At 35.0% G+C, this 144,179-nt stretch overlaps 3 protein-coding genes and 1 pseudogene across 3 annotated transcripts; 2 read left to right on the forward strand and 2 right to left on the reverse strand.

The window, feature by feature from the left end:
- Positions 1 to 52,915: 52,915 nt before the first annotated feature.
- On the reverse strand, positions 52,916 to 53,827 carry LOC108993659. Its single transcript, XM_018968644.2, has one exon. The coding sequence runs from the start codon at positions 53,825 to 53,827 to the stop codon at positions 52,916 to 52,918; it is 912 nt and encodes a 303-aa protein (XP_018824189.2).
- A 15,186-nt stretch (positions 53,828 to 69,013) lies between these two features.
- Positions 69,014 to 92,436, forward strand: LOC108993693 (annotated as a pseudogene).
- An 11,895-nt stretch (positions 92,437 to 104,331) lies between these two features.
- Positions 104,332 to 105,359, forward strand: LOC108993692 (ethylene-responsive transcription factor ERF010-like). The gene has a single exon (XM_018968673.2). It carries the CDS (start codon positions 104,538 to 104,540, stop codon positions 105,063 to 105,065), a length of 528 nt encoding a protein of 175 aa, XP_018824218.1. The 5' UTR covers positions 104,332 to 104,537; the 3' UTR covers positions 105,066 to 105,359.
- A 1,203-nt stretch (positions 105,360 to 106,562) lies between these two features.
- LOC108993691 (CBS domain-containing protein CBSX1, chloroplastic) lies at positions 106,563 to 114,464 on the reverse strand. The gene is made up of 8 exons (XM_018968672.2): positions 114,150 to 114,464; positions 113,571 to 113,658; positions 113,377 to 113,441; positions 112,770 to 112,818; positions 109,568 to 109,620; positions 107,072 to 107,187; positions 106,923 to 106,980; positions 106,563 to 106,835 (listed from the first exon to the last, which is right to left on the reverse strand). The coding sequence occupies exons 1-8, from the start codon at positions 114,354 to 114,356 to the stop codon at positions 106,761 to 106,763; spliced, it is 711 nt and encodes a 236-aa protein (XP_018824217.1). The 5' UTR covers positions 114,357 to 114,464; the 3' UTR covers positions 106,563 to 106,760.
- Between the last annotated feature and the right edge of the window lie 29,715 nt (positions 114,465 to 144,179).

A 144,179-nucleotide genomic window follows, 5' to 3' on the forward strand; every position in this document is an offset into this window, starting at 1 on the left:
TCAAATCCGGAAGTGTAAAGTGAATCAAGCCATGTGTTGTAACAATTAACGTTGAACAACGTCATGGGCTGTATATTTTCAAATTATTAATGATTTTTACAAATTTTAAATATAAAAATTTCGTACAAATCATTTACAAAAACAAATAGATCCACTAAGAATAAATTCATGAAAAATATATAAAAACATCACCTTTTTTTTTTTTATGAGGTCTATATTTTTATAAAGAACGTGCACCAAACTTGAACACTTAACTCTAGTACCAGCATTACTCTTCTTACAAATATGAGACGGTGAATTAAGAACCAGTGCCACTAATTAATTAAGACCCAACTCGACTTGAAGTTTAGATCAATAAGAACGATTAATTAACAAGAATGAGCTCACAAAAGTGCAAACTTTTATGGGCATTACGATTTAATTTACACTCTTGCCTATCATTTTCGAAAGAAAATTTGAAAACAAAGAATGCCATAAAAAAAATATATATATATATATATTGTCACAAACGACTATTAATTCAAGGCTCATGATGCCTTCACTGCAGTACTACTGGCTGATGGCTTTGGCTATGTTAAAAAAAATAAGTGAATGGGGTCTAGCTATTCTTAGGCCTAGTTTTAGGTATGGGTGCGGTACTATGCCGTTCTATTTTGACCGCTCGGCATATCGCTTAGCGTAAAAAAAAAATTATATTTTTTTAATATATTTAAATATATTTAAAAAATAAAAAAATACTAATCATTTTTTTAATCACTAAATAAATAAAAGAATTTTAACCGGAGGTGAAATGGAAGTATCAATTTAGAGAAGTAAAATAGACTTTTTATTGGGATATTCTTGTTTATTATTTTATTATTATTTTTTATATAATTATTATTATTATTATTATTATTTTTTATTATTATTTACAAAATAATTCAATATACATCCGTACCCAAACGCAAATAGTAATAAGTTCAGCTCAAAGACAGTAGTAACCTGCAAAAAATAATAGGTATTTAAGAACCAAAAATCATGTCTTTCCACAAAGGGCAGAGATCTAGTTTTCAGCTTTTTCTTGGAAAAAAAAAAAGGACTGTACGTAACCAAATTATACAATACTTTAGGGTTTGAAATTTTATGTTAGCTAGGCCGGCGGGCAGGCAGGCTGGCCTGTAAAGAAACATGCAGTTCATATGTTTGAAGTCTCTGCAACAGAAACAGACCAGCATCATTCTTTGCAGACTAGGGGCCGGGAGACTTTGTAATAATTATTAAATATTAGTATCCTTGCAAAACCTATGCCTGAACTCTCTCTCGAGTCTCGACGTACAAAAATGCAGAAAACGGCTTTAGTAAATATTTCAAGCAGTATTTAGTAAATAATAAATATTATAAAAATATATTTTACCGTGTCTATATTTTTTTCAAGAAAAATGTTAAAAATTAGTTATCTACTCTTTATCTATTAATATGCTAAAAATTATATAAGTACGTACTAATAAATTAAAATCTGAAAATTTTAAGATTATGCTATAGAATGTTAGTTGAAGTTTTAAATTTAAAATATAATTTTTTTAAAATAATAATAAAATAAATCTTGTACTTTAAATTATAAATAAAACTTATAAATACAGGTGAGTTTTCTAAAATTTTGGTAATGCTAGGCTGGGCCAGTAATGATCGATGGGCGTGCTACCTAAATAAAATTCATATTTTTTATTTTTTTAATATTTTTAAATGAATTAATAGTTATTATATCTTTAAAAAATATCAATACATTAATAATTACTTTCTTAATTAATAAATAAAATAAATTAGATATAAAAAATAAAATAAATGTACAAAGCAACATAATTCAATTCTAAAATTGGATTAACATGACGAAGGGACGTAAAATTGAAATGTAAAAGGTGCTTAAAAGGGTTGATTAGTGCTAGGCTGGCGATCAATAATGACTGCTATGCATGCTACTTAGTATAATTTTATTTTTTTATTTTTAATTTTATATATATTATTTTAATATATTTAAATATTTAAAAAGAATACATCAATTTATTATAAATTATTATTTTTAATTATTAAATTAAAAAATAAAAAATAAAATAAGAGATACAAACCAGTCAAAATGTGGGGGCAAACGACGACATTCTAGCATTCATTTGCCTTCTCTAAAAGGGTTTCAGAGACTACTGATGCGCGCTAGAGTACAGGCCCTACTGTCTTTTCCATTTAATTCTCTGGGATTCTTTTGGCGAGACATTGGTAGTAAAGCCACCCGATCGAGTCTCTGTCAAGGCACGTGATATTTTTTATTTTTTTATTTTTGGGAAGAGAAATTATATGGAATATAAAGAAAGAAGCTTTTATCTGTATTCTAGGCATGTGGCACACTGTGTTCAAGTGGCCTGAAAATGAGATATTTTGGTGCGTTCGGATCTCAACTCCTCTGGACTCAATTTAATTTATTATTATATTTTTTTTTATATAAAATATAATAAATAATTTAATTTTTAAAATTTAAAAATAATAATAATATTAAAAATAATATTTTATTACCTCATCTCAACTCAATTTAATTTAACTCAATTCAACATTCAAATATAATTATTTTCTTTTCTTCTTGAATAAGTGGTGAAAACCGTAGCCTTTTCAGAATGTCATGTAAATTAAGAATATAAACCTTGAATCTTATTCACAAAGTGAGTGGGGATAAGGTGTCACGAATCATGGAAGAAAAAGGCATCATAAGATATTTATTTGTTGTTTTAAAGAAAAAGAAAATGGATTATGACGTAGATATTACTCATAGCGCCCTACAAACCACAAGCTTTCTATCCAATGAGATATTAAGATTGCATTTAAATATTGAATTATACTGAATTGAGTTAAATTATTTATAAATAGTAGTGATCAATTGATATTGTGGATTTAATTTTGTGAGGCTCATATAAGATAAATTTAAATGTATTTAGATGTTAATATGAATTTAGATATAGTTATAAGAAGTTAAAAAATATTATAGATCATGCATATAAAAAGATGTTGAGTTAAAAAATATTGTGAGTCTCACATGTAAAGAGATCTTGAGTTAAGTAATGTTTAGTAATTTAAGAGTTGTGTGTTTGAATATTGGGCTAGGCTTAAATTTGAACTCATATCAAATGAGTTCAATTGCTTCTATGTTTCAAAAGTAGCCTAAGACTGTTTGGATAGATTACTCTACTACTATTTAATATATTATTATTATTATTATTCACCTATTTCTTACTATTGTTCATTATTATTTAATATTTTATCATTATTTCTTTACTATTATTTATAAATTATTTGAGATAGTTCACTATCTAAATGCAAGTTAAGCTACTGCACATAAATGCATCATGCCATTACATCTGTAATATTATATATGTGCACACACGAATGAGAGGCAATGCAAGATGTCAACCTCACAGATCAGACAATCTCCCATTTTTGTGAATAGATTATAATAAATTAATTAAAACTCCACTACCCTTGAATTAATTACTGATATTCTATGCACAACCTCCTAAAGGTTTCATTTTTCTTTGCAATTACCCATTTGTGTTAGGGGTGCTATCCGCACTCTACGGGGCGGGCTAGCCTCCTACCTGTTGGGGTCATATCTTTATTGTTCTCGCTGGTGTTTTGCCCTGTCCTTATTGGCCAACCCAAATTTCTGTCACATATTTTATCACATCATTTAGTGCACATTTTAATCTCTTTTGATCAACTCAACATATCTTCTAAAATGGACTTGCTAGGTACAAGTAGTTTGACATACCAAATCGTTTACTTTTTAATAATGTCAAACCTCCTAAAGGTTTGACATATCATGAAAAAAGTTATGTGAACACTCACATAACTTTTTTCACAAAAATATGTATATATATCTTACATTTAACATTGATGTACAGTTTGGTGGGTGAAATCACTTATAAGAAGATTTTTCCTTCTAAAATGACTAATCTATAGTTCAAATTTCTTGGATTACTTTAGAAAGTTATTAGCTTTATGGACCAATTCCCCTTTTTTTGGCGAAAGGAGTTATTATTTTCAGTCATGCCAACAATGGATTCAAATTAGTGGCCAAATTTTAACCTTTTTATCCATAGAAAAAATATACTTTCAGTTTTTTTTTAAATTTAAGCTTCTTCAAGTGAAATAGAGATATATGGTAATTATACAGTAATGCTACGTACAGTCCCTAAAAGTAGGAACTGTATTGTAAATCTAGTTAATTTTATCTTTAAATTTTTTTAAAATTATAATAATAACCTTATCAGAATGGTATTTTTTTCATTTAATGAAGGGTTTGGCAATCTCCATTTGGAGATTACAAATAAAATTTCTCTATTTTTTAATTAGCAGTATTGAATGTTTAAGAAATGTTACAGGAGATCTTTCAAATGTTTATGTATCTCTCATTTAAAGTCCTCAAGATCTAATAAGAATTAAAAGAGTCTAAAATCATGCTTACACAATCGATCTTTTTAATAGTTTGTCAATCTGTTGGATCCGTTACAATCACAGGACACGGTGTAGAGTCGTAGACCTTGGATAATTATCCATGTATGGGGATCAAGTGCGCGTAGCATTTTATAGGGCGGGCAGAAATTTAGGGTGGCACCTTTGAAATTTTAAAGGGAGTAGTTAGGCAACTGAATTATGAAATGCACACTAAATGCCCATTAAAGTTGGCCTTTTTGTATGTTTGTTTTTCAGCATAGCACAGCTGAAGCCTTAATTAGAGGCAGAAATTAATTGGTTGCCATCTTAGACTAAAAAACAAGCTAGGTGACTACCATCTTTTTTCAAAATTTTCTAACCCAATATGTTGTGAAAGTGAAGTCTACATATAAATACACATTCATAGAGATGAAGAGAATAAGATTTTTCATCCGGGTTTTGGTTTGGGTACCTGGGTATACCCTGCCTGGAACCCGGGCAAAAACCTGGATGAAACCGGATTTTTGAAACTCAAAAATACGAGTTCCGAGTTGTACCCATTTTTTTAAAGTTTTACAAAAACCTATATGATATTAAATTTTTTCAAGAAATAAATAATGTTGAAAAGCATAGTTTTTTTTTTCTCTTTAACTAAACGCCTATATTTTATGACAATTTTTTCAAGAAGAAATGTTGTTTAAAAGCATAATTATATATATATATATATATATATCTATATATCTATATATAAGCCTATATTTTATGAAATTTTTTTCAAGAAATCATGTTGAAAAGCATAATACTAATGCATCAAATATTGTCTATAACAATAAAAATTTATCAAAATGGAATACTAAATTTTATGTAAAAATAACTAAGCTTAGAAAGAGCTAATTACGTTTTAATTAAAGGCATGTAAAAAAAAAAAGGAAATACAATATTCACCATATAAAATGCATTCAACACATAATACAATTCACTATATATTACATTATTTGGTATTTATACATGACATTACAAAACACAAAAATACAATATATAAATTATAAAATCAATAGCATGGTCTTCCATCAGCAACTTTTATTCTAGTATTCCAATTCAGTGGCTCTTTGTTAGTGCCCAAATCTGAATAAAGGAAAAAACTAACTTAAAACCACAAGAACTTGCCAGATTCAACATAATTCCTAAACGAAATGAGTTAATCTCACACCCAATAGCGAACTTCAAGTGAGAAAGGAGGGACGTGCAGCCAAATAGTCTATTGTCGATTTATTCAAATGGAATATCAAAATGCTCTCTAACAGCTAGTTTTGGATATTATATCCAAAATGCCCTTGTAATTTTTTTTGAGTAGAAAATCAAACTTCATTGATATCAGGTAAACAAGAAGGATAACAAATTACAAAACTGGTCAATCTACCAGTTCAGTCACATCCTCAGTTAGCTCAAGAGAATCCCTTGCTAGACAATGAGCAACCTGGTTACCACTTCTTTTAACAAAAGTCACCTGCCATTTCGTAAAACTAGCCAACATTACTCTAGTATCATGTAAAACCAATCCCACACTATCCCACCGATCAATATTCTTTTGGAGGCTGTGAATTACACCTTGAGAATCACCTTCCAGCCAGACAGCTTGCAGCCCCATCTCATTTGCCATACCAACTCCAAAATGCCCTTGTAATTTAGATGGTTTCATATTGGACTGATTTTTATATTAAACTTGTTTTAAGTGAGCTTTGTTTAAGGTATAAGAATGTACATTTATGGATTCAAATTAAATTACTAAATATTTTACAACTAATTTCAGTAGTAAATAATAAGATTTTAATTTTATTCTAAATGCTTTAAAACCAATTTAAGTCGATCTTACTAAATGAGTTTTTTGCTGTTTATATTATTTAAATTTGATATAATTCTTTTATTAAGTTGTAAATTGTAAGTGTAGATTGGCTATTATAATTTAGAAACTGTTGGAACTTTTCAAATGACCTGACTTCAACTTTATGTTTAAATTAGATTTTTTTTATTTTTTTCAAAAACTATATGTTAATGATTTTTAATGAACTTTATTTTATTGTATTAAGAGACTAATTTATTATTTTAATTTGGGTTGTGTCTAGTATTTTTAAATTAGGCATGATCTTACTCGGATAAAAATATTAGCCATAAACTTTATTTCACAGAAAATATTTAGAGACTTTAATTATATTACTTAGTATTAATTCTTACAATTTAATTTTGGTAGTAAATTGTATGTATTTAATCTTTTATTTTAAACACTTTAAGCCTATTATATGAAATAAACCTTGTATAGTTTTAAATTAGATATGATTAGTAATTTGCAATAATACAAGGTTTTAAATTGGATATGATTAGTAATTTGCAATAATTTTTAATATAATTATTATTAAAGATATTTTATAAACTACTATTGTTTAAGAAATTTACAATTTCATACTATGTTATATGTTAGCAGTTTTAAATTATCATTTCAATAATAGTTATTAGAGATATGAGTTTTAAATATGATTTAGTTAGTTTTCGAAATGAATTTAAGTTGTTTTGCCACATTTGATAAAATTGTATTATAATAAGTTAAGAATATACTTTAATGACGATAGTATTTGTTAGATTTCTGATAACTAAATAATTATTAAAACTATTTTCGTAGCATGAATTTAAGTAAATATAGAGAGTTTTAGGAAGTCCTTTTAGAAGCTTAGTAACGTTTAGTATTCCGTATAATTGACAATTGATATTCATTCGGCACGGTTGTGGAAAGATTCAGAAAAATTAAAAAAGTTTAGGTAAGCGGGGTTTTTATGCTAGATTTGTATAAAAAGGAAAATGAACTGAAGTTGGTTTGTAAAATGTGCATATTATGTTTCAAAGGAAAATGTGAAAATTACCTCAGTTTGTTCTGCATTCACTCATGAAATCTGTATGAAAGAGAAAAATGTTTTTTGACATGAATAGTGCAGATATGAGCAATATTTGATATGCTTCTGAAATGTGCAAAAGAGCGAATATGAAATCTGAAAATTTTTGTACATGTGATATGAAAATGTTTTAGATCTTTTTTTGATCATATGAAAATGATATGAATATGTTCAGCACGTGGTTTGATATGATATGCATCTGAAAAACCTTTGGTATAACTTATCTGTTTTTACTCTAATTTTGAATCTGGTTCTGATATGATGATACTGGTTCACATGATATAGTTTGTACCAACATGATATGATATGATACGAGTGTACATACTTTAGAAACAAAGTGGTATTTTATGTGTTCTTTCCTGTCGGAATTTTGAGAATTAATAAGGGAAAGTTTCACAATATGATACTGCCTGGTTTGGCCACTGGGATAGCATAACCCTACCATGGTGGTTAAACATGATATATGATATGATCAAATATGATGATATGATGATACGATACGATACGATACAATACGATAAGATATGATAATATGAAGATGTTCAGTCATGTTATGCCAAAGGGTCTTTGAATATGAAAATGGTTTTTGAATATGAACAGTTAGTTTTTTTTAATATGAATAGTTTGAAAAGTCAATTTGATATTTTGATAACATGTTTTTGAGATCTACATATTGAAACCGAAATGATGTGGTATTCTGATGTGGTACGTCAGATTATAAAGTTATTTTAACTGTAAAGTAGATCTAGCGTACCACATCAAGCCACATCAGTTTGTCAATTTGATTTTGTGAAATTTCTTTGTGGATCTAGCACTTTTCTTAAACTTACATAAAACTCACTTTATGAATCTATATTTATTTAACTCTAGACCATATATATAAATATATATATATATATATTTTTTTTTTTTTTGAAAAGAACATTCGAATTTTATTCAATTACCAAACATGCTTACAATAAATGAGTAATACATTGAGGAACTTCCTCTATTTCATCAAACATTGAATCAACAATGCTTAAAGCACTTCTTGCCAAAGCATGAGTAATTGAATTAAAACCTCTTTGAATATGAACAACTGTCTATTGTTGAACTTGAGCCAAGAGAGATCTAGCATCTGATATGAGCATACTGGAACTGTCCCAACCTTGAGAACCATTTTTAATACCCTCCACAACATTAAGAGCATCCACTTCTAATATAATCCATTGGAAACCAAGTTCCAATGAGAACTTTGAGGCATAAAAAACAACATAAGTTATGCTATATGAGGATCAGGTAATAGATTTTGTATCATCCTCATGGTAGCCAAAACATGACCCTCACTATCCCTTGCCACATCTCCAAAACCAGCCAAAGAAAGATCTCTATCAAGTGATGCATCCCAATTAATCTTGACAATACCTTGAGGTGGAGGCATCCAGCAAGATGAAGATGTAGTAGGATTAGAAATCCTAAACTGTTGAGGTTGATAACTGGAGTGAATTTCAAATAATCTTTGGCTTGGTTGATTAAAAAGCACTAGAGGAAAGGAGCATAGGTTCTCAAAAATCATTGCATTCCTTCTTTTCCACATCTTCCACATCACCACATCAATCTCTAAGCGTTCCTCTTCTTCAAATGTATCAAACAGATAAAACAGTGAATCCTTAAAAGTTTGGTCTGCAATTTTTGCTTTTTGTAACCTTTTTGAGCTGTAAAACTAGACATCTCTAACAGCAACATAGGACCATAAAACTTGCTCAACTGTTTCTTCAGACAGATTACAGATTAGGCACATGGGATTGTCAACAACCTTTTTCCTATAAAGATTGAGCTTGGTTGGTAAACCTTCATAACATGCTTTCCACAAAAAATTTTCCCAGCATTAGTCAACTTAAGGGACCACAAAATGCTCCATTTATCTTGATCAGAGTTATGAACAGAACACTGGCCTTTCTTACTTTCCTCAAGCTCAACTTGCATAGGATAAGCATATTTGACAGTAAAAGTTTCATTCCTAGTATAAGACCAGATCTATTTATCTCTACTTCCACATTGGCTAACTGGTATCCTTAATATCATCTCATCTTCTTCTTGGCAGAAAATCTGTCCCACAAGCTGGTACATCCATTGACATGTTGAGTCATCAATAAGGGCTGAAGCTGGAGCATCTGCAGGAAGGATAGAACACCTGTTTTGGACTTGAAAATTATGAGTTTGAGGTAGCCACCTATCAAACCAGATTCTGATATCCTTCCCATTTCCTACCCTCCAAAAGAGACCTTTCATGAGAACAGGTCTTGCTAGCAGGATACTTCTCCATAGATAAGAATGATTTCTGCCTAACTGTGCATTCAAAAAATTACTTGAGTTATAATACTTCGAACCCAAGACTTGAGCTGCCAGAGAGGAAGGGTTTTGTACTAGCCTCCATGCTTGCTTGGACAACATGGCCAGATTAAAAGGTTCCAAATCTCGAAATTCCAACCCCCCAGCCTTACTTCTTCCCAGTTGATGCTTTGGAACCCACTGAATCCTCCTCTCATTTGATTTCTATCCCCACCAGTAAGCAAGCATAACCCTATGTATTTCATGCAAGATTTTTATAGGGATTTTGAAAACTCCCATACTGTATGTAGGTATTGCTTGAATGACAGATTTGATTAGAATTTCTTGTCCAGCGTGAGAAAGATATTTCATTTTCCAATTTGCAAGCCTTGCTCTTACTCTATCAATAATAATATTGAAAGAGGCAACTTGAGATCTATCTATCATTGTAGGTAGGCCTAAGTACTTTTCATAAGATTCAATGGCTCAAACCCCTGCAGTTCTAATCAAAATAACTTTCACATCTGCTCTTGCATTTTTACTAAAATAGATTGAGGTTTTGTCTTTGTTAACCCTTTGACCTGAAGCCAATTCATAAATAGACAAAAACCTTTGCAACCTACTCCATTCAATAGAACTTGCCTTGCAAAAAATTAAACTATCATCAGTAATGAATAGATGATTTGCATGTAAATGACCCCTTGCTAATGGAATGCCAGAAATATAGCCAATTGATTCAGCACAAATCAAAATGGAAGTTAAGGCTTCAGAACATAAAATGAAAAGGTAGGGTGACAAAGGGGCACCCTGCCTAATGCCCCTCGAAGGATTAAAGTTCTGTTGAGGAGTTCCATTGATGAGTAGAGAATATGACACAGTTGACACACACCTCATTATCCAATCAATCCATTTTCTGTGAAAGCCCAATTTAGATATAAAAGCTTCTAAAAAAGACCACTCAACTCGATCATAGACTTTACTCATATCAAACTTCAAAGCCAAATATCCATAATTTCCCTTGATTTTGTTCTTCATTGAGTACAGGATTTCATGGGCCACAATAAAATTATCTATGATCAAATGACCAGAAATAAAAGCACTTTGAGTTGGAGAATGATAGAAGGCAGAAAAAACTTCAGTCTATTTGCCAACACCTTTGCTATAATCTTGTAATGGACATTACAAAGACTAATATGCATGAATTCAGTCACTTTTGTATGCTTAGCAACTTTTGGAATCAATGCAATGAAAGTTTTATTAATAGAGTCATCCCAAGAGTTGGATTTGAATGCCTCTTTCACTGCATCACAAATTCCTTTACCAACTATATGTGAGTGTTGCTGATAAAAAATAGCTAGGAAACCATCTGGTCCAGGAGAACCAAGCCCATGCATTTGAAAAACAATTTTCTCAATTTCCTTAGAACGGATTTCTCTTGTAAGAGAAGCATTCATAGTTGTTGTCACACAAGGCTTCAAATTTATCAAACATTGCTGAAAACCCTTAGGATTAGAGGTAGTAAATAAGTCTTTGAAAAAAGCTTGAAACTCATAACTAATTTCTGTAGAAGAATGCAGCACACTTCCATCCATCTTAGTAATGTTTTTAATGAAATTAGTCTTCCTTCTCTGGCTAGCACATTTGTGATAAAAGCTTGTAATTTTGTCTCCCTCCTTGAGCCACTGTTGCTTAGCTCTCTGCTTCCAGTTCTGGTCTTCTTCTTCAAGTAGCTTGTTAACTTCCTACTTAAGCACACAAATCTCATCACCAAAATTTCCCTGATTATCATTCTTTAAGTTTTTATCATTTGCAACTTTGAGTTGATAAGTTGTTTTTGTCCCTTGAAAACTGTTGAACTCCACCTTTGCAATTGTTCCTTACACCTGGTCAGACCCCTTGAAGTATCTTAAAGAGTATTAAGATTAGGGGAATTAAACAGCCAAGCCTTCCTCACCACCTTAGTGCATTCATCTCTTAAAACCCGCTTAGCTTCATATCTAAAAGGTTTACTGCATCTACTATTCAGATGGTCTCTAGAATCAAACTCAATGAAGATTGGACTGTGACATGAAGTGTTACCAACTAGAGTATAAAGTTAGTGCCATTAAAATGCAGCATCCAACTTGAATTCCCCAAAGCTCAATCCAACCTTTCTTTAGTGAAAGCAGTTCCCTCTCTATTATTACACCAAGTGTATTTCCCACCCTGATAACCCAGATCATTAAGGTCACAAGAAAGCAAACTCTCTCTAAAGTCTTCCATCTGTTGGTAAGGTCTGTTAGGGCCTCCAAACTTTTCACTCTATCTAATGATTTAGTTAAAACCACCAAAACAAATCCATGGCAGATTATTAAGAGGTTTAAGAGCAGGAAGTAACCTCCAACTCTCAGACCTCTTTACTGTAACTGGATTTCCATAAAAACCAGTCAAAAGACAACTGGAACTATTCTCCTTGTGAGTTACTCTTAGGTAAATATGACATTGAGTATAGGTATCCAGCACAACCTCATATAGGTCATCCCAAAAGAAAGCTAAACCTCCACTCCTTCCTAAACAATCCACAACAAAACTGTTTCTAAAACCCAACTGATTTCTAACCAACTCAGCTTTGCTTCTCTTGCACTTAATTTCCATAAAAAAAAAAAATAAAAAAAAAATTGGGACCTTAGTTTTGACTAAATGGTCCCGCTCACGAACTGTAAGAGGGTTCTCAAGCCCTCTACAGTTCCAACTTAGGCAACTCATTGAAGTTGGTGGGGCTGCTTAGTAGCCACCACCAATGATCCCTGTGTTTGACTCTTTAAATGACTGAGTTGAACCTTCTGCTTCTTAGAACTTTGTTGATCCATACCCACTCTGTTAGATAAAACAGCTCCCATTTTCCTTCTACCCACACTAGTATCCATAGGGGATGAACTAGAACTGTTATCACCTCAAGCTCTCCTTTTCCAACCAACAGGTTTTGAAGTTTTAGAAACAAAAGAAATAGAAGGCTATTATGAGAAGCTTCCCCATGAGATACCCTCTTACCCTCCATGGAATTAGACCTGGGTGGGTTTGGATAGACAGTTCAGATGAGATGGGATGAGATGTTTTGTTGAAAGTTGAATAAAATATTGTTAGAATATAATTTTTTAGTATTATTTGTATTTTGAAATTTGAAAAAATTGAATTATTTATTATATTTTTGTATGACAAATTGAGAAAGTTATAATGATGAAATGAGATGTTTTGTGTATCCAAACCCACCCTTAATACCAGGGACTAAAGTCAAAGAATCCATAAAATGAGTATAAGGTAACTTACTTGGAGGAGTGATGACTTGATGTGCGTGGGAAACTGCATCCTCCTGAAATAAAGATGCGGAATATTCCATAACAATTTTATGATAGGATGGACCTTGAATATTCCCCATGCCACTAACTGCATCTTTATTGACCTCAGAACCGTTATGTATCTCCTTCTGTAACTAATGAGAATCAGCATTAAGTTCCTTAGAAAAAAACCTCTCGATCCTGCAATCCCTCCTTGCCATTAATGTTACCATTATCACCACCACTAGTCACTGGGGAAGGATGTTTCCTCCACCTCTGAGATGAGGAACCACTATGAGAGCCACCACCACCATACATTTTCTCAGCCGCAAGGGAAAACTTCATTGGTTGTGCGTTGAGCCATGCACCATATTGTAGCTAAGTAGAACTTGAAGAAGGTTTACTAGCATCAACCTTAAGACAACTGCCACAATCGTGTTTGATAATGTCACATCTGAAACAAAAGTTTTGTAGTCTCTCATATCGAAAAGATATCCACTGCATTCTATCATCAACCTTTATCCAACTGCCACGATAAATGGCTTGGTAATGTCCAGCAACACTCTAACATGAAGAAACACCCCATCCCATACCTTCTTTATCAACATCCACCTTCAACACCTGTCCAACTCCAGCCACTAGTTGAGAACCAATGTCAGTATTCATCCCTGCAAATGGAAGATTATGTAATTGCACCCAGAATGGCTCAGTTTTGAAGCCAATATCATCCCCTGCTTTGCAACCATAAAAATCTTGCATTAAGACCAGTCATTATCAAAAAGCCACGGTCAGCCTTCCATAACTCTATTCTTATCCTCCACATTTTGGAAATCCACCAAGAAACAATTATCATCAAATTCCTTGAATTTGATCACCCTTTAGAATTCCATACCAGGGACATAGTAGTACAAAAGCCTTCCTTATTCACACCTCTATCAGCCACAACCAATGCCAAAAAACAATGTTATCATTGAGCCTCATAAACTGGGAGAGTCTCTAAAGAAATAGTAATCACATGTTCTTCTTCCTTAGTTAACTTTAGTTCTTCCCAAAGGGAAGAAAGATCACTCTCAACCATGCTAAGAACTCTACAGGAACAATCTGAAGAAGTTTACCTTGACAAACTTCTAAACCATATAATTTGAACATTAGTTCTAAAAGATCTTGACCCAATATATAAATCTATTTCTTTTATTATTAGTAATGCTACTTATAACATTCCTGGTATGAAATTACCACTTATCCCAAAAATTTAAACTAATGGGAAGATGTAGATTTTATTATTTGTATTATATTCTTAACACTCCCCCTCACGTATGGGCCTAACTCCTCCTCAATAAACGAGCCCAAGAAGTAAAATATTTAATTAAATAGATTAAGTATAGAGTCAGATTTCTAACTCAAGACCTCTACTTTAATATTATGTGAAATCATAACTTGTCTCAAAAGTTTAATCTAATAAGAATATATTGGATTTTATTATTTGTATTATATTCTTAACACCTAGTGTGACACCTTCTTAACATCATTGTAGTGGCAAGCACGTAATGGAGGTTATAGTAATTTGAATTTGGAAGATCCTAGAGATTGTTGTGCTGAGCAAGTTCAAGTATACTCTTTTGGAGGAGTCACACCCTTAGGAGAAAGAGTTTTTTTGGCTCAAGGCCAAGAAGATGGAATATGATCGAGAAATAAAACTTGACAAGAGAACGAGAGATTGAGGTTTTAGGCCGAGAAACTATAATTCGTCCAAAGGGAAGCAGATGGGAAAGTAGAGAGAGACTGGTTGGAGACAGAGGAGCGAATAATGACGATCGATGTGAGTACCTTGCCTGGACTACAGCAGATATATTTACAGCAACGTCAAAAGGAAATTATGGCGAGACGCAATACTAAACAAGGCTGATTTTGTTTTTTTATGAAATTTATTTGTTATTGAGGCAAAGTGCAATGTTTATAATTTTTATAATTTGTACAATTTCTTATTTAGACTAAGATTGAGGTTGGCTGTTATTGAGACTGAGACTGAGATTTTTTACGTGGTTTAACCATCTATTCTAGAAGCTTAAAGATGATGCTTTATGAATTTTGTGCATGGATAGAATGAAAAATGAAATTGGGCATTACAACTACACAAACTATTATAGATAATGAACATATTACAGCAATAATTTGCATGTTCTTGATGAAAACATGTTTAAGGGAATGGAAATTGGAAAAGCAGGAATATATAGTCTTTACTAATCAGAAGATAAAATAATGGATTGCTACTAGTCTACGTTTGGGAATCATCAATTTTATCATACTCGATGTTCGGACACTAATTATCATCACGCTCGTCTTCGATTATCATGTTATATAGAATAACATATGCTTTCATTATATTTGTTAGGTCCTTGATCTTGAACATACGTGAATGTCCACGAACGATTACAAATTATTGTTGAAAGACCCCAAATGCACACTCTACATCCTTTTGTGCTAATTCTTGTACTGCTGCAAAAAATTTCTTCTTGTTCCCTTGTAAAGATGGAATCATCTTTACAAATGTTGAACACTTTGAATAAATACCATCGGCAAGGTAGTACCCCATAGTATAGTCATTTCCATTGATTAAGTAATTTACTGAAGGAGCACGACCTTGAGCCAATTCCGTGAAAATAAAATATCTCTCTAGCACATTTATATCGTGATGCGAACTAGGTAATCCAAAAAATGCATGTCATATCCAAAGATCATACGAAGCAACCGTTTTTAAAATAATAGTTGGTTAACGATTGTGGCCGAAGTACATACCTTTCCAGGTAGTGAGATAGTTTTTCCACTTTCAATGCATGCAATCAATACTTCCAAGCATCCCTGGGAATATACGTTGTTCACCAATTGCGAGAAATCAAACAATATCTTTAGCATTTGGAGACTGCAAATATTCATTAGAAAAAATATTTACGATTGTCTTCACAGATTTTTTTAGGCTCGCCATTATGATACTTTCTCCAATCCGTATGTATTCATCCATAAAATCACCAGTTACTCTATACACAAATATTATAATGGCAGCGCTTATCTTTTGTATAGAAGATAAACCGAATCTTCCTGTATTATCTCTTCTTTGGATGAAGTAGGGCTCGTAAACCTCAACCTCATACTAAATACGAAGAAATAGCGGACAACACATACGTCATGTTGCCACCATGCCTCGATGTTGATCTGTCATCGTGATTAAGAACAACATCTAATTCATATTTAGAAGATAAGTTAAGCAATAACTTGCGAAAGAAGGAACGAGTCATTTGATGAATGAAGTGGAAGATGAGGCCGGAATTTGGAAATTTCTCTTTAGGATGAAATCAGACTTAGGTTCATGAGAATGTGAGTGGAACCAAAAGTCCTATTTATACAAAAAAAAAAAAAAAATTACCATTACATTAGGACAAAAAAGATATTACTGTTGGAGAAATGACAAAAAATATTACAGTTGGAGAAATGACAACAAATGTTATCGTTGGAGAAAGGACAACAAATGCTACTGTTGGATGAAGGATAAAAAATGTTATAGTCGTCACGCGGAAAAGGTGTGTTACTATTGGAGGAAGGGAAAAAAATTACTGTCAGATAAAAGGACAAAAATTGTTACCATTAGACAATGCAAATCAAATATTATCATTATATATGCGGACAAAAACATATTCAAAAATATAATCGTGTTGGAAATCATACATATTTAAAAAAAATATATATATTTGTAATACTGTAATAATTTAAAAAATATTATTGTATCTGGGAAAAAATTTGTATAAAGTGCTTATAAAATTAGTAGAATATGATATTTGAAAACAAGAGGAAAAGACAAAAGAATTAGTAGTTAAGAATAGAAATAGAACTAATAAAAAAATTAAAAAAAATTAATAGAATAGGAAAATGATAGGAAATAAGATGTAAGAAGTTTTTAAAATTTATAAAAAATCGGATGAGATTGCTCTAACATGCCAAATGAGAGAGGTAAGGTTGGCAACGATTTCTGTGCAGGGTTTTTCACAAAAGCTACCAAGCTTTTGCTGTCGATCATGCCTCCAAAGCCATTCATAATTCATATTTAGAAAAAGTTAGGTACTGTAGCATTGATAGGTAGCCAGGCATTTCCACAGGGATTGAACCAACCTTGTGTTATTCAAAAGGGAAACCGCCAATTGGATACCACGTCAACACAAATTGAGTTTTCATTTTTATTATTATTTTTTTGGGTGTTTTTTGTTTCTGCTGAAATATTGACGGTTCTAAAAAGTACCCTCAGGATTTTATAATCAGTCATTTGTGTTCACTGCATGCAGTGGGAGGAATATGTTTTTCATGCAATTTGTGGCTATCCTTTAGCTCATGAAGCTTGGGCAGTGCATTGTCCATAGATTATGCATCATTTACAGTAGGTGGTAAGTTTTTTAGAGTTGATCTGGATATTGATAAAACCTAATTCTAGCTTAATCCCTATATTTCTTACCATATCATGGGGAGTTTGGAAGTATAGCAATCTTAAAATTTTCCAGAACTCTGAATGTTGCATCCTTGAACTAAGTAATAGCTATCTTGGTTATGTTGAGACTTATCTCCATGTAAAAAAGTGTCATGCAGTGTTGTATAAGGAAAAAGTTTTTTCGTGGACGGTTCCTTCTCAAGGAAAAGTGAAGCTTAATTTCGATGGAGCTTTGTTTCACTCTTCTGCTTCAGCTGGTATTGGTGCTATTTTACGGAATGATAATGAGAATGTTTTAATGGCTGCAAGTGGTAAGGAACATGAAGTTTTTGAAGTTGATGATATTGAAGCTTTAGCAGCCTTGTGAGGTTTGCAGTTAATACTTCATATGGGATTGTTGAATTTGATTTTAGAAGGTGACTCACTTATTATTGTTGAAGCTATTTGTTCCAATGAAGTTAATTTAACTAGACGAGGGTTTGTGATTAATGAAATCATAAGCCTTCTTCGTTGTTTTAATTCTTTTGAAGTTCTCCATGTTGGTCGTCAAGAGAATAGGGCTGCTCATCTATTGGCAAGACATGCTTATTTTATTGATGATACTTTGCAATTGTGGCATTCTTGTCCAGATTTTATACAAGCTAGAGTTGCCTTAGACGATGTTGTGTAACTATGCAGTGTTTATTTGTTTTGAATATTCTTTATGAATGAAGTTATGCTGTTGTTATAAAAAAAAGAAAGTACCCTCTGAGTGAGGAGAGAGACCCATTTGTAAAATTGACACTGCCTTAAATATGTGATTTGGAACTGATTATAAGTGGCTTTGGAAGGGATATTTTTAGTACGAGTAGCAAATCACATTTTTGGACTGTGTTCGTGTCGTGTAAGTCATGAATATTCGACTATATAGGTCAACTCAAACCCAACCCGTTAAGTTAAACGTGTTAAACTTCTAAACTCTAACCCAACCTATTTAGATAACGGATCATGTTGTGTCACCCATTTTGATCTGTTTAATAATTAATTAGAAATACTTTAACATGACATGACTCATTTAAACTCATTTATTTCATGTAAATAGATTGAACTAAAATGCATAACTTATTTGACCTGATTAACATAATTTTACATAAAATTTAAAATTTATATTTGTTAATAACCACAATATCTTAAAAAATAAATATCAATATTTTCACCGCTTTTTAAAATCTATAAAAAGCGGTGGAACATTTATATATATATATATATATATATATAGGAAAACAACTTCATATTCATTGAAAAAGCATTACAAAGAATGTTTATCTAGCCATATAGCTTGGAAAACCATGAAAGGGAGCACCATCCCACCACATCTCTATATCTTCAACATTCCAAGCATGTCTAGCAAGCCTATGAGAAGCCTCGTTACCAAGACGATTGATATGTTGAACACTACAATTTTGTAACAGCAGTATTAGTCTTCTAGTCTCCTGCACTAACACTCTTTAAGGCACAAAAGAATCACTATTAGTTTGCAGCTCAGAAATCATCATTAAACAATCATTCTCAAGAATAAGGTTTTGAATCCCCATATTTGCACATATATGCAACCCCCTAAACATGGCAAGGATTTCAATAGTAGATGGATCAGAAACTTATTCTTCCTCTTTGCTATCTGCCAGCACATCATTCCCACTAAAATCTCTGAGAATAATCCCTACCCCAGCCTTCTTTTGATCATAGAACATGGCACCATCTACATTGAGTTTATAGAAACATGCAGGTGGAGGACGCCATCGATTGCATGTCTGCAACTTGGGAGTTGGGACCTTTCTTCTACTATGAGGCACCTTCTTTAGTGAAAAGACAAAATCAATCACATTGGCAAGTTCCATGCATGCCTTCTCATGTATCATTTTGTTCCTTCTAAACCAAAAATCTCATGCAATCAATACAAATGTAGTCAACTCATCCACTGTGCCATTATTCTTTATGCTCAGTGCCACTTCCTTGAAGGATAAAGTCTGATCGACATTTTGAAGCATAGGCAGATATCTAGTCCAGTGAGTTTGAATAATAGAACAGTGTAATATGGCATGTTGCAGATCCTCCACTTTATCTTTATAGAAAGTACATTTCTCCTCCACATCAAGCCTCCTTCTTCTGAGGTTTTCCATGGTTAGCAATCCATCCCTATATGCTCTCCATACAAAAAACTTTAACTTTGTTACGGACCTTCAGCTTCCATAGAGTAGACCATAGTGGATTGTGGTGATTAGCAGTCGATGGTTCTCCATAATTTTCCTCTTTGCGAGCTTTGAAGAATCTATAGGCACTTTTTACACTAAAGCTGCCACTTTTTCCTTTGTCCCAAATCCACTTATCTTCCTCATCACTTGGGCTTGGAGCAATTTTTAAGATCTCTGCAGCTAAGTTTAGATTGAATAGAGCTCTAATTCTAGTAATATCCCACCATTTTATGTGCCACAACTCATGGCATAAGTTGGAATAGACAGTGCCACAGCTTTGATCAATACCTTCCTTCCCTCTTCAGAAAACAGCTTTTTTTTTATAGCCTTGAAGCTTCAACCAAACCCTATGTTTAATCTCAGAGAAAGCGTGGGACTTTGACTTACCATTCACAGGTGGCAAACCAAGATACTTTTCATACTGTTGTGCCTGACATACACCCCACAATGATAGAATCTCTTGTTAGTTTCCCACGGGTACACTTTTGCTAAAAATCATTGTAGTTTTCTCCTTATTAATATGTTCACCTGATGCATTCTCATACTATTGCAACAAAGCTTATAACCTTCTATTTGTTTCTATCTCAACTTTACATAAGATGACACTACTTTTTAACCTTCAAGGCTCAAACTAGTAGCTAGGATCATTTCAACGTCAAAACTTTGGACCATGAAATGTTGTGTTATTTATCTATTGGAACATTTAAGTTTGGAAAATTATCTTTTTCACCTGCCAGTTCATGGGAATTTTAGATTTTACAACCAGAAATATCACACATTAAACATTTTAATACCCAAATTATCTAACAAAAGAAAATTTCTTTTTATCAGTCTTTGTGGATAATACATATAGTAAAATGTTTACTTGACATAATTTAATTTGGAAGAAAACATTTAAGATTTGAATCCTTCAAATCAAATCTTACCATTTAAATAATATGAATTATGTGCTCTACACACTGATTTGAGAAAATTATAACTCTTAACAAAATATAGCACCATTATCCAATTCTAGTCACATTAAGAATTTAAGATAAATAAAACATGTGAAATAGGTGATATAGATAATCTTGATTGTCGGATTGTAATCGATAGCGCAGATTGTAAATTATTTAAAGTTTTACTATATACAGTCAATTTTGCATACTTTTAGCACATTCAACTGATATGATTAGCCAAAACAAATATTTTAGATAAAAAAAAAAAGTGATACAGCCAATTACATTAATCGAGTGTGTAAAAAATACGTAAAAATAACTGCACATAAAATTTTTGAATTGTTGAAGTTTAAGATACGTCATGATTGACATTACGTGCAAAGTATAAAACACTCGTAAATCGAAGGGTGGAAAGTTGAAACTATTGTACTTTCCCCTCTAAATTTGTTGTATTCTTTGATTCATTTTTTAAAAAACGAGGGCCTTTTTTTCTTTTAAAACTTCTGTATTGAGCACAAATTACAATGAATTTGAAGCTATCTATGACCACCGAAAAAAATCTATTTTGTTTGGGACAATCTAAAGTTTATGATTAAAAGAAACTCTTATCAAAAGTTACTTTTATGGTAATTCTCAGTGCATGTTTGAAAATGTGGTGAAAAATATAACTTGAGTAATAAGTTATAGCTTAAATAATAAGTGTTATTGCTAAAAAATTATTTACTCTTTAGTAACCATATATATAAAGCACTTTTAAGCATGTTATATTTGTTTGAAAACAAATTAAAAAAATATTTATGAGATAGAAATGACAATAATTTAATTTTTAAAAAATTTATGACTATATCCTTAAAATTAGCTTGGAAGTTGTAATTATCTTAAAGTTATATAAGTACATATTTGGTATTGTGATGAGAAATATAACTTATAACTTTAGGGTTTATAACTTATAACTTAAATAATAAGTTCTACTATTAAAAAGTTATTTATTGTTTGATAACTATGTTTTTAAATCACTTTCAGACATGTTACATTTATTTAGAAAAAAAATTAAAAAAGTACTTTTGATGTAGAAAATAAGATCATTTGATTTTTTAAAGATTAGATCATATCCTTGAAAATTTAAAAGTTGTACTTACCATAAAGTTGTATAGATATTTTCATCCATTAAAAATATTTTTAAAATTTGAATTACATTTTGTATTATCTGGAAAAACTCGTTTGAGGAAAAGTACCAAAATGATGTTTTTTCTCAAACGTATTTTTTAACTTATTTGAGATTAAAAGGTATTTTAATATATAACATTCAAACAACTTAATTTTTCATTTACAGACTTTTTAAGACTATTTAAGCGCTTTTTAAGATTACTAACGCAACCCCAAATAGCCCACAAGTATTTTCGTCCATTGACAGTTTTTTTTAAATTTAAATTACATCGAAATTTTTCCTCAAATGTACTTTTTAGCTTATTTGAGATTAAAAATTATTTTAATATGTAACAACCAAACAATCTAATTCTTCTGTTAAAGAGCTTTTAAGACTATTTAAACAATTTTAAAATTCCTAATACAATCTCAAACAGGCCGTTAGTAAACTATCCTTAAAGAAAACGATGGTGTTTAACATAAGTAATAAACAACATCATTTTGTATCTATATGTTAGGGGAAAAAATAGATGAAAATGATGTAAGACTATCGGCTTAGAGTTGAAGCCCTAACCCAAGAACCCCCTTCATCTTCATTTCTTCTATCCATTAGGGTTGTAAGACTATCGGTCTAGACCGAAAAATCGACCGAACCGAATAGTTCGGTCCGGACCGGACCAAATCGATAGTCTTGTTGGTTGGTATCGGGGAGTATGTTTTAGGATTGAATCAGATCGAGACCAACTGAATGTATATATATATATATATATATATATATATATTTAAATATTTTATAATATATAAAATATATTATTTTATATAATAGTTGTATAAGTTAGTTATGTAATTTTTATTTAAATGATCACCATTAACCATGTATATAATGAAATTATTTAATATTCATTAATCATATATAAAATATTAAAGAGATCTTTTAATTTTAATTTTACTAATTTAATTAATTTTTTGTATTAATTTTCTATAAAAAAAGAAAAAAGAGGAAAACAATATTCGTGGACCGAATCAGACCGAATGAACTGACAGGACCAATAGCTAACAATCTAGTTCGGCAAAAATTATGGACCGAGATTTTCAGTCCGTGGCCCCTAAACTGGACCGGACTGATTACATCTCTACTCTCTATCATTTTTCTCTCATCTCTTATTCTCAGGCCTCACTTGCCTCTCCATCGGACCGGCCAGCCACCGTCAAAACCCACCTCGGCCCATCGTTTCTCTCTCTCAAATTTTGAGATGGCCCACCGGTCAGTTTTTTCAAAATTTTAAACCTCTTCGTTTTGTTATTATTCCTCTTGCTTTACAGAAATTGTGTTTTTAGGAATTAGTGAGAATTTGTGAATTGTTTTGTTAGTGTATCGCAGCTTGTAAATCTGTGATGAACTTATGGTGTTCTATCAGTAAAGTACAAAATCGACCGAAAAATTGCCAAACCGGCCAGAACCGATGGGAACCGCTCCGGCCGATTTTATACAAATAAAAGGTGATTGGTTTTTCATTACTTGTCTCTTTGATTTTTCTATGCTCAAGTACTCTTCTACAATTTTTAGTATATTACTTTTTTTTTTTTTTTTTTTTTAAAAAAAAAGAAGATTGTTCATCTTATTGTAGCTATTGACTCATTAATCATTTGACTTCCTCATCTCTTAATTATTCTTACACATTGTTCAGACGGTGCTCGATGACTTGTATCCTTAAAACATGTTCGAATATCTTTTTATCAAACGTCATTGAACTGAATTTCAAACGTGGTGGAACCTCCCGCAGATTTGGCAACCAGAACTTTCTTTCAAATATAAGTTTTGAGCGTTTGAAATTGTAACTATCAATGACGAAATGGATGTCACTAACAAAGTTTTGAATACTGTTTTCATTTGTTTATACGGTTTCCATTTGTCATAAGTGAGGTTATTTAATAAATTAAGAGGGGGTTATTATTGTAAAAGTGATTGCTCGCTCTTATTTTAAAAAAAAAATTACAGTTTTGAATACTGTTTAAATAGTCATTTCGGTTAAGATACTGGAATGAAATATTTTAATACCGGTATCATTTCGGAATAGTTATATATAATAAATTAATTATATATGTATAAATTATATTTCAAAATAACATAAATGCAAATCTTAAAAAGTTAAAACACATATTTATAAAACTCAATAATACTTCTAATTCTCAATCCAATTATTTAAAAAAATAATTACTCATATTCATCACGAAAATGGAAGTATGAATTTGATTTTCAATTTTCGAGAAAAGAATATTAAAAAAAATTAAGAAAATAATTTTCAGATGTGAGAATTGGAATAAAATTTATGAAAAAATCAGAATTTTAATATTAATTACAAAAAATAATAATTTTTAACAGTATATCGAAACCAACCAATACATTGAAAATAGGCTAGTATTGATCGAAATGTACCGGTATGGTCAGTATTTAATATGATACAAAATACATATTTTTCTTGTATCAATCACTATTTCAATACAATAAACGGTAAGATATGAAATTTAAAACATTATTCACAAATACATACTTAAAAAAGGACGGACATTCGAACATTAAGGGCACGTTTAGTGAAGATCCGTCAGAAAATATCTTTGGAGCAGATCATCGACGTTGTTGGCTCAGCCCCACGCCCAAAGATTCATAAATGCACAATCACAAAGAAAAGCCGTCTTAGCAGGAAAAGAGAACACGATATTGTTATAAAATTTGGAAAGAAATTAGTAGTCCATGATGTGTAACCATTTATGCGGGCTTTTCCCCCAACTTTTTGTTTGCAATCTTGCAACCAATTATAAGCATTTTCAGGGCAACTTGACCAATCGTAGCGAGGCATGTAAGCTGCCTTAAGCATTGTTATGCGTGTCCCATATCGATCGATCCATACTGAGGTCACTGCTTAGCTACACCCTCGGGAGACTGGCCATGCCTTTGAAATAATACTTCTAATATTATAGGAAAAATATTTGCATCAGCCCCACACCAGCACACACTCAACCTATTGAGTGTAAAAAAAAAAAAAAGTGATGCGAAGTGTGTGCTGGTGTGGGGCTGATGCATAGCATTTCCCAATATTATAATCCTTGTGACAGTGAAAGCTGTATGTATGAGTCAGAGAAACAATGGAAGTCATGAGTCACTTTCATTTTTTCTTTTTCTTTTTCTTTCTACATTGAGTTGTATATAAATATATATATAGATATATATAGATATGTCAGTTTGTGTTGAAGAAGATAGCTAGCTGATCTTAGACTGCAACGCATACTCCATTAAGCTTTTGTAGCGCACAAGTTGCTCCACTTCATCTACTCTCTCTCTCTCCACTTGAGGATATGCTCACAAGTCTACGGTTTAAATTTTTATAGGTATAAATAATTTTTAAGAAATATTAAATTAATTTTTTTTTAAAAATTATTTGAGGTATACTTGTGAGGAATTTTTTATTGAGTGTGAGAAAGAGAACGAGTTTAGGAATTAGAAGAAAAGAAAAAAGCGTAATTGATTAAATTGTAACGTATACCTTTCAACATGTACATATACAAGTATTTATATGCAAGTAAAATAAAAATACACGTGTCTTCTTCTTTTGTACAAGCTTGACTTTTTATAAGTTAATATTTTTAGATATCTGGTGCCAATAAAATAAAATAGATAAAATATTTATGAGTTTTCAAGGATTAGGAATGGGCCTGACGGATTTTATGATAAAACAGGCTGAGTTTTGAATGTATGTTAAAATAAGCACCACATGATTTGGTTGATCTGGGAAGGCATGCATGCATGCATGTAGGGGTTAATTCGAGGTCGGAAAATGCTTTAGCTATATAGGGAATACATAAAAATAAACCAACAAATTGATATAGCTTGATATGATATGTCAGATTATAAAATTACTTTTATTATAAAATAGATTTAATAGATTCTATAAAACTGTGTCAGATTGTGAATTTACTTTGTATAATCTTTTTGTTTCTGTAACATTTCTCTTAGAGGTCTAAATGTGTGACCTCTCATCCTTCCATCTGTTGGGGGTGCCGAGCGTCAAAAGGCAGTAAATGAGGCCTATTTTGATGTAAAGGGAAGATAAAGACCCCAAAAAAAAGAAAAATTAAGAAACTTATATGTAAAGAATTGCTTTTAAAAATATAAATGATCCTAATCCGTTGTTCTTTTTTTTTATTTTTTTTTTCCTTCTCCCATTTTGGCTGTCTATGTGGTGTGAACAGAGTAATATAACTTTAAGAAGCTAGTCAAAATCGAGATAACCCAGAAATGGTCCTCCCCTACAAATAGCATCGTTGAAGTGATTACAAAGATGCGTATCAAATGCCTTTAGCTCAGGGTTTTAGGCTTGAGATCAGCCAGTCTTAGAGCTAAGAATTGACAACAAATAATAGGGTGTGGCTCTATGGTGAAGAGAATATTTATACTCCAATAAATAATGTATCTCCATTTTCTATGACTCCTGTAGAAACGTCTAAAGGCGGATAAGATATCTTAGAATTTTGAAAAAAGACTTTGAAGTCTAATTAAAAATAAAAAGAAACACAATCTCATAATATTAAACTTATAGATTTTTATGATATGAGAACTACACAAAAATATTACACAAAGTAAACCCACAAACTGATATGGGTTCATGAAATCTGTTAGATCTATTTTATAATAAAAGTAATTTTACAATCTGACATAACCTCCACACACCACATTTTTTAAGATTTTTAATTTTTTAATTTTTTTTTTGAGTTTATTCTTTTTAAAAGAAATTTAATTCTTCTATTCATTATTCATATATTAAATATTTGATCAAAGAAAAAAATAATAAAAATTTAAAAAAAAATATGATGTGTGGAGGTTATGTGAATAGTATGAGGTTGTGTAGATTTTTTCTTATTTTCATGTAATTATTTTGTGACTAAAGTATTTTCCATTTTTCTAATTCAATAAAAAAAAATGACAAATATATTATTCAGGATGATTTTGTTTTTTGTTCTCTAATTTCTCTTTATGTTATCACAATATACAATACTAAACAGAAACCATGGTACTCTCAAGGCTACAAATTGTAGTTGGGCCCATTCAGTCCATACAACCTTATATATACAGTATACTCGAATAGATAAATAAGTATATCCAGCCCAGCTCTTCCTACTGTCAATTTATAATATATGTGGAACTTGAAAGAATGAGATTTTTGCCATTATTGCGTTTCTTTACAAGAATTTTAAACTGGCATCTATCTTTCGACATTAGCATTTGGACAACAATTTTCAAAGAACCTAATCAATTGATATTTGAAAATAGAAAAATTCTACTAATCATCTCCTACACCACATACTACCATGTGATTTGTCATTTATGTCATTCTTTTTAAACACACATATTGATATTTAAATATGTGTATTCAAATAAAATGACAAAAATAACAAATCACATATTAGTGTATAGTAGGGATGTGCATGTGACCCGAGCACCCGTTGAACCCGACTGTGCTGAACCGAACCGACCCGTATTTTATCGGGTATTACTTGAGCGGATCTCCAACCCGACTAAATTAACGGGTTTATTAATTGGTGTCAACCCGTCCGAGTTCCTCAAACCCTAACCAGTTGCTTACTCAATCGTTGGACTTGGTCCCAGATCTGATCATCTTATCAATCTTACCTTCACCACCAGATCAGAATTCAACAGTAGAAGTATTACTGAAAAATCAAGAGTAAAAAAATCAAACTTGAAATCGGCATGGAAGTTGAAACTCACGGCCAAAAACCAACAATGTGGCAAAATCTCGCTGACTATGCTCAATCTCGGTGCAGTAAAGTGCTGGAGATACCCTCGATTTGTCGCCTTGAGAAAGATGTAAATACACTCAATTCCTATGAAGATGACTTGCATGGAGATACAGTTTAGTACTTAACCTTTGTCCAGTTTTGTTTAGATGTCCCCATGTCTGGTGCCATCTTCAACAGCACCAACACCCGCCTCGACGCTCATCTTCGTCGACTCTCTCTCTCGCTCTTTTGTCTTGGAGGCCATATCTTTCCTTCCACCCAATACCCCATGCCTCTTCTCGTTCACCATAAACTAAATTCCTTACCAATTGTCTTGGAGCCCCCGAGTCGAAAGAGAAGCAAAAAAGGATGAATTTTTTTTAGCTTGCTATGCAGAGAAGAGAATAGTCTAGAAGACACCGTTAGACACCGATGTTTACAGATTGGTTTTGTGCCTTCATTGCAGCGTTGCTCGAGATAGACGCCCTCGTTTATATATCTGCTGCGCCGCCGCCGCTGCTGTTGGTGTTGGGCAGGTCAAGGCTTGGGGATGCCTCACTTTTTCAGTGAGATCTTCTCCTTCGATTCCAGGACGACTTCTCCTTCCATGCCTCAACCTGAATCAGTTTTCGTTTCTCATGTTTTTATGAAAAAGACGAGCTTTCGTTTCTGGAAGCATGGAGAAGGAGAATGACTTGCTTTAAAGGTCGAGTCATACGGGTTCAACCCGGTTTGCTTTTGTTCGGGTCGAGTCGGTTCGGGTTGGCACCTTATTATGAGAATTACGGGTCGGGTCGGGTACAAACCCGGCTTTACTAGGTCGGGTTGCAGGCCTAGTGTATAGTGTAGGGATGATAAGTAGCATTTTTCTTGAAAAATATGTTTTGAGTTTATAAAAAGAAATGTTTTGAGAACTACTTGTATCTTTAGATTATTCATAAAAATTTAAAGAAATTTAAGTTTCCTTGAGAGAGAAGTTGCCTTCTTTTATATTTGTACTACTAATTTAGCATGGATTTAGATTTTGTAAAATTCTTGTCCAAACTCTAGAGTTTAGAAGGGAAGAGACATAGATACATAAATTAGGTCCTACATATTTATGATCGGTCGAGTGAATTTCTTGAACAGCATTAAATATTTAATCATTATTATAAGACACATTTTTATGTGTTTTTCTCACTCTCAAGTTCTAGAATTTAAAATCCAATTCTCATTAATTATAATGGTATAACCATATTTTGCAATAAATATAATGGGACTCTGTAAATAAAGCATATCCTTTAATTGTAGAGTTATTAATTCATTAAAAAAAATTAAAAAAAAAATCCCAGAGTTAAAATGGGTAAATGTCCCTCTACAAATGTCATATTGGACGAAAATGCCATTACTACATATGGTGATCTAATGAAGGAACACTTGCAAGAGACTCTGGTTAGGCTAAAATGCCCCAGCCACATATCAAACTAACTAAAATACCCCCACAACAAATCGAATTAGGCAAAAACAGCCCTAATCCAAATCAAACTAGTTAATTACAACTAAAAATCTACAAAACAAGCTTCATCTCCATCTTCTCTCGCACCCCTCTCTCCATCTATCCTCTTATTGTTCATCATTCTTCTTATTCCCCTTCTACTTTAGACTTATTCTTCTCTAAAGAAATTGCAGGGTTCTAACATCTTGGCTAAAAATCTCCTTAGGCCTTGACCTTAGTAGCCTTAATCCTAGTTAATTAAGAGTTGGGCTATTTGAGAAAAAGAATAATTTTGGATACTTGAGTTGGCAAGAGCACCGTATACCTTGGATTTAGAATAATTATTAGAAGATTGTAGTGCAATATTGATTTTGAGGAATAAGGAGATTTTTGGAGCTTAATTGGTTAGTAATATTATTTTGGAGAATTTTTAGTACTTTATTAATTTTGAGGATAAGAAGCCAAGAGACCCATAGGGGAATGACACATGGCATATTGGATGGTTGTCACATTAATGGGCTAAATAATTTGGATTAAATATTTGATGGAATTGGAGGAGGCTCAAACAGTAGTTTACGAAGGGCCCAAGCTTTTTTTGAGTATAAAGGCTTAGGAGAGACAATAAGACATTAGAGCCCTAATGTACTAAGGATGTGATGAGCTAAGGTTAAGATGTTAAAAAGTCTTAGGTCCAATTTGGGAGATATTAAACTTTTAAGTCTTTCTTGGAGGACACTAGAAAAAGGGCCCAATGAAAAGGACATAAGGTCATTGGGTCTAACTTAGTAAGAGTAAAGGCCTTAAGCCCAACTTAGAAAACATAGTAATTTAGGCCTCACTTATTGGACACAAGACTATAGGCCTAACTATTTAGACTCAAGCTATTAGGCCCAACTTAGTAAGTATAAGGCATTTTGGGCCAAGCATGGTATAGATTTGACCCATGACCCAATTATGTCAAGATAAACCTTTCAAACCCCATCTCTGTGGATCTTGATGTCTTTTAATTCCTCAAAATCTAGAAACAAGACCCTCGTTCACTCAAATCCAAAAGCCCACGAGTCATTTACCCACCCTTATGGCCCTTTTAAGCTCACAAGGCTCAAAACCTTGTTTTGTTCTATTTTATCTTCAATTTCAAAACCCAATAAACCATACCATGGGTTTTCTCAAGTTCATGTCATATCTTAAGTAGCCAAATTAAGTTTTGAAATTGAGTTAAGACCATTAATCAACTTACCCATGATTAGTGATTTTTTAAACCATATTTTAGAGCTTAATTTTTCTTTCTTAATCTTTTTAACTTTTTTTATCAGAAATTTTCTTATTTCATTATTCAATTACATCATCATTAGATCATATTAGGACCCTTGATAAACCTTCACATATGTCATTAGAAGAAATGACATATGAAACCTCAAACTACACCAATCGGCACACATGTGTGCCATTTGTGTGCATAGACTGTTTTGCCCTTAAGCCCAATATTTTTGTACATTTTCTCAAGGGCACTATGGTCCTTAAAAATCTCATATGATCCCTTTAAACCCATACCAATCCTTGGACAAAATTTGGTTTCAAAAACCAAACCAAAAACCAAAATCGATTTCACCCAAATGACTAGTTGGATGACAGCCAAATTGGTTGGGTTTCAACCACCCATCTGCCCATGGCTGAGCCACCACCCCACGCCACCTCCAGCACCACCGAATCCCCAAGAGGCCCTCATGGTCATCATGAGCTTTGACCAATTTTTCCACCCAAAGAAGGCACCCAAAACTGAATGGCTTTTGTCCACCACTTCATTTCAGCAACCGCCCTACCTTGCATCATCCTTTTTGAGCTGCACATCAATGATCACTTGGCATCCAACACTCCACCTTCTACCACCTGAAAAATCCTTCAAGAAGTGACCTTACATCTGCACAAATTTGCCATGATGATGAGTCAAGACAATGAACAAATTTGCCCAAGGAAAACCACTTTGAACCTGTCAGTCCTATGGTTGGTTTTTGTTGGTTTTGCTTCTCTTCCTTCTGCACCACAACTTGACCAGCACCCTTAATTCATTATAGCACCTGTAGTGATGAAATTATGGTGATTTATGGCACTATTTCATTCTGCACAAGTGACACAAGGTGATGGAATGCAATCTGAAAATTTAGCCCCATACACCACCACCCATCTCATCCAATCACCATGAACTTAGGCCAACGTATCCACCCCTTCATTTCCTCCACAGCTCACCTCCAGCCCCCTTGAGCATATAGAGCCATCTTCCCCCTTAGTTTTGAGAGAAACCGAAAAGGTGAGTGAGTTTGAGTGTTCTTGGAAGTTCTTGTGCTAGGAGTTTGAGTGGGCTATGAGATTTGTAAGTATTATTTCCCTAGATCTTAGTTTACATTTCAAGTTTTGATTTTAAGGACTATAGTGGTTGTTTGTGATTAAACAGAATTTCATATACATGCATTCATATAGATCAATAATTGAAATCATACACTAGGCATCAACTAGAGTGCATGCCACGGGTTGAGAATGTTTGAGCTAGTTCCACTTTGAATTTTACAATTCTAAGAATACATATGGTTTTAGAATATAAAAAATATAAGGTCCATGAAATTTGGTTAAATTTGAGATTTGTTTGCAAATAGTAAAATTTTAGGACCTTCATGGCAATTTTGAAAAGTTTAGGGATATTTTTGTAAATACCCATTTTTAAAGCCTTTGTTTGTGAACCCCAACCATAGTAGTATAAGGTCTAACTTAGTATGAATTTGATTTTAGCCGCTATGACTTTTCAAACTCATGAAATTTGTAAGTTGGCCTCTAACTTACACCTTGATAAGTTATTTATAATTTATTGATATATGCCACATTCATATTTCAAATATCATTTTGAGCATAAAATATCATGTTATATGATATATTAAGTGCATACTTACATGAAATGTGAAATTTTTACCATTTTAGCATATTACTTATAAATGTCATTTTTCATAAAACTTACCACACAAGCACATGTCATGAAATTCATTTTATTCAAAGCATTGCATGAATTTTTTTTTTCACGACCCCCAATAGTAGGATGGGGAATTAACCTAGTGGAATTCCTATATCCATTCTGGAGTGTTTAAAAATGGAGTGATAACCCTAAGTTGACGAAAAAAGTCAACGGGTTTCAAATGGGTTCTTTTTAAGAACGTCAGAGCAAAATTAAATGTTATGACTCCTGTAGAAACGTCTAAAGGCGAATAAGATATCTTAGAATTTTGAAAAAAGACTTTGAAGTCTAATTAAAAATAAAAAGAAACACAATCTCATAATATTAAACTTATAGATTTTTATGATATGAGAATTACACAAAAATATTACACAAAGTAAACCCACAAACTGATATGGGTTCATGAAATCTGTTAGATCTATTTTATAATAAAAGTAATTTTACAATCTGACATAACCTCCACACACCACATTTTTTAAGATTTTTAATTTTTTAATTTTTTTTTTTGAGTTTATTCTTTTTAAAAGAAATTCAATTCTTCTATTCATTATTCATATATTAAATATTTGATCAAAGAAAAAAATAATAAAAATTTTTAAAAAAAATATGATGTGTGGAGGTTATGTGAATAGTAGGAGGTTGTGTAGATTTTTTCTTATTTTTATGTAATTATTTTGTGACTAAAGTATTTTCCATTTTTCTATTTCAATAAAAAAAATGACAAATATATTATTCAGGATGATTTTGTTTTTTGTTCTCTAATTTCTCTTTATGTTATCACAATATACAATACTAAACAGAAACCATGGTACTCTCTGGGCTACAAATTGTAGTTGGGCCCATTCCGTCCATACAACCTTATATATACAGTATACTCGAATAGATAAATAAGTATATCCAGCCCAGCTCTTCCTACTGTTAATTTATAATATATGTGGAACTTGAAAGAATGAGATTTTTGCCATTAGTTCGTTTCTTTACAAGAATTTTAAACTGGCATCTATCTTTCGACATTAGCATTTGGACAACAATTTTCAAAGAACCTAATCAATTGATATTTGAAAATAGAAAAATTCTACTAATCATTTCCTACACCACATACTACCATGTGATTTGTCATTTATGTCATTCTTTTTAAGCACACATATTAATATTTAAATATGTGTATTTAAATAAAATGACAAAAATGACAAATCACATATTAGTGTATAGTAGGGATGTGCATGTGACCCGAGCACCCGTTGAACCCGACTGTGCTGAACCGAACCGACCCGTATTTTATCGGGTATTACTTGAGCGGATCTCCAACCCGACTAAATTAACGGGTTTATTAATTGGTGTCAACCCGTCCAAGTTCCTCAAACCCTAACCAGTTGCTTACTCAATCGTTGGACTTGGTCCTCGCCGCGAAGCTTCCATATTCATCTTATCAATCTTACCTTCACCACCAGATCATAATTCAACAGCAGAAATATTACTGAAAAATCAAGAGTAAAAAAATCAAACTTGAAATCGACATGGAAGTTGAAACTCACGGCCAAAAACCAACAATGTGGCAAAATCTCGCTGACTATGCTCAATCTCGGTGCAGTAAAGTGCTGGAGATACCCTCGATTTGTCGCCTTGAGAAAGATGTAAATACACTCAATTCCTATGAAGATGACTTGTATGGAGATACAGTTTAGTACTTAACATTTGTCTAGTTTTGTTTAGATGTCCCCATGTCTGGTGCCATCTTCAACAGCATCAACACCCGCCTCGACGCTCGTCTTCGTCGACTCTCTCTCTCGCTCTTTTGTCTTGGAGGCCATATCTTTCCTTCCACCCAATACCCCACGCCCTCTTCTTGTTTACCATAAACTAAATTCCTTAGCAATTGTCTTGGAGCCCTCGAGCCGAGAGAGAAGCAAAAAAGGATGAGTTTGCTATGCTGAGAAGAGAAGAGTCTAGAAGACGCCGTTAGACACCGATGTTTACAGATCTGGTTCTGTGCCTTCATTGCAGTGTTGCTCGAGCTAGACGCCCCCGTTTACAGATCTGCTGCCATAGCCGCCGCTGCTGTTGGTGTTGGGCAGGTCAAGGCTTGGGGATGCCTCACTTTTTCAGTGAGATCTTCTCCTTCAATCCAAGGACGAATTCTCCTTCCATGCCTCAACCTGAATCAGTTTTCGTTTCTCATTTTTTTTTAATAAGACGAGCATTCGTTTCTAGAAGCATGGAGAAGGAGAATGACTTGCTTTAAAGGTCGGCTCATACAAGTTCGACCCGATTTGCTTTTGTTCGGGTCGAGTCAGTTCGGGTTAGCGCCTTATTATGAGAATTATGGGTCGGGTACAAACCCGGCTTTACCAGGTCGGGTTGCAGGCCTAGTGTATAGTGTAGGAATGATAAGTAGCATTTTTCTTGAAAAATATGTTTTGAGTTTATAAAAAGAAATGTTTTGAGAACTACTTGTATCTTTAGATTATTCATAAAACTTTAAAGAAATTTAAGTTTCCTTGAGAGAGAAGTTGCCTTCTTTTATATTTGTACTACTAATTTAGCATGGATTTAGATTTTGTAAAATTCTTGTCCAAACTCTAGAGTTTAGAAGGGAAGAGACATAGATACATAAATTAGGTCCTACATATTTATGATCGGTCGAGTGAATTTCTTGAACAGCATTAAATATTTAATCATTATTATAAGACACATTTTTATGTGTTTTTCTCACTCTCAAGTTCTAGAATTTAAAATCCAGTCCTCATTAATTATAATGGTATAACCATATTTTGCAATAAATATAATGGACTCTATAAATAAAGCATATCCTTTAATTGTAGAGTTATTAATTCATTAAAAAAAATTAAAAAAAAAAATCCCAGAGTTAAAATGGGTAAATGTCCCTCTACAAATGTCATATTGGACTAAAATATCCTTACTACATATGGTGATCAAATGAAGGTGCACTTGCAAGAGACTCTAGTTAGGCTAAAATGCCCCAGCCACATATCAAACTAACCAAAATACCCCCCACAACAAATCGAATTAGGCAAAAACAGCCCTAATCCAAATCAAACTAGTTAATTACAACTAAAAATCTACAAAACAAGCTTCATCTTCATCTTCTCTCGCACCCCACTCTCCATCTATCATCTTATTGTTCATCATTCTTCTTATTCCCCTTCTGCTTTAGACTTATTCTTCTCTAAAGAAATTGCAGGGTTGTAACATCTTGCCTAAAAATCTCCTTAGGCCTTGATCTTAGTTGCCTTAATCCTAGTTAATTAAGAGTTGGGCTATTTGAGAAAAAGAATAATTTTGGATACTTGAGTTGGCAAGAGGACCGTATACTTTGGATTTAGAATAATTATTAGAAGATTGTAGTGCAATATTGATTTTGAGGAATAAGGAGATTTTTGGAGCTTAATTGGTTAGTAATATTATTTTGGAGAATTTTTAGTGCTTTATTAATTTTGAGGATAAGAAGCCAAGAGACCCATAGGGGAATGACACATGGCATATTGGATGGTTGTCACATTAATGGGCTAAATAATTTGGATTAAATATTTGGTGGAATTGGAGAAGGCTCAAAGAGTAGTTTACGAATGGCCCAAGCTTTTTTTGAGTATAAAGGCTTAGGAGAGACAATAAGACTTTAGAGCCCTAATGCACTAAGGATGTGACGAGCTAAGGTTAAGATGTTAAAAAGTCTTAGGTCTAATTTGGGAGATATTAAACTTTAAGTCTTTCTTGGAGGATACTAGAAAATAGGCCCAATGAAAAGAACATAAGGCCATTGGGCCTAACTTAGTAAGAGTAAAGGCCTTAAGCCCAACTTGGAAAACATGGAAATTTAGGCCTCACTTATTGGACACAAGACTATAGGCCTAACTATTTAGACCCAAGGTATTAGGCCCAACTTAGTAAGCATAAGGCATTTTGGGCCAAGCATGGTATAGGTTTGACCCATGACCCAATTATGTCAAGATAAACCTTTCAAACCCCATCTCTGTGGATCTTGATGTCTCTTTTAATTCCTCAAAATCTAGAAACAAGACTCCCATTCACTCAAATCCAAAAGCCCATGAGTCATTTACCCACCCTTATGGCCCTTTTAAGCTCACAAGGCTCAAAACCTTGTTTTGTTCTATTTTATCTTCAATTTCAAAACCCAATAAACCATACCATGGGTTTTCTCAAGCTCATATCATATCCTAAGTACCCAAATTAAGTTTTGAAATTGAGTTAAGACCATTAATCAACTTACCCATGATTAGTAATTTTTAAACCATGGTTTAGAGCTTAATTTTTCTTTCTTAATCTTTTTAGCTTTTTTTATCAGAAATTTTCTTGTTTCATTATTCAATTACATCATCATTAGATCACATTAGGACCCTTGATAAACCTTCACACATGTCATTAGAAGAAATGACATATGAAACCTCAAACTACACCAATCGGCACACATGTGTGCCATTTGTGTGCATGGACTGTTTTGCCCTTAAGCCCAATATTTTTGTACATTTTCTCAAGGGCACTATGGTCTTTACACATATCATATGATCCCTTTAAACCCATACCAAGCCTTGGACAAAATTTGGTTTCAAAAACCAAACCAAAAACCAAAACCGATTTCACCCAAATGACTAGTTGGATGACAACAAAATTGGTTGGGTTTCAACCACCCATCTACCCATGGCTGAGCCACCACTCGACGCCACCTCCAGCACCACCCAATCCCCAAGAGGCCCTCATGGTCATCATGAGCTTTGACCAGTTTTTCCACCCAAAGAAGGCACCCAAAACTGAATGGCTTTTGTGCACCACTTCATTTCAGCAACCACCCTACCTTGCATCATCCTTTTTGAGCTGCACATCCATGATCACTTGGCATCCAACACTCACCTTCTACCACCTGAAAAATCCTTCAAGAAATGACCTTACATCTGCACAAATTTGCCATGATGATGAGTCAAGACAATGAACAAATTTGCCCAAGGAAAACCACTTTGAACCCGTCAGTCCTATGGTTGGTTTTTGTTGGTTTTGCTTCTCTTCCTTCTGCACCACAACTTGACCAGCACCCTTAGGTTCATTATAGCACATGTAGTGATGAAATTATGGTGATTTATGGCACTATTTCATTCTGCACAAGTGACACAAGGTGATGGAATGCAATCTGAAAATTTAGCCCCATACACCACCACCCATCTTATCCAATCACCATGAACTTAGGCCAATGTATACACCCCCTCATTTCCTCCACACCTCACCTCCAGTCCCCTTGAGCATAGAGAGCCAACTTCCCCCTTAGTTCTGAGAGAAATCGAAAAGGTGAGTGAGTTTGAGTGTTCTTGGAAGTTCTTGTGTTAGGAGTTTGAGTGGGCTATGAGATTTGTAAGTATTCTTTCCCTAGATCTTAGTTTACATTTCAAGTTTTGATTTTAAGGACTATAGTGGTTGTTTGTGATTAAAGAGAATTTTATATGCATGCATTCATATAGATCAATAGTTGAAATCATACACTAGGTATCAACTAGAGTGCATGCCACGGGTTAGTTCCACTTTGAATTTTACAATTCTAAGAATATAGATGGTTTTAGAATATCAAAAATATAAGGTCCATGAAATTTGGTTAAATTTGAGGTTTGTTTGCAAATAGTGAAATTTTAGGACCTTCATGGAAATTTTGGAAAGTTTAGGGATATTTTTGTAAATATCCATTTTTGAAGCCTTTGTTTGTGAACCCCAACCATAGTAGTATAAGGCCTAACTTAGTATGAATTTGATTTCAGCCGCTATGACTTTTCAAACTAATGAAATTTGTAAGTTGGCCTCTAACTTACACCTGTTATTTATAATTTATTGATATATGCCACATTCATGTTTCAAATATCATTTTGAGCATAAAATATCATGTTATATGATATATTAAGTGCATACTTACATGAAATGTGAAATTTTTACCATTTTTAGCATATTGCTTATAAATGTCATTTTTCATAAAACTTACCACACAAGCACATGTCATGAAATTCATTTTATTCAAAGCATTGCATGAAAAAAAAAATTTCATGACCCCAAATAGTAGAATGGGGAATTATCCAAGTGGAATTCCTATGTCCATTCTGGAGTATTTAAAAATGGAGTGATAACCCTAAGTTGACGAAAAAAGTTAACGGGTTTCGAATGAGTTCTTTTTAAGAACGTCAGAGCAAAATCAAATGTTATGACACCTAAAAATGGTGGGTGTACACGTTATGATGTTATGTTATATTTATCAATGCATTGAGAACGAGTCTGCAGACAACATAGTTTTAACGTGAGTTATACTACACTCACCGGCAAGTACTCATAGTACATATGGGGAATTGTGACGATACCACACATTATGATGTTACGATTAAATATGAATTGCCAATAATGATGAAATATTATGATGAAATTATATTTTCAATGGTGGAAGTGAAAAATATTTTCTGAAAGAAAACATGTGTCTACGTTTTTCTGAAAATGTTAAGGAATCTAGATGGGAGACACACACACTGATTTTGTGCATTTCATATTTATCATTCTTCATGCATAATTTATCTTTGTACACATTGGTTGTTTAACTTACTGAGATTCCAAGTAAATCTCACTCCTTTTAGACCCACTATCATTCCACTCAGAATGATAGAAGTTGTGTCAGAATTCAAAGAGGACGGGGTAGATGGAGAGTTGGATTCAATTGATTGAGAAGAAGCCAGACCTTGAGAAGAGACTGAACTCGATCCTTATGTTTATAGCCGTAGTCCTTCATGTTCTAGAACGCATGAAGTGGTTGATTTAACTTTGGATACTTTTATGTTTAGTTTATACTACTATTTGGTTTTGAACCTATGATGGTCATTAATGTATTGGGATGTTTTAGTTAGGGATGGGCAACGGGACCTCTCTACCCCACCCCGTTCGCCCTGCCCCCGCCCATGCTAGGAAGGAGTTTTGGGCCCGCTCGAGGGGGGGGGGGCCCGCCTGCATCCCTGGAGGCCCTCCCCCTTTGCGTCGTGTCTTCTCGAACTCTCCTCTCTCTCAGACTCACTCTCTCTGTCTTTCACTCGCAAACTACTCTCTCACACTCTCTCTGTCTCTGTCTCTGTCTCGATCTCTTCTCTCTCTCGCATGACTGCACAAGCATCACTGGTCCACCGTCGTTTGAACTTTGCAACTTTGCATTCGCTGCGCCAAACTCTAAAGGTAAGACTCTCGAACCTAGATTTTATTTTTTGAGTTTTGGATTGGAGATTGGAGGAAGGATGGGTTGAATCAGAGATGAAGGATGGGAATGATTGTGAATTTGTGTGCTGTGGATTCTTATTTGTGCATGTGTTTGAAATTGATCTCACCTCTGTTTGTTTGTTTGTTTGTTTGTTTTTTTTTTGTAGTTTGTAGTTTCTAGGTGTACGGATTTGGAACCCTAAATCAATTTAGGGTTTCAATCCGAAACCCTAAATTGATTTAGGGGTTTCAATTTAAATCATTCTCGCCACGCTGTGGTAAAAGATATTAAAAAGATGTAATGGAAAGATAAAAATGTTTTGAGGGGCCAATTGGCGGGTTTGGTAGTTTGTCTCACTACCGATACCTTGGATTTCTGTCCAAAATTTCAATTATATGTCTTTGACTGTTTATTTTATTGATTCTGATTGGATTCTTCATAAAAGATTATTAAGTTTTGTCAAATAACTGATCACATGGGTGAGACGATTGGAAAGGCCTTGGAGGCCTCAATAAAGGAGTGGGGGTTGGCACGGGTTTTGACAGTTTCAGTTGATAATGCATCGTCTAATGATATCGCATTAGGATATCTGAAGACTTATCTTAGAAAGGCAAATAAGACATTATTGGGTGGTGAATATTTACATATTAGATGTTCTACACATATATATTGAATCTAATTGTGACTGAGAAGTTGAAAGATGTTGATGACTCGGTTGCACGAGTTAGACTGGCTGTGAAATTTGTGAGGTTTTCTCCTTCTAGATTGGAGAAATTCAAGATTGCTGCGAAAACTATGGGCATAACATCAAAGAATGGTATTTGTACTGATGTTCCTACCAGATGAAACTCAACCTTCTTGATGTTGGAGGCGGCCCAAGAATATAAGGCAGCTTTTCAATTATTGGGTGATAAAAACATTCAATATGTCAAATATTTTGATAAACACAGGGGATTAGGAAAGCCTAATGATGATGATTGGGAGGTAGTTTTTACTTTTGTTGATCTTCTCGGACTTTTTTACGATGTCACATTAAAGTTATTTGGTTCTTTGTACCCTACATCTCATGAATTTTGTCAACAAATATGTAGGGTGAAAGAAGAATTAGACGACATGTGTAGGGGTTCCAATCTAAGGATAAGGGGGATGACATTGATCATGAGGGTCAAATATGACAAGTATTGGAGAGATTTGACTAAACTAAATATTTTGTTATATGTGGCTGTTATTCTTGATTCCCGTCTGAAAATTTCAAGCATGTTATATGGTTTGGGACTTGCGCACGATCAGATATAGACTGATCTTATTGGTGAGATGGCCTGAGATACCCTGATTAAATTATATGATGAATTTAATGCAATTAAGGGTGATACTGTATCTACTACACCTACATATACCCCAACACCTCCTCCAAACACCAGGACAACAAAGAAGCGTAGATTAGCATGAACTACGACCCTCACACATAATCTCACACTAGTCCGTCAATCTACAGAGGTGGTTTCAGAATTAGACAACTATTTGTCAAGGGATCTTATGCAAGATGATGATGGTTTCGACATATTAGGATGGTGGAAGGCAGCATCAAAGAAATATCTCATCCTTTCTGAGATTGCCCGCTGTATGTTGGTCATTCCTATTAGCACCGTTGCCTCGGAGTCAGCCTTTAGTACCGGAGGGCGCATATTGGATCTTTTCTGTAGTTCATTGTCTCCTACAACTGTGGAGGCATTGATATGCACATAGAGTTGGACGATGGGAAATGATATTTATGTTCTGGATGTTTTAGATTTTAAATAGACAGATGAAGAGAATGGTGATCAGTTTGGTTCTAGACCATTTAGTAATTGTTTTTTATTATTATTATTATTTTGATTTATTTATAATCATTTCGATTTCATCAGTATTAATTTTAATATTCATTATTGTAGCAACACATAAGACGACTCAGACGATGTCTACCTCCACTACAATATGTATATGTGCTCAAGCCTCAAAAGACTACCATCCGGGCTGCCCCAAATGTCACAGTCAAAGATCCAAACAGCTCTATGCCTCTATCTTTAGATTCTTAATTTCTTAGAATATTGAAATTTGAATCATTTGTACATATTATGTATTTGATTTTTAATTTTGTAATGTTGATAGAATGTCCCTTGGAAACTTTTTTGTTTGTAATTTTGTAATTGTTTAAACTTTCCATTTTATTTTTGTAATAACTTAGTTATTATTATTATTTATTATTAGTTTATTTGGTAGTAGACTTGTAATATGTAGTAGTACTTCATTAGAGTCTAAATTAGTAAATTTGTATCATGTATATATTATTTTTATGTAAAATGCTATTTGTAACTGGTAGGGAAACCGTTGGGAAACCGCATTCCACGTGGCATAATTGAAACAGCACCGTTTCATTCTATTTGTCAAAACACATCGTCTCTTCTTCGTCTTCCTATTACCTCATTTCTTCTTCTTCATCCTATTTTTCTTCACAGTAACATCACACAAGTTTCCAAAGGAAAGGTGGAAAAGCATAAAAAGTCCACCATATCGTGAATGTGGGGCATTGGGAAGCTCAGCTGCACGGATGCGCCATGGGCAACCCTCTGCAACACACTTTGTTAAGTAGCGAATCAGGTCGCTTTTTATAATACGCAGCTCAAAACCAAACACATCACCAACTCAAAAAAAATACCAAAGACATCACCTTACAAATCTATATTCTGAAAACCTACAAAAATCAATTGATCCTGGGAAATGGTTCAGAAATTCATGGGATTTCATGGTACAACATGGTGCAATCTTCTCGACAACATAATCCAAACTGGTGTGATCAGATTGGCCCCTTTTCAGTGAACCTTGGATTTGAAGAAAATTGTTGGAAATGACGCATCGAACCCATCAACGACTTTCTCTATAAAAATACCAAAGACATCATCAAACCAAAGAAAAATGAGACATTTATTTCATAGATCTAGACGGGATGCATCCTGGAAAGTAAATCTGTAGCTGTTCAAATTTCTCCTACCCACGACGACTCGCACAACTGTCTAAATTTTGTTAATCCATTTTGATCTGGAAGTATCACTCTTTATTTTTTGATCTGGCAGATCTGAGATCAAAGATGAACAAGCAATCTCTACTTTTTTTCCTACCCACGAAGACAACCACAAATTTGAGTTGTAGAAGACGACCCTCTACTCTGCTTTTTCTCACAAAGTTTGGGCATCCATTTTTCTTCTTTTGTCTATTTACTTTCGTATATTTTTTCTTCTTTATTTTTTTTAATATATCCTCTGACGTGTCATTAGCCGATTACATCACGGTTCCCCACAGCGGTTGTACGTAGAAGAGCTGTATTTTTATTCATGTAACTTTTTTTTTAATCAGGTTTTTTAACTCTTTTTTTTTTTTTTTTTTTTAAAAAAAACTTATAATTTTATGGGCCCAAAATGGCTCAGAAGCTATTTATGAGCCATTTTAGGCCAATTTCAACGGTTTTGGGCCAAAATGGCCCAGAAGTTGCTTCTAGGCCTTTGGCCCAATAGGGGGTGGACGGCTTGATCGGACCTGCACCGAGTTATATGGGACGGGTACCTCGCCCCCACACTCCGGGGGCGGGGGACGGGGCGAGAAAGTAAGACCCCACCCATGCAGGGGCGAGGGGTGGGGTGGGGGCTACCCCGCCTCGTCCCCAGGGGCGGGGGGACGGGTAGCACCCCTATTTTTAGTTATTCTGGTATAAGTTATATTTTCACCCTTAATCCACTGCGAATATTGCATTATGCTAGTTGCATTTATAAGATGTATTGAATATTAATTGTCATGTATAGGGATATATAACTTTATGTTACATGTCTCGACGCTCTAAGTTTTAGTTTCATCCCAAGCAGAGATTGGGGGCGTCACAATGATCATGTTTATTTGTTGACCATGGCGCAAGTCATGACAAAGATAGACTGTAACGTATCAATGGAAGGCCCAAGTCCCATGACCTATATTCTAAAATAACTAGTTAAAGATATAATTAGAGTTCCATCAGAACATTATAAAAAGCAAGAACTTCTCATTCCCAGGCAATATAAAAGGAATCTCATATACCACCCACCCTTATCACTTATTAGAATGGGGGTATTATAATCTCCCCTTATATTCTCGACGTTCTTGTCGAGCCAGTCTGTCATAGGTGGCACAACTCAAGTCTCACATTTTTTATTGGGATAGGCTTTGATCTTCATCTTTTCTCGCACTCCCCACTCTCCATCTGCCCTTTTCTTGTTATTCATTCTTCTATTATTTCTCTTCGCCTTTTGCTTCATACTTCTTCTTTGTTTGTCAACCATGGTGCAAGCCACGATAGATATAACGATCACGTCAACGTGATTGAATTTGACCACATCGCGACTTGAGGCCACTATAGAGATAGAAATACAACGAAACAACCATAAATATCTTTACTTTTGCACCAGAGATCCAAGCACAACATACTTTTTTTTTTGAAATTGAGAAATAATCACCTAAATGTAAGGATGGTAATATGTGATACGACCTATGAACCCAACACAAATACGATACGAAATTAACGAATTTGGATTTGATGTTAATGGATTTGGATCAAAACAGGTTGACCCGTTGACACGATTTATAAACGGGTTAAAAACGGTTCAACTCACTTAACCCGAAATTAACCCGTTTTGATCAATTTAGATTTTATTTCAAAATTATAATTTTATTATTGTTGAGTTGTAATATTGGTATTTCTCAGTATGCTTATATTTGTATTATTAGAATTGTAATTCTGGACTTATACTCATTTTGTTATTGTATTGTAATATTGGTTTCATTATATGTTAAAATTTGAAAAATATTAATATTTTTTGTTAGTAGTTTTTTTTTTTAATATTGTGTCTACTAATAAATATAGATCTTAACTTTTATGTGAAATTATGTTAATTAGGTCAATTGTGTTATATGTGTTAGATCAACCTATTTACATGAAACGAATTTAAATGAGTCTTGTCATATTGACCTATTTTTAATTAATTATTAAATGGGTCAAAATGAGTGACATGACATAACCTATTATCTAAATGTGTCGGGTTAAGATTTGAAAGTTTGATATAATTAGTTTAATAGATCTGGTTTGAATTAACCTATATAATTGAATGTTCATGACTAGGCATAATACGAACATGATCTAAATACACGAATTGCAACCCCTACCAAAGTAAAAAGCCTTTTTTGTTTTTTTTTTTCTGTCTAAGAAAATATGAGAAAAGCGACCGGATCAAGGCAGAGTGAGAATTAGGGGAGGACGACGTCCTGGGCGGTAGAGGGAACGAAAATGTGGATGTGGGGGGGGTGTAAATACCCTATTTCACGCCATCTGTTTCAAAGAGAAACTGTTCCATTCTTTGTGCGTGAGAGGCCCACGCTATCCCATTTGATTCGATGGCATTTCAATTTTCATGACATTTTTCATTTTATTTTCGAGAAGTCTTGTCTTTTTCCAAAAGTTACAAGCTTCCCCCAGCTTATTTGAGATTTGGAATTTTGGACTGCGAGAAATTGGAACTTATCAACAGCCGCCTCAATTATGAAATTATCTTTTTATAATTTCTTTATAGTTAAAATATTTTCGGTATCCTATTATTGGTTCAATCTCTACAAATTCACAACAATCTATACTTAATGGATTGTATCAAAATGGACTTCATGTATGCTATATTTTCAACCGGTTGGTCAAGTAAATATGACACGAATTGTAAATTCGATATGAATACAGTACAAAATAAGCATGTTTAAATTTAATATAAATAAGTTTAAATCAAAATGAGTTGACCTAATAAAACATGACTAATAAAGTGATCGATTGAGGGTCAATCCGCAAAACCCAAAATAGGAAATATGCTAATTTCTTATATATTATTAGTTTTTATATAGATAATAAAATATTTTATCATGAAGTAAATTTATATATATATATATATATATATAAATATATATATATATATTAAAACAATGATATTAACATATATGTTTGTTTAATTTATATTTATATTTCATATTTTTTAAATTAAAAAAGTAATAACTAAAACAAATCTCTAATCGAGTTTCTAATAAACACTCGGTTAGATTACAATTCGGGTTTCGAATTGAACTTAAGCTGAATTTTTTACCAATCAAGTCATGGTTGAGCTAGATTTTAAAACTCGACTATTATATGAATCGAGATCAAGCGAAATTTTAAGATATTTGATCCGAGCCCAAACAGCTTCAACTTACATAAACTCTTTAAGAATGGAATCCTCAATTATGGTGTTATTGGTGGGTATTTTTCTTGCTCTTATATATTTAAGAGTAATGTTACATACAGTTTTAGAGTTGCACTTCTATTAAAAAATTAAGTTTCACTATTAAAAAAATTATTTTTCTATATGAGTCTTAGGTTTTTTCACTTTTTTTTAAAAATAAATGCACAGAGATTATAATTATAAATATCATTTTTCTATATTTAAATGCAATCTTGCTTGTTAAGAAAAATAAATTATGATAGGCAATCACGGAAGGCCATTTTATGTTCATTAAAAAAAAAAAAAGAGCCCAAAGGAGCCAAACTGGTAAAAATAATTTGCTTTGGCTCCTCCTTCCGCGCCGCGCCAATTTCCTTCCTTTATTAGCTCCACTTTTTGTGATATTCTCCAAAAAATTTCAACCAAAGAGAAACCGGGAAATGAAACTCAAGTCACCTCTCTCCGCAGACTTCTTCGATTTCCCCATCTCGAAATTGAAAAACTCCCTCTCTCATCCTCTCACGTGACACATGCCTTTCAATGGTTTCATCAAAGAAACATCAAATTAAAAACTTCAAAAACCCAAAATTTAAAACCCATAAGGCCAAAATTTTCCAGCTCCCTCCTTTACATCCCAAATTCTCCAACCCACCAAAACGTTGAAACTCTGAGGAAAAAAAATTAAGATTTCTTTGAATGATCCCTCCAAAATGTAACCATTGCCCAACACTACAAATAGACTCATCCTCTTCTCCTCTTCTATCCTCACTGCACTTTTGCTCAAACTCTCTCCGAATATTCTTGTTGTAAACAGCAAAACCCGATGGAAGCAGCTATTGCTCTCTGTGCCTACAAAAACAAAGAGAATACACCGCCATTAATCCCTTCAAAGCACACCAACCCAGTTCCTGTAAACGCCCAATCTCTCAAGAAAAGCAGTAAAAGAAGGACGAGGAGGCCTCTCGCGGACATTACCCACCTCTTCAATTACTCAGCTCCATTGAGTGTAAATTATCAAGAAAGAGATATGTTGCCACCTTCTTCAATTCCCTCGGTTTGCGCATCGAATTCTAGGAAGAGGAAGGCAATGGAGGAGGTTAATCCAGTGCAATTGGCAAGCTCCAGGTCCTTGAGGCTTGGCTTTAGATAGTTATACAGATCATGTGCTTGATTTATCATACGAATTAAAGGTTGAATGCTTTTCAACCATACTTAAATACGTTCAATGTTTGTCTCTCATTTGGATGTTTGTCTGTGATAGTCATATTATTCAAAAAGCGTGAATTTTGGTTAACTTGGAGTCTTGGAAGTATGTGTTTTTTGTTTGATCATTTTGTGAAACTTTGAACTTAGCATGAAAGATTTGAATCCAACCAAGATTTGGATTTGACAAATGAAGAACTATAACAAGGAGTGTTTCCCAAAAATAATCCAAAAAAACAAAAAGCAGAAGAAATGCCAGACTACTGCGTATTTTCAATCAAGATTTGTTCAAGTATTATACAAAATCACGAACGAGTGTCTAATTTCCAACATCCCCTACTGTCACAACATTTGTATCATCAAGAGTACTCTTATTCAATGTTTTGAATATCGTACCTGATGTTGTACCGGTCAAGGTACTTGAAAGAAATATTTCGATATCGGTACCGTTTCGGGATAGCGTTTTGGAATAACATTTCGGAATAGTCGATATATAAATAAATTATATATAAATACATATATATAAAAATTATAAATAGTCTAGTCTGAATTGAGGATTAAAAAATAAGCTTGTAGTTTGAAAAAAAAAAGGCCGAAATATAGGCCGGTACCGACCGAAATTGAGGCCAGTACGGCTAGTATTTTGGCCAGTACGAAATAGACATAGTACTTGTATCGACTGGACAGCCGGTATGAAAAATTTCGACCGTACCAGTTGGTATGGTACGAAATTTACAACTATGCTCTTATTAGCTCCCGTAGATGAAATATATATATATATATATATATATATATAAAAGAAAAAGTTTATTCATCATTTATTTTTTCATCATTATCTCATCATTCTATGATGTGATATTAGATGCAAATAGGTTTACAAGTGAAATATAATAAATAGTCTTTAATCATCTAATACCGCATCATGAAATAATGAGAAGATGCTGAGAATTAAGATAATGAGTAGCTATGTTTTATTACTCTACATATAGATATGTTTTACGTTCTCCAACTTTTTTTTTTTTAATATGTTTTACGTACTCGATTGTTTTACTTAAGAGCACGATATAAGAATTGCAGTGATAATATCTTTTTATATAACAACTATTCTCTAACGTAGATTAATTGCACTATAATTTTCCAAATTACTACTTTATGAGCAATTAATTACATATGACGTGTTATTTATAGGCCATTAAGGTCCATATTTATATTTTTATATCCTATTGGGTAAATTTAATATTTTATGGCATAAATATATATTTAGCCTTTAAGAGCTTGTAATGGATTATGTAAACAGTTTTGCTAGCTATAAACGGGATGTGTAAGCGGGAGGTAAACGGGCTCCATGTGAGAGTTTATGTTGAATAAAAATAAATAAAAAGGACAAAAACAGACCCCTCTCTCTCTCTCTTTCTCTTTCTTCTTCAGTTTCTTCTTTTCTCGTTCGTCTTTCTCTATTTTTCCTTGTTTGATTTTTGGGATATAGCTTTCTTCAATTATTTTCTCGTACTGATGATTTCTACGACATTCATGATAAATCACTTTTTTATACTTCCATTTCATGATTGGGTATTTTATACTGCTTCTTGAATGCGGTAAGGAAGATGATGGCCTATGATCATTTGCATCATCTAGGAGGTTTTTATTCAAAGGTGTAGAATTTGTCCTGTAGAATTTTTCAGACAACATACAGTGGGAGATGAACAGAGAGATTGAAGATCCTTTAGATAACCAATGGAAGATCCTTTCAGTTTTTAAGTTCTGAGTTTGTTTGTACAAACGAACAAAAAGCATCTCTTAGATGGAAATACCCCTAGATCAAATAAGCCTGGAGCATTTTAAATAACTGGAGTTTCAAATACCAATGACAGTAATACCACCACCACCACCACCTGCGGAAGATCCATTGAGCAAAAAAGAGGAGCAAGCGCCAAGCAATGCTCTTCCACACCAATCTCACTACCATTTTTCTCTTTCTCGCTTCTCTCATCATCATCTAAGGCTACGTTTGGGTAGTAAAGTCTTTTCAACACTCTTCAAGTATTTCTCGTACTTATGAAAATGCTTCACATGTCAAACAACTTAAAATACTCTCAATGAGACCCACAAACCCACTTCAATCTCTATTCATAACTATTCACAAACATTTTATAATATTTATCACTATTATATATAAATAAAAAATAAAATCACTATAATATTTATCACTATTATATATAAATAAAAAATGATTTCACTATAATATTTATCCCTATTAAATATAAATAAAAAATAAAATCACTATAATATTTATCACTATTATATATAAATAAAAAATAATTTCACTATAATATTTATTTATATTATATATAAATAAAAAATAAAATCACTATAATATTTATCCCTATTAAATATAAATAAAAAATAAAATCACTATAATATTTATCACTATTATATATAAATAAAAAATAAAATCACTATAATATTTATCACAATTATATATAAATCAAAAAAATAAAATCACTATAATATTTATCGCTATTATATATAAAAAAATATTTAGACAATATAATATTTATCAGTATTATATATAAAATAAAATAAAATCACTATAATATGTATCACTATCATATATAAAAAAAATCATCATTAAAAAAAATCAATCATTGATGGGACCCACACATTTTTCAATTATCTATCCAAAAGTCAATAACTCAACAAACTTCATACATCCAAACAACTCAAAATACTCTCAATGGGATCCACAAACCCACTTCGATCTCTACTCATAACTATTCACAAATATTCTCAACACTTTTCAAGTATTTCCACTACCCAAACGTAGCCTAATCTCCATAGCTCTTGATTATGAAGTGGGTATCTTCTCTCTCTCTCCTGGTTTTTTTTTTTTTGGGTTTTAAGTCTAAGTAAATCATTCCATCGTTGGGTGGTTGAAGTAAGGCTACGTTGGTGACTAGGGGGAGGCTTGAGCTTGTCACTAGTTGTGGTTTGTGAACAACGGTGGATCTGTGGAATGCGTCTCCCTCAAGATCGGGATCCTTAGTTGCATGAAGTACCTATTACTAGCACAAAATACGGAAAACTCCAGAGAGAGAAAGTGGGAGTGCATTCGGTGAGAGTGGGTGAAAAAAAGAACAAGCCATGGAAAAAGAAGGGAGAGAAAGAATGAGTAAAAAAGAAAAAGTGGGACCCAAGCTGTCAGACGATTGTGTCCCGACTACACGCATCGACTGCATATAGAGTTTTTCTTATGCAAATGCAAATAAAATGAAGAGTTTGGCTAATAAAGCCTAACAATATGCAGTATTGGATTATGCTAATGCAAAAGAAGATGACTTATAGTAAATTCGTGTTGTGGGTCATATTGGGTAGTAATTGTAGCTAGACCAAATTGAATAAAAAATATTTTCTTAGCTGTGAATACTCTCTCTCTTCCTCAATGTATACTACAAGGAACGTTCTGATGCATTCTGATGTCTTCGAAGTCTCTTGTACTTAAATAATCCACGTTAGATCACTAATAAAAATCATCTTGGTGAAAAAGGGTAATAATGTTTTTATTATCACTAATAAAATCATCTTTTTAACTGTTATTGTTAAAAATCATCCTAATAAAATTATTTAAGGAACGACCAGAATTCTATTTTAGAACATTAATATTTCATGTCAATAGTAAAAATAATTTAGAAAAAAATATTATTATTAAATTAATAGTATTTTATTATTATTTTGACTAATAGATAGATAATCTAATATGGAAATAAGTTTTGAGTGGAATAGGCAAATCCAAAATCATGTAATATTATATAAATTATGACTTTGCATTTGCATAACCCATTTACTAAAAGGGCAAGAGACATGTCCAAACAAAAGACTAAAAACCTTTTTCATGACTTAGGTTGCATTTGGATATTGAGTTAAGTTGAAATGAGTTAAGTTCTTTATGAATAGTAATGAGTTGAGATGATGTAGTAAGTTTTGTGGGACTCACTTAAGATGAGTTTAGTAGCGTTGGATATTAAAATGAGTTCAGATATATTTATCGAAATTTGAAAAAGATTGTGGGTCCCATGTGTAAAAAGGTGTTGAGTTGGAAAATATTGTGGGTTTTACGTGTAAAGAGGTTTTGAGTTGAGATGAGTTTAGTGGTTTAAGAGTTGGGTGTTTGTATGTTAGACTTAGCTTAAAATTAGACTGGACTGAATTGATCTCAATATAGTCTAACAACCAAACGGGACCTTAATCACTTTTGAAGGAACTAGAGTATTGTCTTCAACCTTTCCTCTCATCCCTTTTTTACCATTCTATTGAGAGTAAAATAAGTCGTGAGAAATTGTAAAATCACCATTTATAACGTAATTAATTGTTCATAACGGAATTCATCCTTGATAGACTCTGGATGGGTATTAGATTAGAGCAATAACATTAGAATAGACAGCATTTTAGCCATATTTTAGGGAGAGCAATGCTACATACAGTCCTCAAATGGAGACTGCATTATAAGCCTAATTAATTTTGTCTTTAAATTTTTTTAAAATTACAATAATATCCTTATAAAAATTTTAATTTTTTCCATTTAATAAAATGCTTGCACATGCAATCTCCAAATGAAGACTAGAAATAAAATTTCTCTTTCTCTTTTAGGGAAGTGCGAAACTTTTTGCATTTTAGTTAAACTAATGAAAATCTATCCCACGTTGGAGTAGACATCATTCTTGTGATGATAAATTACACTCACAGGGATATAGCTCCTATGCTCCATAATTCTACTCGTTTATTCTAGACATCATTTCAATAATTCATTGGTTAGGAGCTATATCTAGCCAACTTTCTTATTTAGGGATGGTGTGCGAGTGTTTCCAAACGTAGATGAGGCTCGATTGGGTCGCTCTTATATGAGTTTATTTCGTTAGTTTGTCGGTCTACGATGAAATTGTTACACAAAAATATAGATGAAGCGGTTGAAAAACTTAGAGATCAAGGAATCAAAGTGTTGGGTGTCTTCTGTCATGTGTCAAATGCACAACAAAGAAAGAACCTCCTCATAGACAAGATTGTTGAGGTGAGATATGATGTTGTAATGTTGATTTTTTTTTTTTAATAAATACACATGAAAGGAAATATATGTAACATTGGAGATCATACCAATTCAAGAATTTGATTTAATTATTATAATTATTAATATATTTAACTTATACAATTTATGCTTTGTATTTAATTACAACTAAGAATAACAAAGATGCAGCCTTCAAAGTCATTGTCTCTCATTCTCTCTTCTCCATATTATTTTCTATTTTATTTTATTTATCAAAGTCAAATCAAGATAATAGTCTAATCAAATTCTTTCCTTAACAGTAGATCAAAGTTATCATAAATCAGCTGTAGTTATTCACTATGCTTTAGCAAAAAATATCAATTTAGGCCGTCTCCTTTCTCTAAGAACCTCACCTTCATCACAATACACGTAAAAGAGACTCTACCTCAAGGCTACAAATAGGACACTGAGAAGAATTTATAATTTTTTTCTTAGCAATATTAAGTCTGGTAGGTAATAGGTCATTTAGAACTTTCCACATAAATTATTTCAACTTTCCAATAACACTAAGTTTCTAGATTCTATGCCATTGAACCTGATCTTGAGTTGCACTTGAAGACTCTCCATGGTTCTATTTTTTAATACCTAAATCAGAGAAATAGGCACTCCACTGAAAAGACACCATTGATTGAAAAACCCCATATAAGCTTGTCCTCTGCATTTCTTGAGCTGATAAGAATACTACAAATTAATCTAGCTTCATCTTGTTTAAACACCTCATCAATCATCTCTTTCTTCCAAACCTGTCTCTCTTCATCTATGAGTATAGAAACTGTGGCCTCAGAATCAATTCTATTAGGCACTGTTTGTACTTGAAAAGTAGAGGGACTTTGTAGCCATTTGTCTTTCCACACCTTAATACTTTTTCCATTTCCCACTCTCTAAACCATACCTCTCTTAACAAGGTCTAAGACTGACCATAAGCCTCTCCATATTTGAGAAGGGCAAACCCCTAGTTTAGCATCAACAACCTGACCATCCTTAAAGTATTTAGCTTTATATATCCGAGCCATTAAGGATGAAGGATCTGTTTAGCAAGCATAGCTCTATTAAAGCTTTGGAGATCCCGAAAACCTAACCCACCATTAGTTTTGGGATCACCAAGTCTGGTCCAACTTCTCCAATGAATCCCTCTTCCTTCTTTTTTGTGACTCCACCAAAATTTAGCAAGCAAAGATTCAATCTCTTTTAACAAAGTCTCAGGAAGTCTATAAAGACTCATTGTATAGGCAGGAATTGCTTGCAAAACACTTTTAATCAAAATTTCATTGCTTGTTGCAGATAGAGATGAAGTCTTACAACTGTTTATCCTCCTCCAAAATTTCTCCTTTAAGCTCTTAAAGGTATTGTATTTTGACCTTCCCACCACAGTGGGAAGGCCCAAATATTTATTATAGTTATCACAAGAGACACCATGAGCATGTTGAATAATGAATTCCTTTGATGCAGTACCGGTATTTGAGCTAAATAAGAGAGAGGTCTTCTGTTTATTAATAGTTTGCCCAGATGCTAGCTCATATTGTTGTAAGATGCTCATAAGATTAAACCATTCCTCAATTCTTGCACTGCAAAACACTACACAATCGTCAGCAAATAAAATGTGATTTATCCTTATGCCTCCCCTAGTTACTACTACACCTTTAATCCTTCCATTCAATTCAGCTTGTTGCAATAGAGAAGAAAGCCCTTCAGCACATAACAAGAATAAATATTGGGATAGAGGGTCTCTTTGTCTCAATCCTCTAGAAGGTATTATAGTATCCCCTGGAGTCCCATTAACAAAGACTGAATAGCTGATAGATTTAACATAGGCCATTAAAAGGCTAATCCATCTCTCACTGAACCCCGATTTCCTTAACATGGCCTCTAAGAAACCCCATTTCACCCTATCGTATGCTTTAGACATATCAAGCTTTATAGCCATATTGCCTAACTTGCCTTTCTATTTAGATTTCATAGAGTGAAGCACTTCATATGCCACCATAATATTATCAGTAATTAATCTTCCTAAAATGAATGCACTTTGGTTCCAGGAAATGATTTTTGTTAACACCCCCTTCAACCTATTAGCAAGAACTTTAGAAATCAACTTGTATAGGACACTACATAAGTTGATTGGTCTAAATTGATGCATGTAGGTAGGGGAATTAACTTTAGGTACAAGCACAATGAAGATATGATTTAAACCTTGGGGCAAAATACCAGTTCTAAAAAATTCCAAAACAGCCTCACTGACCTCCTCACCCACTTTATCCCAATGATCTTTAAAAAACCCTGCACTAAATCCGTCAGGCCCAGGAGATTTTACAGGAGACATATGACCAATAGCCTCCACTAGTTCAACTCGAGTGAAGGCCTTATCTAGTTGTTGTTGCATCTCACTTGTAATTATGTGTTATACTCCTTGTAAACACTGAAAAATTGAGCCTTGAGATGGGTTAGAGGTTGTAAAAACTTTGGAGAAGTGATGCCAAAAACCTTCTGAAATTTCCTCCTCACCCTCCAGTCACTTCTATTCATCAGTTATCATCTTTTTAATAAAATTCCTTTTTCTTCTTTGATTTACACATGCATGATAGAATTTAGTATTTTGATCTCCATGTGCTAACCAATGTCTTTTTGCCCTTTACTTCCACCTTGTGTCCTCTTGATCTAATAAGAAGCCCAACTCAGGTTGCAACCTTTTTAACTGACTCATATTAGCAGCACACTCATTTCTTTGCAACCAATTAAGCTCCTTAGTCTTCTCTTTAATGGCTCGATTTCTGTCTCTCAACAAATTTTTACTCCATAGCTTTAAACCTTTACTGCAGGCTTCTAGCTTCCATTGCACAGTCTTCAAACGACTCCCACATTCAGCCCTTTTCTACCATTCATTTGAAATTAGATCCGCACAACCTTCTTCTTTACTCCAACTAGCATCATACTTGAATTGATTATACAACCTTCTATATCTTGATCCTTTCCCAAATTTACAGTCAAGAAAAATAGGGCTATGATATGAGCACAAAGCTGTCATAGTTTCCACACTAGAAGCTGTGAAAACTTCCTTCCACTCTTTGTTGGCTAATGCCCTATCCAATCTCTCCTTTGTGAAAGATGAATCCTTGTGCCGATTACTCCAAGTGAATTTTACACCCATCCACCCAAGATCAAAGAGCTGACCATCCTCAACCACCCTTCGAAACAACCTCATTTGGTGCTCTCCCCTTATCCTTCCCCCCCATCTTCTCATACTTGATAATATTTCATTGAAATCTCCAATGATGCACCAACCCGTGTTAACAGGCTTGAAATAATTTAATAACAGCCAAGACTCTTCTTTGACTAACAATTGGGTCACCATAAAAACATGACAACATCCATTTAGGACCATTCTTTTCATTATAAACAAACCCATTAATGTGTTGTTTAGAATAGTTAAACAACTCATAATGAATATCCTGCTTCCAAAAGAGTAATAAGCCACCACTTCTCCCCACTGCATCAACTACTATACAACCCTCATTATAAATCTTCTAGCAATGTTCCTAGCACGATCACCAAACAACTTAGTTTCCATTAAGAAAACCATATCAAGATATTTTTCCTTGATCAGAAGACCAAGGCTTTGAAATGTGTGAGGGTTCCCAAGTCCCTGACAGTTCTAACTTAAGAGTTTCATACTGTTTGGATGGGGCTAACTTCCAGCCTCCATCGATACATTAGTAATATCATCAGAACTAACCACCGCTCTTTTACCCTTTTTAACTCCTTCACTGGATTAGGCATATCAACCAGATTTTCTAAGGGACGTTTACTACCAAGAGTTAAGATAGATTCAGATTTTAACATACCTTGGCCACAAGCTATACGTTTCCATCTTCCACTCCCTTTAGTAAATTTGCTTTCCTGATCTGTTGCATTGGTTTCCTTCCTCAACTAAACTCTGTCTTTCTCAGTATCCGTAATACCACTATCTGTTTGAGCATGCCCCAAAATGGGCCTAGCATACTCGTCATCCCTTTTTCCATCTGTGTCCATCCCCTTCCTAGTTTTTACTAGAGGAACTGAGTTAATATTATTCCCATAAGAGTGATGCTCCCGAATACTTATTTGCTCTCCACTAACCAAGCTGTCGAACTGAGTTAATATTATTCCCATAAGAGTGATGCTCCCGAATACCTATTTGCTCTCCACTAACCAAGCTGTCTATATCCACTTTTGAGTTATCTGGGACTATGAATTTCTGCTTCATTTTATCTCTATAAGCACGTTGAGTGCCTACATTTTTACTAGTATCATAGTAGCCCCTGTCATCCCAACTCTTCCTCTATTCCTAGCCTAAATTCTGTCATATCCCTCCATTTTCAGAGCTGCCATCTGATCCCAACCCTTCTCCATAGTTGCTACCTGAGGACTGAAAAAGGATCTCCTTTGCATATTATCATCAGCCCTCAACCACGACCCAAACTAAGACTCCACAGTCCCCATAACAGGTGCCCCCTTTGAACATCCTTGAGGCCCATGAACTAACCATCCACATGAAAAACAGAATCTAGGGAGTTTCTCATATTTGAAACTGATCCAAATCTTCTTCCCCTGAACGCAGATAAACCTTCCCCTAGCAATAGTCTTCTGTATTTGTACCTCCACTCTGACCCTCAAAAATTTACCCCACCCAGTTCCATCTTTGGCAACATCAGCCTCCAGGACTTGCCCCACCGAAGCACCAATCTGGATGCCCTAATCTCTAGTCATCATACCCAATGGCAAGTTGTGCATCTAGAGCTAGAAAGATTCAAAGCCAAAATTGATGTGCCCAGGCTGCATTTCTCCATCAAAAGGATTGAGAACGAATAACACATTATCAAGTAACCATGGTTTTCCCTCCAATATTCTGGATTTGTCAGCATGAGTAGCAAAAGTGATTACAAAAACATTCATTTCCACCTCCTGGAAACTGGCTCGTTTACTAATCCTCCAAATTTTATCCATGGTTTTGGAGATGACTTTTTTCCCCACTGTGCACTCAGAACAGAGCTTCCCAACAAGGCTTAAGCCCCCTTTCTTTTGGATTTCTTCATCACTGCCCTCTAGAGTAGCCACTATCTCTTCCTCCTTTTCCATTAACTTTAGATGGGTCCACATCAATGTTTTGAATACTGTACCGGACGTTGTACCGGTCAAGGCACTGGAACGAAATATTTCGGTACCGGTACCGTTTCGGGATAGCGTTTCTGGATAACGTTTCAGGATAGTCGATATATAAATAAATTATATATATAAATATATATAAAAATTATATTTCAAAATAATAGTCTATATATAAATAAATTATATATAAATACATATATATAAAAATTATAAATAGTCTAGTCTAAATTAGGGGTTAAAATATAAATTTGTAGTATGAAAAATGAAAAAAAAAAAAAAAACATACAGGCCGAAATATCGGCCAGTACCGGCCGGTATCGGCCGAAATATAGGCCGGTACAGGCTGAAATTCAGTCCGAAATGGCCGGTACTGGCCGGTACGGAATAGATATAATACATGTACCGGCCGAACGGTCGAAATGAAAAATTTCGGCCGTACCGGCCGGTACGGTACGAAATTTAAAACTTTGGTCTACATATCTTCAGGATTATCCATATTGACACTGCCACCCTTCGATAAAACGAAGACTCTCTTAAAACCCTATAACACCACCTCGAGATGCACCAGAGAGGAGACTTCGCACCAATAAGAGGAATGCCCAGTAGAGGAATGCTCAGCAACAGGAGATGTGTGGGGGGATGGAGATAGCCATGTTAAGAAATGGAGTGGGAGTTATGCTGATTTCCCAAGTTTGTGATATGATTTTATTGACAGATTAGATAGTGACAGGTTGGAGTTGATTTCTAATATTTGTTACAGACTCTGGACTAGAAGGAATCAATTTATTTTTGACAACCAATTCACCAGTCCATCAATGGTGTTAAAGTCAGCAGCTACTGATATAGAATTGGTCAAAGAGGCAACAACTGCTGCAAGTATACAGGAAGGGAATGGTTTTTCAAATCAGGCCGCAAGGCCTTCATGTGGTGCTAGAAGAGAATGGAAGGCTCCTGCTCTAGGTTAGATGAAAGTGAATCTAGATGTAGGTTTTGATAAGGTCCAGCAAAATATGGGCATTGGTATAGTCATTAGAGATTTCTCAAGTGATGTACAAGTGATTGTACGGCTCCCAGATCCTTTGTTCCCTCTTCATACCTAGTTGAGTGCTATGCTCTTCTAAGGGCTGTTTCTTTGTGCCAAGAACTGGGTTTTGAATCAGTAGAATATGAAAGTGATGCTAAGAATGTAGTGGATGTAGTCAATGTAGATAGTTCAGATTTGTCTTGGTCAAGCCAAATAATTGAAGACATAAGGCACATAATGGCTTGGCATCAAACTTGGAAACTATCTTTTATTCGAAGGGAAGGCAACAAAGCTGCCCGTGTTATGGCAAAGTATGCTTTGTCTCTAGAGAGTGAGTCAGTCTGGATGGAGGAGGGACCAGATGTGGTCCTTCATAATATTGTTTATGATAAGTCTTGTATTAGTTGATTTATGAAATGAAGGTTATCTCTTTTCAAAAAAAAAAAAAAACCTCAGCTTCATCACCAGTCCATGTAGCCTTCTTTTCTTGATCCTTTACTAGCTGAGGCCTTTGGAGCATTGCAAGCAATCAAGTTCAACATTGATTTGGGTCTTAGGCAAATCATTGTTGAGGGAGATTCCATACAGGTGACAAATGCTCTTAAGGAGAATTCTGAGCCATGGAGCAATGCAAGTATGTATGTGAATGAGGCAAGATTTCTACTAAAAAGCAATATGACTACTTGTTGGCAAAAACTGCTCTTTCCATTTCAGATGTTAATGTAACGATGAAGGAGGTCCCTCCTTGTATTTCATATTTATTATAATGGAATGTGGTTAGAGTTTTCCCTTAAAATAAAAGTCTAAACTAACACTTCCTTAGAAAACAAAAACAAAAAATAAATATATTTTTCCTAAAGCTTCTACAAAGCGAGATACAATAAAAATCAAGAATTTGATTAGACTATTATCTTTATTTGATTTTTGAGTAATATTATATACAAGCCTCAAATAGACAAGTCACATACAAGTCTTTTGTAAAAAAGTGGGTCCCACTAATAAAGAATAATATTTTTTTACACATATTTAGGTGGGGTTTACTTTTTTACAATGACTTGTACGAGGCTTATTTATTTGTGACTTGTAGAAATCATTTCTTTTTTATAAAATAACTTATAAAAGTAACATCACTTTACATAAATACTCTTATTTTAAAACATGGTTGTATAAAGAGTTGTAAAATGGACTATACATGTATTATTTATCAATCATCATATTCAACCATTGTCACAACCCCGCCCCATGAAGGTCGGGATTGCGACGTACGTGCCCGTCTTTTTTCTTTTTCTTTTCTCTCTCTAGTAACATGCAATCGACATATTCATGACCCACATGTACTCTAAATTTCTAATTTAATAAAGGGCATACCTGATAGACATTCTATTCGAATATTTATCCAAAAAGACTCTCAAAGTCCATACGTTTATAAAAACATAACCCATCATCCATAAACATAACTGTTCTAGTTAGGGAAGATCCTAAGCTTCTACCTCTCCCTCTGCAGTAATGCCTTGCTCCTCAGCCTTTTCATCATTATCTGGACGTTTAAAACATTTAAAACAAAAGTGAGTCGAATACTCAGTACATAGTACACTATGCAGTGAACATGCTAGGCATCTATTCTTTTTCTTTTGAAAACATGCATACATAAACATTTGCTAATTCTTGACAATGCTTTAATGCATAAACAATTTAAAGAATAAGACATACTTTCATGCATAAACATTTAAGAAATAATTGTGCTTTCATGTATAAACATTTTAAGAAATAACTATACTTTCATGTTTCACTTTCTTTGGCTGATACACACTATTACACCCCTTGTGTTAGGGTCAGCGGTCTTTTTTTGGACCTATATTCCACCCGTGGCCACAGGTTGGGAATTCCTTTTTAGTCAGGGGGCAGCACATGGTGCACTACTAGTACTACCTGGTATTGCAATCTGCTCATTCCTTTGGTACCCTTTTCATTCATATGGCCGTTACGTATTTTCATACAATAAGGCATTAATTCATTCAGTCCTTTCTTTCATTCATTTCAGTCCTTTCAATCTTTTTCATCATTTAATAGTTCATTCAAGGAAAACATCATTTAAAAGCATGAACTTAAACATCATCTTTTCATTTAACAGTACATTCATAAAAAAACATCATTATAAAAGCATGGGCTTAAACATCATTTTTCATGGCATCCATAAAGCGTCAGTTCATATGGGCAATTTAACATCAGTTCATAGGGACATCTTAAAACGTTTTCCTCTCGTCATTTAAAGCATTAGTTCATAGGGACATTTTAAAATACTTTCTTCGCATCATTGAAAGCATCGCTTAAAACATAAGACATGAGACGTTCCTTTCCTTTCCGTTGCAATCAAAACATTTCCATCATCTTTCTTACTCCAATGCACATGCATTTTTTTATTTATGAAAATGATACATTTTCATACTATACTACATATAGGAATAATCAATAAGTTTATTGAGAGAGCATGTATGGAAATCTCATGACTTAGAACCTACGTGCATGCATTACCTTGTACATATACATACAATTATAATCGATAGGGTGCTTAACATGGGTTATCAAGAAAGAGCTTGTACATACTCTATTCATTTACTATTTCCTTTAGAAGAACATTTGAGAAGAGAGATACATTCTTTTATAAAGAGAACTTGGTGTAAGAAGAATGGTCATAACTACTTACCTCTATGCCCCTTGATACTTCCAACTTCAATATAGGTCTTATTCTAATAAATAATATAAATGTGTCAATACTCATACAATATTCTTTAGCCCTCCCTTTAAAAGAGAAAGTCACGATATTACCATCTAATGTCCCTTCTATGTTTAATATTAACCCAAATGACTACTTCTCACCTCGACTTACAAAAAAAATAACTTAAATATTAAGATATGCTAGTTGTCCATGGAAAAGCTATTTTAAAAGCTTACATGAAAAGTAGTTAAGAATTCATAGGCTTCAAATAAGGTCTCTTTGGTTTAAGCTCACTTTGGGTTGTGGACAATATGAGATAAAATCTGAAAATTCTTAACAATGGGCTTTAAAAATAGATTTAGGCATCTCAAGTAGGCTAAACAAGTTTAGGAAACATGCCCTTTAAATCAACTTATGGTCCCTCATTATAAAAATGTTAGCTTATCAATATTTTGGACTCTTGGGTTAGATAGAATTTAACCAAATGAGAGACAACATAAATTGACTATTTTTACATCAAGACATGACGTGACATGGACTTAGGGGTACTTGGATAGCTTTGCATATCAGAATATATCATGCACAACAATCTCTTATATCTAAACTAAATAAGCTATAACTTATTCACATACAATATTTTAATTAGTTTAGATAAAACCTCCCATTAAATTAAAGTAACATAAAGTATAGCAAAGTTACCCATTAAGAAACTTTAAAACCTTTAAACACTTAAAGCTAATGATTTACTCACTTAATACCTTTTAAAAGCAAGATGTAAAATTATAGAACCAAGCAAAACCTCTAAATCAAATCTCTAGCATCCTAAAAATAGATGACCAACCAAACCTCAACACAAGGCACATGATACCAACATATATAATTTAAATCACTTTAATCATCACCTATGATCAAACCAAGTTTAATAACAATATAGTATTTTCAAAATATAAGAAAATACGTAGCAAAACAACTATAATACCATTCGGTTTGGGCCAAAAACAGGACATACATTTTTATTTGCAACACAGGAAATTAACTACATCAAAACACAAGCTAAAACAACTTAGTGAGCTTCCAAAATCACATTAAAAATAAATAAGTGAAATTAAGATTTTTACCTTAAGTTCTTAGCTCCTTTCAAAACACAAGTGGAAGACCAAATAGAGGTATAGCCGTGTGGATAAAGAGCAACACGATACTACTATTTTAAACCCCGAAACCGAAACATCACAAATCATCCAAAGAAAACCCACTTGATCAACCATGGCTAAATTCGAAATACACAAAGGAGAATGATTAAGGGTACTCTTATCTTGCTATTTTCCTCTTGAGAAGAAGAGAAATGGATGCTTGGCTTGAAAGAGATGAGAGGAGTTTGGTTTCTTGAAGAACAAAAGAGAGGAGAAGAAGAGAGGATCGGCTTTAACTTGGAGGAGAATATGAAACTTTTTCTTGCTTTTCCTAAGTGTAGCCGACGGGTTTGGGGGGGAAATGCCTTAGGATTAGTTTTGTTTTGTTTTGTTTTCTCCTTTTGTGTTGCTTTGGACGATGGGTGCAAGGAAAAGTCAATTCAATAGCTTCCTTAGGAAGCTTATGGGTCAAAAGCTTAATGACTTGCCTTAGAAGCCTAATATAGGTGAAAATGGATTTAGTCTCTTTGGTCAAAGCTTATCACATAAGTTTGTAAGATGGATGGTGGGGATCTATCCACCTCAATGATGCTTTTCACCTACCAATCCAATGGTAGAGATTAATTGGGTCACTTCTTAAATAAATAAAATTAAAGGACTTAAGAGAAAATATTTCAAAGTCTCCTTAATTTATTTTAATAAATCATATTTTAAAAATAAAGCATACTCATCTTAAAATAAAATAATTAAAGTAATAAAAATCTTTATCTCAAAATATTTAACTTAAAGAATTAATAAAATGACATAAGGACCCACGTAATAGGACTCCTTTGAGATGTCATTAATCACCTGAAGAGAATCTCCTTCCAGAATTATTGTCTACAAACCCATCTCAGACTAGAAGGGATTGCTTGTAGGGATCCAATTGCTTCTGCCAATAAAGGACCAAACACAAAGGATTTATTCATTCGTAAGCTAGCTAATACTAAACATTCACAATCTCTTATTACAACTCCAATGGCAATAATGACTTTAATCTTGTCTGTTGCAATATCCCAATTTACCTTGAAAAGGTTCAAAGGGGGAGGTTCCCATTTTGGAACCAGGTTGCTAGATGATGTTGTAGTAGTGGCCTTTTCTGAGTGAGCTTCATGTAGCTCCTTTAAGACTTCTTTAGATTGCTGAGCAACCACTCTGGGATGCTAAAATTCACTATAAAAAACAATCTGGTTCCTTCTCTGCCAAATTCTCCTTGCCACCACTGCAATCTCCTCCACAATTTGTGTCTCGAATCCTGAACAAAAAATCTCAAACAGTTCTAGAAAAAGTCTTCTTCCAATAGGCACTCTACTGAATTTGTTTAGAACATAGGCTCCAGACATCCTGTGCTGCTGGACAAGACCATAGAGCATGAACTAAAGACTCTTCTACAAAGAAAATAGGGCACTTTGGATTGTCAACAACCCTTTTTTTTAAAAAGGTTCAAATTCGTGGGAAGACTCTCTAAGCAAGCTCTCCACAAAAATATCCTATCTGCAGGATGGACATTCATCTTCCATACAACTGACCACTCTTCACTTCTATCATTGGAGATTGAAGGTTGACCTTTTGATAGTTCTTTCAAATCTTTTTGAAAGTGGTATGCACTTCTCACTATGAACTGGCCATTGGAATTCCCATTCCAAATAAGTTTATCTGGTTTATTGGTACAACTTATTAGAATCTTCATAATGTTCTCAGCTTCCTCCCTTAAGAAGATCCCTGTAATAAGAGAAAATCTCCAATGATTAGTATCTGGATCAATCAACTCATGGACTTTTGCATTTTCTTCTAGATCTTTGACTACACACTGAACTTTGAAAGTAGTGAATTTCGGAATCCACTTGTCCTTCTAGATGTGAAGCTCCCTTCCATTCCAACTCTCCAATAAGTGCCTTTCTCTAGCAGAGGTCGAGCAGCAAGGATGCTTCTCCAAATATAGGATGGTTTTACACCCAGTTTGGCTTGAAAGAAATAATCCATTGGGAAATACTTCAGTTTTAACACTTGGGAGACTAGTGAATGAGGATCTTGGAGTAACCTCCATCCTTGTTTAGCTAGCATGGCCAAATTGAAGCTTTCCAACTCTCTGAAACTAGTCCCTCCTACTGCCTTAGATTTTTCCATTGTGTACCATGAGATCCAGTGGATTATCCTCTCCTTTTCTTATTGCTCCCACCATAAATTCTGCATCACCTTATTAATATCTCTAAGCAGGTTATGAGGGAATTAAAAACTGTCATACTATAGGTAGTCAAGGCTTGTACAACAACTTTAAGAAGAATTTCTTTGGTTGCATGAGAGAGAGACTTGACTTTGAAGTTGCTGATTCTGTGTCTGACTTTTTTCAATATACTTCCAAAAGACTTAGATCGAGCTCTTCCCACCAGCTGGTAATCCTAAGTATTTTTCATAGGACATACTTGATCTAATCCTTGCAATGCTCAATACAATGTCTTGAGTTTCTCTTGGGGTATTCCTGCTAAATTGTATAGAGGTCTTGTCCTTATTAAGTATTTGTTTAGATGCATGTTCATAGGTGCTCAACAAGAAGATCAACTTGCTCCATTCTAGAGAATTAGCTCTACAAAAAAGTAAACTAGCTGCAAAGAAGAGATTATTAATATGAAGTTTTCCTCTCTTCAAAGGGACTACATTGATAGCACCTGTCTTCTCTACATTATTCAGTAGGGAACTCAAAGCTTCAACATAAATGATGAACAGGTAAGGTGATAAAGGATCACCTTGCCTAATTTCTCAAGATGGTATGTATGGATTCATAAGCTACAATGTATTATCTAAGATTAGTCTCCCTCGAACAAAAGTTGATTGAGTTGATGAAATGATATTTGGCAGAATCCTTTTTAGCCTGTTAGCTATTGTTTTTTAAATGATCTTATAGAGGACATTGTAGATGCTAATAGGCCTGAAATCAAACACTTTAGTAGGGGATTTTATCTTGGGAATAAGTGCAATGAAGTGTCATTGATATCAAAAACCATACTACTAGAGTTGAGGACATATAAAATAGCTTTAGTGACTTCTCTTCCAACAAAATCCTAGTGAGCTTGGTAAAAAACAGGAGGGAAGCCATCTGAGCCAAGTGAACTTCCTTGTCAATAATCGATTCATATCATCAATCACCACAGCTTGAATATGCCTCAAACACTCTCAATACCTTTTGGATGACCTGTTGACAAAAGATCCTGAAAAAAATTTTGGAATTAAGCACTATTGTCTTCTGGATTGGTACATTGAACATGAATCATCAAGGATTTTGTGAATGGTATTCGTCTTCCTTCTTTGATTTGCACATTGGTGGAAAAATTTAGTGTTCTTGTCGCCCTCTTTGAGCCATCTTTTCTTAGCTCCATGCTTCCATTTAATATCTTCTTCTTCAAGAAGCAAGTCAATCTCCTTTTTTAACACTTTTATTATTTCACCCATCTCACATTTGTTTGATTCTTGAAGCCTAGAGAGCTGAGAAAGTTTGGAGTTGATTATCCACTTAGAGTTAGAGTTCCCAAAAGTCACCCTACTTGATGACAGCAATCTGACTTTACATCTTTGGAGGTCTTCAGTAGCAATTGCCAGCTTGTGTGAAGCCAAGATAGGCTTCTTTCACTCCTCTTTCACTAATTGCAAACATTCATCTCTTAGTGCCCAATTAGATTCATATATGAAAGGCTTGTCTCCTCTGCTAGTGACATTCATCTGAGAAGCCATAGTGAAAAAAAATAGGCCTATGATATGAGCTTTGGGCTATCTCATGATTAACAGAAGAAAATGGGAATAAACTTGCCAACTTGAGTTGCCAAAGGCACGATCCAGCCTTTCCTTAGTAAACTGTCCACCTTCTCTATTGTTACTCCATGTGAACATGTCTCCCACAAACCCTAAATCACTCAAGCCACTGTCCTCCACTGCTAATCTGAAATCTTCCATCTGATTGTAAGGTCTCATAGTTGCCCCAAACTTCTCATGCTGGTGTAAAATCTCATTGAAGTCTCCCACGCAAAGCCATGCCATACCATTAGGATTTAATATCTCTAAGAAACTTCCAGCTATCAGTTCTCCTAGAAGTCAGAGAGTTTCTATAGAAACTAATTAAGATCCATTCCTTTCCTGCTAAAGGATGAGTAATTCTTAAAGAGATGTGACTCTTGGTGTATGATTCAAGTTCCATAACATTATCCCCTCTCCACAGGAAAGCAATACCTCCACTGAGGCCTTTGTTGTCAATCACAAAACTATATTCAAAGCTTAATCTTGTTCTTAATGTTTCAACTTTTTTTCTATTACACTTAGTTTCAATTAGGAAGATGAAAATTGGGCTCTTTTTCTTACCAAAAGGTGAAGCTTCCGAATTGTCCGAGGGTTTCCAAGCCCTCGGTAGTTTCAACTAAGGCAACTCATTGTTGTTGGTGAGGCTACAATGCAGACTCCACCATTTCTGTCTGGTTTAAGCTCTCTCCAGGTAAGAGCACTATTTTTGCCTTCTTGGTAACTCCTTTGAACTCATCCTCCACTACAGACAAATTACATCCCCTTTTGTTGTCTCTAGTATTAACAAATAGCATATTATGGTCAATAGAGGAATCACAAGATTGATAAAAATTTATCATGAGCTCTTCTCTTCCAGTTGGCCTTTTTTTTTTGTTTTAACAAGCACCTGAATCTGAGTATTAATGAAGTGATCTAGAGAACTCACCTGATCTGAGATATACCAATCTTTTTTTTTTTTTGCATGACAGAAGGATTAACTGAATCCTATCGATCATTTCCTTCAGTTTCTTCCATAAGATCCTCCTCCCTTAAGTCAACTTTCCCCTCTAGAGTCTGATTTTCCTTTCCTAAAACACTTTCAGTTAAGGAAAGATCATCAGTATCTGTGATCGACTTCTCTTTTGAAATTCCCTCTCTTTTTTGAATTGAGACCTTTACTAAGTAAGGAAACTTTCCAAAAAGACTTGATCCTCCTGCTATTTCACACATTCCTTGATTGGTGCCTGAGATGGCTCCTGAAATTAAGTTCTCATCGTGATACTTTCCTTAGTGGCCTTCTTGCTGGACTTCCTTTGCTGCTGGTTGTGATGAGGCTGCTGAACTCCATCTCCACCATACTTCTTGAACGAGTCTCTAATTGACTTTAAGAGGGTGGCACGAAGCCATGAACCATATTGAGGTTTCTTCTCCTCTAATGAACTCTGCCTTTGTGCAACCGTAAAACAAACTTTCTTGACATGTTTGACGACTCCACAATGAAAACAGAACATTGAAAGTCATTCATATTTGAAAGGTAGCCACATTTGTCAGACAAAAATCTATTTCGGATCAGAGGTACTAATGTAATGTCTATTTCCACCTTTAAACGCAGAAATTGACCCATCCAAATCCACTACCATCAACTTCAATGCCCACACCTTCCCTAGGCCCTTCCCAATTTGGTTTCCCACTTATTTTTTCATGCTAGCAAGAGGCATATTATGTACTTGGATCCAGAAAACTTCATTTGAGAAAGGATTTCCTTTGGATGAGTACTCCCATCAAACTCCCGTAAACACACCAGCAGCCTATCGAATGTCCAAGGCCTCCCCAATAGCACTTTTGCCTTGTCTTGTTCATATTGAAACTCCATTAACATTCTGCTATCCCCCACTTCCTTAAATCGAATCCAATCCTCAGGTTTCTAGACTGTAGACATGGTGGATCTGAAAGCCTCACTATTCACATTTTTGTCAGCAATCACTAGTGCAAGAAGACAAGATTTTCCTTTTGACATAGAATCATGAATTGTTAAAGGAGATAAGACAACTTCCTGCTTTTCCTGGTTAGTGAGACTAAGTTGTCCACATTTTCTCTAACTCACCCTCCATAACAGATCAAAAAGTGGGAGGGTTTGGATAGAGAGTTTAGATGAGATGAGATGAGATGTTTTGTTAAAAGTTAAATAAAATATTATTAAATATAATTTTTTAAGTATTATTTTTATTTTAAAATTTGAAAAAGTTAAATTATTTATTTTAATTTTGTATGAGAATTTAGAAAAGTTATAATGATGAGATAGATGAGATGAGATAAGATAGGTTTGTGTATTCAAACCGACAAAACATATGCCTAAGCAAAGAGAAAAATCTCATCCTTTAGAAGGAGAGGACCCATTCAACTATATATTATAAACATACATCTTTTGCTATAACCTGACCTTAACTTTAGAGCATTATATGTTATTTTCTTTCGATTAACTTAGACCATTATAAATTATCTTAGGAAAATGTTTGAGTGCTTTCTAAATACGCTCTCCAAAAATGCTCTAAATGTTATTTTTTAAATGTTTACCATTATATGTTATTTTCTTTCAATTAACTTAGACCATTATAAATTATCTTAGGAAAATGTTTGAGTGCCTTCTAAATAAGCTCTCCAAAACTGCTCTAAATGTTTTTTTTAAATGTTTAAAAAAATCATCTCTAGTATTTTTCTAACATTAAAAATAATAACAAAAAAAATACATTAGAAGATACTATCATACTTTTGATGGAAGAGAAATTATAATATTTTTTTATATTAATATATAATAATATTATTATATTCCCTGCAAAATAATAAAGATTTTGGATGATTTGAAATGATAAAAAATGTTTTACTATTTATCATCTCACACGTCAAATTTATTTTTATTTTATTATTTTTAAATTAATTGAATTCTTCTACTCATCATTTATACACCATATATTTAGTAAGAGAAAAAAAATAAAAAAATAAAAAATTTATGTACAATGTGTGCTATAAAAAGATGATGAATAGAATTTTTCTATAATACACATTAAATCATTTTCATAATGTTTTCATATTTCTATTTTAAAAAAGAGTTGTGCTAGCGTGCTATCCAACTTTAACAGCAGGGCGTGTCCATTAAAAATAAAAAAATATATTAATACATTAAAAATGATTTATTTAATTAATAAGTAAAAAAATAAATAAATAAATAAATAAATAAAATGGGGCATATTTAGAAAATAGCTCAGCCGGTCGGCCCTGCCTCAGCAGTTTTGAGTCTTTTGACGATCAGCACCACAGCCACTTCACCACCAGCAACAGCACCACCTGCCTCAGCCATACCTCCCCCACTCTCAGCCATTGTACGGTTCCTACGCGCCTCCTCTCGTCCTTCAGGCTTCGCTTGACAAGGTCCTAACCCTATTCATTGCTGGGCTTCCTGATGATGTCAAGCCCCCGGGAAATCTGTAATTTGTTTCTTGAGTTTCCGGGTTACGAGTCTTCGCATCTTCGGACTCCGACCCATACTTCTCAGGTCTTTTATTTTCTGCTCATCGTTTGTTTTTGGTGCATCAATTGACTAGAATTTTAGGTTAGGCTTCGCTTTATCTCTGAACTTAATGTTTGGTCTTGATAATTGGTTAAATGGGTTATCTGAATTTTTCTTGAGTTAAGATGGCGAATGTGTGTTTAGGTGTTAGATGAATGGAGCTGTGGGGTCTAAGCTTGATTAGTGCATTTTTGGGGGCTCAATTACTAAGGAAGCGAGTAAAGTTGTAGTGTTTTGAGCTTGTTTACGTAGCTGGCCTAGAGGGTACGTAGATATGTCTAAGATCGACTTCGGAAGTTACTTATAAGCAAGCTAATAATGAAGCTTAGGTTTATGGTGGTGGAGTGAAGGGAGCTTCAACAGGTTTTGAACTTTTTATTACTATTAAAGCACATGCATCAGACTTTAGCTGCAGGACATGCATTCTCTGTTTTACTGACCCATTTTTCAAGTTGAATTCTTTGGTCATCTTTTGAAAAATGCAGTGAGAAAAATGTTATACATTTACACCTATAGAAATATCTTGTGAGAACAATTTGTAGAAATATGCGGTTTGGTAATGTATAGAAAACTCTATGGAAATCTGATTGCCTATATAATTTTATTGCTCTATTTCAGTTTAATGCTAGTGATGCATGTACAGTGAGATAAATTTTGAAGTCTGAGAAATTTATTCAGTAAGCTAGACTGCAGGTGAATTGTATTCTAGAGAAACTATAAGGAACCTGATGCAGGGAGGCTTTATATGAAGGAGGGGGGGTCACCAATGCCAGTGCTCTTGCTTGTGAAAAAGAAAGAATGTTTTGAATTTTTGTTTACTCAACCAATTCTCACACAAATTTCTGAAGTATATAAGAAATAATAGGTTGTCTAAGCCAGTAAAATTAAGGTCAACTGTAGTTCTGGTTTTTCCTTTATTATTTAGTTTTTAACACTTTATAATAACAATATAAATAAAATCTGAAGCATATTATATTGAATTATGCATTTCTTTCATTTCATTCCTTTCCCAACCCTAATTATATTTGTTCTAATCCTTTTCATCTCAATTTATTCTTCACTTTCCATTCCATTTCTTTATAAACTCCCGATCATGGTGCGAATTTAAGCTCAACTGCTTAATGAACAAAGTTAGAACAACAGCATCTTTTTAATAATTAAGGCAAGTCTGCTTGAATATAAGAAATTCAGAACATGATATAAAATGAGAGAAATGTGACAAGGAATTGAGTAACCTTTTCAAATGTTTTTTTCTTCTATTTTACTTATAAAAAAATGTTTTTTTTTTTCTATTTTTTCTGTTCTCTTGTTTATGTGAGGGTTTGTCAGTAATATTCAGCTGTGGCTTATTGATTAAATACTTCGTAGTTGTCATGCTCATGGAACATTACTTTCACATTTATGTATTCATAATATTGCTTTTTATTAGTCTCCTAAAATGTGCATATTAATTTCTTAAATTTATTGAACTGTTTAGATGGTATATTCTGACATGTTATTTGGTTGGTGACAGCCATTTGCATTTGCTGTTTTCTCAGATCAGCAGTCTGCTATTGTGGTTATGCACACTCTGACTGTAAGAATATCACACTATGTATACTTTCCCATTTCTTGTCATGTGAAATAGCTCGTTAAATTATAGCATCATTTGATTTCTCTGCAAAATAGTGTAATGCTGTCCTCATTGTCATGATTACAAGTTTTATTTTTTAAAGCGATGTGTAGGAAGTCAAGATCAAGATAATAAACCTATTAGCTTGGTAAGTGGGGTTTACAAGATTATTTCCAAATTCTTTTGAATAGACTAGATATTTTTTTAAAGTAAGATAATGGATTTTTATTCATGCTGAGAGAGGATGTTGCCTCTCAATACATAGGAAGTATACAAGAAATCTGCCTAACAATCAAAAGTAAATACTGCTAGAAAAGCGTGAAAGTTAGAAATAGAAATAGCAACACCATGTTGGGCCGTTATCCAATGATATGAGGTGTTAGGAACAAAATCCTTTAGATTCGATGCTTTTTTTCGCCCACACTATACTAGTTTCTTTCTCTCCATAACATAGTATGGATGATGGGATCATCTTGCACAATGGTACATGTTTGTAATTAGTATAAGTGTGTGAGGGTATAAGTGTCAATTGTATGTAGTGTATATATATGTTTGTACATCAATGAAAGTGAATAAGATCTTTCCCATATGTATCTACATGGTATCAGAGCGTAGTGTACGTTGGATTGCTCTAAGTAGTGTACGGTGGTTCATGCCCAAATCGATACGATGGTTCTTTTTGTCGTCGGCGACCGAAAGTGTTTGAAGTGGTTTCCGGCCACTCTTCGGCGTCTTCTCTGGTACTGGGCACTAGGAGTGGACTCGTCGGCCTAGTCTGTGGTTACCGGCATCGTCATCGCCGCCTGAATCGATATGGTGGTTCCCTTGTCGTCTGCGACTGAAAGTGTTTGAAGTGGTTTCCGGCCATTCTCCGGCATCTTCTCCGGTACTGGGCACCAGGGGTGGACTCGCTAGCCTTGTCTGTGGGTACTGGGTCGTCGTTGCCACCGGAAAGGGCCTCCGTCGCTAGCAAAGGTTGAAGCCCGGAGTGCTTGGTTTCATTGATAAGCTATCCAATCCTTGAGTTTGAATAGCCAAAACTTGGAGTAAGAGTGTATTCCTATCTGAAATAACACCTGTTTGGTAACACCTATGTGGTATTCTTATCCTCGTTTAGGATAACTTATTCTTGTTTCAGCTCAGTTTTTAAATCGGTACCGGTTCAGACCCAAAACACGGCCGATACATCTCGATACATCTCGGTTCAGACTCGAAATAGGCCGGTTCACTCTGATACAGACCTGAAACAGCCCAGTCAGACCCGAAATAGTCCGATTCAGACTGGTTCAGGCAGATATAGGACCAAAATTGTGTTATTCGAGTTGTTTTTCAGGTACTTGGGCTAAGTATCTACATTTCCAGATTGCGTTTCTCAGATTTTTTAAGTTGAATTGTGATTTTTCTCAGTTATTGTGTGAAGTTTCAATCTCCAAGTTCAATTGTGATATTGTGTGGAGTTTCTCAAATATGACAACTAAATTTGAGTCATAGTTATATGATGCGGTTACCTCTGATGTTGCACGTGATGCCAAAGGTAATCGCACTCGAGATCGAGAGCCTCATAAGTGCACCCATTGTGGTCACACTAACCATTCGGTGGACTATTGTTGGGATCTACATGGTAGACCATCTGGATTTGCTAATCGAGCCATTTGCCAAGATACTACATCACAGTCAACTAGCTCCAACTCAGGTATGATTAGTATATCGAATGATGAGTATGAGCGGTTTTTGGGTAACACACGAGCTTCATCCTCCACAGCTACTTTACCCCACTCAGGTATAGCATTTGCATGTCTTGCCTCATCTATTCAAGATCCGTGGATCATTGATTCAGGAGCTAATGAATATTTGGTTGGTCTGTCATTTGTCTTATCTAAGTTAGATACTGTGACATCTCCAAAAAGTGTTACTCTCGCTAATGGTTCTCTTGCTAAAGTTACAGGCATTGGATCCACTAAGCTCACCGACTCTATATCCTTGTCATCTGTTCTATATGCTCCTAGTTGTACCTTTAGTTTGTTGTCCATCAGTAAAATTACTCAAAGTCTTCAATGTTCAGTAACTTTTTATCCCTCTTCTCGTGTCTTTCAGGATCTCAAGATGGGAAACAAGATTGGTAGAGGATATGAAACTGGTGGTCTGTATTATTTTGATGTTAAACAATCACCCATTCGAGCCCTTACATCCACATCATCTGCATATGAATGACATTGTCGTCTTGGTCATCCCTCTCTTTCCCTTTTAAAGAGTCAGGTCAGGAATCTAGGAAATGTCTCCCTTTCCTTGTGAAGCATGTCAAATTAGTAAACATCATCGTGTCATTTATACCTCGAGTTGATAAACGAGCCTCAAGTCCTTTTGAATTGGTTCACTCTAATATATGGGGACCAATCAACATTGAATCAAACACATTTCAGTATTTTGTCACATTTATTGATGACTACTCTCGTGTGACATGGGTGTTTCTGATCAATGCAAGATCTGAACTCCTTTCCATATTCAAAGTGTTTTGGAAAGAAATTAAAACTTAATTTAACAAAAAGGTTCAGATTTTGCATTCTGATAATGCTAGAGAATATCTATCTAGTGCCTTTGCTACTTATTTAAGTAGCAAATGAATTGTTCATCAAACTTCATATTCTTATACACCCCAATAGAATGGGGTGGCTGAACGCAAAAATCGTCATTTGTTAGATGTAACTTGAACACTTTTACCGCACATGCATGTTCCTAAACGATTTTGGAGTGATGTTCTTCTTACTGCTTGTCACCTTATTAACCGTATGCCTTCATCAGTTCTCGTTGGTTCCTCTCATTTCTCCATCTTGTTTCCTTCATCTCCACCATTTACCCTTCCTCCAAAAATTTTTGGGTTTGTTTGCTATGTTCATAACCTTGGCCTAGGTTTTAATAAGCTTGATCCACGTTCTACCAAATGTTTTTTTGTTGGTTATTCTCGGACTCAATAAGGATATCGTTGTTATAGTCCTGTTCTTAGACGCTACTTCGCGAGTGTTGATGTTACATTTTTTGAGTCCATACCCTATTTCTCTTAGCTTCGAGTGTTGAGTGTGATCTTCTACCATTACCTACTCTTACACTTTCCCCTCCCGTCGCCGGTCCTCCACCTCCACCCCCTCCCCCAGTTCCTTTACAGGTTTACTTGCATCGCTCGCGGCTATTGGCTTCCATGACTTCACCAACCGTGTCTCCATTTTCGGATCCTGAGTTACCTAGTATTTTAGACTTTCCACCTATTGCTCTCCGTAAAGGTACTCGATCTTGTGTTACTCAACATCCGATTAATCAATTTGTCTCATATCATGCCTTATCTCCTTCATTCTCATGTTTTACCTCTCAACTTTCAAAACTTTATGTTCCTAAAACAGTTCAGGATGCTTTATCTGATCCTGATGGAGGACAGCTATGCAATATGAAATGGATGCCCTTCACCATAACGAGACATGAGATCTTATTCCACTACCACCTGGTAAGTAACCTGTTAGCTGTAAATGGGTATATTTAATCAAATTTCATCCTAATGGTTTTGTGGAACGTTTGAAAGCCTATATGGTTGCTGAGGGTTACACTCAAACATTTGACATTGATTAAGAGGATACTTTCTCCCCGGTTGCCAAAATCTCATTTGTTCAAGTGTTGATCTCTTTTGCTGCTAATTTAGACTGGCCATTTCATTTGGATGTTAAGAATGCATTTCTGCATGACGACTTGCATGAAGAAGTTTATATGGAGCAACCATCTGGGTTTGTTGCTCAGGGGGAGTATCGAGATACTGTATGCAAGTTAAAAAAAACATTATATGGTTTGAAACAATCTCCTCGAGCATGGTTTGGGAAGTTTTCTGATGTTTATTGTCATTTGATTTCCATATATGCCAAACAGATCATTCGGTATCACCTACATAGTGATGCAGGTCACATTTTGTTGGTTGTATATGTGGACGACATTGTAATTACTAGGAGTGACTTTGCTGGAATTGCTAGGCTGAAATAGTGTTTACATGATCAGTTTCAGACAAAAGACTTGGGCAAGCTTAGATATTTCCTTGGAATTGAAGTCAGTAGATCTAAAGAGGGTATCAACCTATCTTAGAGGAAATATGTACTTGATCTTCTGGAAGAAACCGACATGCTGGGTTCACGACCTATTGACATCCCTATGGACCCAAATCGTAAATTCTTGAAAGAGGAATGAGAGTTGTTTGGAGATCCAGGTAGGTATCAAAGACTTGTTGGAAAATTGAATGATCTCACTATCACTAGACTAGACATCTCTTATGCAGTGAGTGTACTGAGTCAGTTCTTACAAACGCCTAGGGTCTCACATTGAGATTCTGTAATTCATATTCGTCATTATCTTAAGCGAGCACCCGGCCTTAGATTACTGTATCGACCAAATGGATATCTTAGGGTTGAAGCCTTTTCAGATGCTGATTGGGCAGGATCCCCTACAGATAGAAGATCTACTACTAGATATTGTACCTTTGTAGGAGGTAACTTGGTTACATGGAAGAGTAAGAAACAAGCAGTAGTAGCTTGGTCTAGTGCAGAAGCCGAATATAGGGCAATGGCTCACACTACTAGTGAGCTGGCATGGTTGCAACACTTCCTTCAAGAGATTGGGTTTCCAGCTCCTAGCCCTCTTCAGTTATTTTGTGATAATCAAGCCGCAGTGCATATTACCTCTAATCCTGTGTTCCATGAGAAGACTAAACATATAGAGATTGATTGTCACTTCATTCGAGATAAGATACTAAGTGGTGACATTGCTACACCTTTTGTGAAGTCTGTCGATCAACTTGCAGATGTGTTTACCAAGTCTTTGTGTTGAAGTCGGTTAAAACTTATTTGTTTCAAACTAGGTTTATATGATATATATGCGCAAGCTTGAGGGGGAGTGTTAGAGGATATGTTTGTAATTAGTATAAGTGTGTGAGGGTATAAGTGTCAATTGTATGTAGTGTATATATATGTTTGTACATCAATGAAAGTGAATAAGATCTTTCCCATATGTATCTACAGTACATACTGGTGGTTACCGAATTGCCCTTTTCAACATGTTATCCTAGCAACCTCGCAATGTTAAAGAAGGTGATCCACTATTTCCCCACTTTTCCTACACACAACAACGATTAACTGTTGTGATGCCTCATTTCCTTACATTGTCTAATGTATAGATTTTCTCCAATGCCGTTGTTCACAAATAGGGGTGTAACCGGTCCGGTCCGGTTCGGTTCGGTTTTGGCCAAAATCTAGGATCGAACCGGTATGTACCGGTTTTGCATTTTCCAAAACCAATTATGCATTAGTTACCATCCTAAACCGGTACTTCCGGTTTTACCGGTTTCTGGTTCGGTTTTCCGGTTTTTTCAAAATGTAAGTTTGACAGTTTATCATTAAAAATTTGTTTATAAAAAAAAAAAAAAATTAATTTAAAAAAATCTGTTTTGTACTTTTATTAAAAAAATCTGCTTTACTAAAAACTACTTAAATAAAAAATCTAGTTTACTACAAAAAATCTGATTAACTAAAAAACTGCTTTACTAAAAAGAGCATTTCCAACAATCTGCTTGCAGCATTTGCATTTTATCTTTTTTCCAATCTTTTCTAAACTAGTTTTTCCAACTCAACGGACAGCCCCAGAATTACTTTTAAGATGGAAAAATGAAGGCACGTGCTGTTTTATGAACTATGGATATTTTAACAGAAAAATTACTCAATCCTTCTACTATAAGAAGAGACTGGATCTCGTTAATGAAAAAAATTTCAGCCTTGATTCATTCTCAAGGACTCTTTTCCTACATATATCACAGATCAAAATTTTCTAACCAGAGAACAACCAATAAGATGTTTTCTGTCTCATTGGATCTATAAGAAGTAGAACCAAGAAAGCGTACAATGCCAGAAAACTCACCAGAAACTCAAGAATGGACGTCAACAAGCTGTCAAGCCTATGAGCCTATGGAATAAAATAAGTTCAAAACTCAAAAGTCTAAATTAGAAGTCCAAAAGTCCAACAAATTACAACTCCAAAAGTCTAAATTACAAGTCCTTGAAGTCAAAAAAATTATAAGTCCAAACACTTAAAAATCTGAATTACAAGTCTAAAAGTCCAACAAATTACAAGTCCAACTGTCCAAATTAGAAATCCAAATTACAATAACTTAAAACATCCAACAAAAAACTTCAACTAGAACCAATAGTTATGCACCAAGCCACCAACTCCAACAAAAAACTTGAAGGCTTCAACAATCCTTGCAATTGTATGAAAATAAATCAAGCAATTAATTCCAATAAAAAGTTAGTAATTACATTAAATAAAATAAAAAATCTTAAGGAAAGATGTTATACAAGTTGAAGTTGACCTACCTTAAATTTAATTATCTCCGGCCAAAGAAGTAGGTTATTTGTTGAGGAGAAACTGATCCAATTCGGAGTTGTTGATGTTTATACCGATCAATCATAGAAGAAAAATTCTGATTCATTTCGATTAAGCTTCCTTCCTATTAATCTGGAAGTTCTTCTTGAAGAACTCCCTAGGTCTTCCATGAGCTCTACACAAAAGGGAAAAAAATAAGCATTATAATTAAAACAAATTACTAATATGATTTACACTTTAGAGATAGTTAAAGAAAAGGTGAATGATGTTACATACCTGTATCAATTTTCGCAAACTCCTCAACATCATCCATTAAAGTGCGAATGTTAATCGGAGCAGAAGAACGGAGCCAATTTTGTGTACAAATAAGGGCTTCTACCATAAGTGGAGATAGGTTACTGTAGAAAGGATCAAGTACTCGACCTGCTGTGCTAAAAGCTGACTCAGAGGCAACTGTATATATCGGAACTGCAAGAACATCCTGTGCAACTCTTGAAAGCACTTTGTATCTAATAGAGTTGACCTTCCATCAAGTCAACAAGTCGAATTTCACATCATCTTCTTCACATTTTTCACATAAATATATCTCCAATTCAGATTTACTCTCTAAAGAGTTCTTCGACTCCAAACGCTTCTTAATTTGTGCACGGATAAATGATATGAAATCACCTTGACCTATCCCAGCAGTTGAACTTGTACTACTAGCCCCTCCCTCTCTTGATTGGCTCATAGTTTGATCTTGTGCCCCAACATCACTTCCATCATTTTCACAATAACCATCATATAAATGAGTCAAGGCATCTTGAACCCGATCCACCAATATAAGAACTTTGAACTATTATCCTCATATATTCCTTAAAAAATAAATGTTAGACAACGCATTTTATATCGAGGATCGAGAACCAACCCAACATATAACAAAAGATTCATTTTTTCAAAATTTCCCCAATACTTATCACATTTAGGAGATGTTTAGATTCGAAAATGACTTGAGATGAGTTGTGAATAGTAATGAGATTTGTGAGTTAAAGTTGCTGAATAGTAATGAATAGTAGTGAGATGAGTTGAGATGAACTGAGATGACTTACGAATCCAAATATCTCCTTAGACTTTATACTAAATGTCATTGTCCTCAAATTATGAGGCCCTTCCACACACTCCAAATTAATTACAGCTTGAATTGTTGCTAGTTCAAATACAAAACTGTTGCAAGTGACATAATTAGTCTCCGAGAAACGCAAGGTTGCATCGTAAAAAAGTTTTAAAAATTTTACAAATAATCTACTCTTATCCCAATCATCCATGGTTGGAGGCCCTAACTTGGATGCCCTTCCTTTACCCAACTCACTTACACTATCATCATCCTCACGATCATCCTCCCCAACGCTCTTAACATATCCTGAATCTTCATCCTCTAGCCATTGAAATGCTATTTGAAACTTTTCAGCCCTATCCAACATCATATAAGTGAAGTTCCAACGAGTTGCTACATCTAAGCATGCACTACTTTTACAAGTGATATCCTCACTATCACAACATTGCTTAAATGTGTTCAACCGTAGTGGCGATGATTTCATATACTTTACAGCCCCTCTAATTCTTGCAATTGATTGATCATATTCTTTCAACCCATCCCGAACAATCAATTTCAAAATATGAGCGCAACATCTTATATGCAAGAACTCGTGTTCCAAAATTGTATCCTTTCTATTCATTGTCTTTCTTTTGATATATGAAACCGCCCCATTATTTGAACTTGCATTATCGAGTGTCATTGTCAATATTTTGGGCCTCCTCCATTCAACCAAACATGCTTCAATTTTTTTACCTAGTGTCTCATCCTTATGGTTTTCAACCTTACAAAAATTGATTATTTTTTTGTGCATTTTTCAATCTTCATCAATAAAATGTACGGTGAGACGCATGTAGTTAAAATTCTGCACGGATGTCCATGTATCCGTGGTTAGACAAATGCGCTGCACCTTAAGAGCACTTTTCAGCTTGTTTTTCTCTCTCAAGTGAAGTTTATAAATATCTTTTGCAACTGTTACACGTGATGGAATCCCATTTCATCTAGGTTGCATAATAAGCATAAATTTCTTAAACCCTTCCCCTTCCACATGCCTAAAAGGAAGCTCATCAACAACCAACATTTCTGCTAAGGCTTCTTTACAAGCCTCAACACTAAAAGCAATAGGTACAAGCCCCCCACTGCTTGATCCAGACTGGAAACCCAATACAAATTGGTTTTTATCCACTTTTCTAAATGGAGACTTCTTACATATTTTTTCTAAGTGCCCCAACATTGATTTTGTGCCATTTATATTAGCATCACAAGCATAAGTCATCCCAAAAAGGTTAAATGCAGCCCTAGGTTTCGACTTATCCTTAGTATTAATTTTTGTAAAATAATCTCAAGCTATAGATCTTTTCCTACCACTCACAGGACCAGTAAATGGCTTACTCACATTAGATTTGGGAGAAAATGGATCATTAGTCGCTGTTGATTCCATAGTCCTTTGACTCCTTTCCATTATAGATTGAATATCGCCGGGTGTTTCATTTGAAGGATCCATCTGTAGTAACAAAAATAAAATTAATAAAAACAGCTATAACTATAACTATAACTATATATATATATATATATGGGGTAAGCTGTAAGCACTTGATCAGTTAAAGGATTGAGTTGCCATTGGCAGGTTTGTCAATCAGTATTTCGTAATGAAGCAAGATAATGATGAATTATTACATGTTTTATTGATGATCACAAATTCACACTAGCCACCATTCGGTTCATTCCAAAACCAAACCTTTAATATTTTTGTTCTTAGAGAAGCATAAAACTATAGGCAAACCAGATGCAATTATCCTATTTTATTAAAGTTATAAACCCAATCATAAAACCCTAATAACACAAACCCAATCACAAAACCTTAATAACACAAACACAACTACAAATACAATCACAAAAATCCCTAAACTTCGGATTAAAAAACCCTAATAAAACAAATACATTAAACTTATAAATAGGAAACAAATGCAAAAACAAAAACACAAAAACAACTCTGAACTCACCGTGAGGAATCGAAGATAGAGAGAGTGAGGTGAGGCCAAGGGTCTGTGCGTGGTAGCACTGGTAGGCTGCGGCTAAGTTATGTGTGACGGAGAGGAGAGTGGGGCTGAGGGACAAGAGAGTGAGGATGAGGAAGAGAAACGAGAGACGAGACGAGAGGCTAATTAGTGATTGCAGAAATAGAGAGTGAGGCGAGACCGCAAGAGAGTGAGGATTGAGGAGACAGAGTGAGGCAGAGGAAGAGAGTGAAGCTGAGGAAGAGAGACGAGAGGCGAGAGGCGAGAGGCGGGGCAAATTGTAGAGAGACAGACGCGAGAAAGTGAGGCGGCAGAGTGAGGAAGAGACGAGAGACAGAGAGAGTGAGGACTAGAGAGTGAGGACTGAGGAGACTTTACTCTTTAGGGTTTATTGGAGAGGAAACGACACCGTTTCCCCAAGTGCCTAGTGTTTGAACTTTGAGTGATTTGTTTTTCTTTTTTATTTTTTAAATGATAATTAAAAAATTTATACTATTAGTATAGTTATATATTAGTATTAGTTAGGGGTGTCATCCTTATAAACATATAGTGATTTAGTATAGCTATATAAATTTATAATATATTAGACTATATGATATTAATAGTATTAGTATTATACTATTAGCCTATATTATATATTAGTATTAGACTATTAGTTATAAACTTATAGTGATTTAGTATAACTATATTAGTGTAAGTATAACTATTAGTATAATTAGATATTAGTATTAGTTATAAACTTATAGTGATTTAGTATAACTTATTAACTATTTTAGTATAAGTATAACTATTAGTATAGTTATATATTAGTATTAGTTATAAACTTATATATTAGTATAAATTTTCATCTTTAAGATTAAACTTATATTTTATAAATTATATAACATTATCTTATATATAATTATATTAATAACATATGATCAAACAAATTACAAATGTTCATATTTAAGATTAACATTTTATGTTATAATTTATAATTTATAAATTATAATATGAAATTATTTCATATGATATATAATTATATATACAACTTTCACATATAATTATATATTATATATAAAACTTATATATAAAAAATATTTTGTATAATATTAATTTTGTATAAAATAATAAAATTTATATATAAAATATTAATTTATATATATATTTCCCCAACCGGTCCGGTCCTGAAAAGTGCAAAATCGGTTCCGGCCGGTTTCCCTAATACACAAACCGGTCTCGGACCGGACCGGTTTTCCGGTTTTTCGATGTAAATTTACTCCCCTGCCATGACATGCTCTTGACAGCCCAGGGTGAGGCTAGTGACAGCCCTGCATGCGTGGCGCGCCCAGAGCGCACAAGCCTAGCACAGGGCATGCCAGCAACGCGCAGCACAGCACACGCACCCAATGTGCATAACAGCCAGCGCCCAGGCCCTTCCTGGGCCATGCCACGCCAGCCATGCCAGCTTAGGCCACCAAGAGCCAATGCCGTGGGCCCCCATGCCACTATCACTTATTTTTATTTATTTATTTTTTTTATTTATCAAGGGACCAATTAGAGTTTCCACTTTGTAAGCTCTATAAATAGGACCATTAGGCATTTAGTTTACATCTTTTAAACCTTTGGCAAATTCCCTAAGTGGGTAAACTTGTTCTTGAGATCACCCTTTTGGTGCTAGGCACTTGGGCTACTTGGGTGCAATTCGTGAATCCCTAGTAGAGGATCATCACCTTGCAATTCGTGAATGTGTGATTCAACTTATCATGTTCTTGCAACTTAGTGCAATTCGTGAATCTAAGTTGTATCTTTGTTATTTTCAAGTTATCAATCTATGAGGTTTATTTCAACTATTGTGCAATTCGTGAATTAATAGTTGAAGTGGTATCTTGTTCATCCATTATCTTCATTATTCTTATTTTTCATCTTGTTCATCTACATTTTCTTGCATATCTAAATATTCATATAAACCAAAAAGAGTCTTCTTATTTTTTTGTTGAGTCCCTTCATCTTTGTGTCTTTTTAACTTGGTGGTGAAGTTGTTCATCATTGTGTTCTTGAATGTACATGCGTGTTCATCCATATTGCTTCATTTGATCCACCCAAACACTAAGGCTTCGTTTGGAAGTTGAGTTCATCTCAACTCATCATTACAACTTTTTCAAATCCCAACATAAAATATAATAAACAATTCAACTTTTTCAAATCTCAAAATAATAATAATAATAAACAATAATATTCTAATAATATTTTATTATCTCAACTCAACTCAACTCAACTAATTTCAACATCCAAACCCACCCTAAGTCTCACCCACTATAGTGTTTGCCCTAGTCCACTTTCCATAAAATACCTAGCTGCCCCCTCCATAAAACCCTAGCCGTCCACCTCAAATCTCTAGAAGGTAATTCATTCTTTTGAGGAGTCTTGCCTCCATCAACTCCCACAAACCCTAGCCATCCCTCAAGAGTCCTATTTGGCAACTTCCTTAATTCAAGGAAAGTTGATTCATTCCAATCACTTATCCAATTCCTTAAATCTCTCAACTCCTTCCATAAATCTAGTTAACCAAAGACTCCATCCTTTTGCCATATTCAGATCCAAATCTTATATTCCTTATCTTATCCTAGTCAATCCCTAAAGTCAAGGAGCAACCTTTGACTCATTCAAACTCTATCTCATCTACCATATTCAATCCCTCAAATCTCTCATTCCCTACAATCACTCAAGTCAACCAAGATCCCAATCCTATCTTGCCATATTCAAATCCTATCTTCCATCTCCTAATCCGTAAAGTCAAGGAGCAACCCTAAACTCATTCAAACACTTTCCAAACCCTAGCAACTCATCCAAGACTCCAACCCTAGTCCATCTTTTTTCAATCTCGAAATCACCCTTAGCCACCAAACAAAACTCTAGCTACGCTTTACCATACCAACCCTAATCATCATCCAAGAGGTCCCAACATCAAGGGCAACCCTCAAGCCATCCATATTGCATCAAATACCCATAATCCTAAGCCAATCTTCAAAGACCATGCCAACCCTAGTTCAGTCCCATAGTCCACGGCAACCCTAGTTTCCTCCAACCCGTAATCCTAACCTCATCTCATCCACTCAACCCTAGTCCCATCATCTTGGCGCCTCACTCAAGAACAAGTCTCTAACTGCCCACATTGATTTGCCTTCCCTAAACACTTAGCCTACCCAAGTTCAATATCATCTCCATCATTCCATCACCCAAACATCATCCCTTTGTTGAAGGCCAAGCAAGTTGGTAAGATCACTCGATCATCATTCACACCAAGGCGAGCTTGTGGTCCTTAGTGTTAGGGACAAGACCGGGGTCCCTAACACTACCTCCCTTATGTCGTAGTTGATTGTCCAAGAAAGATGCTTTAACTCCTTGTTTTTCTTAAAACTTGATTTGGTTTCAAGCGAGTGGCCTGCCTCTATTGCAGTGAGTAGTGCTTTAAAACGGTCTTCACATCCTCCGTATGAAAGCCCCACAATATGCTAAATTCAACTTTTATCTCAACTCATCTCATTTCACCTGCGAAAACAAACGAGGCCTTATTCTCATTTTGATCCAATGAAGAGATTAAGCTATCAATCCCGAGCATTTTAATAGAATTATTTCTCCTATTCAAGTTGGCCACTTGATGGAAAAACTTTGAACATTGGTCACTCTCTTTCAACTGAAGAGCCCTGTACTTGCACTTGCAACTTACTTCCTCTACTAATGCAGCCTATTGTAGCTTGGTTATCACTTTATTTGTCCTCAACGTTTTACAAAGCTTACTCTCACTTTCCCACTGTCGTTGGCATACAACTCTTCCACGTGAGATCATATCGTGTTTTCTATATTGCCAAAGTTTTGCTCATTCTTGAGCTTTAAATCCTCTTTCTAGGCCTTAAGCTTGTGGGGCCAAAATGAAGTATGGGGAGCCTTGACGGTGATGAGAATACCACCATTGCCTGACCATATGAACATAGCCCTAAGAGGTAAACATATATTTTTGAGAGAGATGATATTTGCAGTCATGAAATGTGCAAGCGCTGCGCAATCACTTTGAAAAAAGTGAGTAAATACGAGACCCACATGACAAAAACTAATTTTTTAATAATAGACCTTACTCTTTTTCAAAGTGATTGCGCGGTGCTTTCGCACTCTACGACTGTATGTAGCATTACTTCTATTTTTTGAACTTAAAACAACATCTACCACCTTAGAATCCAGAAGAATGGGAAAATGATCTACCCCTACTCAAGGTAGTCCCATTTGACTCATTTGGAAATTGAGCTTCCCACTCTAGTGATCCCCCAACTAATAGGGTATCTAAGACAAGAAATTGCCATGGTGGGAGTATTGTTGGCTTCACTTGATCTTTCAGGCAAGTAACATTGAAATTGTTTTTGATGCACAATGATACTTCCCACCAGCTACTTAGCCAAGCCAACTCCTCCCGCAAGTATCTTCTTTCACAATCACAATTAGGCTCATGGACATATGCAAACTCCCAAGCGAAACCATCCTTGACATTTCTAAAGGAGCATTCCACACACATTCCTCCACTTTCTCCACCCCCACTTTGCCCCAGATTAGTAATACTCTACTGTACACCCATTTAGATGCTAAATAGCACCAGTCTACTTGATGGCAACCCCAAAAACTTTGTACGCATCTTGAAGCATATTGAGCTTGTCACTTGCAAATGTATTATATCTACCTTCCATTGTTGAAGGAGATTTTTAATTCTGAGACACTTGTCAACATCGTTCATATCTCTAACGTTCAATGTAATTAGTTTAAACACTTGTTATGCTTATAAATGAATGCTGAAAAGTTCTCTAATATACTCAATAATTTAACTCACAAGAAACACTTAAAGCCTCTGTGGACAGTCAAAACGTTTTAAGTATGCTGATAAGGTTGTATTGTATTGAAAGCACTAAGTGCACTTAATCGCAAATGCTGTCTAGAGCCTAAGCGCAAACACCATCTAAAACCTAGTTGCAAAGTGCAAGCACGTAAAAATGATGTATAATGACAAAAAACCCATAAAACACAATGAAAAAAAGTTTAAAAAGCAAAGATGGTAATATTTTTAGCCTACTAACTCAAATTATTCGGGTATTATGCAACATGAAAATCAAGTAATCAAGTAATTATGCTACGTTTAACATATTAATGATATTTTATAACCATAATCAAATTAAAGTATATGGCTCAATCAAAATACACCAAAAAGGCCATGATCAAAAAGCTAAAAAATTGTCGTTATTGACTTCTATGCTAACATAAGCAATCAAATATCAATCCATTTGGAAAAACAACTTGGAATCTTATATTGGGTTCAAAGCATACACATCACATATGACATGTGGCACCATGGTATGTAAATGATCTTCAATATCAACTAACTATTTGAGAATGTTTTGTCATTTTTTGGGTATTGAACTGATTTTTATTAAATAATTACAGAAGCATAATTTTCTGCCATTAAGCTCACACAAAAAGCTTGCTTAGAGCATGCTTTTGTAAATGTGTTTCGCTTTTGGTAAGTGAAGAGCTTCAGCCTTTGCGCTTACAGCACTAATTGTACGATAACATGCAGACATGTATAACCCTAAATAGCTGAAATATAGTTTGATCAATCACTAATTGCACTGTCTTAACACGTATATTTATCATTTCTGTACAGAAACTTAGTGATTTCATATTGATGCCAGCAGGTCAAATTCATGTCTGACATAAGCGCATTCAAAGTAATTAGGCAGTGTGCTGTCTTAGTAGCAACTTTGGATCTAGCCCAGCTCCAGAGTCAAGACCAAGGGCATATACTTGGAGATCTTGCCTGTACAGATAGACTAGTCATCTGTTTAGTTTTATTTTTTATATCTTAAATTTCGTTTTTTTAATTTCCTACGTTATGTTTTCACTATTTTTAGAAAGAAAATGAAAATTTAGAGATGTGGTTTTGGGGAGAAGGCATATGATTGTGTCAATTGGAACTTCTTGCTCGACTTGCTTGCGAGATGTGGTTTTGGGGAGAGATGGTGTTCTTGGATAAGGTATTGAATTTCAACCGTTCACTCCTCTATATTGGTGAATGGTACACCTATGGGCTTGTTTAATATTTCTCAGGGTTTGAGACAATTGTTATCATTTACCTCCATTCCTTTTTGTTATTATCAGGGCAGTTTTCAGCAAAATGATCTCAGGTACAGTGGCTTCCTTGCTGGATTTTCAGTAGGAGACACAAATAGTGGAACATGGGACATATCCCATCTTCTATTTCCAGATGATACCCTCATTTCTGTGGCGCCAACCAGGGATCCAAACTCTGAGGGCACTTTTATTGTGTTTTGAAGCTACCTCTGGTTTGAAAGTGAATCTAGAAAAGTCAAAACAAGAACCAGTGGGCAATGTTCCTATTTGGCTACCATCTTCGGGTGTAAGGTATCCTCCTTGCCTTCAAAATATCTCGGTCTTCCATTGGGTGATCTTTTAAGTCAAAGGCTATTTGCGATATAGTAATTGAAAGAATGGAATGCAGACTAGCTAGCTGGAAAAGGGTGTACTTGTTCAAAGGTGGTAGGGTTACTTTGATCAAAAGCACCCTATCCAACTTGACGACATGCTTGTCTATATTCTCACTCCCTACTAAGGCGGCCAATCAAATTAAGAAGCTTCAATGTGATTTCCTATGGGTGGGATGGATGAGGAATTCAAATTTCACCTGGTGAATTGGGCTACGGAATGTACTCCGATCGTAGGAGGGTTAGGAGACCTAAACTTGCTGGTTTTGAATCAAGCTTTACTAGGGAAATGGTTGTAGCAATACCAACAAGAAAGTGGGGCTACAAGCTTTGTAGAACGTGGTCATAGATGCAAAATTTGGGGGGGCTTGGGGCAGATGGTGTTCAACTGAGGTGCATGGATCACATGAGCTGGGTGATGGGTCCAGAATCAAATTATGGCATGATCTACAGTGCGGTGTGGTAGAGTCCTTAAGGAAGCTTATCTGGAAATGTATGGAATTCCGTGGGCGTAGGAAGCTTCAATAGCAGATATCTTGGAGTTCCAGTGGCCTTCCACAATGGAATGTTAGTTTTTTTATAGTTGTTTTTCTGCTATTGTACTTGATGGAACTAGTACTCATGATCTTTCTATTTTTGGTTCCTAGAATGTAATTAGGTGTTTTCTTTTGTATGCTTCGTGTGTACTTGGGCAATGCCTATTTCATTCTCATTAATGAAGTTAATTTTACCTATCAAAAATAAATTTTTTTAGAGTTGCACATTATTGGGAAGTTGATACCTTCACATAATTTTACAACCTTATTATACTCTACTAGAGTGGGAGTGGGAGATGAAGGTAAGGTATCGTGGCACTCTTCCATGAAAGGGAAGTTTACCGTATTGTCATTCTATCAATCCTGCACTGTGCAAAATTCCAATTGTTTTCTTTGGATGAGCATTTGGAAGACTAAGGCACCTCTTAAAGCAGCTTTCTTTGTATGGGCAAAAAAAGTGGGGAGACAGATGACCATCTACTACTATGAGGTAGCCACAACTCTATGGAATGATTTCTATGCTAGAATTAATCGAGCATGGGTGATGCCAATAAGATTGGTTGACTTTCTAGAAACTTGGAGAGGTCTACGGGGCAATCCACATATTGCAGCAATATGGAAGATGATGCCCATTTCATGTTTGCCTGTGATGGTGTCTTTGTAGAAAGAAGTTTTGAAGACTGCATGCAGACCATGGATGATTCTAGTTTTCTTTTTCAATACTTTATTCCAACGGTCAATTGTAATAGAACTCAATGGATTGAGTGTCCATGACTTTCTTAGATCAATTGTTAATCATGCTTGGGTGTTTCTCTTGTATATAACCCGTGTACATGGGCTATGCCTATTGCAATCAATAAAGCTTCTTGCTTGCCTATCAAAATAAAATAACAAAAAACTGAATTCAAAATATATTGATTTCTAAATAGGTGGATTTTTATTTTTATTTTTCTTTCAACTGGAAATTTCCTAGTGAAAAAAATGGTACTTAATAATATATTTTAATTTTGGATTATCTCATGATTGCCTTATGTAACCCTTTTATAAGCTTCTTGTTCTATGTTTCAAGTTATAGTAATCTGCGGTTTCCTTCTGCTGATGATGTCTTCAATCTGGTTGAGATTGATAGATTGTATGTTGTTCAATCTTGTTTGTGCTTTTTACAAGCTTGTTACTGTAGAACGTGAGTATTAGTATAGGGGCAACACATTATGGTGCTCTACTTCTGTAGCATGTTAGATATGATGACATTAACTGAAATTTTTTATTCTGAATCCATTTCTGCTGGGGATGGTGTGGTGTTTGATCTTGAGAAGGGGTCAACCCTGTATATTGATCTGGCAAAATCTAATTCTAGATCCAAGCGCCCGAGAACAGGTCAATTACTCATTGGATTGATTATCTGTATTGAATTACTCCACAGTTTTCATTGTTTCAAAAATGAATTGTGGATATCTTGGATATGGCAATCAGATGATGAAAGATTTGGCTCAGATAAAAAAGCTAAGAGGATTTACATTTTCAAGGAGCACTTCTAATTCTGGTAATACTATTGACTGAATTGCTTACAGATTATGGAGTGCTTCCTATGGGGTTCCTTATTTGCCAATTCTTCTCCTAGTTCCTTCTCTCTCTCTCTCTCTCTCTCTCTCTCTCTCTCTCTCAAAGAGAATGAAGTGCAACTTGTCAGTTGTGGTTTTTGACATCATACTTGGAGTGCAAATTAATTGCTTAGTCACATGGACACATACGTCTAAAAGCTCACATTGCACACGTTTTGCACGCTTGGGTACAGGTCTTGGCAGCATTCACATGCCTGGAATGGGTAATTCTGGTTACAACACGATTGGTTATCCATCTGCATAAAGGTCATCTGCACTGCTTAAGCACAGCTTTATTATGTTGAAGCGATTCATTTTAGCTCATCAATAAGCGCATTTTAGATTGGGTGCAATTACTACTATCCAAGAGGTTGAGGGCTTAATGAAATCTTTTGCTAAATGCCCTGTTCTAGGAAGTAGAAGTATATAGAATCTTTTTTTTTTTTTTTTTTCTTCTTTCTAGTTTTCATTTGTCCTAATCTGAATATTTATTTACTGTCTGTAACACTTTTCACACACTGGATTGGGAATTAAAGGGGTTTCTCACTTAGAGGGTGAGGGGGCCTCCAGATTCAGACGAGGAAGAAGAGAGAGTTGAGGGAAATTAGCTGAATATTACTTTTTGGGGCAGAACTGTAAATGAGATAGCATCTGCAAATTTGGTCAGGTTATTTTCAACATAAGTTAAATTCATCATCTAGAACTTGCTTACATTCCTTTTACTTCTGAAGACATAATAATAGCCATTGTTTAATCTTGCTGCCTGGTGCCCTGGTCTGTAAACTAGCAATCTTTTCTTTCTTTTTTAAAAAATCGGCTTCACTTTTTTCTTTCTGGGATTTATATTCAATCTTTGCTTTTCTTGGATATTTTTGTCTTTGATCTGAAAAATTTTCTCATGACTGAGCTCTGCATTAGCATCTATAGATATCCAATAAAGTGAAACTTTATGACACTCCTGATGGGTGGTTGTAGAAAGAAAATAAGCAAAACGTGAGCAGGAAAAATGATTTCTCACATTTATCCTTCTTTTTATCATCCATATACAAGACACCTGAAATAAGCTTCTAGAAGTTACTCCAGGTTTATAAATTACTCCACGTCCATCTGAAGTTATTCTCGAAGCTGCTTCAGTAGGCATTCCTACTATGTGTTTACTGAGTTGTGAAGTAATCGCTATGCAATGGATTGGCTAAAGAACGCCTATCCTTAGGGTGATTACATGTATTGTATATGATATATCACTTCTAGATATATGATTTCATATTAAATTTATTGGCTTTTGATGTGCACTTGGACTATTCTCTAATTTTTTAAAGTCGCTGTGATTTTCTTACTACAGAATAGTCCTCCAGTGCCCAATGTTCCAAAAATGTTACCCCATGTCCAACGCTGTTTGTGGCTAATTTGTGACCAACTTGTACAGAGCAAGGGCTAGTTCAAGTATTTTCAAGGTCAGTAGCTGTTTATATTGTCATGTATATTTTCTCTTTGTAAGTCTGAATAACGTGGGTGTAAATTTCATTTTGTTCATTGTCTCCACTAGATGCTTGGGGTTTCTAGAATTGAAGATTCAGAACACATGGGGCTGCAGTTGCCTTTGTTGATTTCCAGGTACTTCATTGCTGTCCTTTGTGGTATTTATTACACTTTGAAGGAAACTATAGTTGATTTTCTGCAATGGACGTTGGCCTGATAACTTGACCTTTTCCTTTGTCATTCAGTTTACATAATGTACTTTTTATTACTCAGAGGAGATTGTTTTTGAGACAAAATGCACTAGCCTCGTCTTAATTAAAAGCAAATAGCCAAGTTACGTTAAAAGATTCACTGTTTGATCTACATAGATTCTTTTTATGAAATGAAGCATTCTGTCCTCTCTCTCTCTCTCTCTCTCACACACACTCACACGTATACACGAGCATGCATACCCCAAAAATCTTCACCTATATGCTAGCTTCTTGGCATGTGCATATGGAAAGGATGGGATAATGAGATTATGAATGACAGAATTAATTTAAAAAATTTTCTTTTGAAAAAATAAGAGTAGTTAAAAGAGGAGAGAGAATGTGGTGTCTGGACGGCAAGGTTGGAAAGTGGGTGGTTGAAGTCAATTAATATAAGCACCTAGTATGGGCTACGTCCGTATGCATATTTTGATTGGTTGGGGACTGAAAGCAGGCAGTTTTTGTTACTCAGTATGTGGCTTAGGGAACTGCCGCCAGTTTTTGTTATTCTGAATCCATTTTTGCATTGTTAGAACATCTGAGAACAGCAGTGTTTATATTCCTACTCTTGGAACACATTAATGTGGCTGCCTCAGCTGTTTGATCAATTTTGGCCACAGCTGGTGGCAGTTCCAAAATTATAGTCAATGTTCAAAAGTCAAAATGCTAAAATGATTCACCCTCCCCCTATGGGCAAACGATAGGAATTCAATTCGTGCATGGTAAATTCACAGATCACTGCTTCACAGCTACCTCCACTCCCATAGTCATGCAGTACAAACTACAGGGAGATTTCAGCTTTTACTGTTCATCATATTTATACCCATCTTATAGCGGGTAACTACAAGTTGAGTACAAGTTTCATCAGATGGGAAATATTGGGAAGTGATGAAATGGAAAATGACACAATGTTTGCATATTTTTGCCTCTACGTTTCTTTAGTCAACCTGGGACTATTCTTCTTAGAGACATAGGGAGTATTGTGCAGTGAACTAGTGTTTAGTCAAAAAGCATCACATGGAAAAAGAGTTGTTGCAATGATTCGTGCCGCTTTACTTGGATGTTGTTTTGTTTTTCATAGGACCTGGAAAGTGATTTTACATGTATAATTGAACTAGTTTTTTCGGTTAGAAATTTTTCTTCACCGCTTTCACATTGTAACTTGTGCTATATATTTGAGTGGTTTTGATTCTTCCCACCTTTTAAGTATTGTTGCTGTTAACTTTATGTGACTTACATTTTTTTTGTTTCTGCTTTTTGCAATCCTGCAAGGATACTGTGTGTTCAACTAGAGCTATGAATCATCTGGCATACAAGGCACAATTCTGTACTCATCAACAGCTGGCGAGGGCTTGCGGTTACAGTTTCCTTTGAGAATATATTCCTTTTATACCATTCATCTAAATTACTTTTTGTCCCAAAGATTTTGCTTAATATGAAATCCAGGTATGCGAAATCACGGATGAGAATGCGTAAGAAGTCAAAGTAAATTGCACGTGACAAGGAGAAACAGTGCCATTTGGTTCTGCCATTTGTCTTAGCTGTATGCACATCTTATATATCAGTTTGTACCAGAAAACAGGTTGTCTGAATGCAAGTGTAGCTGTTATTAGGTTGAATCTAATATTGCTTTTTGCTTTTCACCTACTTGAGCATGTTTTTAATGCATTTCAGTGCAGTTCCATGATTCTACTTTTTCTTTTTCTTCCATATATATTCTTTGTTTCCATAGATCAAGAAAGAAACGAAAACCAGGAACTAAATTAAATGTCATATTCGCTACATTAAATAATGAAAAATGTCTTATACAGTTGGGGTCTATTATTAAAAAATTAATTTTTTTTCATGTGAGTCTATTTTTTTTAAAGAGATTGCACGGTATTTGCGAACTCTACGATTACAAATATCATTTCTCTTAAATAATTAAGCCGCCCAATGAATCAAATGCGACCAGAGTCCAAAACCCAGACTTTCAATTATAGCCATCTTTGCAAATGTCTACAATATTTGGTGAAACTATTGGAATTCGACTACGGATCATTGATACGGTGCAAGAAATTTTACATGCGTTTCTATATCTGATTTGGCAAGGAATTTGTAAATGACATGTTCCGCGGATTCACACCAAAACAGACATCATGACATGTTGCATGGCAGCAAAGCTTTTTTGTCTGATGTGACATTCGGTACGTCCTTACTCAGAATCCAACCCCCACATAACAGTACACAAAACATAGAAGAGTGAAATTAGTCAAGTGCACTCCCCATGCAAGTCGCTTTTTCTAAAACACTATGCATGATTCAATGTATATACGAGTCTTCCAATCGTTAACTGTTTTGTAAAAGAAGAAGATCAGAAAAATCACTCTGCAATTTTTTAAGTCCACGTACTCACCGAAACTTTGACTTCTATTCATTACATAATTGGACGGCCATGCATCTTATCTGATCTCTAACTTGAGCATCTTAAAATTAATGCATCTATGGCTTCCATCCTAAATTTTTTCCACGCGTATCTATGACTTTTTCTTTTTTAATTAGCCACGTGGCCTGATCATTATCATTCGGTGCATATATATATATATATATATATATATATATATATATATTATTGTTGATAATTCCAAGCTGTTGGAAGGTACTTCCAAGTCATACTGCTTTTAAAAGGTCCTACAACTACGTACTGATTGATGATATATGAGACAGATACTAGCTTAGGGGTACTGTAGAAAACTTATCCCAAAGAATAAGATTGTTCACGTCCTTCTCTATCGGTCATTGCATGCAAGTCTGCAACGCCCGCCCCTGAAACAGCATGCACGCACGCGCCACACTGGTTGTTGACTTTCTCATAGTTATCTTAGGTATGTACGTACGTGTTGGTGTGTTGTTCATCCTCCCTCGTATTAGAGCATTTTTATTGAATTAGTCAAATATAAATATAAATTTTAATTAATATATATGAGTTTATATTTGTTTATTTTACTTAAATTCAATTTTTACATTAAATTATTCATTTATTCTCTATATAATAAAAAATATTATTAATTTAATAATTTTTTTTATTTAATTTAATTTTATCATATTTTATAGTTCTACCAATTAAATGTTAATAATAATTATATTCTAATTAATATTAACTAATTAATTTATTTTTATCATATTTTATATTTAATAATAATAAATCGAACCAAATTTCTTAATTACAAAAAATACTTATATATTTGGTGAGAGGAGTGAGAAATGAATATTATAGTATTTGGCTAAGTTACCGTATACCACATATTTGGTGAGTTACTATAGTTAGTTTATATAGACATGTCTAATTCAATGTTGGGTGTTTTAAGTGTCTTGTTAGCTAAATTTGGTTAAAGTTGAATTTTAATCAAGTTAATGAGAATGCTCTTATTTATTTATTTATCATTAAATGAGAGAAGATGATCGATCGGAGATTAATTAAATACTCTTTACTTGGACATGATTAATTAATATAGAACATATTCTATGGGTTGGAACTCATTTACTTGTTAAAAAAGTACCTGAACCGAGATAAAGAAAAACGAATCCGATCAAGCTATCTCCAGGTGCTTAATTGACATGCATGTTACTTATAAACTAGTACGTACTTGATCAGAGTCTTCTGATCCACACCATGCCTTACACAACAGGTACCACAATGTTATTCTGTCTGTCTTTGGTTCCTTCTTGTCCACCCACAGTACTCGACCATAGTATTAATGTCTGATCACCATCGGGTGCATGCAGGTTTCACTTATTAATATAATCATTTTTAGAAACACGGTGACGAAAATACCCCGGCCCATTCTATATTATAAATGAGTACGTATTGAGTAAGTTTTTTTTATCCTAAGATTTTTATAATTTTCAGTAATGCAGTGAATTTAAAGCGAGTACTGCCATTTAAATGGTTGATAGAAGATCAGGTCATGTACAACTGAGGATAATAGATAGAATTTAGGATGAAGAATAATATTACTCAATGAATACTATCTGTTTTAAATGAACTATAGATCAGAAGATCAGTGGCATGTATTTAATATCGAGGAAACAATTAATTAACAGTGAAGTACTCCAGAGCATGATGAATCTGATCCATGCATTGGCCTAGCTTCTATATATCCACTTTTCAGTGATTCCTACAACACCATGATCTACATATCTAGCACGCAACACCGAATGAGGATCTTACCGTTCACCTCCAATCGACCTTATTTTGTTGTTTGATACACACACACACAGTCTTTTTTGCACCAAAAGCTACCCTATATATATATATATAGCCTTAAAAACATTAGTTTATAAATTTCAACACACAAATACACGTACCTCTCTTTCTCATGAAATGCAAATCATGAGAACATTAGTTTATATGTATGATACATACATACATAGATACATATATATATATATATATATATATGGGTCCCTCAACGGGACCAATAATATGCAACGATAATGTACACCGATTGTATATTTTGTGGTGGCCATTTTAGAACTATTTTTAAATTCTAATAAGTGCAGTAGATGGGCACGTTGGATGAAGATGCCGTTTTGTATTAATAATGCGGAGGTAGGTGGAAAAATTTGGCTCTTCTAGGATACTAATGTTGAGTTTGATTTGGTTTCAATGCCGGATTAAACTATTAGTGGATGGTTTGTTCATGGTAATTGTCAGGTGTTTGCAATCTTCGTTTATGCGAGCTGCTTTCGAAATAAAAGAGTGGAATTATGAGAGTTTTTAAAGGCTCAAAATGCTTGTGGGCTTCCATGGTTTATTGGGAGAATTTTAATATAATTCGAGACGATAGTAAAAAGGTGGATGGGCTCTTGCAGGCTTCTAGAGCGAAGAGGGAATTTAATATTTGTATTCATGTGTATGCGCCGGTACTGGAACTTTCTTGTGAAGGTAATAGTTTGTCGTGATGTAATGGAAGGCTAGGGGGTAGAAGAATATGGGCTCGGTTAGACCGTATTCTTGTGAATGTGCATTTTATGGAATTCTTTGGAGATGTTATGATTTCATATCTGCCAAGGACGTCTTTAGATCATGCGCCGATGCTGGTTTAACTAAGTAGAGACAGAGTTACTGCTATTTTTCCGTTCAAGTTCCTCCGTATGTGGGGATCGCATGAGGGATTTCTTCCTTTAGTGCAAGAAGTTTGGAATGAGCAAGTTGTAGGTTGTGCCATGGTGAGAATGAGTACAAAATTAAAGAAGCTAAAACTTTTGTTACGGACGTGGAACCGAGAGGTATTTGGCTGAGTGGAGATTGAGCTTAAAAAGTTGGAAGATCACATCACTAGGTTGGAAGTCAATCTGTCACAGTCTTACTCAGCTCAGACCGAAAATGAATTATTAAGCTATAAACAAGAGCACCTACAATGGGTCTACAGAGAGAGGAGGTTTTGGCCTGTTAGAAGTCAAGAGTTAAATGGCTTGCAAAAGAGAATGAGAACTTAAGTTTCTTCCATGCTACCTTGCAGCTCAAAAACAGGAGTAAAAAATAGAGAAGATGCAAATGGAATATGGCAATGGATTCGGGGGAAGCGGTTCATGAGGGTGCTAATGCGTTCTTCCAGAACTTGCTCATAGTGATGCCGATTGAAAGGCTCATGGATGATTTGGAGCTGATACAACCAGTGGTGTCCAGGGAGGATAACGAGGCCTGTGTGCTAATCCAAATTTACATGAACTCAAGCAAGCTCTATGGTCTATCTTGACGGATAGTAGCCCTGGTCTAGACAGTTTTTCGGCTAGCTTTTTATGCTTGCTTGGGATATCATGAAAGATGATTTGTTGGAAATGGCTAAAGATTTTTTTGAAAATCAATCGATTTCAAGTTTTTTTGGGGCTACGAATTTGGTTCTGATTTCAATGGTCGATGAGCCTTTGGGTTTTGGTCAGTTTCGACCGATCAGCCTTTGTTCAGTTGTCTATAAAATTATGTCGAAGATTATGGTTTTTCATTTGGCGCCGATCCTGGATAAAATTGTTTCTCCTGAGCAGGTTGTGTTTATTCCAGGACGAAGTATTTTTGAGAACATTTTGTTGGCTGAAGAATTGGTTCAAGGCATCAATAGGAAGGCGAGAGAGGGAAATGTTTTGATGAAAATTGATATGGCCAAAACTTATAATTGAGTCAATCGGAATTTCCTCCTGGAGATCATACGTAGGTTGGGTTTTTTAGTGAAGTGGCAATCTATTGTTTTTAATGTTGTTTCCTCTCCTTTTTACTCGATTTTATTGAATGGGTGTGCCAAAGGTTTTTTCAAGCCATCACATGGGCTTCGCCAAGGTGACCCTCTTTCTCTTTATCTATTTATTTTATCGGAGGAGATCCTCTCTCGAATGCTTCATAAAGAGTGATCTGAGTCGGATCAAGTCGTTCCACCCTGGTGGAGGTACCTTGATTTCCCATTTGCTTTATGCGGATGATATACTGATTTTTGCTATTGGGGGAAAGTCATCTATTCGGACTCTTATGGAAGTATTGCACATGTATGAATTGATGCTTGGTCAATTGATTAATCCAAGTAGGTCTTCAATGTTTTTCTCTTACTTTATATTGGCTGGCCGTAAAAATGATTTGAAGGTGATTTCGGGTTTTGCAGAAGGTAGTTGGCCTTGCACGTATTTGGGCGTATCTTTGATTGTGGGTTGCATGACTATCCGAGTGTTTGACTCACTCTTAATGAAAATCCAAAAAAAGTTAGCAAAATGGCAAGTTTCTTTCATTTGGAGGTAAAATTGTTCTAATCAAGCATGTTTTGAATAACATGTCTATACATATGCTCTCTATCTTGAATTTATCAAAAGAAGTGATATAGGAGATGAAGAGAATTTTTTCTCTCTATATATCCACTTTTCAATGATTCCTACAACATCATGATCTACATATCTAGCACACAACACCGAATGAGGATCTTACCATTCACCTCCAATCAACCTTATTTTGTTGTTTGATACACACACAGAGTCTTTTTTGCACCAAAAGCTACCCTATATATATATATATGAATAAATATAGATAGAAACCACTATTGAAAGCATCCATTTTGTATACATGATATGGCATCATATAGACCACATATTTTGTCAAGTAAGTGTTGGGAACAATCAACTAGAAGCAGTCACGCAGTGAGTACAAAGTGTGCACTGCTATAATAGCTTCTCTCTAGCATTACTCTCTCTCTCTATATATATATATATAGCCTTAAAAACATTAGTTTATAAGTTTCAACACACAAACACACGTACCTCTCTTTCTCATGAAATGCAGATAATGAGAACATTAGTTTATATGTATGTATATATATGTATATATATACATACATATATATGGGTCCCTCAACGAGACCAATGATGTGCATCGTTAATGTACACCGATTGTATATTTTGTGTACTTTTTTAATATTTAAAAAAACACACAAATTAGGTACACATTATCAATGCACTTAGCATTTATATATATATATATATAAATATTATTCTTAAACATGAAAATTAGTATGTCATGAAATCACTGACAATGATGTCTCTTCTGTTGCCAAACTACAAGTCCGTCCAGTAGGTTTCGAAAATAAAGGTTTAAAATGTTGGATATTTTAACATCAACAACAATAATAACAAGAAGGATAATTAAATACGCACATTTCTCCAACTGTCTGATAAGGAAATTAATCTGATTATGAGAGAAATATCATCTTAGCAACTTAACTTCACAAATGTCTCTCGATGGCTAGAAGTACTCTAATGTTGTAGGTGATAACCCTTAACCACTCAGTGCTATTTATAGACTTCTGACTATCAAAAAATTTAAGACTTTGTGTTTGACTATGATTAGAGATATAGAGTTAATCTTATCTTTTAGCAGTTTTCTTATCTCATTATAACTCATCTATTAACTAATAAGTTTTGAGCTATTCCAAACTCTATCAAGATGAGTGTCTGAGACACAGTTTAAATAAAACTCTTACATCTCTCACTTGGCCCATACACTCATAAAATAATATTTTTCGTTCATGGATTTATCAGAGGAAATTAATCATACTGCGGAAATTCACTTCCTGAAACCTTCATAGCTCAAAATACATTTCATGAGTTCTGTAATATAAATGTCAAACCAGCTACCAATGCGAGTCATGTCGGTCTTTTGTTATATGATCAACAAATTCCCTTTCATGTACCATAATACTAGTAACTTAATTTAACACGATCTTTAATTGAGACAATTAAGATTAATACTGTAATACTTTAGATTCCAATTCATGTCTATCGTAGATATTATCCTGTCATCCATTCATCCACACCATTCAATGTACATATCAGGTGGAAAGACAAGAAAATAGGAATAACCATAATAGATATATTTCAATTTCTAGAAACAAAATACATAGTATATCAATGATCTCTTTAACATATTCACATCATGGGTATAAGCATATGACTCATCTTTTCAACATGTCCCTTAAAGTATAATCATTATCACACTATTGTTATGAACATATTTGTTTTTGTATTTTCTACTTAACACTTATGTATTTAAATTTTCATTAAATATTTATCATTCGGAGAAAAATATTTTGAGGAATTCTTACAATACTTTCTTAGCGGCTTGCTTATAAGTCAATAATTTCAAGTCCTAAGATAAATTTTCTTAGTTAGATACCATACATTGTGGTCTCAAACATACTACAAACTCAGTCCCTATTGCACATGCAGTAATAAGAGATTGGCCTCATACTTTTCCATAAAATAACTATACTAGATAACAAAATACATAATCATAACTGTATTTTTCATCATTATAGTAATCCCACAAAATAGAGTCTAAATATTCAGTTACCTTAAGAGTATCAGTTCTTCTTAAAGCAACAATATAGTCTTTAATTTCTTGCAAATAAACTTGCACTCTTTTCACAACTTTTGGGTCAAACATCCTTGAGCTGCTTTGGCAACAACCAAGATTGCCAACTGAAAAACTGACATTCAACCTTATACAAGTTTGTGCAATCATCAGATTTTTTTTTATAATTGTCATATATAGAATTTTCTTAACAACCTAATCAATTTGAGGACAATGTAAAATACTGAGCATGTAACATTTTATTTTTAAAGCATCTATTGAAAAACAATTCTTCATGTAAAATCTTCCAAAACTTTATGCAACTATATTGAGACAATGCTAACAGTCATTGTCTCGGTATTAAAATCCAATCCCAATTACGAATGATATCTCATTCTTGAATTCCGTTTTTAAAGTTCTTTAGAGATATAATTTTAATGTCATACTACAAACCATAATTCATACTTGCCAAAAGTTATATACATGTATGACCATAAATACAAATATACTCTCACTGATTTATGGATATATACATTAACACTATTTTTCTTAATTCCAAAAAACTATTGGTATTGTCAAATTTTAGATACCAATTTTTCAGAAAATCTGTTACATTTTTTAAGTAATCATTTTATTCATTTCTTGTAGACTTTAGACTTTCACTCTACAATTATTTTCACATCTCTTTGATGTAACTCTAGACCATAATGAGCTACTAATATCATAGTGATTCTTAATGAGTTCTTTAAGGTTTATTAGAAATCTTTTTCTAAGTAATGTTCATTTCTAAGTGAAATCCTTAATTACAAGTCTGACTCTATATCGTTCAACATTGCCTTTAAAGTCAAGGTTTTGTCTCCACCACTCATTTACATTCAACTTTTATACATTTCAGATAATTTAGACGAAATTACAAACTTTACATTGATTCATGGATTTGAATCACTCTTTTATGCATCGATCTTTTATAAAATCACTTATTTATATAACTTATGAAAATATATGCAAACCTTCATTTATTTTTACGTCAAATTTAAATTTTGAAAATATAGCACATAACCTAACCAAAATCAAATCAAGAAGATCACTTGAGGTTACCTGTTCTGATGTCTCCATGTCAATTCTTCAACCATGTTTCTCTGATGTGGTAGATGATCATTTGCTTGTTGTTCCATGTTATCATTAAGATAATCATAAAATGAACTATAAGCATTTTCAAAGTACAAGAATGCACTTCATAACAACACATCTCTAGTTTCTATACTCCCACTGATTTTGCCAACCATAAGGAATCTGACATTGTAATTTTTTCAAAATTCAAACTATGAATAGAGACAATACCACCTAAATCATTTGGATCTCCTTGAGTAATCAATAATGTACCCATTAACTATTATACGATCTAACTTTCTTTCTTTTGGATTGAAAAGTTTTACTTAAAATTGACTATAAATACATGTATATGCCTTAAATCAAGTTTCACAACTCAAAAGTTTTTGAGACTACTTATTTGGAAAACAATTTAAGATATATACCAATGTTTTTAATAATTTTATTACATATCTTCTCAATAAGTTATAAGTCAATGTCATCACATTGACTTGACTTATAATATTTTTCCTGGCACTCACAACTTTAATCCAATTCGATGATTTTCACCTTTTTATCTAGCTGAATTTCCTCCCCATGAGAAGTACCTCAAGAATACCAATGGCTTGAGACTTTTTATGTAGCAAATAGATACATCCATACTATAAAAATCATTTATGAAAGTAGTGAAATACCTATATCTATCAAACATTATAGAGAAAAGATTTACACACGTCTATATGCATTATCTCAAGAAACTATCTATTCCTTATACCATCTTTTCTTGATATGTTTGATTTGTTTTCTTTTTATACAAATCAATACATATTCTGAGATTAGAAAATCTAAATGCAAAAAATATTTTATTTGCTAATCTCTACAACTTTTCTTGGAAATATTCTCTAAATTTTTATGTCACAAATTATGTTTCAAATTATATGCCACAAATTATAAAATTTTTTCATAAATCAATTTTCATTTGGTTCCAATACATGCCTCACGAGTGAAAATGAAAAACTTTTAACAAAAACACTAATACAAAGGCATGACAAATAAAACTTTTATTGGATGGAAAAATGGAACAAACATAAATGATATTTTGAAACAATTTAAAATTTTAAACATTTGTGCTCAAGTTCTCACTAAAATAAATATCAATAGTTATAGAGTTTGATTTGAAACTTATACAGATAAAATAAATATGAATATTTACACTCGAGTATAATCTAAAAGAATATAGAAACCATATATAAGATCTGATTCAAAACTTATACAGAAAAAGATTTATCCTTCTTTTCGAATCATGTCTTATACTTAGGGCACCTAAACTTTCGAATCATGTATCACATGAAAAGTATGTGATGTAAATATTAATTTCATATAGAATTATTTAAAGAGCAATGCTACTCATCATCCTAACTTCCATCATCCTCTCATCATCCTATAATGTGTCATTAGATGATTGGACATTATTTATTATATTTCACTTATAAACCTATCATCTAATGCCACATCACAAGATGATAGGAGGATGATGGAAGTTAAGATGATGAATAGATTTTTTTTTTATTTAAAAAAGAAATATAAATAAATGAGGATGAGTAATAATAATTTTAATACATAAAATATTATTAGGCCGCCCCCGCCTGAATATGATAAAAATAGTGGGCCACGACAAATATGAAATGGCAATACTAACCCCGAATTTGTCACAAAAAGACAAGGTGGGGGTAGGACAAACATGACTGTCTTATCAAATCGTTAATTGCGTGGAAGGGAAAGTCAATTCCTAACGGTATCTGTCGACCACCGACCACCGACCTATCGGTTCCTCTTCCGGAAAAATTAAAAAATAATTTAATAATCAATAATAATATATAAAATCGTGAATGTGCAAATATCATACTGTCATTTTAAAAAAGATAATATTATATACAATCGTGAAGTATGTAAATGTTTTTTAATCGATTTGAAAAAGAATATGCTCTACTATTAAAAATTTATTATTATTTTTATATAGATATCATATTTATTAAATTTTTTAAAATGGTTATACATAATTTGCGCATTCATGATTGTAACTGTCATTTTTTAACAAAAAATATTTTTTAATATAAATTTTATGTTTATTATTTTTTTCAAAATTATTACACCGTACTTACACATCCATAATTACAACTATCATTTCTCTTTAATAAACCAACTAAAAATAAATAAAATTAGTGCCATCCAGTGAATAAATATGGGGCAAGATTTGGCCTTTATTTTTTTGTTTTAAGTGAACAAGTTAGAAATTTATATGAAAAAAATCTATTTTTTTAAAGTATATTTTAATTTTTTTTATAAAGAAAGTATATCAAATTTACACAATTTATAACCGGATCTAATAACAGTCGTTATATTTTTATTCTATTTTTATCTAACTTTATTAACGTGGTACTGTCAATGATTAGATTACTCATAATTTTTATTCGAAAAAATATTAATTATAATTTTTGGAAGATGATATTCTTTATACGAGAAACGATATTTATAATTGTGGAGTGCTTAAGCGTCGAGTAATTATTTTGTAAAAAGTGAGTAAATATGAAATACATATGAAATAAAATTAATTTTTTAATAGTGAACTGGACCATTCTTTTTTAAAATAATTTTGTGACGCTTATACACTTTACGACTAACATTACTTCATTTATATATTTTATCATTTTAAATCACAGACAATATTAATGCTACGTTTTTAAGCAATTTTTTTTTTTTTTTAAGTGATTGGCATGGAAAAACATTGAAAGTAACTTAAGAATGAGGAAAGGCCGAGAAAAAAAAATTAAGAATGAAGAAAGATATTATTTTTCTTAATAATAAATTTAAAGATCGATAATAGGTTAAATGAAAATAATATATGCTATTAATTTTTAATTAAGTTAAAAAAAAAAGCAAATTCTTTTAAGCCAACATCGTAGAGGAATAATAATGCTATTAAGAGCTCGTTTGAATAGTAAGATGAAATGATTTTAGATGAGTGAAATAAAATATTGTTAGAATATTATTTTTTAATATTATTATTATTTTAAAATTTAAAAAAATTAAATTATTTATTATATTTTATATGAAAATTTGAAAAAATTATAATTATAAGATTAAATGAGATGAATTGGAAATATTTTTATATCCAAACAGGATTTTTAAAGTGTGCATTCTTTCTTCTCTTACTCTTTCTAAAAATAATTGGAATATATTATTAAAAAATTAATTTTTTTTACATCAATCTCAAATTTATTAATTAAAAGAAATACTCAAAACTTAATATCAAATATCATTGCAAATATCATTTACGAGAGAGGAAAGCATATACGTAGACGACCCTCCAGTCTGCAGGTGCGTTTTAAGGAAACGACAGAGAGAGAGCACAGATTAAACAAGCCCCCCCCAAAAAAACTGAAAAAATAAAACCAAACAAAGAAACAAAAAAAAAAAAAAAAAAAAAGCAGAGATTTTGTCGGTGAATTTAGCCATCTTTTCTTTTCTTTTATTTATTTATTTATAAAAATTGGCAGAATTTAACCTACGTGGAGGGTCACCCAGATGACAACCTTAGTGGCCAAGGAGTAGCATGAAATGAAATACAACCGGCCCTATCTCTCTCTCTCTCTCTCTCTCACATCCTGTCTCTCTCAAAAAGGGCGTGTCTTGAACTCGTTTTCTAGTTTTTGTATTTTCATGAAGATACACTCCCTCCCTCTGTGATTCTCAGGAACGATTCTTAGAGAGAGAAAGAGAGGGAGAGAGAGGGAGAGGGCAAGAGTGTTACAGAGATGGAAGGCGGTGGTGGAGGAGGAGAGAGGGAGGAGAATAGGAGGAAGAGAGGGGTGGAGATGTGCGAGAGGCCGTACAAGGGGATAAGGATGAGGAAGTGGGGCAAGTGGGTGGCCGAGATTAGGGAACCCAATAAGCGCTCCAGGATTTGGCTCGGCTCCTACTCCACCCCAGTCGCCGCCGCTCGGGCCTACGACACAGCCGTCTTTTATCTTAGGGGGCCTTCCGCTCGCCTCAATTTCCCCGAGTTCTTGGCAGGAGAAGCGCTCTGCGGAGATATGTCGGCCGCTTCCATTAGGAAGAAGGCGACTGAGGTCGGCGCCCAAGTCGACGCGGTGGAGACGGCTCTGCATCATCAACCACAGCAACATCGTGACCACCACGCATCGGCGGCGGCAGCGGCAGCGGCAGCGGTGGCTGCAGCGGTGACAAGCGAGTTCAACTCTTGTGGAGGGTTCGTGGAACGGGTCGACTTGAATAAGTTGCCCGACCCGGATTATTCTGACGGGGAGTGGGAAGGGAACTGAAGAGGAAAGCCTTTTTCCTTTTCCTTCGTTTCCTTTTTTTTTTTTTTTTTTTGTAATTTGTAGGATGGTGGTTGCTAACATGCGCTAGGGAGGTATGTCACTGAAGGCTGAAGAAATGATGAGGCCCTCTGTTAAGTACTAGTGCACTGCACCTTTTGTGTTAGCAATAGCTTCTCTATTTCCCTTTTTAAATAATTATTTCTCTTCTATTTTGCTTTTACTTTTAATCAGATCAGATGAAATTTTGGCCTTTTGTAAAAATTGGTAAATGTATATTAAGTATTTAGCAGCATACTTTCCATTTCTATTTTTATTTTTATTCCCTTTTTGGTCTCTAGTGGACTTAGTGAGATAAGAGCAGCTTGGCAGGAACTCAAAGAAAGTTGAAAGAAAAGAAAAAGGAAAATCAGGAGGGGGAAGATGTAGACTAGTGAGGGAGGGGAGGGGAGGGGAGGGGGAAACATGTCATCAAACAGGAGGTGGCCTACAAAAACAGCAAATGGGCGCAAAGAGCTATGCTAACCACTAAAGTTATTAACTACTAAAGCGATGAGATCTTTAAGAGTTAGGTATTTTCTGGTTCTGCACTGTTTCTGATTATGAGCTGTGGGTCAGGCACTTCAGGCTTAGTGAGAAGCAGTGCGGGGTGGGGCGTTTTACAAAGAGAGAAATTGGTATTGCTGTGCTGTGCTGTGCTGTGCTGTGCTGGTGATTATGAGGCTTGCAACTTGGTCGGTCGTTTATTTATTTAGCTTTTTGGTTTTTTGGTCATCTCAGGATAATATATATGCAACTGCAAGTATAAGGCTTTCCCCACGAGGTCAAAATCACCAAAAATGTCTGGGTTAACAACAGCTTGCTTAGCATCTTGGTGAGAGAGAGAGAGAGAGAGAGAGAGAGGAGGACAGTTTTTTGACTTGTGCTTTTTGGCTATATCCAAGCTTAGACGACGATTTCTATGCATTTTCCACAAGGGGACAAAGGATTGCCCCCACAATCAGCGGAAAACACCTGCTGCTTTTCAGACACGGCATATTATTTATCATGATTATGTCATCCCAGAGAACTGTTTGGGGATATATATATACACACAAATACATTTGATGTAAACGATGATCGTCAATCCAAAAACTGTTTGATCTTTTATTTCCTACGAACAGGAGAGTGGGCAGTCGATTTACCTATTTCAAATGCAGTACAATCACCATCTCTCTTTTCCCTCGAGAGAAAGGGTGAAGGACGGAGAGAGCATCCATCCACCCTCCTAATGAAATATATATTGCATAGGATTATAGTATTTGTTGAGCGTAGGTCACCTGTTTGAATACAAGGTGGCCATCCGACAATGAATGGTCCCAATATGATGATACCCTCCATGATATCGTTATGAAATTTCGTTTTAGTAGGTGACAAAATGTCTTTTTCTTTATTATTATTTTTATTTCTTTTTTACTCGTTTCTTGGTGAGTGTGGGGCGGATGGAATGGAGGAATTCGGTACCTAACAAGCTTGGTCCTGGTAATTACTTATATAGAAATATCATTGGTGTTGAATACATATATATATATATATATATATATAGCCAAAATTGTTCATAGAGAGAAGCTGAGATCCTCTGATCTCCCCTGTCAACACACTCGAGCACCTTGTACGAATACATTCAACCCAGCTTCTTAAATCGGACAAATCTAAATGTTATGCTTTCATTTCACCAGAACGCTTTATTTGAAGGGCGGCTCTAACGACATTGCCTCTTGTGATAATCCCGACCTGAAAGGTTATAAACCCTGGCTAATTAAGAACCAGAAGCTAGCATAGTAAAGAAATAGACTAATTATGGATGGGGGAAATACTTACCAGCTTACCCTCGGCATCTACAACTGGAAGGCGACGGTATTTTGTCTCGAGCAATAACCTACATTTGATAAACCAACTCAAAATTGTCATTGGAAAGTTGGAAGAAGCACTAGTGAAGGAAGAGCAGAGAAAGAAAGAGATGGACAGACCTAGCAGCGTCCTCAAGATTAGTTGTTTCACGTACTACAAGTGGGGCTGGCGTCATCAAATCACCAACCAACTTACCGTTGGTTTTACTGAGCAGTTTCTGTACCTCATTGAAAGTCTGCAGCAGATATGCACTTATAGCATTACTTGGTTGGGCAATCTAACTATTGAAAGGAGAGGAAAGAAAAACAGTTTTAACCATGACCTCATAGATGCTTTAATAGCCATTTAGCAACAAGAAAGGAGAGACAACAAGACACATTGTTCTTCCCAATTTTGTGTATCATGATTGCATGAATACTTCTCACCAGAATTATTCTGCAGTCCAGGACCCTTTAATAAAGCCAATATATTCACACTGTTTCCTTAATCATTCTGATGACTGATAGCATTAAAGAGAAAATTTTGCAGAATTACATACTTAAAAACATGAGCTGGAAGACTCCCAGTAGGAGAGATACTAAAAACGTGGGCACACTTTGCTTAGAGGACTTTGAATTGTGAATCTGGTTTGTGCGAATTTCAAATTTGAAGGTTGACAGAAATCATAAACAAAAACCAAATGATGTAGCACTAAGAAGGAATGTGTTTTGATAAGTCTGTGGCACTAAGAATGAATGATGTCAATTAAGTGAAAGGCCCCCAAAATACCCGAGGGAACCAAAAATTTGGTGGCCAATATGGTCATAGAAGACTAAAATGTGGCTGATAAATGCAAGTCAAGGACCACAGCTAACCCTAAATGGTTAAAATATTAAGGAAGGATCCGCTGATTAAACAAAATTAAAAAGTGCTGGAAAAGACCAAAAAAGAACCAGGACACAACCACTTTTTAACTAGGGAGGTATTCTGCGCCCCAAACAATGATCATCATGGGGCCATGAAATGCTTCAAATCAGTAGCGGACCCACGTTTAGCTTCCCCCCCACCCCCCAATGTTTTGAAAATTCAAAATAGCCCCAAGATTCCAAGATTTTATTCAATATAATTCTATAAATATAGAAAATGCCCCAACCAAAAATAAATAAATAAATAAATAAATAAATTCTCCATATGCTCTATAAAAGTTTCTAGAATTTCAATATACCTAGAAATATCTCTCTCCATTTTTTTTCTTGTAATCCCAAAATTTTGTATAATTTCTATATATTACATATTTTCAAGGATGTGGCCTCACCAAATTAAATTAAAAGTAAGTTTAGAAGAAATAATAAACTTATTAACATGGATCCCATCTTTTGTTATACAATAATATATAGGCTTCTTAAATATATGGAGTCCAAATTGAAATTAATACAAGAAAAATCATTTAAGGTTGATATCTATATGGAAAATAGTTGAGAGGTTTTATCCTCTAAACTTCATTAAGCAAGACAAAATTTATTTAAAGTCTCAATTATAACATTATATGTTTAATGTGACACGAAAATATCTAGATTTTACATAAAACTTAATAAACTAACTTACATATTAAAATAAAAGACGACCTCCTAAAAGATCACTTAATAGTTATTATGAAGAAATTAAATTCTAAATATTTCATTATACAAATAATAATAGATTAATATTATTTTATGAAACATTATTGTCAGAAATCTGAAACATATAATAGGTTGTGTTTTTAGAATCTTATTTCTACACGTATGTAACAAATTATCGAGATCTAATTTTATATATAGTATTATTTTTATGGTTTTTTAATCCCTTTTTATTTTACATAAATGTGTCACACAGTAGAAAAGTCAGATACTATTCAACAAGTTCACAGTTACTGTAACTAGGTAATAACTGGGACAATCTAGAAGAGAAGGCAACTATATAAGCATGCCCAGGTACAGATGGTGGAGGCAAGGGATGACCATTTTTACTCAACCATAGAACTAACTGCACACAATCCACCTTTGGAAAGATCTTTATGCAGATGTCTGAGTGGCCCGTTTGGGAACACAATTGTTCTCAGGTATTCTGAGATATTCTCAAATATTTCATTTCCAAGCATCATTCAAACACAAAACACTATACAATTTTCCCAAACTTCTAAACAAAAATTATATTTAAACAATTTTTTAACTTTATAATATTTTTATTCAACTTTTTCTCTCATTTTTTAAAACCCAATAAAACATCTTAATTCAAATTATTTTATTATTATTTACAAACTATTTCACTACTATTCACAGATATTTTAATATATTCTTAGAATCTAAACAAGCCCCTTCAGATTGACAAAGGAACCACAGTACTGCTGATAATCAATTTTCATTTTGCCCCTAGACTCTATTGTCTCACAATTCTATGAGAGAGCAAATCTTGAGAAAATCCTTTCCTGTAATGAAACATTCTTTGAAAATCTTAGTCTTTAATTCACTCAATTGGGATATGCTAGGAACAATAATGGCTTTGGAACCTAATCTTCACCAAACAAAATTTCAAAAACATGGGCAACCATAAATAGAATTTTATACTTTTTATTTTAAAGAGAGAAGGTTCTCACTTACTTTCCAAGTGCTGTCAACTTCAGGAAACATGCTGGTATCATTTCGAACAGCACCTAAATTAAAATATTGAATCCCATCATGTCAAAAGGCAAGATTTCAAATCTTGCATGCACTTCATTTTCTATTTGCATGGTATGAATATACATATATTAATGAGAAAGTTAAAATTCTTCTTGGTCAAAAAGGGGTTTGAATTGGCGAAGTAATACCGTCAATATTTTTTATGCTTTTGTGGCTTTGATTAGTGAGTATGACAAAATAAGTTTTAAGTTGCAAACAGAAACAAAAAGAAAATTTGATGAGAACTCTTTTTATGGTGTGATACCCCATATGATAAGGATAAGGGTAGACAGTATATGAGATCCCACATTGCTTGGGAAGAAGACGTTCTTCCTCTTTAGAATGTTCTAATGGGGCTCCAATTGTATCATTGACTAGTCCTTTTGGAGTATAGGCTATGTGATTTGGCCTTCCATTGGGACGTTACAAATGGAATCAGAGCTTATCCCAAACAGAAATGCAGGACTTGAACCGTGCCACCTACGATGTATTGTGATACCCCATATGATAAGGATAAGGGTAGACTGTGTATGAGATCCTGCATTGCTTGGGAAGGAGAAGTTCTCATTCTTTATAATGTTTCAATGGGACTCCAATTGTACCATTGATTAGTCCTTTTGGAATATATGTCATATGGTTTGGACCTTCTATTAGGGCGTTACATATGAGTAGAGATCCTCTCCATTTCGAGGAGCCAATTAGTTAGACTGAGTGTCTGCAGTAAATTGCTAATCTTTATTTTAGTTGATATTGATAGTATCCTATTCCACTTCTTCTTTACCTCTGCTGATAGACAGATCTTAAGTCAGTACTTCTTATGTGATATCCCATATTGAATGATAAGTGATAAATGCAGGTAGTGAATGAGATTCCACATTACTTGGGAAGGAAAAGTTATTGCTTTTTAAAATGGTTCCAATGAGGCTACAATTATATCATCGACTAATCTTTTTGGAGTATATGCCATGTGGCTTGGGCCTTCCACTGGGGCTTTACAAATAGTATCAGAGCCTATCCTAACCATAAATGTGGGACTTGACCCGTGCCTCTTACCACTAACGGACCTAACGAGGATGTAACGGGGGAGATTGTGATACCCAATATTGAATGATAAATGATAAGGGTAGGTGGTGTATGAGATCCCACAATGCTGGGAAAGAGAAGTTCTTGCTCTTTATAATGTTCCAATTATATCATTGACTAGTCTTTTTGGAGTATAGGTCATGCGGTTTGGACCTTCCATTAGGGATTTATATATTGACAGAGATCCCCTCCATTTCGAGGAGCCATTTAGTTTAGAATGAGTGTTTTGCAGTAAACTCCTCATCTTTATTTTAGTTCATATTGATAGTATCCTATTCCACTTTTTCTTCACATTTGTTGATTGACAGATATTAAGTCAATTTTTCTTATGTGATACCCCATATTGAATGATAAGTAAAAAGCAAAGGTGGTGTATGAGATCCCCACATTGTTTGGAAAAGAAAAATTCTTGCTAATCTTTTTGGAAGGTTATAATGTCGTTCCAATTGTATCATTAACTAATCTTTTCGAAGTATAGGCCATGTGGTTTGGGCCTTTCATTGGGACATTACAAATAATATTAGAGTCTATCCCAACCAGAAATGTGGGACTTGAGTGGTGCCACCTAAAACGAACGGGCCCAACAAGGACATCGGAAATATAAAGGGAGAGAGTGTTATACCCCCATATTGAATGATAAATTATAAAGGGTAGGTAGTGTATGGAATCCCACATTACTTGGGAAGAAAAGTTCTTGCTCTTTATAATGCTTCCAATGTGGCTCTAATTGTATCATTGACTCGTCCTTTTGGAGTATAGGCCATGTGGCTTGGGCCTTGCATTGGGATGCTATATCTTACTAGTTTGGACTCAAGACCTACCTTCTATCATTTGTTTAAGGCCTCGTTTGAATGTTGAGATGAAATTAGATAAGATGAAAAATCTGTGAATGATAGTGAAATAGTTTGAATTAAGATGTTTTATGAGATTTTGATAAATGAGAAAGAAAAAATTGAATAAAAATATTATGAAATTAAAATATTGTTAGAATATAATTTTTAATTTGGGATTTGAAAATTTTGATTTTTTGTGTGTTTTGTTTAGAAAATTAGAAAAGTTGTAATAATTAGGTAATGATTAGATGAAAATGTAAAATATTTGAAATTGAAAAATATTTGTATTTGAGTGATGTTTAGATGTTGAGTTGAGATGAGATGAGATTGGATGAGGTGAGATTTCTCATCTCATCTCATCTCATCTCAACATCCAAACCAACCCTAAGGCAAGGGGTGTTGTCACTCGCAACAAACTGTTGACACATTTAGTATAGGCATTATTATTTTTTTTTTTGAATAAGTAAGAAGTAAATATTATTGATACGAATGAAATAGGCATAGCCCATGTACACAGGAATAGTATAGGCATTATAAAACAACATAAACTTGTCTCTTCTTTCAGTAAAAAAATATATGCTTTTGAACATCCCCATGTAAACCCATGCAAATATAATTATGGTTAAATACTAAAATAGTCATAATTATAAAAAATAAAAAAATAGTCTTTGTGATTTGCCCCTATACTCTAATTTTGAATTTTTTAATCCATGTGCCTTCAAACTTTGAGTTTTTTAATTCTTCCGTTAGTAAATTGTGAGCACTTTGTTAAATTCGCCATGCCACCTCCAATAGTAGGTTGACACATAAAAACAGTGTTTTTATTTTACATTGTGTTTCTAGTTCTTTAAAGTGTTTTTATTTTAAGTTTTTAAATATTTTGACACGTGTCATTCCAAAATTGGAGATGACAAGGTGAATTTAAAATAGTAGTAATGGTAGACTAATGGAAGGATCAAATTGATTAAAGTTGAAAGTATAGGGATTAAGAAGTTCAAAATTAGAGTATAGGGATGAATCTGAGTTAAGGCAAACCACATGGACCATTTTAATATTTATCCCATTTGTTTATTATTATACCAAACAAACTGGAAATCTTGATAGAAAGTGAATATTTTCCCTCATAAAGGATAATTAGTCTAGGGTTAGCAACTACAAACTTCTGAAGGAGTGCTTTTAAACAAATGAATAACGCAACCAAGAGAGGATATAGCTTGGAAATTAACCTGATATTGAGTCCAAAGCCAGTAAGTCATAATCGGAAACAAGACCAACCTGCATTTTAAGAGAACCTTCAAAAATCATTGCCAGTGTATACTCTACAAACCCTACATCACATATTCATACGGCATACATTTTCAAGACAACACAGATTGATAGAAGTCAAGCAATGAAAATTAACAACACTGATAGATTTGGAAAGCATCTTAAAAACAAGTAAAGCTGTATTGTTACAAAAACATTAAAACAGCATTGAAAATCTTAAGCAATAATCTGGATACTTGTTTTAGTGTGGCCAGAAGGTTTGTGAAATGCTGAATGCATTGAGGAAAAGTTTTATATCCCAAAGCCACTATTTTAAATATACAAGCCAGCAAGTGACCCTCGGATTTGGGGCCTGGTGGGAACAATTGGAAGACCTAGTTCTTTTACTTAACCAAAATTTTCCTCAATAATTAAATATTAGAAGATACTAACATATAGAATTAGTAAGCACTGCAAAGTCTGATACTGGACCGTAAAATACGTACAGAATCCAAAACCCATATAACCATATATATTGGAAGACTATACTATATACTAAAAATATGAGAGGGGGTAAGCACACCTTACCAATTTCCACTCTTCATCAATGACAGGAAAGCCAGTGATTCTGTTTTCCACAAGAGCTTCCAGTGCTGTTGACATAAAGGTGGATAACTCAGAAAATTAACACACACACCCACCCACACACACTAACCCACATATGCAGGTATGTATGTATGTATACGTTAGCCCAAGATGACAATTTAAGGATAACAATATACCTTCATCCACGGTTGTGGTCGGCTTTACAACATGCAAATCTTCTTTTCTTGTCATGAAATCACCAACGGTGTATACTTCACTTCTTGGCTGAATGTAAACAGGTCAAGTAGAAGAAGGATAAGACAATGGAACTCATCATATACTCATTTTCCCCCCATAAGTAAAAGCTTGGGTTTGTAAATGATTCATTCTCCCATACAATTATATTCATATCCAAATCCCTAAGTTAATATATATTCTGACTATTTTAGGCTGTTTTTCATCTTTTAATTAGAAGAATGACCTCCTCGCCAAGAGTTCGTGCTAGATTGCTAAACAAAGCCTGTTATAAACAATATGAATTAGAATGCACAGAAACTTCTGCTTACTTAATCCCCTTCTCAAAATTTAGAAAGTATTTGAAGGCATAAGAGTTGGATTTCGTAGATGAAACCAGACCCCTTTCCTACAGCACTAAAAATAAGAATTCAAAACCCCGAGCTTCTAAGAAAAATTACTAGTGGCTCATTAATTAAGAAGAAAACTTAAAAAAAGAGGAATTAAAGAGGCAATAAACGAAGAAGATAACGTATGGGTACAGAATTAGCCATCAAGGTGCCACTGGCGGCAAGAGCTAAGGACCGCCGTAGTCCCGAGAAGCGATCGGTGGACACAGAAACAAGTCTCCTCCCGGGAGGCGATAGGAGCAGGCATGGCACCTGGTAACTGAAGGAACGGTAGGCCGGAGCGGCGGTGGGGCGATGGTTACCCAGGTATAGAGGCTCCGGGAGTAGAATCGAGTCCATGTCCGGTTCGGTCTTGCTATCCTGCTCCTTATAACTGACGAACCGTGGCCTATGAAAGGGAGGACCCAACTCTGTCTTGTGAAAGTGCGAGAGAAGTATAATTTCAAGTGTCAGCTGCGGATAATAGCGAGGCCGTAACCGACCCAGATACCGCGTTAATTAGTGGGCCAGTGGCTCGTTTTAGCTAAACCGTGCAAAATTAACTGGCTGGTTTGTCTACTTGATTGCACTCAACTCGGTTGAATTCAATTTAAATTTAATTTTTTTTTAATATCTAAATATTTATTTTTTAAATTATTAAATTTATTTCAACTCAAAATCTATTTATACGTGAAATCTATAATATTTTTCAACTTATCACCTCTTTATGCATGAGACATAGGTATTATTTAGATTCGAATATGAATTGAGATAACTTGAGATGAATTCTGAATAATAGTCAGATGAGTTGAGATGAGTTGTAAATAGTAATGAAATGAGTTGAGATAATTTATAAATAGTAGTAATATGAGTTATGAGTTGATATGGTTTTAACTTTTTTTGAAATGAGATAAATGTTATTTATAAATATATTTATAAAGAAGTAATAATAAATTATAAATTACCCACTTAATTTTTTTTTTCTCTTTAATAAAGTGAATAATAATATTTTCCGGATTACAATATTCTTTTCTAACGAAATTTTGTTGTAAAATATATAAAAAAATAATAATAAATGTTTCAAAAATGATTTTTAATTGTTTCCAAAAACGTTAAATAATACAATATATATAAAATACTTTTTTATAAATAATTGTGCTTAAATTCGTTTCGCATATTTAAGTAGTAATGGTCATTTTGCCTAGGTCTAGTTCCCAATTATAGTCAATTATAATAAATTAGGAAAATAACATCATTAAATTATAAAATCAATTTTTTTCAATTTTAGTAGGATAAAATTTACATATCGACCAATCATTTATTAAACTAAATTTACGTATATAGCTTATAATATTAGCAACCATGTTTTCTAAATAAATTTGCTACAAACTTTCTCATCTATGTAGATAAGTAATATATTGCCAGACCAAAATCAAATTTGTAATACATTTGAATCTCTAACTACACTCTTATATTTATAATAATGTCAATATTTATTACATAGATATCAATGACTACTCTTAGCTTCTCACATACGAATGACAATAGTCATCCCTAATTGCAGCCATAGCTCGGGTTGATTTGATGGTCATGTTAGCATGATGTCCTGAAGCTGCGGCGTCACTATATGCACGACTGCTTGGACTGAGCTCCATATTTCTCCAGTCCTCGAACAACTAGTCATTCGGGCTCGTCATTTTAATAAAATTGTGTAACGTACAACATGCAATGATCAGATCCCCTTGTCTCCCAACTTTATAACCAGGCATGAGTCTTAAAATTCTAAATCGTGATTTCAAGACCCCAAATATACGTTCTATTACGTTACGAATGCATGAATGACGATGATTAAAATAATCCTTATACCCCCTAAATCCCCGCTGACCCTGACGGTCACTTCTATGATATCTCTCTCTAGGATAGGGGGCATAAATCATCGAGTACATGGGTACGCCGAATCGACTAGATAATAATGACTTGTTACCCATTAACAAGGAAATAATCAGGCCCCAAGCAACAATTCCCATAGATGTAACAAAATACATATAAATAGAAAGAATTTGAAGACAAAAATAATTATATAATATTAAGTATTTACCATCGAGAGGCATTGGAAATTGGTTGCAGCCCTGACTCAATGCATCGATGAATACGTGTGCATCATGAGAGCTTCCCTCCCAACCAGTGTACAGGAATGTGAACTTCATGTCCAAGTCACATATACACAATACATTTTGGGCAACTTTCCCATGCCGGTTGCGATATGCCTCGCGAACCTCTACAGGTACAACGGCGTCGATCATGGTCCCATCAATTGCACCAATGCATCCCTGCAAACGAAGAACCCATGAAGATATGATTGCATACGGTTCAAATAATTTACTAAACAATGACCCAATATAATCAGAATTATTATTTATTATCTACCATAAACAACTTATCTCAAACCAAGGATAATTTCTCGGATTGCCTGCGATTGTTGGGTGCACCCCAGATGTGTGACTTGGGTAAATAAGATGTGTCCCAAGCCTACACAGGGCCTGCATAACGTTCGTTACGTGGGCATTAACAGTTTCCGTTGAATGTTGAAATCACTGCCCCACAATCCGTTGTTCGTCTCCAGCTGCCACTACCGATGTGAACATGCCTATTTGTTCCTCGACGATCAGCCCTTTTCTAGTATCCTTCAAAAATCTATTTGAACGTAACAAGCTGCATAATGTGCGGAAGGCATCAACCTCCATTCGGAATAACTCGTGAGAATTCCTTAGATTTTCATTCAAAACTTCCAAAATATATTGATGTCCCCGCAATCCGATATTATGTTGTGGCTGTCTAAGATGTTGTTGTGCTTGTCTACCAGCCCTCATAAGAAATGCGAGTGTCTCAAGATCATCAGTTGCAAGGTCATCTTCCCTACTATCAGTCGAACCCACATTAGGAAACATGTCATCTGCATCTCGATTCACGTTCATCGAGTAGCTTCCTGCTGACCAATTCGCATGGAGCATAGTGGGTTAATTTGCAATTTTATCTTGACAACAGTTGTAAATAATCTCTCTCAAGTTAACAAAATAATCATGCATTACTATAACCATATAATAATTGAACATTATGGTGAATAATCATGCATAATCTAAACAGAGCCTTAAACTCGCTATAATCCGTCCCCATGTACTTCATCATAAGAAATGAAACAGACATCGAGTGTCGAAAAAATATCAGTACATAAACTCATCAAAGAAAAAAAAATGGTCTCATGAAAAATAAAGGGTGACAATGCCATCAAGAATAAAACCACAATTACAGAATGCTACTTTAACAATTACGGGCCCAATCGTCCCTCCTTGCAGCATCCAATGACAAGAAGAAATGTCGCATATCTGGGTTTAGTAATTCCTTAATTGCACGAATAAGTTGGGATGGCTCCAGCCTCGGGGAAAGCTCGCTGAGCAACGTCGCACAATGATTAATTGGATCGTAATTTCCATTGGTCCCATCACTAGGCTGTGACTCTTTGCTGCGCTTCGATGATTCCACAACTTTCCAATCCTCATATCGCTTACGTCGCGCTCTCTGCGTGAGTTTGACCTCCTCCACGGCCTCAGAAAGCTGTATCTCAGAATCGCTCTTTTTTTTTTTTTTTGTCCTGGGCCTACGTGATGATTGTGTCACTGCATCGACTGAAGGTGACCCGATCCCCATCAAGTCAATAAAGTCATCATTGTCAATGGGCAATCCCTGTCGATTGCCAAATGAGGGAGGGCGTCGAGCTCGCATCTCCTCCTCAAGGCGCTGCTCCTCGTCGCTATCTGCGGGCAACTGTGTTGACGCGTGTTGCATAGTCCCGTATGCAACTGAAGCGCCAAATATCGTGCACAACTCCTTGTACTTTGGGTAGCCAAAAGTACAAAACTTCGTCCATTTCGATTTAACCTAACAATTACAGAATAAACATACATGTTAATAATCAGACATCGAGTGCCCAAACTTGGTTTTTGGTGTAATAAAGATGGTTAATAGGTTTAATTTTACCCTAATGGCATTTTCCCAGCACTGTCTTCGTGTCAGGATCCCAACCCATTCCAGTTTGGCTCAACAAATCAGTAAGCAAGCGCTGCATCCCCTTCAACCTCGTCAAGTTTCCACGAACCTGGTTCGTGTCAAACACTTTCTTTCCAACAGCAGTGAGTCGCTGAGCATAAACTCCATGCTCTCTAAACGTGATCTTGCTGCCCTTTAATCTACCGTGAAGGGCGTCCTGGTAGAGCATGTCGATGAATATTTCCTCCATGGCATCGCCCCAAAGCACATGATCACGGCTCGTGTCTTCCGGATCATCCATTTGGAATAGCTAAAATGGTAATATAAGACAAAAAATATGTTTAATGTCAACTACGCTACGTTACAATTCAATATGCATTAATATGAGTAATGACTTGGAATTAAAAATGAGCCATACCTGTTGATATGGCTGATGTCTAGCAAATGAGCGTAAGGAGTATCGCTATGGGAACATGGATGATGGAAGTTTATTAATCCCCATATATATTTGTTATATATAAATACACAACAGTAGTAGGAGAAAAACAAAAATCAAAACACCCCACTACCACATTCAACCACATGCATACCGCAATAACAAGAACCCCAAAAACATAACATTAATCAATTTTACAACTAATTTATGAGTTGTGGAGATAATCAAAGTGCATACGGCATCAAAGATGGAAAACTATGCAACAAAAATGGAAATAGCTGGTCAACTCCAGTTAACAAATTAAACTTGGAGGTTAAATAACACAGGCAACCATGTAGCCACCTCCAAAAAAAAAAAAAAAAAAACTGATAGAAGCATGGTGGAATCAAGAATTAAAAGAAACAATAGGCATGGTTTAAAACAATGGGTATTTAACCTTGTAAATGACAGACGAGTGTACAAATTGGACAAAGGGGTCGTGATAGAAAAAAACATCCAATATGGTCTAATAATTCCTTGTGTCGTGCAGGACAAACAAGCAACACATATTGGATTCTACCCGTCAAAAATATTACATGGCAATGGTTTCCAATTAAAATTTGCAAATAAAATTTAATGAATAGTTGGGGAATACATATCTATATGCATTCCAATGCAACATATCCATATTTGAAAGCAAAAGTAAAGCAATAAATCAATCAAATTAATCGGATACTGAAAAGAAAAAAAGTGACATGCACATGAGATATTTTGACTTTAAATTACTGTGCTCGATGAATATCTCCATGCGACCTCAATCTAATTTGGCAGAGAAATTTCCAAACCTTCTTTAGTAACTGAAATTGAAACATGAGGGAGACCTAGACCTAGTGTTCAATGACAGATATGGCAAAATAGTAGCCAGAGACACCATAGCAGAAAATCTGTGGTATCTACATGTCAAGATAATCCCATTGGGGATGATAATCCCGGACATGTACATTGAAGGATTTTAAAATACATTATGGCACATCAAACACCCATATTGGCGCTGCAATTACATTGAAACAGTGGGTTATTTAAGCTTGAAGTTTAGAGGGATAAATTCTGGTCAAATCTAATAGATCTCCACATGTATACTTGAGTCATGGTATCAACATCACTCAAAAAATCATAACCAATAAAATTCAAGACCAGAGTCTTCGAATTACCTGTAACATTCGATGTGCTATACCATGATAACATGAAATATATGGTAACCCACAACTCATTATTCGTGTTTTCCAACTTATGATAGAAGAAGCATAATAATTTTATGCTACAAAAAATCATAACCAATAAAATTCAAGACCATAAGTTGAGCATCCGGATTACAAGCCATAATAATTATATGTACAGAAATGAGGCCCCAACCTCACGACCAAATTCAAGTATGCAAAACCAAAAAGGGCAACCACAAGCAGGGGCAACCAAAAACATGGCACACATATTGCATTGTTATCCACATTCAAGTTTGCATCATCATCATGCAAATTATAAAATCATCTTAAGAATTGACATGGGTAATCGACAGATAAAAATGTTCTAAACAGCTTACCATACAACAGTGGAAATTATAATAACATGAAAGCCCTAACTGTCGTGCTCATGAAGGGCGTAAATTATAATATGGATACACATTAATCTTGGTCAATAACCACAAAAAAAATCAAATTAAGGTGAAATTCATGTCCACAGTAGAGTAATGCCCACTGAAATTTACACTGTTTGATAAGGAACACGACTTAAAATGATTTGAGATGAGATACACATACTTGGAAGGATCGTGTTCTTGGAGCCGTGGTGGTGATACGGGTACCCCGAAGGTGCTTATGGTGGAATCGAGTTCTTGAGGTGGGGTGTTTGGAGATTTTTGGAATTGTGGGCTTCATTTGTGAAGGGGAAAGAAATAATTTCTCATGTAAGGGGCTACGGAAATATTCCCTAAACTTACACTGTTTGATGCGAATTTATCATGAAAACCCTAGACGTGTGCTCGCAGCATTTGGGTCAGGGGGCAGGGGAATCTCTATAATGGAAGGGGGACGTGATTGTGTACGGTTACCAGACATATGGAAGATGATCAAATCGGTTGGTGGGGATGGTATGAATACACGACTGAGCTCCCTGGGTTGCCTCTGCCCGTGGGTCTTGAGATGCTTCTCAACCTCGGGTTGCCTTCGAACACATGAATTCGGGAGATTGCAGATGAGATGCGAAATTGCCCATGCCGTGAAGTGGGCTCAAATCGTTCAGTCTGGCGTTGATGATGGCAGGCGATGGAGCTACCCAGAGTGAGGAGCTCTGTGCGGAGATGAATGGTGCACTCGAGCTTCAGTGAGGGCGATTTGAGCTTTGCGTGGAGTTGATGGTGCGTGAACCGAATGGGTGAAGGGGTGGGTGAGAGGGCCTTCGGAGCCATTACACCTGTGTAATGTCAAGTTGGAAACAGTCAAAAGGTGAAAAAGGTGAAAAGCAACGGTCATAACTCAAATTTGTCTTATATGAGAAAAAGCTGAGATGAGTGTGGTTTGACAGGCCACTTTACCATACGAACTCAATTTCACATTTCCTGAAGTCACCTTCGAATCCAAACAACCCCTTGGATTCGAGTGTCAGCTGCGGATAATAGCGAGGCCGTAATCGACCCAGATACCATGTTAATTAGTGGGCCAGTGGCTCGTTTTAGCTAAACCGTGCAAAATTAACTGGCTGGTTTGTTTACTTGATTGCACTCAATTCAGTTGAATTCAATTCAGATTTAGATTTTTTTTAATATCTAAATATTTATTTTTTAAATTATTAAATTTATCTCAATTCAAAATCTATTTATACGTAAAATCTATAATATTTTTCAACTTATCACCTCTTTATGCATGAGACATAATTTTTTTCAACTTCTCATAAATAGACCTAAACTTATCTTAACATTCAAATACATCTAAACTCATCTTAAGTGGATTCCACAGAATTTATTTCATCATCTCAACTCACTATTATTCATAGAGAACTCAATTCAGCTCAACATCTAAAAGCAGTCTAAAATTCTTATAAGGAAAATACTTAAACTATAAAATGATTACAAAAAATAATTCCACAAATTAATATAACTTGATATAATTCGTGTAGCCGGACAAATTCTCTCGATAAGATTATTTGGTCCCTTTTTTCCATACATTTTTTATAGTTTTAAATATTTTATTTTAAAAAAAATTATAACATCATTAAAAACTTTTGATTAATATTAAAAAGAGGAATGCCTAAGCACCGTCTCATTACAATTTTTTTGAGTCGCTGTTCCTATCAGCCAAAATGATTTTGATCAATTTTAGGCAAATTACTTTTACTATCCATTACTATCCCTTTACTATCCAAAGCGCACTTGGCTTATTATTATTATTATTATTTAGCCTTGATCAAACAGAAGCTTCTGAAGCACGTCTCCTGTCTCCTTTCGCACCAGCGAAGCCCCTTCGCCCAATTGTTCTCACAGGTGAGCCCTCCCCTCCGACCACAAGCCACTGTAAACAGCTCTGACCAAAAGCCCCTCTCTCCTCTCTCTCTCTGTAGTTTATAATCACATTTATTATTTTCTACTTGTTTATAGGAATACTTGTAATGCCCTTACTTGTGATGAGATTTTAAAAATTAGTTTTAGAAAATAAGACACAAATTATTGAACTTTTTAAAACTTATTCATTTCCTCCCCGAGATATAAAACCTGCTTTGAAAATTTAAAAGAGAGTTTATAGCGAAATTCATTAAATTAAAATACAAAGTCCATTTTACAAAACATGAGCTCATGCATTATTTAAAACAAGTCCTTTACAAAATATGCTTTCATATATCACATAAAATGCGCCTAAGCTGCTGTCATATTTTCATTAGGCCATGTCTTTCCTAATGCTTCGTCTTCATTTTGTTCCTGATAAGGGGAGAGACATACATAAAAATAAAATGAGTCGAATATTTAGTACACATTACTTTATACTGTAAAAATATACTAATATAGATTTTCAATCATGCATTTATCATTCATTTACATACGTTACATAAAGCATTTATTTTCCTTTAAAAATATTACAAGGTGAGAGTTTTCCTTAGAAAATTTTTTCATTCCACATAAAACATTTCTCACACATTGTACATTCCTTCATGAAGAGATACAAAATTTCATAGATTCAATTAACTCTTATTGTTTTCCTTTGGTCGATACAAACTATTACGTCCTTGTGTTAGGGTTAGCAGTTTTTTGGACTTGGACCCCGCTCGTGGTCACAGGTTAGGAATCTGTTTCCGTTAGAATGGAGCCACTGGGTGCACTACCAATGGAATGGATTTGGCATTGCAATTTGCCCATTTCCTCTTGGTACCATCATTCATTTCCTCATGTCCGTTACATAGCTTCATATATTAAAACATTATTTCATAGCATAAGTATAAACATCATTTTGAAGCATCATTTAAATATCATTTCATAGCCTCAATCACAAATATCATCATTTCATTTCATGGAATATAAAGACAATAATACTACATATAACATACATTTCACATGATACAACTATTCATGAGGTGAATAAAAATGGGCTGCCAAAAAAAGCCATTACATATGTATATCTTAAACGTTAATACCTTACCATATTTTTGTAAACTATGATTTCATTTTCCTTAATTACATAAAAAGAATATTTTTCATAAAAGTTTTTCATTTTCATTTTGATAACACCTAAAAAAATTTAAAAGAGTATGAACATAATACTTACTTGAACTCTATGCCATCTTCATTTCATTCAGTCATTCATGTGCATGACAGATGGCAACCTACATGCACTCATAACTTTACGTAATTTTCATTTCATTTGCATATGCAACTTAAACTTAGAATTTGCATAGTAAAAGTACTCTCAACCCTTAGTGCCTTCTCTTCTGCATGGTCTTAACCTTCAATTGATTCTTTACTTAAACCTTCTTCAACTATCTATTGGCATACTTCCTCATAACATTGATAATTGTACAAACTTACACTTCTAAGTATTTCATAGCATCCCATTCATTCCCCACTACATACTCTATGCAAAACATGTACTTTATATCCATAGATCACACACATTAATGAAAAACCTCAAGATATTGAATAGACAATTTGATGTTGAAGACAAAGAGCTTTCTAAAATTTTATCGAGTGTTGCATAGATGGAGGAGAATGGTGGAGTACTAGTAGTAGCTCTTATTCAGTTTGAGGTAGATTCTCCTAGTACCATGCCAAGGCACCAATTTTGGTGAGAGCTTGGGACAAGAACAAAGAGTACATGGGAGAGGAAACTAATGTGGATTGGCTGTTGAAGAGAGGTGGTGGCTTTGATGGAGCATACCACCTAATAGTGGTTGTTCAATGGTGTAGAAACTAAAGTTTGGAGTTGTCATGGGAATTAACTTGAGGTCTGGTTTCTATAGAGGAAGAGAATGTGCTAGACATAACAAAGGGCCAGCCATTAAATTGTTGTGGAGTTGGAGAAGGAATGTGTGACACTCCCGATTTGACAAAGCTTGAAGTGTCGGGACATGTAACACTAGGTTACATACCCTTGTTCATGACAATTAAAGATTTAGTACACCTAGCATGCATCTAACAGTATGTAATATTTATAGCATATTTTTCTTTCTTTGGGCAGTACACAAAGTACCAGAATGTTAATCCCAAACTTAACTACTTGTCCATAACTATTCAAATAAACCAAATTCACATAAACTATTTAGAGGATAAGTTAAACCATGCATGAACAAAAGTAGGATTCCTACAACATGGGCCCTCTCAAATCTCAAAATAGAAGAACTTAGTACATATTGTAATATCTCAGTCCTCCATGTACTTCCCAAAATTTCTATGATCTCCTCCAATAACTTTGAATTGACTTCCATGAAGTGATTAACTAACATGAAACGATTCTCAAGAGTGAAAAACTCTTCAAAAAAAGGCAGCCATAGGGGCTCAAGATTACCCTCCAAAAATTCATGAGATATCCTTCATTAGTAGCATAGTAATATTTGTGTAGCAGCTTATCAATCAGAAGTGATCATCTATAGTAAATTTAGTACTATTTGGTTTTGGCCATGCCAACCTTAGCCTGGTCCAATTTGGTTCCATCGATCCTTGTCACAGTATCTACCATTTTGGGGAGAATGGTAGTTGGGACTACCAAGTGAGAGATTTAATTACAAATCTCAACAAGTTAACAACTAACTTAAGCTAGCAGTATACATGTGCATGCATGACCGAAAACTATATGAATACTGATGTGAACATGAATGAGAGTGACATGACTTGACAAATAGTATGGCATATATTGATATAACTTGAAACTAACATTGACTAAACTGCCATGATTTGAAATTGACGTGAATTGAAACTGACATGAACTGAAACTACAGGTATCCCTTGAATCTCCTTACTATTACTACTTTCTTCTAGTATGAAAGCTAAATAAACAGTGGCTCCATCAGTGATGCACTTTCTTGCTTGCAAAGCTGAAATCAACAAGGGGCAGCTTTCACTGTCCCTCTCGTATAACGAATTTGCCTATCTACGGGTGATTCAAAGATGACCTCCTTACGTCTACAATCTATCCTAGAGAAATGCTTGGACAACTAGTCCATTCCTAAGATAACGTCGAATCCTAATAAGTCAAAGACGATTAAATCGGCTTCCATTAGTACTCCTCCTAAGTTCAGTGGACAGCTTCTCATTACACGATTACAAGTGATCGAGCATCCATCAGGAAACGAAACTACTATAGCTTGAGATAATGTCTGGGTACTTTGAGGGCATTCTCGTATCATATGCCTGGATTGACCGCATTAGTAAACACTCCTAATCCTACTTGGAATTCTCCACCGTGATTGCTTCCACATTTCTTACAAGTGGTAGGCGGGGTCATCATAATGCCTTTGCCCTTGTTGGTACTTTGAATAATCATTCTTTTAGCATTATTTCCTCCTGCAAAGGAAAAAGAAGCCCTTTTTCGTTCCAAGTTAATTTGAGCTACCATGTTTTGCTGTTCTGCTTCGATTATCGCGACCATGTTAACTAATTCTTGGAAATTATTAAGATGAAATCCGGCCACATAACTGCGAATTCGAGGTTGCAGTCCTCCTTGAAATTTTTGGGCATGCATCCTTTCTATAGCAATCAAGTGGGGAGCAAACCTTCCTAATTCCATAAATTTTGCAGCATATTGCTTGACAGTGAGATTGCCATGTACTAAAGTGGCAAACTTTTGGGCCTTCTGGGCCTTATCGATTAAGGGAAATTGATTATCGAACTCTTCCTGGAACCTATCTCAGGTCAAAGTAGTGATATGACCCAGTTCCCTTACCAGTAATTGCCTCTTGGTGTCCCACCAGATGTCAACTTCTCCTTGAAGAAGATGCCATGCGTACTATACTCTCTACTCTTTCGTACAACACTGATCTCGAAGGTCCTGTCGAGATCTAGTAGCCACTTGTTGGCTTTTAGGGGTCCTTCGACACCCATAAAACTAGGGTATCGATAAATCAGAAATTTCTCATACGAACAACCTCAATTCACCTGCCTCTCAACCAAAGGGTTTCGTCTCAAAATTAACTCCTGTTGCTACTTCATGTTCTCCGTCATCTGACGAATTTCTTCTGCCAAATCGTGCCCTCTATCCAAACAATGATCATGCTCATGATGAGTATTGGATCCTTCGGGGGTTTTTTCCCCTTCTTTCACATGCCATCCTGATAGATATGTGCGTCAAATCCAATCTTTGCTTCATGATTCAAGCCTACCCGATCTAGAGATCAAAACCTATATTCTTGCATATACCTAAGGACATATGGGTTTACCTAGAGATGTAATTGCTCTGATACCACCCTGTGACGCCCCCAACCTCCGTTTAAGATGTAACAGAGATTTCAGGACATGCAACACAAGGTTACATACTCCTGCACATGATAGTTAATATGCAATGCATCCTAGAAATGTAGCTAGCATTATGCAATAATCGCAACGAAAAGTTAGGGTGAAAATGAACTTATGATAGAATAACTAAAATCATCCCAATAATATTGATTAAACCATAAGTTCAAATCATCAGATAGCTTAATCTTAGTACAAAATACTAAGTTTCTAGAAATCTAAACCATCTGCTTCATGCGCTCTATGGTACTAAGGGTCACCCAGAAATATCAAAATAAGATCAAGTCTCTTGTCGACGTCTGGTTCCTCCTCAATCCTAGAACTTCTATCATTTTGAATGAAATGATAGTGGGTCTACAAATGGTGAGATTTACTTGAAATCTCAGTAAGTTAGACAATCAACGTGCACAAAGATAGACTATGCATGAAGAATGATAAACATGAAATGCATGCAATGCAAAAAAAGTGTATTTGTCTCCTATTCAGATTTCTCTAGAATCTACATTTCTTATAGAGAACATGATTTCACTTTCGTCGTTAAAAACTTAGTTTATTTATTTATTTTTTATCATGAATTGCATAAAATTATAGAATTAACATAAAATATGGTATTATTATAGTTCCCCATATGCACTGAGTGTAGCTGCTGGTGACAGTAGTACAACTCAAGTTGAAACTTCGTTGTCTGCAGACTCGTTCTCAATACATTGGTAATATAACATAACATTGTAAAAATTATAACATATATACCCACCAGTATTAGGTATCGTAATATATGAGTTCGCTCTGGTGTTCTTTAAAAAGAACCCATTCGAAGTCTGTTGATTGTTTTTTGTCAACCCAAGGGTTACCACTCCATATTTAATCACTTTAGAGTGGACATATGAGTTCCACCAGGATACTTCCCCATCCTAGTCTTTGGGGTCGTGATAAAATAGTTTTTTCATGCAATACTTTTAAAAATGATTTTCATGATATGCATGTATGTGACACATTTAAAAAATGATAGTTGTATGTGAAATGATAAAAATGGAACATAAGATATGACATTTCATGCTTAAAATGACAATTATAAAATGAATGCAACATTTATCAATAAATCATAAATAATAATCAAAGTGTAAGTTAGAGGCCAACTTATAGATTGTTGAAGTTGGAAGTGAGGTAATGGCTGCGATAAAAATTGTACTAAGCTAGAATCTATACTAGCTTAAGCTAAAATAAAATCTTTTAGATAAAGGAAAAATTACAAAAATACCCCTAAACTTCCAAATATTGCTACTAATGCAAATGCTCTCCTATCTTAACCAAAATTCATAGTCCTCATATCTTACACATTATAAGACCGACTATGCCTTAAAAAAAAAAAAATCAAAGTGATCTTAGCCTATTCATTCTCAATTCATGACATGCTCTCTAGTTTATGCCTATACGAAATTTTGACTATTGATCCTCGAATGCATGCATGAAAAATTCCTCCAATAAAAAGAATGATCACTTTAAATCCTCAATGATGTAATAAAAGCTTAACTTTGAACAAGTTCATCCCAACACTTAATCATACCTAATAAAATCATTAAATTCTAGCTAAACCACAAGTGATGCATGATATGATATATCTATCAATGACATGCTAGAATTAAGTCATGCATTCTTCTTATCCCAATCAGAAGGTTTTCTAAATGCTCATATTTTAAGCCTAAGTAAAATAAGTCAATTTCCTCAAATGAAGCATGATTAAAAGTCAAACCATACATGCTTTGATGCTAAACACAAGATAGAGATTAAAACCTATTATGGCATGTTTCTAGCCTCAAACTAAACCTTCAAAAACTACTCTAAGACATAATCGAATCATATCATGAATTATCAAGGCATGCCATAACTAATATTTTCACCAAAATAATTTAAACAATAAACCTATCCACCAATACTTTGGCTTATAGTAAACATAGTATCTCATGCTATAATCACCCATAATTAATGTTAGCACTAAAAAACAGAACTTAACATATAAACTAAGATATAGGGAAAAAACTTATAAAGATGTCGTAGCCTTTGAAGCTTCCCGCTCAAAGCTCACACTCAAGAACTCACTTAGAACACTTAAGAACTTCAAAGAACTAGAGGATGAGAACTCTCAAGAACACTCAAGGGAGTTTGAGGAAGTGAAGTGAGGAAGAAGTGGGGATGTAGTAGAGTTTATATAGGCTCCAAGGGGTGTGTGTGGCGTTGGCAAGGTGGCCTTCCATTGGGGGTTTTGGGCAGTGGTGATGATGCCTCCTAGCCTAGATCCTCCTTGGGTGGTTGGCTAACTTGGTGATCATTGCACCTTTGAGTATGCTGAAATGACTATGGGGAGAGGGGCTTTTCCTTGTGGTAATGGTAAAGGGTGGTGCAATTAATGCAATGTTTAAGAGTTAATGATGCCATCGGGTATGGGGTAATTCAAAAGGTAAAATTTTTTTGTCTTATTCATTTGGACTATCCTCTTGCATTTGGTGGTTAGTTTAAGGCATATTTGAGTATCCTCTTTAGGTGGTAGACGGTGGGGATTGGGTGGTGAAGTGCTGATCAAATAAATGAGGAATTGTCATCGGTGGTTGCCGAAAATTCAAGGGCATTTTCGGATTGGACAAAATTTGCAGTTTTAGCTAGGGTTTTCGAAAATGAAGCTTGGTAGGAAATTTCACGAATAAATTGAGGGGCCAAAGAAAAAAATTTCCTTGATAAAAATGGAATAAATATATTCGAGTTAGGGATACATTAGTCTATTGCACACAAAAATACACATGGATACTGATTGGTATGGTTTTAGGATTTGACATGTCATTACCCTAAATGACATGTGTAAAGTTTTATCTAAAATTATAATATGATCTAAGTGTAATAGAAATGGATAACCAAACAAGTAAATTTTAGAACAAAAAGATGAGAAATGATAAGAATAAAAATCAAGCTTAAAACATAGTTTCAAGATAACTAATCGTGTGGTGATCGATCAATGCTCTTAACCAAGATTCTAAACTTAATTTAATTCTTTCTAAAGCTCTTAGGGTCATGGACTACTCTAATGATCTAGTCTTCTAAATTCTAGTGTTGATCTAAGAGTTAATCTATAAGGGTAAATAGGTGGGGTGTTACAACAAGAAGTATGTTTTTTTTAAAAAAGGTTCTCTATAAGAAAATGTGCATCAAAGCTCTTTTTGGAAAAGATTTTGAGGAATTTGGATGAAAGGCAAATGCAATTTTCTGCATATCATGCATACGTGTCATGTTTATCATTAATCATACATATTTTTTCTCCGTGCAAGTTGATTGTTTAACTTATATAGATTTCAAGGAATCTCATTGTGATAGTCCCACTATCATTCTTCGGAATGGTAAAAGTTGTATCAGGACTAACTTTTGAACAATAGGATGGTGATAAACTCTACCCCTTGGCTTCAGATGATTGAGAATGAACTTGATCTTGATCGAAAGATGTAGTTAATAGTAATGTTCCTAAGATGGTCCTGTTCACCATGGAGCGTATCAAAGAGATCATTTGGGCCACATTTTTGTGAAACTTGTCTATAATAAGGAGATTTTATCTCCCAGATTTATGTTTGACTTATGCCTTACTATTTGAACCTCTTTTAAGAAAGGCACTATCTATCATTAAATTACATGTTGGTATGTTTAGTCTATTTAGGCACAATTTTTAGTAGTCACCCTATTTTTTATTATGATTATTGCATACTGTTAGTTGCATACTAGGATGCATTGCATATTATTTGTCATGAACGGGGATATGTAACCATGTGTTGCATGTCCCGACACTTCAAGTCTTCGTTCCATTCTAAGCGAAGGTTAGGGGCGTCACATTAGTGGTGTGAACAATATCAGTGAGATATAGCGGGATCACAGTAGCTACTTGGAAAATAAAGATGAAATACCTCATCAGTTGGATGACACTTTTGAGCTATTTTCTTCAAATTTTATAGAAATATGGGTTTTACATAATCCATTGGGAAAGCTAAAAAATTGACTCCAATTCCATTTTGTTAGAGTCGGTGCGGAGTCAGATTCAGAGTCGAGTTTTTTTTTTTTTTTGATTTTTGCTCAGCCCTAGTTCCTCGCTTCAAATTCCCTTCATTCTGACTCTCTATCCCTCACTCAATGAGGTCCCACAGTGGAGGAATTATTTCTTCAACCTCTCCTTCATCAGCGATCTGAACCTTTATTCTTCAATTCTTGCATGTAGCATTCATGTGCCAACACTTGATTGTCACAGGCTTCTCGACACTCGTGCTTGTTGGAAATTTCATCTTTAAGTGATAAGTCGAGGTGAGACTCTCACTCTGTTTAGGGTTTTGAGACCACTAATGACATTGTACGACAAACAGGTTTTAACCGACAAATAGGCTATCATTGTCTTAGTTGTGCAGGACCCTAATCCAACTATGATAGGTAGTGCAATGGTGCCTATTGGTTGCACCATCTCTCTTGAGAATCCCTTCAATAGTGTGAGGATTGGGCATAATTTTTCTTACTCAATGCCCATCTTTAGAACTGCATCCCAAAATAGGATGTCTCTAGAGCTCTCATTGTCAGTTAAGATCCTGCAGGTAGTGGAGCCTGCAAAGAGTAGTGTCACTATCAATGTGTCATCATGTGAGTACAAGACGCCCTCGCAATCTTCATCACAGAATGTTATGGGAGTTGTCTCCCAGTTTTAGTTTGCTTCGATGATTTATCGATAACAAACACTTCTTCATACTTTGTCCTCCTAGGTGAGCTTTTCTCGCTGAAGACAACGTTCCGCCCCCGACAAACCCTTTTGCTATGTTTTTTATCTCGCTAAGAGGCTACTGCAGTGGGGGAGTGTTCGCTTCTTGTGTTCTTGCTCCTCAAGCTCTCACTCCTATGCCACCTTATCAATCTCTCTCTGTTTTCTGGCTAGTTGTCGTAGTGGTGGCTCATGTTAGTAACGAGTCGCTCCAATTCCCCATTCTCTTGCATAACTTCTTTGCGATATCTAAGGTTGCAACAGTCCTCAATTCTATGCACCCCTTTCTTTGGTAGTGTAACAACCCGCTCCTTCTTCTTACGTACGGTTCTTCCTTCTTATGTACGCTTCTCTCTTTCTGACGTAAGATTCATTCCTTCTTACATAAGCAAGTGTTGAGGACGGAAATTATGTAAACCGTCCGCCCCTTCTCTCTAGCGAATGTGAGACTCGTCATGCGTGCCAAACTCCGATGGCTTGTTTTGAAGGATATCGTATGACTTCTAGGGTAGGCCCAGTGTTTTAAATATGTTGAAAATATTTATAAAGAATATTTTCAATGTTGTTGAATTAAGATTGATCTTAAATATGACAATCATAATATTCTTGAAGAGCTCCAAAAATATTATAATTGCCGAAAATCACTTTAATAATATTATTAAAATGATTTCAATTATTTAAGATATTATGTGATTTAAATTATGTTGAGAGTTTTTATTAATTAAATGGTTTTATTCTCCTTAATATGTTAAGTGAGACTTCATCATTTTATTAATGGTGAAGAATATTATTTTATAAATTAAAGTTAGTTTAAAATAATATTTTACCTTAATTCCTCTAAGCATTTTTAATTAAGTTAATACTTATGCATTTTAAATCTATGTTTGAGATCCATCGTTAGATCGTTACGTGGATCCCCAGACGAAGGGATTGGGTTAACCCCCTCTCTTTCTCCCTCATTTCCCCGTAGCCCTCTCTCTCCCCCTTTCCCTCAAGCGTACGTCGTACGCGGTCCACCCCACGCCCGATTCTTCAATAGCTCAGCTTGGCGCCGCCGTGCGTCGCCAGACCACACTGCCGGCACCACTAGCTCCACCTCACGCCGGTGAGTCCTCACATGCCATTCTCTCTCTTCCACGCTCCCTCTCTCTCTCTCCGCTGGCCATGCATAGCCCGAATGGGCTTGGTGCTCACTGCACCGCCATGTGCCATCCTCCGGTGCCACCACCTCTACGGCAGCTTCCTTTTCCATCGGCCATCACCCTCCAGCGAGCTCAGGCCCTCCCATGCAGCCACCTTCCCCGTCGCACGCACGACTTCACCGTGCTCGACCTCTAGCACCGCCATAGACCTCCTCTCCCTTTCCCCTTCCTCCTCCACGTGACCCATGGCCAGAAGCCCTTCTCCACCGCACGGGCTTCCTCTCTTCACACGCACGGGTTGCACACCGTGCACCGCCACCCACGACAGATGACCACCACCTCCAGCCTCCTTAGGCCACCACCTAACTATCCCAACCACCATTAGCCCCGATCTGCCACCCATGCACGCACACTCTCCCTCACTCTCTCAAGGGTTTTCTCCCCCTCTTACAAGGCCATTACTCCCTCCTCTGCCGTGAGCCACCGTGGCGCCACCCTAGTGCCACCAGGAGCTCCACCAGCAGCTCCTCAGCCCAACCCTAGGTCCAAACCACCACTTTGAGTGGTGGGTAGTCACTGCACGTGATGGACATCCACTGCGCGTGGCTGACCGCCACTGTACACGGCTAGATCCATCGTGTTACGCTCCTTGCCACCATCACAAGGACACCACGAGCCCTTCCAAGACCACACCTAGCTATCCAAACGCCTAAACAGTTAACGTACGTGGGTTAGCCGCCACGTACGACTCTTCCGACATCATCAGCTATGACGATCAACGAGTAACGCACGGGTTATCCTGTCGATGGTATAACCCTCTATCCCTCGTTAATTATGTTGGATATTGATTAGTTGACTAGGTTGTGGACTGTGCTGTTGGTATTTATGGAGTTGTGGTATTGTGATGTGGTGTTGTATGATGAAGTGTTGGGCATTCTGTGTAGTGTGGTGATGTGATGTGATATGATGTGTATGTAAGGTGTTGGGCATATATGTGTTGGATGGAGTTGTATTGTGCCATGTAGTGTGCTGTGAAGTGTTGGGTGTAATTGGGAAGTGCGCTGTGTAGTGTTATGGACTGTGTTGTAACAGTGGCATGGTATATGTGGAATGGGACGAGTACACGCTGAGTGTGCTCTGTGTGGCGTAGTGTGCATGAAGGGAGTACATGTGTAATGTACTCCATATGGAGTAATGCACCATGTGGCGGATATGTCATAATGGTGATGTGGCATGTGGAAAAGGAAGAGTACACACTGAGTGTACACCGTGTGGGGTATGGTATATGAAGGGAGTATATGTGGAATGTACTCCGTATGGCGGAGTGATGCACCATGTGGCGGATGTGCCATAATGGTGATGTGGCGTGGTATGTATGAAGGGAGTACACGTGGAGTGTACTCCATATGATGGATTGATGCACCATATGGCGGGTATGCCATAATGGTGATGTGGCGTAATGCATGTGAATGGAGTACACGTGGAGTGTACTCCATGTGGTGGAGTGATGCACCATGTGGCGGGTACACCATAATAGTGATGTGGCGTGATGTGTATGAAGGGAGTACATGTGGAGTGTACTCCGTACGGTGGAGTAATGCACCATGTGGCGGATATGCTATAATGGTGATGTAGCGTGGTGTATGTGAATGGAGTACACGTGGAGTGTACTCCATGTGGTGGAGTGATTCACCATATGGCGGGTATGCCATAATGGTGATGTGGCATAGTATGCATGAAGGGAGTACACGTGGAGTGTACTCTATGTGGTATAGTGATGCACCATATGGTGGGACGCCATAATGGTGATGTGGCGTAATGGGTACGAAGGGAGTACATGTGGAATGTACTCAGTATGGCGGAGTGATACACCATGTGGCGGATATGCCATAATGGTGATATAGCGTATGTAAAGGGAGTACACGTGGAGTGTACTCCATGTGATGGAGTGATGTACAATATGGCGGGTATGCCATAGTGGTGATGTGGCGTAGTAGGTATGAAATGAGTATACGTGGAGTGTACTCCATGTGGCAGCGACACCCCGTGTGGCGTGTCGTAGAGATAAGGATGGTTATGTGATTTATGGGCGTACGTGATGGATAGTGTCGGTAACTGTGGAACAGTGTCCCGAAGTAACTATGGTGAGGCCTGTAGTCTAAGGTGACGGGTGTTACCATACTTGACTTATGGCTGAGAATAGGCGTGAAGTAGAAGAACAAGTGTAAGAGTGTGCAGCGGAAGCATGATTGAGGAATGTCATGAAGTGACATGACTATTGAAAGTCGTGCTTGTGATGGACGAAGTAGTAGAACAAGTGTAAGAGTACGCAGCAGAAGCATGACTGGGCAACGTCACGAAGTAACGTGGTTATTGACAGTCATGCTTATGATGGGTGAAGTGTTAGAGTGTAGGAATGACATAATGGGAACATGATGAGATGTCACGATGTGATAGGAGTAGGTGAGGAACCTACTCATGATGAGTTAGGAGTTGACGTAGCAGAATGTTGGATGATGCGACAAGGTCATGGTGTAGCTTGGGTGTAGAGTCTCGAGCTATACGACGTGACACAAGGCATAGTGAATGGAGTCTTGTCGTGTTAAGTGTTGGGATGAACTGTCAAAAGGGACGGGTAGGGTGAAGAGTCATGCTAGCCGGGTTAAGAGAAGGTTGATAACGGAGTATGACCCTTGTCCCTACGAGCAGGTGATCACCATGTTATATGTTGATCTTAGGTGATAAAGGGGTAAGGTACATGTATAATCTGGTTAGACACATGTGCTGGACGAATTCACCATATGTAATGGATAATCTGTCCTTATCACAGTTACACGGTGCTTAAGCCTCAGAGTTGGCTTAGAACCGTGTGGCTTGTATGGATGGGAATGAGGATTTAGTGTGGGCTAAGATGCATGAAGGTAGTAACGGGCGTATTGTTAGGATTGGGATGCGTGAGTCCATCGGTCGGAATCATGCGCCGGAACGTGGTTGTAAGAAGAGTAAGACGAATGTCTTAGTGTCTTAATCCTAAGGTGAATCAAGGGTTCACTTTAGTGGATGAGCACTCGAGGCAAGACTTTGAGTTGGAAGATGTGGTGACCGTAAGTGGTCCCCGAAGGGTTTAGCATAGTAAAGGGCACGTAGGTGCACAGGATAGAAGGAGAGTGTTCAAATTATAGCATAGTTCTATTTATAGTTTAAGTTACTTATGCATTAGATAGAGAATGACGCTAAGGTATGTGTATGCATGTAGGTTGCCATCTGACAAGCACATGAGTGGACTGCATGACATGCAAATAGCATGGAGTCCAGGTAAGTGTTATGTTCATACTCTTATAGAGTTTTCCAAAATAAAAGAAACGCTTTTCCTTTAAGATGCTTACGAAAAGAAATGAAAGACGCTTTAAGAAAAAAAATGCTAATTGTTCAAAGGTATAAGTATGTACGGCCCCTCCTTGGCAGCCCCTGTTTACGCACCTAATGTATTAATTGTACGCATGTGGATGGATGACTATACGCTATATCTATTGTATGTATTTTCTAAGAAAATCCATAAACTGATGAAAATGCATGAAAGGCATGACAACGGATGTTTTTATGGATCCTACAAACCGACGCTCTCATGTGCGCCACGAGGTGATGCTCGTGGACGCCATGATTGACGACGTTCAAGGTGACGCTTATGGGATGCCATGAAAGCTGACGTTTAAGCCCATGTATGTTCTTAAATGAAGTTTTCACGAATGAACTGTTAAAGAAAGGATAGGAATGAAATGAATTGAAAAATGAAAAGACGATTTTCGGGCTTAAGCCCAAACGATATTTTCCCATGAAACGAAATGATTTATTATGAAAGGACTGTTAAATGAAAGAATGAACTGAATGAAAGCTCCAGCTCTTTCGAGCTGACATGAACGAACGAACGAATGAAAAGCAAAAAGGAAATGAAAGCATGAAATGTATGAAGATACATAACGGCCACATGAATGAATGAAAAAGGTACCAATGAATGGGCAGATTGCAATGCCGGGTAAGTAGTACTGGAAGTGCACCCAGTGCTGCCCCCTATGAAAGGGATTCCCAACCCGTGGCCACGGGCGGAATCCGGGTCCAAAGGAAGACCGCTAACCCCAACACACGGGGCGTAACAGTGTGTACTGGCCTACGAAAGTGATAAGAATGAATGGATGTATGTACGAACGTACGAATGCACGAACCTTTAAGAAATGAAGGCACTGACGGGGGACACGTTTTAAAGAAAGGAAAGCCTTTTTGAAAGGGAAAACCCAGTCCAGTGAAGTTTTCAAAAGAACGCACGTATGCACGTAAACATGCACGAACTCTTGAAGAAATGAAGGCACTGACGGGAGAAACGTTTTACGAAAAGGATGCCCATGTTTAAAAGAGAAAAATCCCATCCAGTGAAGTTTTCAAATGAACGCACATATGACACGTATGCATGCACGTAATAGTATGTACGAATGATGAATGCATGAATGAAAACCTATATTGTTATATTTTAACTGTATGAAGTAATGCTTACGAGTCTTTGACTCATTTTAGTTTTTATGCATGTCCCTCCCCCACAGGAACTGCATGATCAGGACAGACACGGCCCATGGAGAAGAGCACGAAAGTCTAGGCACGAGTTTTAAACGTACGAGAGGCCTTTTTATTATAAGATTTATGTTTTCTGCTGTAAACTTCTTTTAATTGTCAAAGCACATTTTAATTTATAAATGTGGAGTCTCGCACCCTGGGTATGCAAGTGAAAAGTTTTAAATCGGACGGTAATTCCCATCATCCTTTATAAAAATATTTTGTAAAAAGTCCCACCACAAGGATGGGCGTTACAGGTAGGCACGGTAATGATCGGTTCCTCAGCCGTCCAAGTTTCGATAGCCGTTCCTCCTCCTTAGCCATCCCTACGTTCTTGCTCCTTTGCACATTCCTGCTCAAATGAGCCGTCCTGAAACCTTGGCCATGGGAGTGGGTGCTTTGTCCTTTCTCTACTAGTAGGGGCCATTTCTTGCCTTATCTTCCTTCTCCCTACCTTTGCTACCCTTGCTCGCCTCCTTCACCCTCTTGTCCACCTTTTCTATTTCAACTCTTCACTTATTAGTCGATGCCCTAATTGTGTTTTCCGCATTGAAAAAGTCGTCCGCCCTATCTATGAAATCTCGCAATGTCACTGGCGTCTTCCTCGCTAATTCTGCCATGAAATGAATTATGGGCCAAGCTCCCCCAAGGAGTGCCACCGGTGTTATTTTCTCATCTTGGTTGTCTGCCATCAGGTGCTCTTGGAACTAGGAAAGGGATGCCTTCAGGCTCTCATCCTCCCATTGTTTCACTGTGAGGAAGTACATTAAGAATTATTTACCTTCTGCTCTGCCTACTAGCCATGAACTACATTAAGAATTATTTACTGAGCTGCTCGAGACTAGTAATAGAGCTAGACTGTAAATCCCAAACAACCCTCTTGCCATGCCTTTGAGGGTTAATGGGAAGACTCGGCATGGAACTTTTCCTAGACACCCGTGCAAGGTCATGTGGGTCTTAAAGTTTCCATATGCTTAATTTTGTACTTAGACTCATCATAGAGGTCGATATGCGGGACTTTAAAATTTAAAGAATGGGGTGCTACCATGATCTCTGTACTATAAGGCAGATTGGTGCTATTAAGCAGGTTATCAACCGATGATGATGTTCCCACTCGCTTTGCCGTCTTCTCATATTTGTCCATGAGATCGCGTAGGTTGTTATTGATCCTCTTCTTTTCTTCTTGGTCGCTCAGAGTCAACCCTCCTTCACTTTGAGACTCATTGTCGAGTTGTTTGCTATAATCTTGGCTTGGTCCCCCTTCAAACCCCGCATCTCTTCGCTTTAAGGCCTCGTTCTCCCTTTACAAAGCCTCCATCTCTAGACTCATCTTCTTCCGCTTCTCCTTTATCTCGATGAACCTCCTCCTCCATCCTATCGCTCTCTTGTTCTTCCATTGCAGTTTCGTCTTGGTCGCGGATCGTATGAGAGCTCATAGTTGCAAGCATCGGGAAAACACTTCATGAATAAATCAACGATCCCATAGATGGCGCCAAAGTCTTGATACAATTTCAAGTATGCATGCGCCGTGCCGTAACAATTTGCAACCAGAAAAGAAATCTCGGGAAACTCAGTGGGGGATGCCTCTGATGCTTAAGTTAGTGAGGAGTTAAACTCTTCTAATGACTAATGAAACTATGAATCAATGATACGTACCTGATAGACTATTTATAAAGGTTGAGGTGATCTAATATGGCATGCAAAACCTCTTCATAGGCAAGATTTTCAGTGCCCAGTTTGGTGTGTTACCTTTTGGAGCACAACTCGGCCATTGATAGTGCCCATTCAACGCGAATATCTAGCTTGGGTTTATCTTTATATATATGTATCTTGTCTGGATACGATTAGTTACGTTTCTATGCTGATAACGCTTTTCTAGTGTTTATCTTTATAGAATGATCCCCCGATATTAGAGGGATACAAGTTGTTAACTTGATCACTGAACCCATACCACCATATGGGTTCAGTGATGTAGCTTAACCCTTTAATTGCTTCTTGTCATGTGAATCTCATGTGACTGTAGCCTTTATTTGCATGCAACTCTTTCCTTTGCCTACTAAACATATTTATGCCCAACATTTTCTATTTTTCTTTTTTCCAAAGTATGGATACCTATATGATCTAACACACATTTGACTCCTTGAAGCATGATATGGCCGTCCCGGCCCTAGGTGGGGGAGACCGTTAGGATCATTAATTAAAGCAAAGATTGATATATTTTGAGCAAGTTTGTAAAATGATATCAGCTTTCACTAAAAAATTGAGCACCGATTTAGATTGAAAATTTATCTTATCTCGTAATTATAATTTTTTTAAATTCTTACATAAACATAATCTAATGGACAATATTAGTGAATCAGTTGTATGATTATAAATGGCGCCTCTCTTGTCAAACGAGCACGTGGTCCCCATGATCCTCACCTCCTGTTTATTTGTATTTTAATAATTTCAGTTGATACTCTCAAAGGGTTGATTTTGCGAATTAAAATATGACTGATCACGAAGTCTTGTATGATGAAATCTCTTAATCTTCAAATCAATCGTCCAAATTTATCAAATGATTTGAGTTGGCATCAGGCATTAATCATGAGTTCAGATTTTAGAACCAATCCCTCCTGTCCTTTTCTTCGCACGTGGGAGTTTGATCGGCTTTTATTGTTTAAAACAATTGTTGGTAGTCATTAGTAAGATAATTTGCAATAATTATAATATATATTTCTTAAAAGGTATTAATTAGATCATTACTTTTTTATATATAGGAAATATATAAATTCGCATGCAATTTGACATTTGAATAGGCCGACGGAAGGGATTTGGACTTAAACAGCTTAAATTGCTCATTCATGTTGAGTGTCAGAAGATAATGAATTCTAAGGAGTAATATTGTTACTATGACTCTTAAGTTATATTATTCACTTTGTCACATGAGTGTCACGTAACTTATTAAAAGAATTAAAAAAATTTATATTAAAAATAAAATAGTGCATAAAAATAAAAAAAATAAAAACTAAAATTTTAGATTTTATCTACTTTTTTATATTTATATTTTTAATTATTTTAATAAATCATGCAGCAACACATTACCACATTAAGACAATAAAATAAACATTCTAAATTAAGGAATATAAAAATATATTATAGATATACGTGAATCAGCCGCCTCTCAAGCCTGGAATCATCATGACTAATGGTCATATTAAAATTAAGATAGTAATAGATTTATTACTTCTTATTATTTATATTTATTTTTAATTTTTAATTTTTACTTAATAATTAAAAAAGTGATTATTAATAAAATTGTATATTTTTTTTATTCTTTCTTAATAATTAAAGATATTTAAAAAATAATAAAAAAATAAAAATTTTAAATATACTATAAAATAGTAAAAAATTGGTAGGAAATAATAAACCTATCATTATTCCTAAAATTAAATATATAATTAAGAAAAATTTTATTTACAGTCTTGAGTATGAGACTGTATGTACAGTTTTATTAATAAAAGAAGATAAAAGAAAAAAAATATATTTTAAAAAGATATTATTATAATTTTAATTATTTTTTTTTAACATAAATGTATGACTTGTATAACCATACCTATTTAAGAATTATACGCAGACTAACTCCTTAATTAATTACAGGCACAGCTGATGACATGAGCATGCTTTTCAATCTCCTAGATTTTAGTGATATGTTTAGGGCCCTTCATGGTTATATGTATAAATTTACATAAATGTACTAGACAATTGTCCCCTCGAAAGTTGGGGCCCCGTATATAGGCAGAGGCAGAGGCTGAAAAGGCGCACTACTCACTAATTCACCGCCGAGTGCGTCTTATCCATCTAATGCTGAATTTTGCCAGTTTCCATGCTGTGAACTTGTATGGGATGCACGGAGAATATAAAAGAATGATAATACCTCATTCCACTTCTTCTTTTATGAGCAGTATCTTCTTTTATATATTTTCAAGATTGGCCTTTTTTTTAAAGAAAGATGATAAAAAAAAAAAAAACAATTTTTACGATACTTTACATAATAACATTCTAAAAGAAATGATATTTTTATAAAATATCTTATAAAACTAATATCATTTTAGAAAAATATTTTTATTTTTCAACATGCATTATAAAATATATTGTGAAATATGTTGTGTGAGGATCATTATTCTTTTTCAAATTCTTAATATACACTTTTTATTAGGGGTGTACAAAAATTATTAAAATCGGTCGGGATCGACGTGGACCAGCTGTCGAAGTACGGAACCGACCGAAATCGATAGAGAACCAATTGGCCGGTAGTAAAAATAGGTTGCAACTGACGTCGGTCGGTTCGGTTCCAGTTCAAACTGGCGAACCAGCCCATTATATATATATTTTTATATATTTTATATTATATGTGTATAAAACGACGTCACTTGGCATCGTTTTAAACCCAAGATTTTGAAAAAAAAAAAAAATGAAACGACGCCGTTTGATTTAATACACCAAATGACTTTGTTTTGGATTAGGGCTTCAACCCCTGACCCCCGACCCCTCTATCATTTTCACTGTTGTTTCCCTCTCATCTCTGATCTCTCCAAGCTCTCTCTCTCTCTCTCTCTCTCTCTCTCTCTCTCTCTCTCTCTCTCTCTCTCTCTCTCTCTCTCTCTCTCTCTCAGGGTCTCAGCTCTTTCATCTCCCTCTCAGCTCTCTCTCTTTCTGATGCAATCTCCCTCACATTTCCTTTGAGGCTCTCAAATCTCTCATCTCCCTCTCAGCTCTGATAGGACGACACATGCACAGAAGGCTGATGAAGGGCTACCTCCCTCCGATCTGATTTATTTTTCTATTTTCTGTTGTGATATTTGATTATTTGTTGTGAGATTTGCTGATATATGTTGTGAGATCTTAAATTTGTGAACTTCTTTTTATGGGAGTGAAACCGACGGGGACACTGTTGAATCGAGGGTAACCGGCTGAAATTACGCCAGCCAATGTTACCCCCATTCATTGGCCAGTTTTGGTCGGTAGCACTCCCTGAAAAACATGTCGATGCGGCACTGTTATGGTTGGTTTTCATCCCTACTTATAATAGCATTATTTTATATATTTATTTATTCATGAATAAATTATAGTTTTGAGATATACAAATTCACGCATTTCCTTTAAAAATAATGAGATACTCCATTATAAAAAAAATTTAGTTCTTTCAATTTTTTAAAATACGAGGTAATTTTGCATCCGAATAGTAAAAATCATCTGATTTATCATTTTCAAACCAGGCTAGTACTAGCTATTCCAAGAATATTGTGCATTGGTTAATTTTATAAATTAGAAATACTATTAATATAATATATCGTACGTGTCTAAGTTCTGTGTCCTGTCCGGTGGATGATCAGTTGTATCGTTTGGTCATGTGGAAACCTAATTTGTATATTCGTGAAGCCGTTTATGGAAAGGGCCGAAGGGGTTAATTTTGGACCCTAAGCTAGCTAGCTAGCTACAAACCTAATTGGACCTTCATTAGGTGAGGTTAAAATTGGCTACGCATTGCCTTTCTTTGTGTTCAATATTAATATTTGTACCATTTCTGATTGATCTGTATGGCTGGCTCTTAGGATATATGATATCGCTCTTTTCGTTAAGTAATCTTTGAAACAGAATATATACATGATATATATATATATATATATAGAGAGAGAGAGAGAGAGAGAGAGAGAGAGAGAGAGAGAGAGACCATTTACAATTGTCATTAGCAACAACGGCATCTAATTGTTTCATTGATATCACTGACAACGTATAAGATCAATAGTGTCAAATTAATTGGTTTTTTGGTCAGGAGTTTTTTCTTTGGTTTCAATATTAGTACTGGTAACTCATTTCTAACTTGTTTTTTTTTTTTCAGAGAACATATATTCAATATTAATGTTGCTAATGAGTGTGAGTTGCAGCAAGCTGGAATTACCTGGGAGAATCAAGTTCGAACCCTACTTCTATATTAAAAAAAAAAAAATAAACCCCAAGGAGTTGGCCATGGAATCGTTTTGTTAATTCACGCTGCATGGTATATATATCAAGAAGCTAGAACGTGAACCTACACTGGCCTCTTATAACGTCTAGCAAGCATGATATGGATTTATGAATTTTGTAGTTACATGAAGTCATGGACATTCTAAGTGAGGTCAATACCACTATGGCCGAACTTAGGATGGCTTTGAATGTTACCGTTCGTGATAATGAAGAGCATAGAAGAAGAATGGAAGCGATGAGGAGAGAAACTCATGAGAATATTGAGGGAATTGAAAGAAGAATTGTTGAAGGCCAAGTCCCATGGCATAAAATTAATGGACAAATGCAAGATGCTTTTGTGGATGGTGTTGAAACTAGTGTGACCGGGTCTATGCATGAACCACCAAGAGAAGAGTTGAGAAGAGGTGGACGTGTTGAGCATGATGATGTTGCAGTTGAGAGATGGATTTATGGTGGAAGCCACCCTAGAAGTCCGAGCAATAGAGGAAGACATCAAGACGTGAGCTATGAGATGCCTAGATATGGAGTTGGCCATGAGGCCGAACATGCTTATGAAGATGAGAGGCCTTGGGGCCATGAGAACCGAGATGATAGAAGGCCTAATTACTATGATAGAAATGGAGGCAATCGTGAAAGGAGGTTTGATGATGAATTCCATGAGGAAAGAAGGGGAAACCGGGTTAATGACTGGGGGGACCCAAGAGACCTAATGTGGACTTCCCTAAGTTCAATGGGGGAGATTCATATGAATGGTTTGACAAAGTGGATTACTACTTCCACACTTATGAGGTGCTGAGAAGAGAAAGAGTGTCAATGGTATGTTTTTACTTGGAAGAAAAAGGCTAGCAAATGGTGGAGGTGGATTCGGGACCAATATGAAAAGGATGAGAAAAGATTGGGGTGGACTGCTTTTGAAAAGGAACTTTTGCTACAATTTGGCCCTTTGCCAACCATTAACCATCATGGGCAATTAGCCAAGTTGAAGCAAGAAGGGAAAGTCCATCACTACATTGAAGAGTTTCGGCAATTACAAACTCTTGTGAGAGGTTGGTCTGAGGAAGCTCTTGTGGGGACATTTATTGATGGCTTGAAGCCTTGGTTAGCCAAGGAAATTAATTTGAAGCAACCTACAAGAATTCAAGAAGTCATGAGAATGGTCGAGATCCTTGAGGAGAGTAACACCATGGAGAGAAAGTTTTCAAGGATGTGGGGAGTAAAGCCT

The sequence above is a fragment of the Juglans regia genome, chromosome 1 (genome assembly GCF_001411555.2).
Source record: "Juglans regia cultivar Chandler chromosome 1, Walnut 2.0, whole genome shotgun sequence".
Taxonomy (NCBI): Eukaryota; Viridiplantae; Streptophyta; class Magnoliopsida; order Fagales; family Juglandaceae; genus Juglans; species Juglans regia.

Bases quoted from the DNA above. Each gene is read 5' to 3' on its own strand.
- LOC108993659 (XM_018968644.2), bottom strand. From the start codon at position 53,827: ATGGCTATAAAGCTTGATATGTCTAAAGCATACGATAGGGTGAAATGG.
- LOC108993692 (XM_018968673.2), top strand. From the start codon at position 104,538: ATGGAAGGCGGTGGTGGAGGAGGAGAGAGGGAGGAGAATAGGAGGAAG.
- LOC108993691 (XM_018968672.2), bottom strand. From the start codon at position 114,356: ATGGACTCGATTCTACTCCCGGAGCCTCTATACCTGGGTAACCATCGC. The intron at 106,981-107,071 runs GTCTGTCCATCT...TATCAAATGTAG, and splicing joins AATCTTGAGGACGCTGCTAG to GTTATTGCTCGAGACAAAAT. The intron at 106,836-106,922 runs GTAAGTATTTCC...ATAACCTTTCAG, and splicing joins TAGATGCCGAGGGTAAGCTG to GTCGGGATTATCACAAGAGG.